This window comes from Canis lupus, chromosome X (genome assembly GCF_011100685.1).
Source record: "Canis lupus familiaris isolate Mischka breed German Shepherd chromosome X, alternate assembly UU_Cfam_GSD_1.0, whole genome shotgun sequence".
In the NCBI taxonomy this organism is placed as follows: domain Eukaryota; kingdom Metazoa; phylum Chordata; class Mammalia; order Carnivora; family Canidae; genus Canis; species Canis lupus.
In genome coordinates this window covers 20,827,547-20,971,725 of record NC_049260.1, presented here as the reverse complement: position 1 = coordinate 20,971,725, position 144,179 = coordinate 20,827,547, and the positions used below count along the sequence as shown (strand labels likewise).

Genomic DNA, 144,179 nt, shown 5'->3' with positions numbered 1-144,179 from the left:
AGGGATGTTTGGGGGGCTCAGCGGTTGAGCTTCTGCCTTCGGCTCAGGGCATGATCTTGGGATCCTGGGACCCAGTCCCACACTGGGCTCCCTGGAGGGAGCTTGCTTCTCCCTCTGCCTATCTCTGCCTCTCTCTGTGTGTCTCTCGTGAATAAATAAATAAAATCTTTAAAAAAAATTGTTAGAAAGAGAAAATATTCAATGCAGCCATTGGGGGTGGAGAGAAGGTGTATTACATAGAGGAACAAGAATATGGATTAATGCAGATTTCCTGCGAGAAACAACTCAAGTCTGAAGATGATGGAGTGACATCTTCAAAGCACCGAAGGGAAAAAAATGCCTAGAATTACATATTCAGTGAAAAGTGAGGGAGACTTCCAGTTTCAGCTCCAACATGGAAAGAATTTGGAAGGAGTCACATTTGTCCTTACAACAAGAATAAGCTGGACAAACTGAAAATCAAGACTATTCTTAGACCCATTGGAAAAATGAGGTCACAGGGCAAACCTCCTCGAAATCTGGACAGACAGATGCACTCAGAAACACACAACCAAGATCTGCTTACCTGGAGCAGAAGCCATGGAAGCCATAAACTGGAAAGAACGCTTAACAGTAGTTCTGACAAACTGCTGGAGACTGAGCATGGACTAGCATGAGAGCAAGCAATTTCTGGGCACCAAGTCTGAGTAGGACCCCATACTCTCCTGAGCTTTACTCCTTACCTCCAGGTAAGAACCTTCAGGTTTTCGTGGTAAAGATTCAAGATTCAAGAAAAATCTACTCATGAATCCGGCAGGGAGGAGGGAAAAGTAATCACTGTGAAACCTGTCCAGAGCCTTCTCTATCATGAAGGCCTACTCTCCTGAGGAAATACTTTTCTAGTGCTTTATCACTATCAGAAGGGAAGTTTTCCCCTCCAGTCCCTTATAGCATTTCTGTCTCACCTAAGGTAGAATTTTTTGTAAAAGCTACATCGCTGAAGAAAAATCTGTAATGTTCACAGCCCAAAGGCACAAGCTCACTGAATTCTGAGACCATCTCCTACTACTACAGGACCCACACGCACATCGACAGCTGAGTGGGTAAATATAGTGTGGATTATCTATACAATGGAAGAGTACTCAGCAGTAAAAAGGGATAAGTACTGATACATGCAATAACATGGATAAATCTCAAAAACTTTATGCTGAGCAAAAGCACCTATACATAAAAGAGTGCATACTGTGTGACTGCATTTATGTGAAACTCTTTTTTAAAAGGCAAATCTAATCTAGAGTGACAGAAAGTAGGTAAGTAGTTGCTTGGGGGCAGAGGTAGATAGGGGACTGACTAGAAAAAAGTACCAGGAGACAATTTGGGGCCATGGAAATGTTCTGCATCTTGATTTCAGTGGCAGATATATGGGTGTATATATATATATATATATATATATATATATATATATATATATATGTCAAAACTCATCAAAAATGAACACTTAAAATAGGTGTGTTCGGGTGCCAAATTTTTTAAAACTACACCTTTAAAACTGTCTAGCCTACATGGTAAGAATATTTCATCTTGTTCCTTCTTCGGCAGAACTAAAAACATACCCCTCATCAATGCTCACCTGACTCATGTCTAACTTGAAGCTAGTGGCCCTGTCATCCCACGGGCTTCTCTTCTGGAAGAGAAACAATGGGAATTACATTACTCTTTTGTCATCTCTTGTATTTACCCACCCCTAAATTATTCTGATTGCATTTACCACCATGAAGTAGTACTTACTGAACACCCATAGGGTGCTGTGCAACTCCTCCTTATTCGTTCACATGCCAGTTGAGTACATTTAACGCTCTCCATAATGTTATTTTAAATTATTTAATTACTTAAATAAAGAAATTACTATAATTTATTTTTTAATTAAAGCATAATGAACATACAGTGTTTTTTTTATAATTTTGTTCAGTTCATCTATCTTTTTTTAAATTTTTTTTTTATTTATTTATGATAGTCAGAGAGAGAGAGAGAGAGAGGCAGAGACATAGGCAGAGGGAGAAGCAGGCTCCATGCACCTAGAGCCTGACGTGGGACTCGATCCCGGGTCTCCAGGATTACGCCCTGGGCCAAAGGCAGGCGCCAAACCGCTGCGCCACCCAGGGATCCCGAACATACAGTGTTATATTAGTTTCAAGGGTACAATATAATGATTTGACAATTCTATACATTACTCAGCTCTTAAAAACTGATCGTGAATTATACGTAAAAAGACCAAAAAGCAGGTGAGATATTGTTCTTTGTCATATCTTTAAAATGTATTGATTTACCTCCAAGTTAAACCTCACAGTTCTTTCAAAATAGCCTGGCACTTACTTCCCCGCCTCCACCACAGAAACTTGCTGAACAGCCCCTTCCTTCCTATCTCTGCTTTTAAAACACTTGCTCACAAAGCCGTCTTCCCTTTTGAAACTCAAACCTTTCCCTAATGATTCCCTGATTAGTTAGAACAGTGATATTAAATGTCCCTTAGGTAAAGAAGCAATTTTCTATACTTGCCGCTACATTTATCACTGCTCTACAACATATTTCTCTTTTGCTGATAAATAATGGCAATGAGTTATTGGTTTTCTCATTGAATGGTTGTTTAGATGACTACATGTCCCTTATGTTGGGCCAGAAACATCTAAAGAGCATCTACTACTTGATTTGTACATGATATTTCTTAAATGAAGATGATAATGAACAAAACCAACATAGCCACTCCACATCCTATGTGCTCTTGAGCCAGTCTTGGGTTAGTATTAGCTAAACAGAAATATTAATTTATTCAATGCTTATAATCAGCCTTGCTTCAGAACTGTGTACAGTATCTTTACAGAACACAATCTACATCTAGAGCCTAAGAAATTAAAGTAACTCTTTATTCAATCTGCCAAGACACTATGGAACCTTGTAATTATCTGGCTTTAGATAGAAGAGATACATTGCAATTGGATGCACACGAGGGCACAGGTTTATGCCTCCGACGACAGACGGCAGATAAAAAGCTCTAGAGTGCAAGCTTTCTACCAGACCTTTTTAATTTATTTTCCCCAAACGCATCAAATTTTAATGCTGGCTCTCTGACCCAGTATGTTAGCTTTTTTATGAACTTATGATTAACTAGTACCATAGTAGCAGGAGCTACATTTTCTTCCATTTAAAACTAAATTTTACTCATAGAAGTTATAACCCCTAAATACTAGGTGAAAGAGACCAAATGAGGAATGAAAGTATTTTTAAAAGACAAATGCGAACGAACAGAAAATTTAGTCTTGCACTATAATTACCAGAGCATCTGGAATTCCATGAGCCAAATCTAGTCAGTTCCAACCCTGGGCAATTCAATCTGAAAAGCAGGGTTCAAGAATTAGCCATATCAACTACTGCCAAGTAGCTTGGTCCCCCAAATTAAGATGATCTCTTCCAGGCCATGTGGTGATGCACAGCCTTGGATAGAATCATAATGGTACTTACAAGAGCTACTTTTGCACCCCTTTTATTCAAAGACTACAAGACATAAGACTATCATTCAGGTGCCTAAATTATGTGGGTAGGATCCAGACTTCCAAATGTATGGCTAGGATGTGAACTTGGCTCTTGGCTGTCCTGGAATAAAGAAACAGGGCAAGGTTAACAGTCATCAAACATATGGTAGTGTCCTCTGGCCAGGTAGCTTCAGTCATTTTGAACACCCTCCCTACTCTCAATGCACCCTATGGTTATCAAGAGAAAAATCTGCAAAAAAGATTTGCTAAAGTCGGTGAATAAAAGCTGATTAAAATTTTCCACCTGGGGATGCTGGTTAAGGGGCAACTCAAAGGTTACTATTTGGCATTGTCAAAAGAGAACACAAGTCCCAAAGAAATTCATCCTTCTCTCTCCTTTTCTTTTTTCTTTCTTTCTTTCTTTCTTTCTTTCTTTCTTTCTTTCTTTCTTTCTTTTCTTTCTTCTTTCTTCTTTCTTTCTTTTTCTTTCTTCTTTCTTCTTTCTTTCTTTTCTTTCTTTCTTTCTTTCTTTCTTCCTTTCTTTCTTTCTTCTACAATTGTGTCAGTACATTTTATTGTGACAATGTCATATTCATTTCAGAACCAAGCTCAGTTCCACACATTATCATCAATATCACTATAACTCATTTCTGAGCACATTATCATAAAAAAGACCTTGCACATGTAAGTAAATGTCTTAAAATATTTAAGTTCTCTCTCAATAATGAAATAACACCACAATAAATCTAAAACAGGACCTCTGTGCTTCTAGAATGTCTAAGAACATTTTACAAACTTTGGCTTGCTTTTTTCAAATTTAGCTCATTTTCTCTCATACTCTGCAGGGACCTAGGTGTGTTCAATGTTCCATATAAGTGAACTATACTGTATTCTCTTAAATTGTCATGTTTTACTGTCATCTCTATCTTCTTAGAACTTGAGGACTTGTCCTTTGTATTGTTTAATCAGAGTTTTGTCATTTTCAGATAAATTAAGATATATTTATTGAAGTATATATGCTGGTAAGTTTCTAGGGGGTAGAGACCTCAGATATATGTCTCTGCATCCCTCACTGAACCTAAGAGAGCACTAGAGAGTGCTGATTCATTGGTAATTATCTCCCACCTAATCCTAGAGTTTGGCAGCAGTGACAAGAGGGTCACATCCAAGTACTGGATGAGGCAAGTCAGAATCCAACTAATCAAGTACAGATTTTAAAATATTTTTTACTTAAATTCAGTTTAGTTAACATATACAGTATTATTAGTTTCGGAGGCAGAGTTCCGAGATTCATCAGTTGCAGAGGACACCCGATGCTCATTACATCAAGTGCCTCCTTAATGCCCATCACCCAGTTACCCCATCCCCCCCACTCACCTCTCCTCCAATAACCCTCAATTTGTTTCCTATAGTTTAAGAGTCTCTTATGGTTTGTTTCCCTCTGTTTTTATCTTATTTTATTTTTCCTTCCCTTCCCCTATGTTCATCCATTTTGTTTCTTAAATTCATGTATGAGTGAGATCATATTTGAATCCTTCTCTGACTGACTTATTTTGCTTAGCATGATACCCTCTTGTTCCATCCCCGTCATTGCAAATGGCAAGATATCATTCTTTCTGATGGCTCAGTTAATGTTCCATTGTATACAGACATACCACATCTTCTTTATCCATTCATCTGTCTGTGGACATCTGGGTTTTTTCCATATTTTGGCTATTGTGGACATTGCTGCTATTAACATTGAGGTGCACGTGCTCCTTCAAATCACTGTTTTTGTATCCTTTGGATAAATACCTAGTAGTACAATTGCTGGGTCATAGGATAGTTCTATTTTTAACTAATCAAGTAGACATTTGATCAACAATTATTGAGTACCTACTATTTATCAAGCATGGGGATACAAAGATAAATAAAACATGGTTTCTGTCCTCAGGGATGTCAACCATCTACATTCTAAAGGAAGTGGGGTAAACAATTGGATGTCGTATGATAGTGTTATGAAAACAATGCTTTAGGGGTGTCATCATCATCATCATCACTCCCACTTATTGAGTACTTACTATGTACCAGGCACTTTTCTAAGAATTTTTAGTGTGTAACTTAAAATACACACTCACAAAAGCCCTATGAGGTAATGGTTAATCCTTGGAAAGATCAAATGATGTGCTGAAAGACATAAACTGGTAAGAAGTAGAGCCTGGCTCCAAACCCCAGTAGTCCAGACCCAGGAGTCCAAACACGTAACCGCTAGGCAATAATGACTCTCACAACCCCCAGGAGAGTACCATTAATTCTGTTAGTGAATTAGTATGTAAGGTCATTAGTATGTTAGGTCATATGGAAGGATTTCCAGGGAAGGTGACATTTACTCTGGTCAAGCCAGGAACAAAATACGAACGGACTCTGTATTCATCTTTTTAGATTCAATCAACTTTTTAAAGTTAACTTTTTATTTTGGTATAGTTTTAGATAATATAGACAATAGAGAGCTCTATTATATCCCCTTACCCAGTGTACCCCTCTTCTAATACCTTACATTTCCATCATGTATTTGTCAAAACTAAGAAACTAATGTCGGTACACTGCTATTAACTAAACCCAAGACTTTATTTAATTTCACCAGATTTTCATTAATGCTCTCTTTCTGTTCCAAGATCCAATCCATGATACCACATTGCATTTAGTTTTCAAGTCTCCTCTGTCTCTTCTGGTTTTTGACAGTTTCTTAGTCTTTCCTTATTTCTCATGCCCTTGACTGTCTTGAGGACTACTGACCTGGTATCCCCTAAAAAAAAACCCTTGTTTTTTCTGATGTTTCTCTCATGTTTAGACTGGGTTAGGGATTTTAGGAAAGAATATCACAGCAATGACGTACCTTTCTCAAGTTACATCATATTAGAGGAGGACACAACGTCACTGGTGATATTAACTTTCCTCATTTGGTTAATGTAGTATTAGTCAGGTTTCTGTACTATAAAGTACTGTTTTTCTCCTTCTCTAGTCTACGTTTTTAGAATCAAGACACTAACTATATCTAGCCCAAACTTGGGTGGAATAGATTAAGCTCTACTTCCTGGAGGAGGTGGGGGGCAGTACCTGCATATATTAAAACCAACTTGTTTTAGAGCCAATGAAAGTAATGACCTTAACCACATAGAGAAAGATTACAGGATTAGCTATCTGGACTTCCAACCCATGATTAAACTTCCAGAAGCCTCAGCAAAGTCAGGTATAAAGTAGTACTGGTAATTTACCTTTGTCTCAGAGTTACTATCAGAATCAAATACCATGCTTCTTTTTTTTAAAGATTTTATTTATTTATTTATTTATTTATTTATTTATTTATTTATTCATGAGAGACACACATAGAGAGAGGCAGAGACACAGGCAGAGGGAGAAGCAGGCTCCATGCAGGGAGCCTGATGTGGGACTCGATCCCGGGTCTCCAGGATCAGGCCCTAGGCTGAAGGCAGCGCTAAACTGCTGAGCCACCTGGGCTGCCCAAATACCATGCTTCTGAATTTATAAATCTCAGGATAAAAGCCATGAACCCTATTACCACAAAACACATGTGATGTGCACAATTTTTGTCCATTATAGGGGGTCCTCACCCTTGAATATCTGATAAAAATCCCTGTGCTAAACTACTAGTCCTAAAATGTTACGTCTCATCATACTAGAGAGGACACCATTCCACTGAAGTAAGTATCCAGGGAAACAAGGCAAAACAGGGATAAATCCAAAAAACAGGAAGCCTATTTCATCTCACTGAAGGCCTGGCACTAGACAGAAGCACAGGAAGATGTGAGTCCACCATGGGTTTATACCACATACTCATCTAGCTCATCCCCTGTCCGCCCTCAAATCCATGCCATAGGACAGGCACCTGGCTGGGGCTGCCCAAGTAGGGAGCATATCCAGACTTAAACCACAGTTTTCTTGGCTTCAGCACTTAAGGAAGTAGAGTTGATGTGGAGGCAACCAATGCAGCATGATTCTTTTTAAGCACACATTATTTATAATTTTAAAATCTAACCATTAAAAAAAGACCTGTAGGCAGAGATTATTTTATGAAAGATAAAGAGATTTATTTTAAATTTTTACTTAGATGACTGCAGTGTTTAATAAAACTGTTCTTTTTCAAATTATTTAAAACAAATTAATGCTTATAATTCTTCAGGCTCTGCCCACAGATGACACGCATATTAAGACTTTATCTGCTGAAGCGAATGAGTAAATTGCACTTAAATACCAACATTATAGGTCTATTTGTTCCGAAATCTTCCTCTCAGAGATTCCTCCGCCCTCTCACCTCCCTCTTCCAGCCAAGAAGGTCACTCATTTTTACTGTAGTGCAGAACTATATTTTTGTTTTAGATGTTACTGTTAGTCACCGCATTAGTCATTTTCAACTTCCTTGAAGCGATACTGAAATCTTCTTTGCCAACTCCATTACCTGCTATGGCTAGAGCTAAAATTGCCCCTTCCACACTCCGGGGTCTGCCAAACTCTCAGTGCAATGACTTACGGGATGTATATGTGAAATGGGGGATGCCCAGAGGAGAGAAAATAGCAGATACAAAGGGTGACACAGTATATTATTGCATCTCAGCTGAGCATAATCCCTCATCAGGAAGAAATTTTCTTTCCCCTGCACAATTTTCTCAGTGGTTAAGCTACTTTTTTGCAAAATTAAATAAGAGTTATAAAAAAAAAAACCTGAGAGGTTCATGGAGCAGCAAGGGATGGGTATTGTGGCTCAGAGCAGCCCCTCTCTTTTTTTAAGGAAAAAACCTCATCCCTGTACCTCTTCTCCTTCCCATGCTTCCAAAACAATATGATTGTTTCAGGGGATATAATTTTGCATTTCAATTTCTTCCCAGCACACGGCGGAAAAAATTGCAAAACTGGAGCCTGAAACCAGAAAGTCATGCAGAGCTTTGTGTGTGCTTTGGAGGGAAGGGGGGAAGCGATGAACAGAAAGGAAGCAGAAACCCATTGTGCTGCTCTGGTCTGCAGCCAAACCACCCCGCTTACTCCTGCTTTTGGGGCCTCAGGGAGTTTGTTTTTCAAGCTTTTTATGACAAAAAAAGAAAAATGTATTGAGAAATGGGGAAAATCTGTTCTTCAAAATGATATTATTTAGTTCTATGCAGGCAATCTACGGCATACAAAGATGAAGGCATGCGACTGACTTTTTCAAAAATCTTACATAAAAGAGATTTTCATATGTAATTGCCATATCCTCTAAAGATCAAACAACATCAGTTCTCTGATGTTAAAATCTGGAGTTAGGTTTTAATTTTTTCCCAACAGTCAAATAAGGGTTTCTGGTCCCCACTTTGCGCATTTGGAAGTAAAAGAAATGACCACTCCTGCTGGCATCTCAGGAATAAGTCTCATAGAGTTGCATGCTTCATTAGACCCTGACAGGACAATGGAGTGCCATGTTGGAACGCAGAGGGCCAGCAGTGAGCAGATGCATTATCACAGGTCATGTCTCAATCTGCTGACTCCCCTGAAAGCTAGGGACCTTCTCTTTAGGAAAACTCAGTCCTAGAAAGCTGAAAGGTTTAAAAAGTCAGTTTGCCCTCTGTGTATCAGACTTTTCTTTTCATGCAAAGGTGTATAAAAAAAAAGTAAGGGATTAGCTATTAACTCTTTCCACATATGCATTACCAGAACATAATACTATTATAAAGTTAATCATTTGGCCTAATTATGGTCTCTCCAATGGTGACCTCTCTTAAAACGTGATAGATAAATAGATGAATTTTAAAAATCTATATCATAGATAATTTACAGCACAATATGCAGCATTATGTATATGTAATGTTATACATACATCTATAACATAAACCTATATAATAGACCATTTATAGCATAATATGCATTATATATGTAATATGTTATATATACATCTATAACTACAACATAAAATAAATATACAATATCATATGTACTTACACTATTATATTGTAAACATCTAGCAATAATTGAAAAACTCCTTTTCTTTTCTTTTTTTTAGAGATTTTATTTATTTACTCACGAGAGACAGAGAGAGAGAGACAGAGACACAAGCAGAGGGAGAAGCAGGCTCCATGCAGGGAGCCCGACGTGGGACTCAATCCCGACGTGGGTCTCCAGGATCACACCCTGGGCTGAAGGCGGCGCTAAACCACTGAGCCACGAGGCTGCCCGAAAAACTCCTTTTCTCAAGCATAAAAAGACAGACTATAGCAAGGGCAAAAAAAAATTTGTTAGAAACCTAGTTTATATTTCTATGACCCTGGTTTAATATTAGGAGTAAGTAATATAAGCTCTGGGTTTAAGTAAACAAAAATAAAGCATCCTTACTGACGAAACAATATAAATCCATTGGTTTATTGTCAAATCAGTCAATGTTTGTTACTCAAGCAGAGGCTCCATTACTAAATAAGTCGATCTCTCCCAGAGCCAAAAATGACTTTTTAATTTTATCATTAAGGATACTAGATGTCAAAACTAACACCCAGGGTATGCTTTTAACCTTTTGTACTAAAGCACTCATGAGTATCTTCAGACAAATAACGATATATGAATGGCATTTCGAGTAGTTCTAATTCATGACAATACTTCCAGGAGTGTGGAAACTCACCAAATCTCATGGCAGGGACAAAGAATGAGTCTCTAACTTTTTGCCACAAAAAAAAAAAAAATTCATCCATTTGCCATTTATTATGTGCCTAAGACATGCCAGACACCATTCCAGGTGTAAAATGAGAGCACTGAATCTCAACTCTGTCCTTGAATGTTTTGTTTGAGCATCATTATTTCTCTCACTGAGTTCCACTGAGCATGTGAGGTTCCAGAAACTCAGGAAAAAAACAAAGTACAAAGTCTTTTCTGTTAAATTTTGGCATTACTTAAAGCAATACATATTCATCCCCATAAAACATTTCTTTGTATTTATGGAGAATATTTAAAGTATTAGAATCCCTTTAAACCTACAACCTTCCTTTCTTTTACCATTTTGAGAGGGCGATTCTCTACCAGCCGTCTCTCTCTCTCTGCTCATCTCAAATAGCTGTGCTATTTTTCTCTGACTCCTCTCTTTAGGATATAACCTGTTGAATTTATCAGGAGCCTGACTATTTATCTTGTGAAATTCTACATCACTGGAGGTTGATAAAAATCCAGCCACCACAGAAAGCACAATTTTCAATCCCAGAACCAGTGAGAAAACCACATGAGAGGTGTGAGGAAGGGAATTTGCTGCCTTATTTCTACAGCCAATTTCAAAACATGGTATCGAGTTGCCTACTCTCCAAAAACTAGAGCCATGGGAGCAAGCCAACTTGTTCAGAGGTACTTTATTTTTTTTTAAACCTATTTATTTGCCAGAGAAAGAGAGAGAGAGAGGACACAAATGGGAAGGGCAGAGGGAGAGGGAGAGAGACTCTCAAGCCGACTCCATGCTGAGCATGGAGCCTCACATGGGGCTTGATCTCACAACACTGAGATCATGACCTGAGTTGAAACCAAGAGTCGGACGTTTAACCAAGTGCACCACCCAGGTGCCCCCAGTGATACTTTACAAGGATCACTTGCTCAGTCTCTGCCTCCCCTAGAAGTATCTTGAAATCAAAGAAAGCCATAAGAAAACATAAAAGCTTTGACAGAGCCACACGTTTCAGTAGAAGGCCCCATTTTGAATGGCTGCATTTTTTTTTTACTCTTAAGCATCTAAAATAATCTTAAAAATCCAAACTCTGAAGCTTTCAGAGGTAAGACCACAAAGAGCTATTGAAATGGTGACATTTTACTATAAATTATTTTCTAGTGGTCAACTTAGTGTCTTCTTAGAGATACGAGAATTTTAGTCACCAGCCTCCAATGTCACTCCTATTAAGAGCAGTGCCTTGCTGTGTTATTATGAATTTGTCTCTCTCAACTCTTTTCTTCCCAATTCGGTTTTTCCCCTTTTTTTTCACATTCCCCTCACCTACCATTATGTCTTCACTGTCATAATTACTATCAGCAAAATATATATCTGTAGCAACTTGGTTTTGAAAAATGTAGCAAGACTAGATTTTAGGCTTACGGAAATGTCAAACCTGTAAAATGTTCTACACAGGGAGGTTAGAGTTTTGGCTTGGAAATGTGATAGGGCAATGTTCTCAAATAAAATATGGATTTGATCCCTGGACCGAACTGGTAAACAATAAAATAAATGAACATGAGATAAATATGCTAATGGTGTCCTCCAGTACCTCGGCTTGCTAACGTGAAGAAGACCTCACGGGCCCTCAAGGCATATGTGTGCGAAGAAACATTTTAGTTTGGCAAATTTCACTCTCCATTTTTTGGGTGTTGGAGGATGGGGGTTGGCCGTAAACCTCTTTGACATGCCTGAAAGAGAAGGATTTAAGTTGAGTTCATTATCTCTTTAGTGCAGAAGTCTGGGAAACGAAGAGGCTAGACCAGGGAGACTCAATCCATCTAGCGTTCCTTTTTGTTTTTCAAGCTGCCCTGACAATAATGCGGCAGGGTGAAAAGATCAGGAACACTTTATACACATTGTGCTAATTACTGCAAGTACTTAAAGTTGTAATTAGCTTATTATACTGCAGAGATCCTAACATGGCATGTCTTTCAAAAGAATTTCTCTCCAGATCATTAGTGGGAAAGCTAACAACATCTGCTTCAAATAAAATCAACCAATTAGCACAGGCAACTCCACATAGTTTGCAATCAGAGAATTATATTGTGCCAAGTGCTAATTTCAATGTGAATGCTATCTCCTTCTCATATCCCACGCTTCTCTGCCAGCACAGCTGGTGTTTAACACCACTGACTTCAGCGAAGTCTCCAAAAACTTATGTTAATTTGAAATAACCTAATCAGAAGTGTGCAATACAGACTGAGGTTGATCTCAGCTTAATTAAAACTGACCTTGTCATTTCACTGCCTGTAAAACACCATTATCTCACCATTTATCGCTCAACTACCACAAATATTCCATTTATGTGAAAACCCAGGAAGACGAGTTCCAAACCACTAGAGCTATTTTGAGCGCTGGAGTTTAATGGAAGGAGAGGTCTGCCTTTAAGTACCGGGCAACAATAAAGGTAATTCAGCAGACTCAAAATAACTTGTCAGCCCTACCCATGAAGGCGGCTTCTGCCCACTTCCGTTGGCTCGAATGGCACATTCACTCCAGAGACTGACAGGCATTAGCAGATGTGAAGGCTTTCATTTTAAAATTAATATCTCACCCAGTACCTTTCAGCAAGCTGAATCGTTCAATCAATAAGCATGACATGGCAGGTGTGATGTGTACAAGGCACTAAATTCTTCTGCCAAAGGTACTAGAAAACATCTGCTCACATGCGTGTGTGTGCATGTCAATGGATGAACCGCTGAGGAAAATGATTGCCAGTGGAATATATAATCTGCTTGTATTCAATGAGATCAAATTAAAAACAAAGATCATATTTTTACGGTGGAGACCTGCCATCAAACACATCTTGTTTAACCTGCCTTGTCTATAACCCCATGTTTTCATAGGTACGTGGTCACCTGTCTGTCAGATTAAGCAACTGCCATTCTGGTTTCCTGCCCTTTAACAGAACTACCTCCAGGTTCTCCTTCTGGGCTTTATTTTCATACCGTCTTAGTCCATGAAGAATCCAGGGCAAGGCTGGAAGTATTGAAAAAAACATATTCATGAAATAATTCAAATTATTCACATGAGGAAGACTTTTTAATCTGTCCCCAAATCACATGCTCAGCCATAACTCAACCTATTTGCCGATAATTTTCTTCCAGTCAAGCCTTTTCTCTTGTTCTACCCACTGGGCCAGACTCAATCTCTGATTACTACAGTCTACATGGGCTTCACTCCATAATACTTACTTGCTAGGCCAATATTTTAAAAAAAATTCTATTAACCAGATAGTATGCCATTAGTTTCAGATGTAGCGTTCGGTTAATTTATCAGTTGCATAGAACACCCAGTGCTCATCACATCATGTGCCCTCCTTAACAGGCCAATCTTTTGATACAATCAGATATTAACTGTCTTGAATTGTCTAATGTGTTCCTGAGAACCTCTGATCTCTTGGAACAAACAGAGGACAGAGCGAGAAAATATTTGAATTCTTATCCAGATTCCCTTGACTCTATGACCTGGACAAATGTGGCTTGGAACCATATATCAAATTGTCCCAGCCCAGGTCTCCCATCTGTAAATGAGATTAATAATACCTACATAAGAAAGTGAATTTTAAGATTAAAAGAGATGTTACAATAGATGTGACTGGGTCTAAGAGTTCAACAAATGTTTGCTGAATAAGATACATGGGAGGTATCCAAAGGCACAGTGAAATATTGCTTCAAAAAATGTAAGACTTCCAGGGAAAAAAATTTACCAAGTAAGGAAACAGAAAGTGGCCATTTTAGAATGTTCATATAACCAGCCTATGTGCAAGCGAAAGAGATTATTTACATTCAAAATTCTATTTTTAGAAGTAAAAAAAAAAAAAAAAAGGTATTCAGGCACAAGAGAACAAAGCCCGGGTTGATTTGAACCGATGTAGGTGATCTCACTAATGAGATTAGGGCCCTGTGAGATGTTGGTATAATTGATAGGAATGAAAGCTTTGGGATGCTAAGTGCTAACAAAATGAAGAGAGACTATGTAGACAGACTAGCTCCATGTCTGTTTTCACTGACGGTACTGTTTTATTTTTGCTATTAGGATTATTTACGTTACTTTGGAAATCCATATGAAACAAGACCCCAAATCAGAAATAAATTTGTAGCTAAACCCTCAGACATGACAGAAAGCTTTCAAATTAAAAGGTTCATCATTTCTCAGAGAACCATACAGATAGAAGAACAACCACAGTTAAACCGACGAACCAAAACCAAAACTTATAGCCACTGAAGCACAGTTTGTACCAAACAGATAACAATTAAAACAGGCTTAGAATAAAAAATTTTTCATTGGTATTCATATGACCCTGAGGTCACTGAATCAACAGATAGGTAATCTGTATTAATTGTATTTTATCAACTAATAATTTTAACATTGTTTAAATGGGTATGATTTAACAGTATCATGACCATTCTGGCTCTTCCAAGGCCATCTCAATTTCACATTTTCCATTGTTGTATAAGTAGACATGTGTTTGTCAGACCATATATCCCAACTAGGGTATAAAAATTCTGGTCTCCATATTTCACTGTGAGCCCTCATGTCACTAGAAGATGTCATGAACCAGAAACTCCATTCCAGGCCATTGGGACTGTGCTTCCAAACTTAAGTATTCGATTTATGCTTTCTAAGAAATATTTCTATACCACCCATGTGTCAATTCATACATGGACTTATCAACAAACTGAGGGAATTCCCAAGAACAGAGTTGGGCCAGCTTTGTTTCAGCACAAATAAGTAATCACAGAAATTCCCTTATGGTCCTTTCCTCAGTTTTTTCAGTCCCCTTTTCCTTCTTCTTCTCTCAATGCATAGTAAACTTTCTTAGTGCCCATGTTATAACAACTTCCATTCCAAAAAGCCCAGACAATAGATGATGTTTACTTGCTGTTTGCAAACAATAGAATCCACAGCGTTGCCAGCAGATGCCCTTGATTCACTGTGAATGAGAAAGGGAATTAGAGGAAATCAGTGTGCATTGTGTGTCCAGCTGAGATGGATTCTGGCAGAGGAAGCTCCAGGCAAAATTTCAGAGCACAAAAGTATATCTTCTGGGCCTTTCTCACTACGGAGCAATCCCTTCAAGGTTGACCATCTCCCTTGTAGATCTATTTGAGATATGTCCACTTTTTAATTCTTTAAACCCATCTTTCATTTTCTCAAGACCTGCGAGTTCATCTGATAAAATGAATGACTGACATTGTACTTCCCAGACAATCTTATATTTCAATAGGGAATGTCTAGAAAATCTATGCCCTAACCTAAAGCAATAGGTTTCTAAGACAAAAAAAAATACCTTGTACCACATAAGGTCAGGGAAGAATCATTTATCAAGAACTGAGAATGGTCTGAGATTTTACCCTACTTTCTCTCTTTTTTAAAAGATTTATTTATTTATTTATTTATTTATTTATTTATTTATTTATTTATTTATTTATGAGAGAGCACATGCAAGTAGGTGGAGTAGCAGAGAGGAGGAAGAGAGGGGGAAAGAATCTCCAGCAGACTCCATGCAGAGTGCAGAATCCAATGTGGTGTTCCACCCTGAGATTATGACCTGAGCTGAAACCAAGAGTCAGATGCTGAACTGAAGGAGCCACCCATGTGACCTGATTTTACCCCACTTTCAAGCTGATAAATTAACCTGCCAGTTTCACAAACACTGGCAGAGGGCACAAGAATCATGGACAGGAATCAAAGTACAAAGGACTTCACAGTACAGCCATTTTCATGTCAATTTCTCTTACTCCAACACATCCCATGAGGTTACACAGAAGGGCTCCAATGGATCCTTGCCTGCAGAGGGTGTGCATCACAGCTGAGGAACTCCAAGTGTAGGGAAACTGAATCTTTTATAATGGGCAGTCAGCATGCCTGCTCTTTGCCCCACGGGGAGAAATTATTTTTATTATACTGGACAGTAAACAAATCTGCCTTCTTCTCCAGAGGGATGTGTTCTGTATCTTCCAAGGCTGTTTGCCACAGAAACATCCTAGAAAAGAGAACAGGGGCACCTGGGTGGCTCAGTTGGTTAAGTGTGTGCCTTTAGCTCAGGCCATGATCCTGGGCTCCCTGCTTATCAGGAGCCTGCTTCTTCTTCTCCCTCTGCCTGCCACTCCTCCTACTTGTACTGTCCCCCTTGTTCTCTCTCTCTCTCTCTCTCTCTCATAAATACATCTTTAAAGAAAAGAAAGAGGAAAGAGAACAAAGGTCAATCAGTGCCTCTACTCACAAGATGTGCAAAACTAAGTGACCCATGGAGAACTGTCTCCCCCAACTATGCATAAAATTATTTTTACCAGCTATCCCAAATAATATTACATAGACTTTTAGTTCTCACCTGGAGAACTAATAGATGTGCATACTCTTAGGCCCCACTCCAGAGATTGTGATTCAGTAAGTCTGAGGTGGGGCCTAATGATAGTCATTTCTAAAAGATCCCAAGTGAAGCTGATGCTAGTAGTTCCTAGATCATCCTTTCTGCACTATTATAGATGACAATTTACTGATATCTAGGAAAGAATTGGAATTACAGTAGAATGAAAAGGTGACAAAGCCCCCAATTAAAAGCAAATAAAGAAGAAGTAGAGGAGCTATTCTTCTCTCACTGAAGGTGAGCAATACAGGGATTTGGATTCCAGGCCTGTATACATGGCAATGAATTCTTATCTATGACTTCCAGCTAGATGGTGACAAAGTTATTTTGCTCTCCTAAGTTTTAGACTCAGAACTGGTGAGGTGTGATGATCCTCCACGAGCCCATATTCTAAATGTTTTTTAAGTAATATGCATTAAAATTTATATGAATTTAAAAGAAAGAGGGGCACCTGGATGGCTCAGTAGGTTAAGCATCTGACTCTTGGTTTTGGCTCAGATCATGATCTCAGTGTCATGAGACTGAGCCCTGCATCAGGCTCTACACTCAACACAGAGTCTACTTGAGATTCTCTCACCCTCTCCCTCTGCTCCTCCCACTCATGTTCTCTCTCTAAAATAAATAAATCTTTTTTAAAAATTTAAGTGAAAGTAAAAGCAAGAGAAGAAACTGAAGGGATTTATAATTTAAACTGGTAGGTTGAACACATGTGCTTACCTCTAATACATCCTAAAACTTCATTAAAATGAGAACAAATGAAAAAAGAAGAAAACAATGTAGGTCCACAAGAATAAAAGACCATGGAGAAGAGACTGTAGCACCAAATCCTGGAGTGGACAAAGGCCGTAGGTGAGGGGAAACCCATATACTTGTGTGCTAAGCCAACACTTGAGTAAAGCTGAAACACACAATGGACTCCTAGATACTTCAGGTGGTGACAGGGTGATAGAGAAGGCAGGGCTTCAACACTGCTAGAAAGTTGTTTTAAACAGTTAATACTCTGATGCATGGTCAATGGGTAAAATGTTGCAGACACTGTGAAAAAACAATCCGACAGTTCCTCAAACAGCTAAGCCCAGTTATGGTGGGACCCAGCAATTCCTCTCCCAAGAGAACTGAAAACCTAGGTCCACACAAAAACTTGTTTATCAGTGTTAACAGAAACATTTTCATAATAGCCAAAAAGTGTAAACAACTCAAATGTCCAACAACTGATGAATGGGTAAACAAGATGTAATATAAGTAGGCAGTGGATTATTATTCAGTCATTAAAAGGACACATGATACAACCAGGGTGAACCTTGAAAACATTATCCCAAGCAAAAAAAAACAACCAACAGTCACCAAAGGTCACATACTATGTGATTCCAACAATATGCAGGGTAGAGAACAGGCAAATCCATAGAGACAGCAAGTAGATGGGCAGGTGCCAGGGACTGAGCAGGTGGAGGGTGGGGAGGGACTACTAATACTTACTGGATTTCATTCTCTAAAATAATGTCCTAAAGTGTATCATGGTGATACCCGTACAACTCTGAACATACTAAAAAGTACTTAATACTATAAATGAGTGAATTGTATCTCAAGGCTATTTTTTATTCAAAAAGTAATTTGTTTTATTTCTTAAACTCCATACATGAATGAAATCACATGATATCTGTCTTTCTCTGACTTATGTCACTGAGCAAAATGACCTCCGAGGCCATCCATGTTGCTGTAAATGGCAAGATCTCATTCTTTTCAATGGCTGAGTAATATTCCATTGTACAGGTACACCACACCTTCTTTATCCATTCATCCACTGATGGACTCTTGGTAATGTTTAGAATTGTTGAATCATTATATGGTACAGCTGAAACTAATACAACACTGTATGTTAATTATACGTTGATTGAAAAAAAAAGATAGTCACTAACACTCCCAGATGTCCTCCCTACTTGACACAGTCAGGCCACAGGCCCTCCCATACCTCTTCAAAAAAATCAGAAACCTGTTCTCTGGTGAAGGTAAACCTTTAGGCCTCTGGACTGAGTGGCAGCAGGCCAGGTGAAGGCAAGAGCTGTCATGAAGCAGGAGAACTGGAGTAAGGGCAACTTCATGCACTTAGCCTTCTTTCCCACTCAGATCCCAGAACCTTGGCTGGCAGGTAGGATCTGCACAGGGGAGTGTTTCATAAAACCATGACATGAGACATCCAATACTAGCCTGACCTGGAGCCCTCCTGCACAGCAGTGGTAAGTAGATTCTATGGTCTGGTTATGTACACCAACTAGGGATCTGAACCCTCCAGGCTAGAGTCCTAACTGTGCTGGTTATTGGCTAAGAGGCTTCTGGTAAGTTACTAACCTCATACCTCATCTATAGAATGGGAATAATGAGAGAATCTATGTTATGGGATTGTTGGGAGAATTAAAAACAAACAAAAACAGGGCCCGGCAGAGAGTATGCCTCTTATAGTTTTTACAGTGATTATTTCTGCCCCAGTCTTAAATGTAATTAGACAAGGGAAACAAAGCAGTTAAGGAAAATCTTTACCATGAAAAATAGGAATCAAAACAAAAACAGGAAAAAAAAGCCACTGGGAACAGAAAGCACAAAGGGAGAAAAAGAAAAATATTCCCCAAATTATCTGCAACATCTTCAGAGAGATCAGAGAGGATACTGTGACCCTGAACAAGAATGGAACGCTGGGGAAGAACAAGAGTAAAAGATCAACAACGAATGAAATGATTCCCAGTTAGAGCTAAGAAAAGAATACAAAAAAGAAACCGTTGTGGTCATGGTTCTAATAAGGCAGAGACAAAGCAAAATTTTAATATTATGAGTGGAAGAGAAAAAAAAAAGGTAACAGTAAGGAATTCTACATAATAAAGACATGCCACCTGGTACTGTCTATGGACTTCCACCCTGTTAGCACTCAACCAACACTTTGTGCATTAATAAATACTAAACAAAATACTAGAGAATTTATTTCAGGAGAAGCCACAAGCCACGTGCCACTGAGAAGTGATATGCTGGCAGAGTCAACCTTCTCTGGAAAGCAATTTGGCAATATGTCCCAGGAATGCTAAAGAAAGTCAACCCAATAATTGTATTTCCAGTAATTTATCCTTGGCAAATAATCTCAGAAATGTAAGCAAATGTTTGTGTGCAAAGATCTTCAGTACAGTGTTATTCCAAAATCAGAAACTTAGGGAAAGCTTAATATTCACAAACAGGGATTTTAGTAACTATTCAATATATCTCTGTATATTACTGAAACTAATTAAAACGTGATTTTGAAGGTCATTTCACAATCATATGGAAATGTTCCCAATGATGGATGAAAACATTAGGTCACAAAAATGAGTAAACCATATCAAGTTTGAAAATGTCAACAACTTTGAAATACACTTTGGTTTAGATCTAACCCTCTGCCCCAATCCAGATGCCACACTGCTTTTGAGTCTGTCTCCCTCTCTTTGCCTGCTCTAATCATTCATGTTCCCTCTATCCCTTGTTCTTCTGGATTCTGACAGCACTCTGACTGCCCTTCTAGTCTGCTTAGCAAATGTTCATCTTATCCTTCCTCCTGTCTTTAAGCTTCTGGAAAGCAAGAATTCCATCTTAAATTCATGCCTCCTTTAGTATCCATTAAAATGCCTTGCACACAGAACACACATCATTTATTTGTAAATTCAATAGAAAATTATTCTATGCCTATGGCACACCTAGTCCTACTCAGAAGTTCAAAGAGCATAGATGTGGAATCAAGACACTTGGGTCTTAATTTGTATGACTCTAGGCAAAAGGATTAACAACATTAGGCCTGTTTCCCCACAGCAAAATGAGAATGCCTTAGGTCAGAATGCCTTGAACTGCAGATGTATGTGCAAGTGATTTATTAAGTGCTCCCAAGAAAGATAAGGGTGGGGAGTGTCAGACAGGAAAGTAAAAAACCATAAAGGGCATGTTCACAGTGAAGTCCCAGCCTAAGTCTGACCAAGATGCTCCAAATCACATATATGAAGACCCAACACTGCCCTACTTGACTCACAGCAGGGTGGACTTTCATCCTCAACACTTGTCATGCACTTGCCAAGATGTCTTGATGCAGGGATGGGATTAGGGGTGGGGATGGAACATTAAATTTCCAGGCACTTCCAGCTCTCTGTGTCTGGACAAAATGGCTCCAGTAGCCCAAGGCCTGGTCATTCTTCAGAAGAAATCCATAGGTAGAGGCAAGGCATTCTTCATAGAGCTCAGTGGCCACTACAGAGGGTTCTGGACTAGGTGACCTCTAAATAAGTTTTCTGAGTCCGATGTCAACAATAGTCTATTGTATTTAATATAGAAGATATAATCCTTAAATCTATTTGAGGAGATGAAAGAAACACACATTAAATCACTAGATGCTAAGTCAGTGTACACTGAAACACCAACACCATTCAGAAAAAGGGAAAATGCAAAGTGTAATCTGAAAGATATTCTAAAAGAAGTAAATTTTTGAGTTAGCCATGAAGGAAATGTGACCTCATAATGGGACTTCTTCAACACAAATCACTGTTTCCCTAAAATCCTGAGCAACAGAATATATCCTGTGAATCCAGCTTTCTCTCCCCTCACCTTCTTTCCCACTGAACTTGTATTTCAACTCTTTATGACACCCAGCCTCACAAATCCTGAGTCAATGACTCCTTCTATCATTATTTCCTCACTTGTTTCCTACACACACACACACACACACACACACACACACACACGTGTCCTTGTGTTTCCTTTTCAGTTTTTCCATCCTAGAGTGTTCTTCTCCCTTTTCTCAAGTTTTTTTTTTGTCTTTTTTTTTTTAAAGAAAGGGAGAGAGAGGTGGGGAGAGGAGCAGAGAGGCAGAGAGAGAGAGAGTGAATCTTAAGCAGGCTCCATACCTAGGGAGAGCCTGAGACGGGGCTCAATCTCAAGACCCTGAGATCATGACCTGAGCCAAAATCAAGAGATGGATGGTTAACTGAACTGAGCCTCCCAGGCACCCCTCCCAAGTTATTTAAAAAGCACAGTTCTATAACAGAACCTCCACAAATACTTCAGTGATTCTCCAGCTCATAAACTGCCTCCAACACCCACAAAATGATTAGAAACAATATGACAGTGTATAATTAATGTCTAAACCCAATGGTACTAAATCTGGCTGCTACAAGCATATCTTCTTTCTCTTCAACTAGGCTGTAATCCCCCAAGGATGATGTACTGTCCCCCATCACACTACCTGGCAGAGACCTAGACAAACCACAGACAAACATATGTGAGAGATGACATCTCTCCCTAATAAAAATAATGATTATCAAATACAATCCTACAACGTAAACTTCACTTTATAAAACAACACATGAATATAATGCGGAATCAGTTTACAGATGCATTCTGACATATTACTTCAGGGTGATAAAGCAGAAAATGGGGGAAAAAAAAGAACCTCTCAGACATATTTTATAAAATACACATCTTTAAATGCATCTTTGGATTGATTCATTTAAGTGTTTGTATTTCTGAGGATCACAGTTTATCACATTATAGTGATAAATAGCATTTTATGTATAGACATCCAGCTCTTAAGAAAAATATTAAACAGGGCAGCCTAAGGCAGGAAGAATGGGAGCAAAGTGGTGTCAACTACAACACAATGACTATGTTCTATTATCTGGATATCAATACTCAATTTTTTTGTATGTTCCCTACAGTCAGTCTTGGGAGGGATTTAAATTTCCATCCTACAGAATACTGCCCAAACTGAGAAAAGGATTAGTGCTGCCTAGGGTTGTTGCTTCAAATGTCACTTATTCCATGAAAATACATTTCTAAACAAAATGAGAACATTTGGGGAGGCTGGGTGGCTCAGTCACTTAAACGTCTGCCTTCAGCTTCAGGTCATGATGCCAGAGTCCTGGGATCAAGTCCCACATCAGGCTCCCCACTCAGCGGGAGGCCTGCTTCTCCCTCTCCTTCCCCTTGCTTGTGCGTGCTCTCTCTCAATCTCTGTTTGTAAAATAAATAAGTAAAATCTTTAAAAAGAGAGAGAGAACATTTGAGGAGGAAGACCAGAATGAGTTAGGCAGGGTACACAGACTAGATTATCTGGGGTTCACCTCCGCATATGGCAGACACACCTATGTTCTTCAGTGGTTCCAACATCTGCTTCAGAATCTGCCCATTTCATTTTCTGCCCATGCCTTTGGTTCCTTCATCTTCCTACTCATTCACCTTCTTACCCTCTGGCCTTAGAGTCCCAAATCTTCTAAGCCTTAAGCATCTTCATCTTCACTCCCCAGCATGGCCACCTCACAGGCACTGGAATTACCTGAAACTCAGCTCCAGCTCACTGATTCTAGCCCTGTGACTATGTTCTCAAGCCACACTTGTCTCTCCTTCAACCTGTGACATCTCTCAGTTCTACCTCCCTTTCCTTTTCCTTAACTGCTTCTGTAGACTCTAATGTTTTGCTATCCTCCAAGAAGAAAAGGAGGACATGTTCGTTCTGGTGACATGTGATGCTATCAAAATGTTCAACTGATACAGATAATAGAATCTAAATTTCCTCACTCTATTATACACCTGTCATATCTACCTAAACATGACCAATTTTTAGTAAGTCCAGTTTACCACATTTGTTCTTTTATGGTTCATATTTAAGAACTCTTGGCATAAGAAGAAATAGGAATGGCAAAAAAAAAGCATATGAAAAGATGCCTGAAATTACTTGTCATCAGGGAAATGGCAACATACAATGGAATACTGCTCAGCCAAAAAAAAAAAAAAATCTTGCCATTTACCACTATCGGAATTTACAAGAGGGAATTCTATGATATGCAAATTTTAAAATTTTTAAAAATATGAAGTGCAGGTGAGGATATACAGCAAATGAACATTTATACAATTTTGTAAGGGTGTAAATTGGTAGAATCACTTTGGAAAACAATTTGGTATTATCTCATAGAGTTGAGTATGGACATACCAGATGGTCTGGTAATTTCACCCCATGGAGAAGCTGGTGCATCTGTACCTGAGAATAGATAGATAGATAGATAGATAGATAGATAGATAGATAGATAGATATAGATAGATAGATAGATAGATAATAGATAGATAGATTTATTTATTTATGCCCCATAACAGCACTTAATAATAAAAAATCTGAAAACAACCCAAATGTCCACTAGCAGGTCAATGGATGAATATATGGGGAAAACCTGAGGGGTAATATTCAGCTCAGGGTGAGCTATCGGTAGCACCTGCTACATGACCTTTGTAGCAGTTCCTGTTGGCCAGCTCTTGATTCTGCAAACCTCCTGACATGGCCTGAATGTTTCTATCCCCCCGAAATTCAGATGTTGAAATCCTAACCCGCGATATTTACTAGGAGGTGGGGCCTTTGGAAGCTGATCAGACTGCGTTTAGTGCCCGTAAGAAAGAAGCAAGAGAGCGAGCTTGCCCCTTTTGCCATGTAAAGTTACAGGGAGAAGATGGTCATCAATGAGGGAGCTGGCTCTTGGCAGACACCAAATCTGCCAATGCCAGGATTTTGGACTTCCCAGCCTCCAGGAGTGTAAGAAATAGATGTCTGCTGTTTATAAGCCACCAGTCTGTGGTATTTTTGATGCAGCACTAAGATCCTTCCTATCAACTCTGTAAGCCCCAATTCTTCCAGCAAATTTCCTTTTCTCTTATGCTGGCCTGACCTGGTTTATGTTTCTTGCAATCAAGAACTCTGAAGGGTTCAAAGCCCAATCTAAACTTAACATCTGCCTTCAATACATGTAGAGCCATCACCTTCCAAATCATTCCCACTCAAACCTGGCATCACTTTAACAACTTCATCTGCCTTACCACCCTGTCATTTCTACCTCCTTAACATGTCACACATCTGTCTAAAATAAATGCAGACCTCTGTGAAATCACAGCAGCAGACAAACCTGCTTAAATCTTAATCATCCCTTGAGAACTAGTTCAAAGTCAGCTTTTCCTTACCCCTGCCTCCTATGCCTAACTGGATATAACCGCTCTTCAACCTGAACTTTTCTAGCACAATTTCCCTATTTTCCTGCCCTTATTACCGTATTCGACTAATCTTTAATGTGAACCTACTCTGCATCAGGTATTGTTCAAAGGGCTGGAAATACAGCAATAAACCAAATAGACACCAATCCTTTTGTAGTGGGAAGACAGAAAATAAACAAAATCGGGGCACCTGGGTGGCTCAGTTGATTGTCTGCCTTTGGCTCAGGTCATGATCCCACAGTCCTGGGATCAAGCCTCACATAGGGCTCTCTACTCAGTGGGGAGCCTGCTTCTCCCTCTGCCTCCGAGCCTCCCTCTGCTCATGCTCTCTCTCAAATAAATAAAATCTTTTTTTAAAAAAAAGAAAAGAAAAAGAAAATAAACAAAGTCATAAAATGTATAGCAGGTGAGTGAGTGTTGGAGAAAAACTAAACAGAGAAGAGGTGTGCAAATGTCATGAAGTGTATCATTTTAGATAAGATGGGCAGAGAAGATCTCAGAAAAGGTGACATTTGAGAAAAGACCAGAAACAAGTGAGCAAGGGGACCAAGTAGGTATCTGAGATCATTCAAGACAGAGGGAACAACAAATGTAAAGTCCCCAAGTCTGAGGCAGGTCAGAGCTTTGGTGGAATAATGAAGAGGCAAAGAGAACAAGAAAGAGAGTCAAAGGAGAGGAAGTGAGCGGGGAAATGACAGGCCAGATCATGAAGGGCCTCAGTGATCCTGATAAGGACGTTGGCTTTTTCTGAGTAAGATGGGAAGCCACTAAAGAGTCTAAAGCAAGCATGGTCTAACTTAAAGCTCATTCTAGGTTGAGAACAGACTTAGGGGAGGAGGCTGAGCAGGAGCAGGGAGACAAGTTAAAAGGCTGCTGTCCTTCGGCAAAACACTGGTGGAGGGAGCATAGACTTATAATTGCCCTATGCTCCTCCTGAAAACAGAAAAATCAAGTAGGGTAGCATAGGGAAAAAAATTAATTCAAATGAATCTCCATGAACCTGAATACAAAGTGGACACAAGAGGAACGTGGGAACAGCAGCTCTGCAGAAAAGAAGGAAAGACAAAGGGATTTCTGATGGTCTTAAGAGCCAGGGAACCTAGAAATTGCCAGCAAATTGCCATGAAGAAGAGGAGTCCCTCCTGGGGCAGAGGGCTCAGTGGGATAATCTGAAAAAAACAACAGGAACAGGAAGTGGTTTCTCAGACACACACTTGCACACTTGAGGTGAGTGCAAGAGCACCACAGGGAGGGCTCAGGCCGGGCCACCTTGATCCCACAGGCTTCTGAGAAAGTAGAGTTCCACACTGAGGGGCAAGAACTTGAGGGAGGACAGATAAAAGAGATAATCCAGATCTGGGGGGAGAGCCAATGGAGGCAATTTTCACAAATAACTGGACAGATGGTTACACTGAGAAACCATGTTTCTTTATTAACATTGAGTAACAGGAGAAAAGGGAGCCCAAGAGCTTTGCAGCTCAGAAAGCTACTGTGGCCCAAACCTCACGAACTTCCTCAGAAAGTACAGGGAAACTCATCTTACTTAAACAGGAGTAAGCAGAAAAGGAGAGCATGCGATTCAATATGTGAAAATATCAGGGCTTTAAATTTTTTTCTTCTCTTCATGGGGACAAGGGTAGCATGTAATTATTACAGCTCTAGCAATGCAGGTATAATACAACTGTCAAAATTGGAGGGAGAAGGGGAGACAGCAAGGAAAGAAGAATAACCTTACTGGTTGCCTTATAAAAATAAAAGGAAATGACTGAAGAATAGACATTCTGGGAAAGTGTGAGGAGGCAGTGTGTGGCAGACACACAGTAGACAGTAGTCAAGAACCTCAGCGCCTCTGAGATATGGAGGTAGGAAATGTTTTTGCACTAGGACCCCAGAGCCTCTTCAAAAATGATAAGAACAACTCTGGAACTGTAAGTCACACTCCCAGACACTGAGCCACATTCCCAAACCTTCAAACAACTTAGGAGAAGTGCCCCCTTGGAAAGGCAAGGATCTTACCCTGCAGCAAGAAGAAGCCAGAAACCATATGCGCACTATTTGGGAGACACAAGCCAGCGTTGCCTAAGGAAGCATATGGAGGTGTCACAAGACCAGCTCCTCCATATGCTTCTGGAACATTTCATCTAAATTTTTGAGGAGACAAAAGATCTGTTACATAGAAGACAGAGTGTCTATGCCTGAACATAAGAGGTGTCAACAGCTGCAGTGAAAAACAGTCTGGCAAGTAGGAAAAAATACGAGCTTGAAAATCAAACGGATCTAATTTCGATTCTAGCTTCACTAAGTAAAGGTTATCTTGGGTAAATTCTTCACTTTCTGTGAGCTTCCGTTTTCTCATGCTGCGGTGCCACTAATAATACCTCCAGCAATACCATGGTGAGGACTGGCATGCGGAGGTACAAAAGATCTTAGTTCTTCCTTCTCTTGTTCTTCTTCCCCTCCCCCACTTGAATCACCCTTGTCAATCGAGCATAACAACATCTTACACATTGGAAGAACTACTTCTTGTTCTGGCTTCAGAACTTAAAACAGCTAGCTCTCACTTTTCAAAAACTTGCTTTTCTTGAAACTTAACTTCATGTACAAAATAATACTGCCTATTTGGGATACATATTAATGATGTTTTAAATAGCTTTTTATAGTTCCTGCCCTACTGTTTTGTTATAGACCATTAAGCAGTTGTTACATTCCATTTGTGGTTGAAGTTCTCTCTGCTTTGCTTTTACTGTGCCATATTGGTTAATAAACCATGTGGGAAAACTGCCAGATGAAAGGCTCTTCATCAATGCAAGACATTAGTATTCTATCTTTTTAGAAGAGTTTACTCTCTAGGCATATGGAATTGAATCTAATTAAGGGCATTTGCATCATTTAGTTCTAGCAAAAGCAACACTGTCATTCTGTCATATTAATTTTATTTCTGTCACTTTAATGTTTAATGGCTGGGTCTAAAAAGCTGAGATGCTTGGCCACGCAGGAGAACAGTGAGGCAGGCGTTGTGAACAGTATCATCATTCAATCCATTCTTGCTGGCAATATGAGGGGCTTCCTGAACTAAGCTCTGGTACTGACATAGCCGCAGGGGTCCAACTTCACAGTCTGCCGCAATGTAGTATATAGCCTCGGGAGACAGGAAAATCACACTCAGTAGACAAATACACAAAACAAGCTGGTTAAGAGCAATCAGAGACAGTGTGACTCCTTTCTGGTCAAAAAGTGAAGGGGAGAATTACAAACCTACCAGATAGCAAACAACCATCATATCTTACTTGGAAGAATCCACCATGTGCAAAGACTTACCCTTCCAGGATCAGAATAATCTCCCTCAAATAAGTCAGTCAAATTTCCATGACCCCACACCATATTGCTCCCCTGCTTAAAACCCTAACCCAATTACCTTAAGGGTAAAATAAAAATCCTTAGTAGAACTTATTCAAGGATTTCAAACTCCAGTATTAGATGATAAATGACAACTGACCCTAGGCCCATGTGTCAGGAAGGTATAGGAAGTCATGGGGACTGTCAGATGGCAGGGCACAAGGGTCATGCTACCTCACTTACTATTGTCAGGAGGATAGTAATGTCAGACCTTCTGACTGATTAAGAGAAGCCAGAAAACTAGATTTTAAAATCTGCTTTTTATTTTTATTTATTTTTAAAGTTTTTATTTTAATTCCAGTTAGTTAATATACAATGTTATATTAATTTCAAATGTACAGTAAAGTAATTCCACATTTCCAAACATCTCCCTGTACTCATCAGGACAAGTGCTCTCCTTAATCTCCATCCCTTTTTCCCCCCCATTCTCCCTCCCCTCCCCTCTAGTGACTATCAGTGTGTTCTCTATAATTAAGAGTCTATTCCTTGATTTCTCTCTTTTTTCCCTTTGCTTGTTTTGTTTCTTAAATTCCACATATAAATGAAATCATAGTTTCTGTCTTTCTCTGACTTATTTTACCTAGCATTATACTCCCTAGTAAGTTTGTCATTGCAAATGGCAAGATTTCATTCTTGCTTATGGCAGCTCAATAATATTCCATTGTGTATATATACCATATCTCCTTCTTCCATTCACCTATCAATGGACACTTGGGCTGCTTTTTTATCTTGGGTATGGTAAATAATGCTGCTATAAACATAGGTGTGCACGTAACCCTTTGAGTTACTGTTCTTGTATTTTTGGGGAAACACCCAGCAGGGTAATTGCTGGATCATAAGGTAGTTCTATTTTTAACCTTTTGAGAATCCTCTATACTGTTTTCCACAGTGGCTGCACCAGTTTGAATTCGCATCAACAGCGCACGAGGTTTTTAAATAATTCAAACTTAAAATACTGTGTAAGCCAACATTGTGAAGAACAAACAAAAGCAAATCTGGACTAAAGACCACCATTTTGTAATTCTGGCACATGCCAAGAACTACATATATATATATATATATATATATATATATATATATATGTACACATACACATATATATAGTTATAATATACCCACAGATGACATATATAACCATATAACTATATGTATATACATATATACATGTGTCTAACCATATAACAATACATATATATATATACATATAGTTATATGGCTATGTAGTTCTATATATGCAATTTACATACATGGTTCTATATAGTTTTGTATACACACACATACACACACATAGTAATACGGTTGTATGGTTCAAGATATGTAACTTATGTATTACAGGTTATATATGGTTTTATACACATATATGTAAAACATGTAGATACATAGTAGGAAATAAATACATGGGAGAATTTTCTTTTTTTTAATAAAATAATTTTTATTGGTGTTCAATTTACCAACATACAGAATAACACCCAGTGTTCATCCCGTCAAGTGTCCCCCTCAGTGCCCGTCACCCACTCACCCCCACCCCCCGCCCTCCTCCCCTTCCACCACCCCCAGTTCATTTCCATTGGAGAATTTTCAAACTAAGATAAGAATTTATAATGAGAATAATTTGTATCATCTAGTCTGTATTCCATATTTTTAATCGTTTGGGCAGGAGCTAAGCTGAAGTATCACTTGGTACTGATTATAAAAAGAGGGCCTTACTAAGCAACTTTATGGTATCAATTTAAGTGAATTCTTAACTTCTTAAAATTAATTAATTCCAGAAACCTCTGAGTATTCACTAGCACACAAGGCAATTATCTAATAGTCAACACAAAAACTGACTCTTCATTAAATTAAGACATATATTAGATTGCTGTTTTGTCCTAGGTCTAGAACACATCAATATTCTCAAATGTCATTTTTTAATGGCAACAATTCAAATCTTTCACCATTTTACATAGACATCTCCAGAAACCAGTTCAAAACAGAGACTTTTAACCTAATATGATTTTACTACTTTCAACTTACACTTATTATGCTTAAAATACAAGATTGTTTCCAGAGACTTTGTTTTTGCTTCCAAAGATTAGAAAACTATGCTTGAGTTTGGTAATAGACATCAGTACCTTCTTTCACTAGTTTCTTGCATGACACATAAACTAGCTTCAACGAAGTTCCAGGATTGATTTTCAAAAATGTTTGAGCAAAGGTAACATCCGTGTAATAAGTACCTTCTCCCAGGGTGCTACTTTTGAACGATGAGTTCATTTGAATATTGAAGGCACAGAATATTTTTAAACATCTTATTTCTTTATAGCTACATTCCATGCAGTAAAATCTAATAAAAATGAAATGGAATAATTCCTTTTTATCACCTCCAGTGTGGGTACACAAATCTATGTAAAGTTGAAAAACAAATCAATGCTCATAATGGTAAGGATTCTTACTATTTCCTCATGAGTGGATTTTTCATAACTGGGTCACTGGACAATTAACTATTGGCCTGAAAAAGGCACTTAACATATTGTGCATCTACATGTACTAAAGCTGAAATAATACATTCCCAAGTTTAAAAACACTTCCTTCTTATGCCTTGTCTCACAATTGCAGAATACTGGAGGGCCTTGTAGTTCTTGAATTTTAATCTTTGTACCACAGCTTTATAAATAATCTGGAGCTTATAAATACAGCAGGAGAAGGAATTGCCTAAACAGAATCACTTGGCTGGGCAGTAGGAGTCTCCAGGATGATCCAAGTACTTATATGCAGCTATCATCATGAAAAATGTCAGAGCTCCTTTGGTTCACCCTCCGTCTGGAATGACGAGTGCTAGTGCCTTCCAAAATTAGACACAGCTGTAAGGACACCAACAGGTGTCCTTTTATTTTGTATCTATTGTTGCCTAATGGGGACAAAAATGATTACTGAGCATCTGCCAATTTGATAAAGTGCTACAATTATCCTAACGGTGCAATACCTATCAGCTTTTTTTAAACAGGGGTGTAAGTGGAACATACCCAGGGAAAAGTAGCTTAAGTCTCTCAGTACTTTTAGGATATATTTCATCATTTGGGATTTCTCCTTAGAAATCATGTAAAGGGGGAATCCCTGGGTGGCTCAGCGGTTTGGCACCTGCCTTCAGCCCGGGGCATGATCCTGGAGTCCTGGGATCAAGTCCCACGTCGGGCTCCCTGCATGGAGCCTGCTTCTCCCTCTGCCTGTGTCTCTGCCTGTGTCTCTGCCTCTCTCTCTCTCTCTCTCTCTGTCTCTCATGAATGAATAAATAAAATATTTTTTTAAAAAAATAGAAATCATGTAAAGGGAAAACTGTATTTTTCCACTTTAAGCCAAACTTGGATATATTAAAATACATATTTGTTAGAAGAAATTATTTTTTGAAAATCAATTAATGTAATCCATCATATAAACATATTTAAAAAAGAAAAATCGTATGATTATATCAATAGATACCAAAAAAGCATTCAACAAAATCTGACACCAATTCATGATTTTTTTAATTTTTATTCACTGTTAACTTTTTTTTGTATGTTATTTATTGGAGTTCGATTTGCCAACATATAGCATAACACCCGTGCTCATCCGGTCAAGTGTCCTCCTCAGTGCCCGTCACCCAGTCACCCCCACCCTCCGCCCACCTCCCTTCCACCACCCCCTGTTCGTTTCCCAGAGTTAGGTGTCTCTCATGTTCTGTCACCCTCTCTGATATTTCCCACTCATTTTCTCTCCTTTCCCCTTTAATCCCTTTCACTGTTTTTTATATTCCCCAAATGAATGAGACCATATAATGTTTGTCCTTTTCCGATTGACTCACTTCACTCAGCATAATACCCTCCAGTTCCATCCACATTGAAGCAAATGGTGGGTATTCATCGTTTCTAATGGCTGAGTAATATTCCATTGTATACATACACCATATCTTCTTTATCCATTCATCTTTAGATGGGCACTGAGGCTCCTTCCACAGTTTGGCTATTGTGGACATTGCTATGAACATTGGGGTGCAGGTGTCCCACCATTTCACTACATCAATATCTTTGGGGTAAATCCCCAGTAGTGCAACAGCTGGGTCGTAGGGTAGCTCTATTTTTAACTCTTTGAGGAACCTCCACAGTTTTCCAGAGTGGTTGTACCAGTTCACCTTCCCACCAACAGTGCAAGAGGGTTCCCCTTTCTCCACATCCTCTCCATCATTTGTTGTTTCCCGTCTTGTTAATTTTCCCCATTCTCACTGGTGTGAGGTGGGATCTTATTGTGGTTTTGATTTGTATTTCCCTGATGGCCAGTGATGTGGAGCATTTTCTCATGTGTTTGTTGGCCATCTGTATGTCTTCTTTGGTGAAATGTCTGTTCATGTCTTTTGCCCATTTCATGATTGGATTGTTTGTTTCTTTGCTGTTGAGTTTAATAAGTTCTGTAGAGATCTTGGATACTAGCCCTTTATCTGATATGTAATTTGCAAATAACTTCTCCCATTCTGTAGGCTGTCTTTTAGTTTTCTTGACTGTTTCTTTTGCTGTGCAGAAGCTTTTTCTTGATGAAGTCCCAATAGTTCATTTTTGCTTTTGTTTCCCTTGCCTTCATAGATGTATCTTGCACGAAGTTGCTGTGACCAAGTTCAAAAAGGGTGTTGCCTGTGCTCTCCTCTAGGATTTTGATGGATTCTTGTCTCACATTTAGATCTTCCATCCATTTTGAGTTTATCTTTGTGTATGGTGTAAGAGAATGGTCTAGTTTCATTCTTCTGCATGTGGCTGTCCAATTTTCCCAGCACCATTTATTGAAGAGACTGTCCTTTTTCCAGTGGATAGTCTTTCCTGCTTTGTTGAATATTAGTTGACCATAGAGTTGAGGGCCCATTTCTGGGTTCTCTATTTTGTTCTATTAATCTATGTGTCTGTTTCTGTGCCAGTACCACACTGTCTTGATGATCACAGCTTTGTAGTATAACTTGAAATCCAGCATTGTGATGCCCCTGGCTCTGGTTTTCTTTTTCAATATTCCCCTGGCTATTCGGGGTCTTTTCTGATTCCACACAAATCTTAAGATTATTTGTTCCAACTCTGAAGAAAGTCTGTGGTATTTTGATAGGGATTGCATTGAATCCTGATTTTTTTTAAAGATTTTATTTATTAATTCATGAGAGACACAGAGAGAGAGGCAGAGACATAGGCAGAGGGAGAAGCAGGCTTCCTGCTGAGCAGGGAGCCGGATGTGGAACTCAATCCCAGAACCCTAGGATTATGACCTGAGCCAAAGGCAGAGGCTCAACCGACCAAGCCACCAGGTGCCCCCAATTCATGATTTAAAAACAACAACAACAACAACAACAACAACAACAACTCTCAGTAAATTAGGAATAGGGATCCTAGTTTTTTGTTTGTTGGGTGCCTTGGTCAGTTAAGCGTCTGCCTTCGGCTAGGGTCATAATCTCAGAGTTCTGGGATAGTGCCCCACATCTGGATCTCTGTTCAGCAGGGAGTCTGCTTCTCCCTCTGCCCCTTCCCCCGCTTGTGTTTGTTTTATCTCTCTCTGTCTCTCTCTCTCTCTCTCATAAATAAATAAAATCTTAAAAAACAAAAAAAAAAGGAACTTTCTCAACCTCATTAAGATCATCTACAAAAACCTATAGCTGACATCATACTTAATGGTGAAAAGCACAAAGCTTTCTAAGATCAGGTACAAAGCAAGGATGTCCCCTCTCACCACTCCTTTTCAATACTGTAATAGAAGTCCTTGCTAATAAAGTAAGGCAAGAATCGAAAAGAAAAAAGATACATAGACTGGGAAGAGGACATAAAACTGGCATTTGTTCCCAGATGACATGATTGTCTATATAGAAAATTTGAAAGAATAAACATAAAAACTTCTGAAACTAATAAGCTATTATAGTAAAGTTGTAGGATACAGGTTAATATACAAAAGTCAATTGCTTTCCTATATACCAACAACGAACCAGTGGAATTTGACATTAAGAATGCAACACTATTTACATTTGAACCCAAACACTTAGGTATAATATAACGAAATACATACAAGATCTACATAAGGAAGTATAAAATTCTGAGGAATAAAATCAAAGAAGAACTAAATAAGTGGAAAAATACTCCATGTTCCATGAATAGGAAGAATCAATACTGTTAAGATGTCAATTCTTCCCAACCTGATTAATAGATTCAATGCAATGCTAATCAAAATCCAAGCAAGTTATCTTATCAATATTGACAAATTGATTCTAAAGTTTGCATGGAGAGCCAAAAGACTCAGAATAGCCAACACAATATTGAAAAAGAACAAACTTGGAGGACAAACACTTCCCAACTTCAAGATTTACGATAAAGCTGCAGGAATCAAAACATTATGGTACCGGAAAAGGAATAAACAGATGACAAAAAATAGAGAGCATTGAAATGGATCACCATAAATAGAGTCAACTGATCTTTGACAAAAGAGTCAAGGCAATATAAAAGAACAAAGAGTCTCTTCAGTAAATGTTACCAGAACAACGGGAGATACACATGTAAGGAAAAAAAAATCTAGACATGGTCCTTTCCCCCTTCACAAAATTAACTCAAAATTGATCATAGACCTAAACATAAAATGCAAATGCAAAACTACAAAACTCATAGAAAATAACATAGGAAAAATTCTAAATGACCTTGAATTTAGTGATGCCTTTTAAATATAACACCAAAGACATGACCCATGAGAAATCACTGATAAGTAAGACGTCACTGAAATTTGAAACTTGGGGGAAACCTGGATGGCTCAGCGGTTTAGAGCCTGCCCTCAGGCCAGGGCGTGATCCTGGAGTACCTGGATAGAGTCCCACATCGGGCTCCCTGCAGGGAGCCTCCTTCTCTCTCTGTCTGTCTCTCTCTCTCTCTCTCATGAATAAATAAATAAAATCTTTAAAACAATTTGAAACTTCTGCTCTGCAAAAGACAATGTAGTGAAACCAAAAAGACAAGCCAAAGACCAGGAAAAATATATTTGTAAAAGACATGTCTGATAAAAGACTATTATCAAAATATACAAAGAACACTTAAGACTCAACAATATGAAAATAACCAATTAAAATATGGGCCAAAGATCTTAGGAGACTCCTCACCAAAGAAGCTATACATATAGCAAATAAGCATATGAAAAAATGCTCCATATCATATGTCATCAGGAAAATTCAAATTAAAATAATGAAGTACCACCACACACCTGTGAGAATGGCCAAAATCCAGAATACTGATACATTAAATATTAATGAGGATGTGGAGCAAAAGGAACCCTCATTGACTGCTGGTGGGAATGCAAAATGGTACAGCCACTTTGGAAAATAGTTTAGCAATTTCTTTAAAAACTACACATATTCTTTCCATACAATCCAGCAATCACATTCCTTAGTATCTACCCAAAGGAAATGAAAACTATGTCCACACAAAAACCTGCACATAGATATTTATAGAAGCTTTATTCATAACTGCCAAAATTTGGAAAAAAACTAAATGTCCTTCAGTAGGCAAAAGGATAAACTGTGGTACATACAAAGTACAGAATATTATTCAGCACTAAAAAGAAATGAGCTAACAAGCTATGAAAAAACACAAAGGAAACCTAAATGCATATTACTAAGTGAAAGAAGCCAATCTGACAAGCTTCTTGTATTATTATTATTGTATGATCCAAACTATATGATATTCTGGAAAAGGGAAAACTATGGAGACAGTAAAAAATTCAGTGGTTTCCATGGATTAGAGGTAGAAGGATGAATATGCAGAGCACAAAGGATTTGGGGGTCATGAAAAATACCATAATGGTGGATATTCATATTTTTCCAACTCCACAGGATGTATGTACAACAAAAGTACACAATAATGTCAACTACATGCTTTGGGTGATTATGATGTGTCAATGTAGCTTCATCAGTTGTAACAAGTGCATCATTCTGATGGAGGATGGTGATAATTGGGGAGGTTATGCATGTATACGAAGAGGGGATATATGGGAAATCTTTTTACCTTCCTCTCAATTTTGCTGTGAACCTAAAACTGCTCTAAAAGCATAGTCTTAATAAAAAATTAAAATAAATTCTCCCATCATTATTGTGGATTTATCTAGTTCTCCTTGTTATTCTGACAATTTTTTGGCTTTATGTATTTTGAACATACATTATTAGGTGAACAAAGGTTTAGACTTTTTTTTAATCTTCCTCAATATTGGACTTTTGTCATTATACAATATCCTTCTACATTGCCTAGTAACACTTTTTCCCCTTAAATTCTACTTTCTCTGCTATTATTATAGTTATACTAGCTTTTGTGTGTGCATATGCAAGAAAGAGCATTAGCATTTTCAAGGTGGATTTTTTCATTCATTAACTGTCAACCTTTCTATATCTTTGTTATTTTAGGTTTATCTCTTGAAAGCATTGGAGAGCTGAGTTCTGTTCTTTCTTCTCCAGTCTGAGAATGTTTTGCTTTAATTGGAGAGTTTAATTCTTTAAATTCAAAGCAGTTGTTGATATATTTGGGTGTAAATATACCATTATACTATTTGATTTGTATTTCTCCCACTACGTCTGAATTCCCTTTTTAAAAATTTTTTCTTGCTTTTGTTTGAATAGAATGAGATTTTTTTTTGTTACTTTACTCCTCTGTTAGTTTGGTAGTTGCTCATTCTTTTACATTGCTTTAGTAGTTAGCCCATACATTATAACATGTTTCCTTAACTTACTAAATTGAATATAAATTTATATATTTGCCACTCCTCAGACAATGAGAAAACCAAGGAATATTTTACTACATTTATTTACTACTAACATAAACTCTATTGTATATTTTAACACTACCTATCTTTTAAGCCTCATTATACATTATTATGATGATGATTTTATACATCTAATATTCATTTTGATTTTTCAAAATATTTACCTTTTCCATTACTCTTAATTTCTTACTGCATTTTCAACCTAACTTCTGGGGTTATTTTCTATCCACTCAAAGAAGATCATTTAATACTTCCTTCTTTGTGGGTCTGCTGGTATCATATTCTCTTGGTATCTGCTTTTCTGAAAATGATCTTATTATATCTATATTTTTGAAGGACATTTTTACTTAATATAGGATCTTGGATAAGCAGTTAATTTCTTTCTGCACTTTAAAGACATCATTCCATTATATTTTGGCTTACTTTTTTTTGTTTGACAAACTAGTTGTGTTATTAACGCTGTTTTTGAAAATCATATATCTCTTTTCTCTGCACGTTTTTGACATTTCCTCGCTGGTTTTGGTCATCGCAAAGTCTGCTATGATGCACCTCAGGGTGGTTTTCTTTATATTTATCCTTATTGAGTTTTGTAGTACTTCTTGAGTATATGGATTAATGTCACTCATTAATTTTTTAAAATTCTTAGCCAATATCTCTTCAAATGTTATTATGCATCTTCTCTCCTTCTGGGACTCCAATTACGTGTATGTAAGAAATTTTTATTGAATCTTGGTGTCTTATGCTCTTTTATGCATTTTTCTATTCCTTTGTGTCTTGATGTTTCAGTTTGGATATTTTCTTCTGACCTATGTTCCAGTTAACTAATTTTTTATTTCACACTATCTAATCTGCTAGAAAACTTATCCACTGAATTATCAATATCAATCACTGTATTTTTCATTTCTAATATTCCTATTTGGGTTCTTCTCTAGAGATTCTAAATCGCTCCTGGGATTATCAATCTTGTCTTTTATTTCTTTGAAAACATTAAGCTGTCATTTTAATGTTTTTTAAAGTGGCTCCCATTTGTTTCTCTTTAATATTATTCCCACATAGAGCTTCATCTTAAAATTCTCAAGCTATCTATTCTGAAGTACTAACTGAATGCATGATCAATATTCATATAATTGGTGACTTAAAACCATTCATTGAAAATATATAAGCACATTTAAGTAACAGAGTGACTAATAATTACAGAGGAAAAGGGAAACCTTTTGTCCAGTCCTGCTACTCTGTACATACCTGAAATCATTGGGAGTTTTTACTTAGCTTACAAGTGACTGACAGTCCTAGATTTCTGAAAAAATAATATCCTCTTTATCTGAGAAATCACATATTTCCCTCTCTAATTAACCAAGAAAAAACAATAGTTCTCCAACTTGTTATTCTCTTCCTCCAAATCTTTCTTTTTATTTTTTAATTTTCTTTTTTTAGAGAAGGGGGAGGGACAGAGAGGGAGAGAGGGAATCTTAAGCAGCTTCCCGTGCCCACCTCTGAGCCCAACAAGAGGCTTGATCTCACAACCCTAGGTCATGACCTGGGCTAAAATCAAAAGTCAGACCCTTGGCCTTAACTGACTGAGCCCCCCAGGTGTCTCCACACCATTCCTTTTAAACGTAAAAGGAAAGAGGAGCTTGCAAAAAGAAAGATACTAAGCAGGTATTTTTAAAAGATCTCAGGTGTTGGGGTGCCTGGGTGGCTCAGTCAGTTAAGTAACCGACTCTTGGTTTCAGATCAGGTCATGATCTCAGGGTCATGAGATTGAGCCCCACATCTAGCTCCACACTCAGCACAGGGTCTGCTTGAGATTCTCTCCTTCTCCCTCCCTCTCTGCTCCTCTCTCTCTCTCTCTCTCTCTCTCTCAAATAAATAAATAAATAAATAAATACAATCTTTTAAAAATTAAGAAAAAATATCTCAGATGTTGAATCTTCTCATGACAAGATTTGTGAAGCCACTAAATCCATTTGTCTTAGATACATATTTCCCATTTTCCAATTCTTCTAGTTATGTAACTATTTCAAAATTTAAGTCTGGCTTCCATTATGAGAATAACTATAATATATAAATCATTCAATACCAAACTGACATTGCTATTACTTAAACACATTTGGAAAGGGGATTAATAAATTCAAATTAATCCCATAGGATCCTAAAGAAGCAACTTTGCTATAACCTAAGTGGGTCCAAAAAAAAATCTATGACTAATAATGCATAAATAAAAAAACAGAAAAATTTGAGTCAAGAATATCTGCAAAATGTCAGAATTCCCAGAAGCAAATAGTCTCTCATCCTGTAGATAAATATAAAAATATATATACTATTTTAAAGTATTTTGATTTAAAAATTATTCATTTCCTTTCATAACACTCCATTACTTCTTCCAGATAAGTTTAGAATGTAGCTCTCCCATCCATTCATTGACCTTTAATATTAATTATGATGAGGTATCTCAACTTTGTGAAATAGACACAAAAGCCAGTAAACTGGAAATAATTTTTGGTCCATCCAAACTGAATCAGAATTAAACTGTTATTGTAAAATTTATGGGCTTACTCTCACATTATTAATTGACTTAGCACAGTCATCTACTATGCCCCATGGTTTATAAGCTTAGATAATATAAAAGAGCCTTTCTTAAAATTTTAAGATCTTATATCATGCTAAGTGAAATAAGCCAGCCACGAAAAAACATATACTGTATGATTCTACTTGTATGTGGTATTTAAAGTAGTCAAATTCATAGAAATATAAAGCAAAATGATGGATACCAAGGGCCAGGAGAAAGGAGGGGAAGGCAGTTTAGTGGGTACAGAGTTTCAGATTTGAAAGATGAAAAACTTCTGGAGATCTTTTTCACAACAATGTGAATACACTTAACATTGCTGAACTATTCAGTTAAAAATGGTTAGGATGATACGTGGCTGCTCTTCTGTCTCAACAAATTTTTCGCCTTCCACTAAGAAAAAGAAATAGTCAAGCTTTTTTAAGTTCAAGTTGATCACATCAAGGATCTAATGTTATCACACTAATCCTTTACAAAGGCAATTAATTAGTCTACTTAATAATATTCTGATAAGCAAAATTATCAGAGTAATGTCACCAAAAATACTGTTTTTAAGGACAGTGAAGTATAACTTCAAAACACTAGGATGCCAATACCTCCTATTATTTTCAAACTCCCAAACACAGCTGGTAATATGAAGTCACTTCCCCTGAGACATTATATAGTTCAAGCAATTACTTTTCTCATTTAAAAGTACATGTTAAAGTCACAGTGTTAGTAATAAGGCAGGGTAAATCATTTCTGGCCAGTATTTACAGGGGCTGCAAACAAGCCTGTAAGAATAGAGCGACACTGCCTGAATTACATGCTTTGCCTTTGCACTAAGTGATAGCCAGAAGGCCTATTTTTAAAGGCTAATTCCTAAATCATAAGTAAATAACTCAACTGATACCAAAGCTCTTTGAAAGTATATTTTAAAATGGTATTAAAAGTCCTGCTAGAAAATGTTAATCCCATTATAGGAAAAACTTACTACTATTACTCATTTTTGACAAATGAATGCATTTCTGAGAAACTGTAATAGCTTTTGTATTGGTCTTAGATCCCTATTTTCTACTCCTCTTTTTTTCTATCAGCTACTGCTCTGACTAGGGTGGCAAAAAGTTAAAGCATTTTTGAATACTAGAAGGAGCTTTTCTATGAGAACAATAGCATTTCTGACATGAGCTGAAATTTCTGATTTAAAAGAATGGCAATTCAGTAAGGTAACAATAACAACGTAAATAAGAGGTTTCTAGTTTTTTGTGGTTTTTTGTGGGTTTTTTTGCATATCCTCCAGAAAACTGTACAGACCAACAAGAAATAGAAAACCACAAAAGCTCCATGATATCATCATAACTAGAAGACAAAAAAAAAAAAACACACATCAAATTACCTTTAAGTGGAAAAATAAACACCAATTTCTGGTAGAGCTATCTCCCAAACCCCTCCTCATTCATCTGCGGAAAGCTAGGGTGACCCAGAAAAACTGTGGTGGAAAAAAAAGGACAACAAAGGCCCTATCACTGAACTAAAATACTCTCAGAAAGACCCTAATACCATACACAACAATCAGCTCAAAATGGATTAAATACTTAAACATAAGACTCCTAGAATAAGCACAGGACAAAAGCTTCACGACATTGATCTGGGCAATGATTTCTTTGACATAACACCCAAAGACAAGCAACAAAAGCAAAAATAGTCAAGCAAGACTACATCAAAGTAAAAAAAAAACAAAAACAAAAACAAAAACCCCCTCCTCTTCACAGCAAAGAAACAATCAATATAGTGAAAACGTAACCTATGAAATGGCAAAAACATTTGTAGACCGTATTACCAAAAGCAGTGAATATCCAAAATAGATAAGAAGTTCCTGTGATTCAATAGCAAAAAATCAAAGAGTCCAATTGAAGATGAGCAAAGGACTTAAATAGGTATCTCTCCAAAGACATACAAATGGCCAGCACATATGTCAAAAGGTACTTAATATCACTAATCATCAGGAAAATGCACATCAAAACCATAAAAGTGTGTCACGTCACATCTGTTAAAATGGGTGTTATTTAAAAGATAAGAAATAACAGGTGTTAGTGAGGATGTGGAGAAAAGGGAACCCCTGTGCACTGTAGATAGGAATGTAATTTGGGACAGCCAGTATGTAAAACATTTTGTAGTTTCCTCAAAAAGTTAAAAACCAAACTAGCATATGATCCAGCAATCTCAGTTCTGGATATATATCCAAAGGGAATAAACTCATTATCTCAAAGAGATATCTGCATTATCATGTTCATTGCAGTACTGTTCACAGTAGCCAAAATATAGAAATAACCGAAGTGTCTGTCCATAGATGAAGGGATAAATAAAATGTAACACACACACACAGAATCTTATACAGCCTTTTAAAAGAAGGAAATTCTGGGGCACCTGGGTGGCTCAGTTCATTAAGCGGCTGACTCTTGATTTCCACTCAGGTCATGATATCAGGGATGTGAGATCAAGCCCCAGGTCACACTCCATGCCCAGCTTAAGATGGTCTCTCTGGCCCTACCCTGCCTCTAAAAAAAAATTTTTTTTAATTGAAGAAAGAAATCCTGCCATTTGTTGCAATACTAAGCCTGAAGGACATCATGCTAAGTGAAACAAGCCAGACACAGAAAGATAAATACTGTATGATCTCACTTCTACGTGGAATCTAAGCAAGCTGAACTCAAAAAACAGAGAATAGAATGGTAGTGGCCAGAGGCTGGGGGCTTGTGAGGAATGGATGTGGCTGCTCCAAGGGTATAAAATTTCAATCAAGCAAGATGAGTAAGTTCTAGAGATCTGCTATACAATATCATGCCCATAGGTAACAAGACTATATTGTCTACCTGAAAATTTGTTAAGAGGGTAAATGTTCTTACCACAATAAAAAAAAAATTATTTAAAAGCAGGCAATATTCCAGAGAGGTTTCTCAATCAGTCTGAATCCTAGAATGAGCAAAGATCATGTGGAATAGAACTCCAACCCTTGATAGACAAGTAATGCGAATGAAAAATAAAGCTTTGGGGACGCCTGAGTGGCTCAGTGGTTGAGTGTCTGCCTTTGGCTCAGGTCGTGATCCTGGGGTCCTGGGATTGAGTCCTGCATTGGGATCCCCAAAGGGAGCCTGCTTCTCCCTCTGCCTATGTCTCTGCCCCATTCTCTGTCTCTCATGAATAAATAAATAAAACCTTTTAAAAAAAGAAAAAGAAAAAGAAAGCTTTGTTATTTAAAAAATTTTTTGAGGGAAAAAAATAAAAAAACCTCTGTGGGCAAAATTCTTTTGCTCAAAAAAATAAGCAAAAAATAAGAGATAGTTCCCTAAAAACAAAAACAAAAGCAAAAACAAACAAACAAACAAAAAAAACACAAAAATAGCCCTTAAATATACAATGAGATATTTAACTTCACTCAAGCTGATGGAAAATCATATTAAATCTACACCAATTGTCACCTAGCAAATTAAACCAAATCAAGCCAAAACCACTTTGTAACACATTTTGTTAAGTTTGTGGAGAAACAGAACCCTCTCCTTTTCCCAAGGCCGGACTCCTTTCCATCTTTTAGGTGTTAACTCTGATGTCAGAGTGTAGACATGACTTTCCTTGATCACTCAATACAAAGAATTGGTCAATGTTTTGTTCATTGCTTATTTATTTTTTCTGGCCCCTACCCCAGAAAATAAGCTTACCTGAGGCAGAGACTTTGCCAGTCTTGTTAAATGCTGCCTCTCCATAATAAATATTCAATAATTATATAATTAAAGAATGAATGATAGATATCTAAACTCTTTAGAGAAAAAATATATCTGTGATATGACAACTTTAGAAAACAGTATTTACAAATTCTAAAAATATGGATTCTCTTAGAATTCTAAGGACAGTTTGAAAGATCAGCATTTCTTAAGACATGAAAATGTAGCAGAAATGAAATTCCAACTTCTATAGGTTACCTTTAACATTCTAGTTCGAGCCCACCACATTCGAGCCCACCACATCTCACCGTGCGTACAATTTCTCACAAAATGGTCATGATGTATTGCAATTATAAGCACCAAGAAGCACACATCACCGTGTCTTCAGAAAATATATAGAAAGGTTATCACTGGGTGGTAAAATTATAGATTTTTCTTTTGATATCTCTTTGGAAGTTTTGGCATTAAACAGGAATTTTTTTTTTTTTGTAATTAGAAAAAGGCAACAAATGTTATGTTTGAAAGAGAAAAAAGAAGTATAGGTCAGGAAGGAGCAGGAAAGATGATCTTTAATGTGAATATGTTTCATCCCAAGGTCTAATCGTCCAGCAGCGTAATTGCAAAGAAAAGACCAGGTGTTTGCCTTTCAGCTGCTCCATTCAATACAGCAAGCCGGTGTGTGGTGGTGGTGGTGGTTGTTTCTAATGTGTTCTTCCAAATGCTGAGAGCAGTGTTCCCAAACCTTAAAAAAATATTTTTTAAAGATTTTATATATTTATTCATAGACACAGAGAAAGAGAGGCAGAGACACAGGCAGAGGAAGAAACAGGCTCCACGCAGGGAGCCCGACGTGGGACTTTATCCCACGTCTCCAGGATCACACCCCAGGCTGCAGGCGGCGCCAAACCGCTGCGCCACTGGGGCTGCCCTTAAAAAAATATTTTTATGTAGGTGAGTCATGCCAACCTAAATCTGGCCGGACCAACAGGAAATCTAAGGACATTTAAAAACAAAATCCATTTTTGAACAGATCCATAAGAATGATATTTTGCCAACGGACAGTATCAAGTTTGCAACTTGGGTACTTGTGACAAATACGGGCTCCTGGGTCCTGCTACAGGATTCCAGTCAAAAATCTCCAAGCTCAGTTTAGTTTGGGCAACATGATTTCCCCCAATGCAATGTTCTAGCATAGTGCCACAGTCTCACACTTGTTGTCAAATGGTACTAGCAGAGCTGAAGCCGAAAGGAAAAGAAAAATGAAAGAAAAAGCTCTGCACTCACCATACTAGATAACTCATGACAAAAGCCAGGCAAGTGAATTTCATGCATTTCATCTTTATCTGAATCCTTTACAATAGTTGTTTGAGTGTTTGGTTATATTTTCCGTGAGCATCTGTCACGTTTCAGATTCTTTCACAAATCAATATGATTTCTCAATAGCTCTGGGAGAGAGTAAAAAATTGATCAGCTATCCACAGAGCATTCTGCTACGGGGATACCACCTTCTCAAACGTCTACTGACAGAGACAGTATGCCCAAGGGCTCATCAGTTCATCTGTGGTCAGAGCTCCTCAGAGAAGGAAAGGTCGGGCTCTGCCTATTTCTCCTTGCTGCCATGTGTTTACACATACTCTGAAAGAAAACTAATGAATTCTATTTCCTCCACTGACAACAATTCGAGCTAAGCACAGGCAGCAGTAATGCAACTGGCGTTTGAGTCATCGTGCCCACAGTTTTGCACCTGTGTCACTGCCAGCAGGAGGGAGGCAGTGTAACCTAACAGTCTGCTCATCCACCTCTCCTGGGACGAGAGTATACACACCAAGGAAAACAAACTTATAATGCAAATTATTTCTATTAATCAATATGTACAGTTCATGCAAACCATTCCCTAAAATGTCATATCTTGTTATAATGCTTAAACAATATCGTGTAAGTATCTGCACCTTGTCTGCTGATCAAAAGGATAAAATCCTTCAGGGCTGCAGAGTTTCTCTTTCCGAGGCAACCACGAAGGCAACCAGTTGCTCGTGTGCCAGAGCAGATGGAATATCATAGCTGCTCTGGGTGCTGCTCAGGATTTAACCAGAGGCCCTGACCCCATCTGGACTCTCTAATCTCTGTTCCATTTTCTTTTGGATAGTAATCAAGAAGTCTCTTCCTCCTTATGATTTAGAGCCCACCACATCTCACCATGCATAACCAACCTCCCTGTCCCCCCAGCCACATCTCTTGAACAGAATCTTGACAAAAGCAGTCTCAAGAATGCTGGGTCCCATTCACTCCACATGCCAGTTTGTCCTGCTCACATCACACTCCCCTAGCCAACCAAGACACCTGAGCCCGTCACGGAGCCAGAGACTGACACGTCTGCCAGCATGGCCAGGTGCCCTTTCCTCTACTCCATACCCCCTCCCCTCAAACCCAATAAGAGCAGTACAGTTGGGAGGAAAAAACCTACTTGAGGGTTGAAATTAACCAAAAATTTCAAAGAGGCTGTTTCATTCCAGTCAGAGGACAGAAACCAAACCAGGAATGTGAGTAGGGAAAATTCAGGAAAAATAATTAACTAGCAAAAGGTGGCTAATTACTAATAGGGTAAAAGAGAACTCTAAGAAAACAGGCATAGCAAATGTAGGGAACACTGACTCCTTCTAGGGCTAAGGGAGATAATCCAAGGAAGGAGCAAACTTGGAAGAGACCCCACTCCCATCCAAGATTGAGATTTTGATACCATTGGAAAGGGTATGACTGTAGCTTTACTGGATGGCAGGGAAGATCACGGGAGCACCATAGACAGAGCTGGTTCACAGTCAGTGGTCCATAATGATGGGCAAGAAATCAGCCAACAGGATACTGGAGAAACTGCCTGGATGATGAGGACCACCTGGTCTCACATACACCACTAGCAACCAGGTCATGAGAACAAAGGGTAAAGCATCCTAAACCAGCAAAAAACAAAAAAACAAAAACAAAAACCCTTCCTCTGCTATGCCTTGTACTATCCCTACAGCACCCTCTACTGACGAGGTTTAACATTGTGCCACCTGGCAAAGCAAATGTTTACTGGATCAAGCTCTGGTATCAGAGCTGGGCATCCCCTCACCACTCCTATTCAACATCATACCAGCAGTCCAAACTAACATAATAAGGAAATGAAAGGAAAGAAAATGCATATGGATCAAGACGGAAGATAGTAAACTGTTGAATCACGTATTGAACATGATTGTCTATGTTGAAAATATCTAAGAATTGACCAAAACAAGCAAACAAACAAACAAAAAAACAAACAACCCCACCCCCCGCAAAAAAAGCCTCCTGGAACTAATTAAGCAATTGTAGCAAAGTACAGGATACAAAGTTAAGATATAAATTCAATTGGCCCCCCATACACCAGCAAGAAATAACTAATTTCAAGTTAAAACCACAGTACTTATATATAAATCTGACATATGTACAAGATCTATATGAGAAAAACTATAAAACTCTGATGGAAGAAGTCAGTGATGATCTAAGTAAAGAGAGAGATAGTCCATGTTTCTAGATAGGAAGACTGAATATTGTTATCAGTTCTTTCCAACATGATTTATAAATGCAATGTGATCTAAGTAGAAATCCAGGCAAATTTTTGTGTGGATATTGACGAACTAACTCAAAAATTTATATGGAAAGGCAAAAGACCTAGAGTGTCCAACACAATATTGAAGAAAAAGAACACAGTTAAAGGACTGACACTACCTGATTTCAAGACTTACTATAGAGCTACAGTAATCAAGACAATGTGGTATTGGCAAAGAAGAAACAAGTACACTCAGTAGGTCAGGACAGGGAGCCCAGAAACAGATCTACAGAAGTATAGTCAACTCATGTCAACAAAGGACCAAAGGCACTTCAATGGACAAAGGACAGTCTGTCTAACAAATGGTGCTGGAAAAACTGGACATCTATAAGCAAGAAAAAAATGACTGGATACAACCTTACATTCACAAAAATTAACTCAAAATGAATCATCGATCTAAATGTAAAATGCAAAACTGCGAAACATATATAAGACGACATGGGATAAAATCCAGAAGATCCTGGGTTTGGCAATGAGTCTTTAGATACAACATGAAAAGCGCAATCCGAGAAAAGAAAAGAAAGGAAAGGAAAGGAAAGGAAAGGAAAGGAAAGGAAAGGAAAGGAAAGGAAAGGAAAGGAAAGGAAAGGAAAGGAAAAGAGAAAGAAAAGAAGAAAAGAAAAGAAAAGAAAAAAAGAAAAAAGAAAAGAAAAGAAAAGAAAGAAAAAAGAAAAGAAAAGAAAAGAAAGAAAAGAAAAGAAAAGAAAAGAAAAGAAAAGAAAAGAAAAGAAAAGAAAGAAAAGAAAAGAAAAGAAAAGAAAAGGTATGTTGGGCTTCACTGCAATTAAAAACCTCTGTTCCAAAAAAAAAAAAAAAAAGACACCCCTGTTCTGCAAAAGACAATGTTAAAAGCAAAACACAAACTATAGACTGGGAGAAAATATTTGCAAAACATATATCTGGTAGGGACATGTATCTAAAATATACAAAGAACTCTTATCTTAAAACTCAAGAGTAAGAGAAACAACCCAATTAAAAAAGAAAACAAAAGGTGTGAACAAAAATGTCACCAAAGAAGACATAGATATACAAATGGCAAAGAAGCATATGAAAGAATGCTTAACATCATATGTCACTAGGAAATTGCAAATTATAACAACAACGAGGCACCACAACACACCTACTAGAATGGCTGAAATCCAAAACACTGACAACACCGCATCCTGACAAGGATGTGGAGCGACAGGAGCCCTATTCACTGCTAGTGGGAATGCAAAATGGTAGAGCCACTTGGAAAAACGGTTTGGCAGTTTCTTACCAAGTTCCATGCACATGACATCCTCTTGACCTTCAGCACCCCGTTAGCTCTCGTCACATGTTTCCTCAGTGTATGTCCACCCATAATAAACAACAAATAAAATAAGGACACCAAAAGTAGGAAATGTTTTTTCTGAAGTGTCACATTTTTAATGTCCATATATTTAGAAAATTAAAAGGAAAAATTTAACATCAGGGGAAACAGCAGCTTACATTTCAGCAAAAGTTGTTACCCTTCAGTTAAAAAAAAAATGGGTTATCAGACAGCAAGAAAATAGCAAAAGCCAGAACACAGAACAGGCAAAAGAGAAAAAGAGGCAATGGACGTAAGAAACATCAACAGCCAATAAGCATATGGGAGAAAATATTCAACTTCATTAGCTAACAAAGGTGGCAAGTTAAAAGGACTTCTCAGGGTGGCAGAGACAAAAACGCAAAGCACCCATGGACGGCAAGGTGGGTGGGGAAACAGGCGTTCATACACAGTTCTGATTTGCAGTAAAAGTTGATATAAACTTTCAAGATATTCATTTGGCTATATGAACCAGTGCTTCAAAAGTGATTTCCTATAGATGTGGAGAAAGGGGAACTCTCCTGCACTGTTGGTGGGAATGTAAACTGTTGCAGCTGCTCTGGAGAATAGTTTGGAGGTTCCTCAAAATGTTAAAAATAGAACGACCCTATGTGCCAGCAATTGCACTACTAGGTATTTAACCAAAGGAGACAAAAACACAGATTCTAATACATGCACCCCCAATGTTTAGAGCAGCATTATCAACAATAGTCAAACTATGGAAAGAGCCGAAATGTCCATCAATTAATGAATGAATAAAGAAGATGTGGGGTGTGTGTGTATATATGTATACACACACACACACACACACACACACACACACACAGTGGATTACTCAGCCATGAAAAAGAATGAGATCTTGCCATCTGCAATGCCGTGGATAGAGCTAGAGTGTATTATGCTAAGTGAAATAAGTTAGAGAAAGATAAATACCATATGATCTCATTGATACATAGAATTAAAGAAACCAAACAGATAAACACAGGGAAAGAGGGAAAGGAAAACCAGGAGAGAGGGGAAATAAGCCATAAGAGACTCTTAAAGATAGAGAATGAACCGAGGGTTGGTTGATGGAGGGAGGTGAGTGGGGGATGGGCTAGATGGGTGATGAGTATTAAGGAGGGCACTTGTGATGAGCACTGTTATATGTAAGTGATGAATTCTACTCCAAAAACCAATAAACCAATGTTCCACTGTAAAAAAAAAAAAAAAGGAGGGGGGGAGCTTCCACTACAAAATGTGCTTACAGAAGTAATCATGTACATATTGTGGGTGAGTCAATTAGGGTATTTTTCAAAGAATAATTTATAATAGCCAAAAATTAAAAACAGCTTACCTGACCAAGAGGAGGGGACAAAATGCTGTGAAGTCCAGGAAAGTACTGTAGAAGCACCTGAAGGCATAGGACAGAGGTCTGCAAACTTTTTTCTTTACAGGGCTAGAGTCTGTCACAACTACTTGACTCTGGCAGGGTAACGCAAAAGCAGCCACAGACAATATGTAAAGGAAAGGGCATGGTTGTAGTCTGACAAAAGTTTATTTAAGGATACTGTAATTTAAATTTCATATCATTTCCTCCTTTGATTTTTTTCCCCAACCATTTAAAATGTAAAACCCGTCCTTACCCGGCAGGCTGTACAGAAACAGGTGGCAGGTTGGAATCGGCCAGCAGTTGTGGTTTGCCAATTCCTGGCAGAGGAAAAGGCTCAGAAAATATTGTTAAGGGATTAGAGTCCATTAATAAGAGTATCAACACATAGAAAAAGACTAGAATCAGAATATCCAGGATGGGAGCTCCAAGTTTTTTCAAAGCTCCATAGACACAGCCAGGCTTGAGACTTACTGCAATAAGATGTTAAATAGTAATTCTTTCTGAGGGATGGGCTTATGGGCAACTAATTTCTTTGTGTGTGTGTGTGTGTGTGTGTGTGTGTGTGTGTGTGTGTGTGCTTTTAGTATGTTCCAGATTTTCTACAATGAATAGGAATTACTTTACTAATCAGGAAAATGTTAAAATATTTTTAGCTTAGATCAGAGCTCTCAACCTCAGCACAGTTGACATTTTGAGCCAGATAATTCTGGCTGTCCCACATACTGTAGGAAGTTTAGCAGCACCCTGTCTCTATTCACTAGATACTAGTAGCAGCCTCCACCCAAGTTGTGACAACCAAAAATACCTCCAGATATTGTGAAGTGTCATCTAGGAGACAAAATCATTTGCAATTGAGAACTGCTAGCTTTTAGAAGAAAGATCTGATCTTCAACAGAGTCTGATGAGGGGAGAAAAGACTGAGTGCTCTACTTGCATTTCCAAACTTAAGGCCTCCGTGAAAGGCTCTATGCTTATCCAAACCAAACAATTATAAAAAGGTAGAGTTTATGACAGTAAATGTTGTACAACTAAGACTGTAATAGTACTCGTAATACATTTTCTTGTTTTCACTTTCTTACAACTGTCTGATTAATCAACATTCTGGACCTAAAAGCCTCCAGAAGGGGGGATTCGCGGATTTACTGACATCAAATACACTGCGTCCCATTAGCTTGGGGCCCATGAAGAGGTTACTGAGGCTCCTACAGCTGACAATGAAGGTGATTTTTAACTTGGTAAGAATCTTATTTCTCTATAACATGAGGCAAAGTTTTGCACCCAGTCCTTTTCATTATGAAATATTTCAGACGCACAATGATGTCACAACCATGTTCTAGCCACCAGAGCAGCAGAATAAAACCTCATACATACAACTCCCATGCTGCCTGTCCATCACAATTCCATCTCCCCAAAAAAGAATCACCGTCCCAAATGACCATCCCTATACCTTTCTTCATACTTTCCGGGATGCCTGGGTGGCTCAGCGGTTAAGTGCCTCCCTTCAGCCCAGGGCATGATTCTGGAGTCCCGGGATTGAGTCCCACATCAGGCTCCCTGCATGGAGCCTACTTCTCTCTGTGCCTCTGTGTGTGTGTGTGTGTGTGTGTGTGTGTGTGTGTGTGTCATGAATAAATAAAATCTTTTTAAAAAAACACATTTTTTCATACTTTCCAAGCAGTTATACTGCCTGGCTTCAGCTATGTGACCAGGAGGGTATCATAGACCCTTGAGTAAATTTGGGCCTCAGCTCCCGAGACCCAAGGACCTCACACATATCATAGTGGTCTATCATCAAAAGACGAAGCTTATCCCACACAACCAGGAAAGCCTCTTGGAAGCTGCACGTGGGCCGCTCAGCCCTCTCAATGACTGTCTGGCCTTCCTTCCATGTCTTGTATCCTTGACATTCCTTGAAGCCTTTCGGTGAGTAGGGCCTTGTCAGTCCTTTCAATTTCCAACCGTATAGATACCTTCAGTGATATCTGGTCTATTTTCATAGAACCGAATTACATTTATTCTTGGTGGAAAAAATGTACTGTTTTCACATGCCTTTTAGAAAAGGGCCTTCAAAGTTTTCTCATCCCTTACAATCAAAACTAATTAAAACTGCATACAGTTCATATGAAACAGAAGTAGACAGTATGGGTGATAATGACAAATTCTCCTCCTTGCCCATTTATAGCATTTTTTTTTTATTTTGGAAGACCTAAATGAATATCCTTTCCCCTAACAAAATGTTTGTATGAGAAACCTTGCTTCTGACATCTCCATGTGTGAAAATTGGTTTTTTGTATAATTCTTTCAGCGACCATAATTTACATTCATGATTGAATCATTATTTGGTCAGATGAAAGCCTGAAAAAAATAATCTTGACAATGTGCAATGAGAGCCCCAGGCCATGCCTCAATGTTCTCGCAGCCTGCATTTGGTTCATGTCGTGTTCCTCCTTTGCCTTCTGCTCCTGTCTGAAATGTCTCCCTGCATATCTCTCTTGATATGTATTCTTCTTCTCCTTCAACAGTTAGCTGATGTCTGGCCTCCTCCGTTAAAGTCTTCCTGGCCTGTTCCAAAGCCTTCCTGTAAATTAATTCCCAGAGAACGTTGGGCTAGTGTTACTCAGTTGGCACTTGGTGTGGCTAACACTAATATTCTATCAGACAGACCTATGGTTCTTCCAGAAAATTGTTAAGTTCTGTAAGAACAGGAATCTTGTTCGATTTGTCTTGCTTTGTGTATCATTACTTTGTGGGCAATGCCTAAGAACGGCCTTGCACATTTATTAAGAGCTGGCTGAGTATTTATGGATCAGCTTGATAAGGAGAACACTGTACACAAGAGTCTGCGCTCTGGATCATGTACTGGTTGTACTGCTTACTATGGACAATTCACTTAACCTCTCTGACTCCATTTTCTCATTAACAAAATAAGGGTAAGTACAGAACTGACCCCGCTGGACTACTATAATGATTTGCAGAGAGGAAACGAGGAAATGTCAGGCAGCTGTGAGAATAACTCCCTGTGTTTCACCTTTATTCTCACATTCCCAATACTTCTGATACCAGATGTGCAGGTTTTTCACACATCAAGCAATTGTGTGATATCAGCTGGGTGGCGTACAGTTCAACTCCGTTCTGACAGCATCTACCTGGGGTTAGCACCAGATTCTGCATGTTAAGGGCTCAGTCCCAAAAGACTACCTGCACTTTCAAAGCCAATGGCAAGTCCCAGGTTGTCACCTGTACTTCTTCCTGACCTGCTATAAGTCAGGGTTCCCATGACCCCCCCTCCTTCCTCAGGTATAATAATTTGCTAGAACAACTCACATAAATCAGAGCAATACTTAACATTTGTTGGTGTGTCATATAAAAAAGGCTATGGTAGGGGATCCCTGGGTGGCTCAGCAGTTTAGCGCCTGCCTTTGGCCTGGGACGTGATCCTGGAGTCCCAGGATCGAGTCCCACATCGGGCTCCCTGCATGGAGCCTGCTTCTCCCTCTGCCTGTGTCTCTGTCTCTCTTTCTCTCTCTCTCTCTCTCTCTCTCTCTCTCTCTCTCTCTCTCTCTCTCTCTCTCTCCCTCTGTCTGTGTGTGTCTCTCGCGAATAAATAAATAAAATCTTTTTAAAAAAAAAAGTAGTGTTTAAAAAAAAGGCTATGGTAAAAAAAAAAAAAAAAGGCTATGGTAAAGAATACAGATGAATAACCAGATGAAGAGATACATGGGGTGAGATATGGAAGTGTCCCAAGCACAGGAGCTTCTGTGCCATGGAGTTGAGGTGCACTACCCTCCCACCACACAAATGCTCCTATCCTGAAGCTATCCAGGAACCTACCAGGCATCGCTTCAGTAAAACAAAAAACACTCCTATCACGCAAGAAATTCTCAGGGATTTAGGAGCTCTGTGTCAGTAACTGGAGTCAAAGACCAAACATGACAACAAAAGATGTTCCTCATGCTCTTGTCACTTAGAAAATGACAAGGGTTTTAGGAGCTCTACGCCTGGAACTGGGGGCAGAGACCAATATACATATTTTCTATTATTTCACAGTGGCTGAGCATATAGTAAACCTCAAAAACTGATAGACTTTTTTTAAGATTATCATCCATAGGATCCAGAAGGATGTTTCTTTCTGCCGAACAATTGTACTAGCTCTTCAAGATGAGAAGACACTTCATTTACACAATAAGAGTGACTCTTACTGGAGTGATACCTCATCCCCCATGTACAAATGGGTTTGCAGAAGTCAAACTTCAACCCACTATTTAAAATGTCCAGGGATGCCTGGGCGGTTCAGTCCATTAGGCAGCTAACTCTTGGTTTCAGCTCAGGTCACAATCTCATAATATGGAGCCATACACTGGCTCTGTGCTCAGTGCAAAGTCAGCTTGAGATCCCTTCCTCCTCTCTCTCCCTCCCCTTCTTCTCCTCCCCCTGCTCATGCTCACTCTCTCACACTCTCTCTCTAAAAAACAAACAAAATTTAAAAAAATAATTAAAAAAATAATACGTCCAATGGGCATCAGCAAATCTGAAATAGCTAGATTCTGTATACATTATAGTGGATGATGCTGTTATATCTTCCTGTGTAATTGAGTATTTTTGCACTTTATTGTCAATTTTTTTTTTTGGTTTCAGATTACATGTCTTTACTTCTAATTAAATCTGCTACTGGCCATAAATACACTAAGTGTATCTTTAAACATTTAGCCTTCTTGCACTTATGCATTCTTTCAGTGACTACTGAGCACAGATGAGACTGGGTTAGGCTGTCTGAGGTATTCAGACATGAACAAAACATATTAGATCTTTAAAAACCTGTACTCTCTCAAAGGACATTAAATACATACCAAGCACCCGTAATATGATGTAGGGTGGGACAAGTGTCAAGAAAGAACTGAGAGATTTCAAATAAGGAAGAAATCACTTCCAGGTGAAAGAGTAAGGTAGAATGGCAGTAGCATGTCAAGAGGCCTTCAATCTCCAGAGATGTATGGAAAGACAAGAGCACATTTCACAACTAGGACACCATTTCTTATAATATATTCAACTGTTCCAATTTGAACATATTGAGTTACTGATATTTGTAACAAATATATAAGAACTAACTGAAAGTAACATTTTATTTTTTTTCAAAATAGAAGGTAAAGAGAATAATAATGATTAATTCTATGATTCCCGGGATCCCTGGGTGGCGCAGCGGTTTGGCGCCTGCCTTTGGCCCAGGGCGCAATCCTGGAGACCCGGGATCGAGTCACACATCGGGCTCCCGGTGCATGGAGCCTGCTTCTCCCTCTGCCTGTGTCTCTGCCTCTCTCTCTCTGTCTATCATGAATAAATAAATAAAAATTTTAAAAAAAATTCTATGATTCCCTGTAATGGATTTGACCATTCAAAGCCTTTGGCAGTAATTAGTAAACACTCTGACTGCAAAGATTTATAGTGTGCCCTTGCTAACAGCAAATGCTTTGTGGATCAAAGCATGCATACATGCTTTGTATGTATACAAACACATACACACACACACAGAATTTATTGCATCTAACACTTAAAAATTGGAAGAAAATATCCTTATTTCCACCATCTTATTCCCCCAGCCTTCCAGTGCTTTAGAACATACTATTTCCATGAAGCAATGAGCCATGCATTGTACAGATGATATTTGGAATATCATGTCCAATTTTGGACATGTAGCAATTTAAGAAAGACATTGATATTTACTTGTTTAAAGGAGAGTGACCAAGACAGTGAGGCTCTAGAAATCATAGTTTATGTGAAATGGATGGGATAAATGGGTATGAATGATAAGAAGACTAAGGATGGATATTGGAGGTGCCTTCAATATTTGATAGACTCATGTTTTGTTCCGGAGGTGGGTGGCCAAAAAAATCTGTTGTTTATAATAGAGTGTGGACTTAGCAGGAAATTTACTTTTGCATAGACTAGAAAGAGGTCACTGTCACCAAGATACTCACTCTCCCTCATTTGCACTTCAGTGTTTTCTTAAATGGTCCAGAAGTGTGGTTATATGTAAGGCCAGTTACCTATACTATGTTCCCATACATGTGTCAGACAGTAACTCCCTAACGGTCAAGCACCATAATACAAAAGAGCTGACATCTGCTACTCTAGAGCTAATGAAAATTAGAAGCAGGCACATTTAAGCTCAACCAAAAAAATAACCTTGTTTCACCAAGGAAATAATCTTTCTAGAAAAGTACTGAGCTGCCCAATACCAAAAGTATCCAAGCAGAGTCTCAGGATTATCTGAATGGTTATAATAGGGGTCACTGGAGTAAACAAGGTCATAATCTCTGAAGCCCCTTTTAACACTGCAACTCCATGCAACAGAATAGAAGAAAATATCTGGAAACCACCTGACCATTCTTTGATTCCAAGCAAGTATTTTCCAAAGTAAAAATATATATATATAGCAATGATCTTCTCTCTTTCTGAAGTTTTCTAGTAACACAATCCCTTTCACAAGGAGTGTAGTAGAGTTAACCTCAACAACTGTGGGTCCTACTCCCTACATGTAAAATTCTTAGACTCCATCTAAGATCATGGGAAATACTATCACTCAAGTTACTGGAAGAACAAGGACACAGTTTCTCTCAGGAAAAATCCTACACAACTACACAAATAAGCATTTGAATAAGGGGCAACCCGTAGATCATTTGTTTAAAATCTTAATTGTTTTGTCGAGCACAGAGAGCTGAATTAAAGACAGGCAATCAAAGGCAGTGATTATAAAGCACTTATCCAGTCGGAGTCATGCTAACAATGGGATCCCCTAGCCATCACGCTAGCACTGATATTATTTTGACATTTTTATAAACAATCTGTGAAAAGGAGACATCTCCAGATTTGAAGAATAAATTTAGTTTTTCTAAGTACTGAGCTGTCAAACTGTTAGGGATAAACTGCTTTAAAAGGTCACATGATGGGGATCCCTGGGTGGCTCAGTGGTTTGGCGCCTGCCTTCGGCCGGGGGTGTGATCCTGGAGTTCCGGGATCAAGTCCCACGTCAGGCTCCCTGCATGGAGCCTGCTTCTCCCTCTGCCTGTGTCCCTGCCTCTCTCTCTCTCTCTCTCTCTCTCTCTCTCTCTCATGAATAAATAATTTAAAAAAAAAAAGGTCACATGACTAAAGGAGTAGACAGCAGAAAAAAGGTAGCAGGCTTCAAGCTGAATGCCAGGTAGTGTTCTAAAGCAAGAATTAGCCCAAGAACCAGTCACTTAATCATGGATGACTCTCAAATCTAGATCTTTAATCCCAACCTCCCTTCCTGCAGACCAGGCTTGTAGAGCCATCTGCCAATGACATTATTCCCCGCCCCAATATGGCCCACGTGCACCTCAAACTCAAGACATCCCACCATGAACTGTCCATCTGCCCTTTTCCCCCACTTCAAATCTGTCTCCTATAGTTTCCCACACATCTGCTAGTGCCATCAAGCATCCAATGCTCAAGCCAGAAACGTGGAAGTCACCACATTCCACCTGTAGCAGAGATGGCCAACTGTCTACCAAAGTCTGTGCTCCCCTCCAACACATATCCCTTGCACTCTAAGAGCATTCTTATGACACGGTTCTCTGCAGTGAAATGAGAACAGAAGTGAGAGGGGCTTACTTTCTGGGCTGGCCAATAAGCTGTCCTGTGCTCACACAGGGAAATGCATGCATTCTCCCTTCCTAAGGATGAGAATGGCAAAAATCAAAGCCATCTTGGAAGATATATGTTGAAGATGGTCCAGGTGTGAGGAACTGGGACCCCTGAAAATGAACAGATCAACCCACCATCAACACTAGCAACAGACAACACATCATGAACCTGAAAAAGAAATTAACTTTGATTGTTGAAGCTATTACATTTGGGCTCTCTTTGTTATGGTAGTTTAGCCTAGCCTACTTCATACACCATTCTTGTCTCCTCATAATCATAAATCACCAAGTCCTGCTTCTTACATAGTTCTCAAGTTGACCTCCTCCTGTCTCTCCCTACTTTCAGAGCCAAAACCCCTAATCTCTTCACTGGTCCAGCACCTCTTTAGATGTCTGTCACTCCAGGCTTACTCATTTCGATGCTGTAAAGGATATCTGTTAAGTTCCTTACAAGTCTACATTTCTCCATTCCACCTTCCTAATAGCCTCTGGGGAAGTTGTCTTTTGGATAACCACCTCTTCCCCAGTGACTGAGAAGCCCTACTACCTAGGTTGAAGTAACACCATCTCCTAGCCTCTGAGAAATCTAGATGGAATTGGTCAATCAGAATAGTTCTATCTTCTTCCATCCAGTGGCTGGTTCAGTGGGCATGGACAATCAAAATTTTGGTTTCAGTGAGAGGTGCTCTTTATATCTCTATTTTCTCACTCTGATCATAGGAAATGAAGTAGATAGTCCTGTGAGCTGTTGGCAGCCATCCTGCAGCCAGGAAGTAGTGCAAACACCCTGGAAGGCAGAGTTGGAAAAAATTTTTTCCTTGGTGATGTCATTCAGCTGTGGAGTCAAACCTACCTTGCTACCTCTAAACATTCCACTTACATGTGTCAATAAATTCCCTTGTTATTGAATCCGATTTGAATTTGACTTTCTATTACTTATAATACAAAGAATGCTAATTGAAACACTCCTCATTCCAATCCCAGTTCCAGTTCCACCTCCACATAACCCACTAGAACAATGCCTTTAAAATGAAAACCTGATCAAATAATCCCCTACTTAAAAATCACTGAAAGTGTCCCTGTGGCCTTTGCCCAATATACCAGGCTCTCTACTTCATTTACTTCTCCAAACTCATTTTATTGTCTTTGAATCTGTATCATTCACATCCAGAAATACCAAGGACCTTCTTTTTTGAGGGGAGGGGACACTGAGCCATTCCCCTATACCATGCTCCCTTGCCAGAACTGCTCTCCCCATGATGCTCTAATTTCCTCCTCCTAGATGGATGTAGTAGCTCTTGGAACTATACACGTCCTTATCCATGTTGAAAGAGAAGTGAAGACAACCATTAGAAGATATCCATTGCAAAAAAAAAAAAAAAAAAGAAGATATCCATTGCAGCACCCCGTGTAGTGGTAGAAGGTCGTCAACCACTCAAATGCCCATCCACAGAAGAATGGATAAGTGAATTATGATATATTCAGATAAGACTATAGGCAATAAAATAAATGACATGTATCAACATGGATAAATCTCAAACATAGGCTGTTAAGGAGAAAATAAGTCACAAAAGAATTCACATGGTATCAAAATATGAAAAACTGTAATATTTACTGTAGAGGTAAAAATGTGCTGAGAATGACATTTCTGGGGCAGGAGGCAGATAAATGACATCAGGGAGAGGTTACAAGCAACTTCAAATCTGTATGTACTGTTTCACTTCTAAAAAAAGGATTTAAAGCAAATGATGCAAAAAAGGATAAATCATAGCACAGTAGGTGGTGAGCAAGAACGTTCATTCTAATTTTCTTTGCACTGTTTTGCATGCTTAAAATATTTTTAACAAAATATATTTGTAAATGTTAACATAAAATATAATGTTTAGAAGCTTTCTTATCTTCCTTCTCCAACCTCATTAAGTACATTAAAGCTGGTTCCATAGCAAGTGGTCTATGATGGGAATGATGATGAAGGTCTGGTCACCACATCTTAGAAAAGATACAGTCAAGCTAAGGAAGGTTTACAAACAGCAAATGAAATAGTGTGCTGTGTTGGTGGGACTGTGGAAAAACAACTTCTCGCACACTGCAGAGAGAACTATGAATCTATACAGATGTCTACTGAAGGAAAGAAAGGCAGGGGAAAAAGGAAGGAAGAAGCCCAAGTTAGATTACTAGGGTTTTTAGTAATGCTACTGGAGGAATTATTTGTGCTATTAATAAAGACTTCTAGGCACATCAAATGCTTAATTTACTAACCAATATGCCAGGAGGCAAGGCAATCCTATTTCTTTATTCACTCTCTTTCCAATTTTTATTTCAGTGTTTTTCATAACAGTAAATGTCCTTAACCATAAGGTTTGCCTATAAAAGCTCTCACACTTGTATTCCTACTTACATAGCAGCCAAGGAGTTGCTAGGTTGCTGGAAGACAATTTTTTTCCCCTAAGATTGAATCTGGCCCACCATGTGTAAATCAAATAATCTCAAAAAGCTTATGTGAAGTTAATAAAAACCACACAAGTAGAAATTTCATACTTTGATGCCAAAATCATGGAGGTGATAGAGAGAGAGTGTGTGTGTGTGTGTGTGTACATACATGGGTAGCTAGAGAGAGATTTAGGTGCATGCAGACAAGAAGCTTATACTAACCGCTAATTCTGATTACTGAATGTAAAGAATCACATGCCAACACGAAATAAGGCTCTCTACAACTTTTAAGCTGGCAGTTGAAAATTGTCCTAAACACAAATGTCATAGTTATTACGGTGATTTGATTATAGTAATCACTAATGCTGAGAAATCATATCATAAATCAGGAATATACTGAAATTCTGAGTGCTTACTGTGTGGGGGTCAAAACTAGCTTAGTTATAATCTTACCATGCTTTTAAATCATAGTTTAATTAGGGAGGAAAGCAGATTTTAAGAGAATTCAGAGAAGAAACAAATTTAGGCTCCTAAAGGGAGACAAGATATAGAAGTACTCCTTGGTAGGAAGAGATGGAGAACGCCACAGATGTACTCCTGAACGCTGATTAAAAGCACTACCTACTATAAATTTCAATTTTGTTAAATATCATTAACCTTGATATTAACTGGAGACCAAAATATCATGTTTGTTCCGATTCATAAAACACTCACTTGACTTAAGAACAAGAACACCGGTACCCCACAATTAGATTTGCAATTATTTATTAACCGCTGCACTGCCCATACAACACGCAGAAAAATACCCTGAAGTCACAGAATGGGGTGCTCGATACAAGTCGCTGCCTGGTTGTCAGTAAAGTGTCAAGTCTCCAGGAGAGCAGAGAGGGAGAGGTCATGAAAATCAAAACCAGCGTGGGTGGTGAGAATGGCTCATTTACTAGAACCCCTAATTTATACTAGAAGATTTTCAGTTACTCTTGTGGCTGCATTCAGAAAATATTGGTTAAGCACCTGCCCTCTGCTAGGGACTGGAAAGACACAGCGATACAAATGTCTCCCTCTGCCTCATCTCTCCTACGCCCTCAGCCACCACATTTTATCGGTTCTGCCTCCCTACGTGCTTGCTCTCCCACGTTCCCTTAGCATCTCTCCCTCCAGGTGGCTTCCGCCCTCGCCTTCCCTCAAGAGCTTACCACAGGCTCACATCTGGGCCAAACAACACATAGACAAAAGGAAGAGGCACCATAGCATTGTCTACAGCAGCGAAAGGCTGAAAAGAGCCTATCTAAACACCCATAACGGGGAACTAGTTAAATAAATTATGATTCAAAAATCAAATTCTAGGAAGCCGTTAAAAAGAACAAGGCAACGTTCTATGTACTGATGGGAAGTGATCTCTAAGATATATTAAGTGAAGAAAGCGAGACGCAAAACTTGTTCATGGTATGCTACAATTGATTTCAAGGTGAAAGTGTTCAAATAAGACGGAGGCCGGACTTGAAAAATCCCCTGAGCAGACACACCCATTTAAGAAACGTCAGCAACTAAATCGAGTTTATTTCATGAACACGACCAAAACTTAGGTTATTTCTTACAAATGCCTCGGATAGTCATAAAGGAAAATTAAGTCATCTTCCAAAATTGTATGAGATCATCACTTTTAACCAATCCCCTGCTGTCTAGAAACCCCCATTATAATGATCAATCCTGGCAGAGGTTAATAATTTCATCATTTTTTACTTTTTTTTTTGAGTTTTTTTTTGACATTTTTTACTTTATAAGCCAGTTTGTAATGACAAGCTTCTGAGCTTCATACCAGTTTTGGTACTGAAGACTCAAGAACTGTTCTTCTACACATAATCAACACTTACTAAAGGCAATTTTACTCATCTTATTTTAATTTTTACTCTTTCTAGACTTCTGACAATATATATATATTAAAACACATGCATATATATATGTGCACACACTATTATACATATATTGTATATGCACACTATTTTATACATGTACACACACAATACGCACACTTACGCACAGGCTCAAAATGTATCTAAAATGTGATAACACTTTCCTCACAGGGAAAGGAACTGGGTGACTGGGAGACGGGGAAGGAAGGAGACTTACATTTTTGTGACACTCTGTCCTTTTTGAAACCTGTATCACGCACATGACTATTCACAAACTACATAGATGTAATGCTTTTAGAATAAAGAAAATACCTTTATAATGTAGCTCATATCAGGACTATCGCCAGACAAGTCTCCTAACTGCTCTCTCCACTCTATTTTTTATAATGAAGTGGAATCCATATAACATAAAATCAACTATTTTAAAGCGTACAATTCAATGCATTTGAGTACTCTCCTAATGTTCTGCAACTATCACAACTATCTAGCTCTGGGACATTTCCTCACCCCAAAAGGAAGCCCCATAACCCATGCATGGGTCACTCCACATGGCAACCACCAACCTGATATGGTCCCTATGGATTTGTTCATTCTGGACATTTCATATCCACAGAATCATGTAAAATACGTGACCTTTGATGTTCGCTCCTCCAGTCCACACTTTGGTCCAGAATTAAGCGCTCCTCTAATGCACAGCCGTAGCACCCTGTACTTGTGTGCATGCTGTAGTCCACATGCTCACTTGTCTGTACTCTGGTAGAGCAGATGTAAGAGGGCATGTCCTGTGCCTGTCATGTCTCTACTGCAGAACATACGCCCATGAACATAAGATGTCAGATGAATGCTTCTAAAACACAATCCACACGTATATCCCCTCAGAGAACTAGTTTATTGAAGAAACTGGATTTGCTAAGGTGAAAGCAAGAAGCAATTTCTTCTCCCACCATTACTTTCAGGCCTCCTTTTTGTTGGGTCAATCTCCTGTTTCTACCCCTAGATGATCTCTCAGCCTTTTTGAGAAGCAGAGAAGGTCCAGTCTAAATCAGGAAAGAGGCATGCACAAGGAATTTTAACACAGGACAGAAGCCAAAGGAAGTCCCAGAGTGACCATGAGGGGCTGCACAGAGATACGGATTGTGCAGGGGGCCTGCAGAACAACCCATCCAGCCTGGAACAGGAAGATGAAATCTCAGAAACAATAGTGTAAAAGAAAAAAAAAATGCACCTGACAGATTTTTTTCATTGACCTTATCAACCATCATTTTCAAAAGTTTGGGGCAGAATTAGTGAAGGTACAGAGAAAACGAAGCAATTATTAACGCCAAGATGAGTAAGAAGAAATGCAAGGAAATAACAACTTGCTTAGCTACAAATCTGTTTACATAGACATAATAATGTAAACATGGAATACTGACTTAACAAACTGCAATACAATTCTATTGAGAAGAGGGAGGGAAGATGAATACATGTGTATAATGTGAGGGAAGAGGGTAGTAATGAAAGATAGCTAACTCCCCCATGGCCATCGCTTTCTCTCTGTAGCTGCAGCTCTATAGGAAGGCCAACTGTAATCAAAAGCTTGCTTAGTAAATATAACATCAGAGTTAGGGGAAATGGGTTAATACTTGCCCAAAACAGTCCTACTCTCACTGATGTCTGGAATTAATTATGAATAGCCATCCCACCCCACCCCCCGCCACGTACACACTTCACTCTCTATAACAATGTCCCAGTTTAGAAGATAAATACAATGGGATGAGATACACCTGTTTCTCAGAACAGGCACTGAGCCAGGGTCCCCTCTGCTCAGGGCGCCCTCTCCTCAATGACCTGCAAAAGACAGTCATTATCTCTCTTCAGGACTGTTTTCTATATTGTATAACTGAGTTAGCCCTCCCCTACTCTCAATCCCAGCCCCAGGGACCCAGTATTTCATTAGATGGCCTAATGTCTGGCCTCAATAAAAAGGTAACACACCGCATCTGTAAGGTATTTCTGCATCACGATGCTAGGATCTATTATGTTTCTTTTATAATTGAAGCCTTTGGGCCATCTTCATTTCCTAGAGAAGAGGAAGCACCCAGCAGTGGCTACTGTTAGCCTCAAGTTCTACCTATGGAAACCTTGTCAGCCACGCATCCCTAACAGCTCAGTCACAGTGAGGTAGTACCTGTGTTGGCTCGTATGCATTTTCTTGGTAGATAGGAAGGTGACAGGAACTTTCAAATTTCTTGGACAGGGAAAGGACATTCGGTCTTAGTGTGCAGAGCCCCACGTGCTGAATAACAACATTTGACCATCTGTCAGGCAAATTCAAAACCTGAAAAGAGAGGAAGGGAATCTCAACCTATTGCTCCTTTGGAACTGTGCACCCAGAGCAAGTTCCAGCAGTTCTGGGCCCTAGAGGCCTAGGAGTCATTTTATTCCGCTGTCAAGAATTTTTTTTTAAGTATCTCAAAATAATTGGTCTTAAGAAACCAAAAAGACTTCAATCCTGCCCCAAAACACAACTGGTTTCTGAATCACAGGACTCAGGTCCCAGCTTAGTTGGATTTCTTTCTGGAGTCTTTTAAACTTACATTTATTGTCTTAATCCTCCTTTAGGGAAAAAAAGGCATATTGTGATGTAGAAATGTGAATTTTACAGTTGGCAAAACTTGGCATGTCACAGCAATATGTAGAAGGCTTTGAGCGCCTGGAAAGCTTGGCAGGGCTCCGGGAATGGTCCTGCATTCCTCCACTCCCTTTCTCAAATGCTTCCAATTCTCGCTCCCCTGGCTACTGGTTTTGTAAGCACCTTCTATCAACTACCTTGGCTCTAACTCAGCAGCAGCAGCAGCAGCAACCTGCTCCTTCATGAGCAGTGGGAAGACAGTAGTTGGGACCCTGCCGGGTCTGAGATGAAAGCTGTGAATTCAGCAGCGAAGCCAAACAGGGCTAGGCAATGATGTGCCATCATGTAATCTCTTCGGAAAGGCCTCCCTTTATCCTTTGACCAAGAGTATTATCATATCTTCCAGTTTCTTCTGGATTTGGGCCATTTGGAGCAATGGACCACAGACGTCACAGCCACACAAACACCAACAACTCGACTCCCAACTGAAAGAAACCCAAAATGTCATCCCAATCTGCCAAAACCCCTAAAATTCAGTAAAAATAAGCAGACTAACTTCAAAGTAGAACAGCTCACTCATATTTCCCAGTCTCACAAAGGAATTATGTATTTGCATATATTATAAATTCCCATAAAATGTTGAGATTTGGCTATAGGCAGAGAATAGAGGAAGCCATATAAGGCAAATACCTTGGTGAAAAACAAATATTTCTGAGAAATCATTTAGAAGGGGAAAAACAGAAAAAACTACTAGTCTAAACCAAATGAGGAAACTATTACATTGTAATGCCATAAACTTCATAAATTGATAACAAAGGAAGGAAACAGTATGTTATGGCTTTCTGGTATCTTTGATGAGTTCTCTGATTTAAGGACTCCAGTTATCTTTCTTTTGGATTTTTTTTTAAATCTTTCCTTCATTATTGTTAGCTTTTCTCCTTTAGCTTTGACTTTCTTATTTACGATCAATGTGATACCTCGGGGTTTTTCCCCCCCTTGCCAGTTGGATATGTTGTTATCCAGCATATGGGGCTCTGCACACCAGACAGAGCTCTCTGAGTAAAGTATGAGAAAAATAAAAGCAGCAAGGAAAATATGCAAGCACATCACACCAAAAATGCAAAGAGAAGGAAAGGGGAAAAAAATCAGTCTAAGGAAATATATTATCCAGGGAAGGGAAAGAAATAACTCCACAAATAATTAAACCATATAATAGGAGCTTCATACAAAAAGACCTTTTTAAAAAAAGACTAGATTTTTATTTTTGCTTAAATATTCATAATCTCCAAAAGGGCACTGAAGTCACTAATAACACTTGTTATGTCTGGGGCGGATTAACTGGATGGATGGAAGAGGAGAGTGGATATTTTCCCATAGATTTGTTCTTTCATTTATGAACTATGCAAATATTACTTATTTTTTTAAACTAAGCAAAAGATAAATTCTGGTTAACAGAAAAGAACAGAAGCTCAAAAGCAAGATGATAAATGGAGATGAAAAGAGATTGCAGATCTAAGAAACAAACCTAAGGTCAAAACCATGCAACACGGGCTTAATAGATAAAATGGAGAGAAGAAGGCACAGAATTATAAAGCTGAGATTCACCCAACTGACAAGGGAGGAAAAAAACCCCGAGGTACCACATTGATCATAAATAAGAAAGTCAAAGCTAAAGGAGAAAAGCTAACAATATAATGAAGGAAAGAATTTTTTAAAAATCCAAAAGAAAGATAACTAGAGTCCTTAACACAAAGAACTCATCAAAGATATCAGAAAGCCATAACAAAATAAAAAAGCACACAGGTTCAGGGAAGACTTATACAGAATACTCCTCAGATTCTGGTTAGGGGTTATTCCATGTCAAAGATTAGGAAAGAATTCTTCAGGCATTCTAGGGAAAGAAAGCAAGGAGGTATGGCAAGGGGGTTGGATCAAGCTATAATGAGCCTTCTCATAATAACATTCCAAGACAGAAAAGTGGGAATGTGTCTACAACACTCTTTTTTAAGATTTTATTTATTCATGAGAGACACAGAGACAGGCAGAGGCAGAAGCAGGCTCTATGCAGGGAGCTGGATGTGGGACTCGATCCTGGGACTCTGGAATCACACCCTGAGCCAAAGGTAGACGCTCAACCACTAAGCCACCCAGGCGTCCCTGTCTACCACATTCTAAAGGAAAGTTTACCCAAGAATATTATACCCAATCATGATGACATTCAAATAAAAAGGCAATAGGCAGACATTCTTAACCATGAAAAACTCAGGGAATGAAACACACATAAGCCTTTCCTAGAAAACAAGACTACAGGGACACCTGGGTGGCTCAGTGATTGAGCATCTGCCTTCGGCTCAGGGCGTGATCCTGGGGTCCTAGGATCAAGTCCCACATCAGGCTCCCCTCATGGAGCCTGCTTCTCCCTCTGCCTATGTCTCTGCCTCTCTTTCTCATGAATAAATAAATAAAATCTTTAAAAAAAAGAAAACAAGGCTATTTGAATACCTAATCTATCCAATTTAGATATGTATTAAAATGAAAACTTGGGGATGAAGAACACATGGTTAGAAAACTGGTAGTAAAAATACCATTTAAAAATAGATTAATTTGGGGCACCTGGGTGGCTCAGTCAGTTAAGAGTCTGCCTTCAGCTCAGGTCACAGATTGCAGGGTCCTAGGATCGAGCCCACATAGGCTCTCTGCTCAGTAGGGAGTCTGCTTTTCCCTCTGCCCCACCCCCTACTTGTGTGTGTTCTCTCTTTCTCTCTCAAATAAGTAAAAACAGATTAATTCTAGAGAACTGTGTGAACTATCAAAATAGAATAAAACAAACATAAACCTTAACAGTTCAAAAATAATAAGATGAAAAGGAGGTGGGGAAATGGAAGAATAAAATGTTAACGTCTTTATATTTCATATCAGGAATTTAGGTTAATACTGTAAGAAATCAAAGCATATGAACACACCCTTAATGTTTCATATTGTCTTTCATCTTACCTAAGAGGGACCATGGGATCATTTAGGAAAGAATAGCTCTGGGGTAGAGAAATGGTGACTTAAATTATAATGATTCCTTTAGGTTTATTTCATTGTATTCTAATTTTCTTAAATGCAGGTGAAACTAGAATTAATTATACTTAACAAATGGCTTGGGTAATATAACCTTATTTTCAAGTACACCAACCAGGGGTGCCCAAGTGGCTCAACTGGTTAACCATCTGCCTTTGGCTCGTATCATATTGGGGTCCCAGGATCAAGCCCTATGTCAGGCCCTCCGCTCAGTGGGGAGTCTACTTCTCTCTCTTTCTCTCAAATTAATGAAATCTTTTAAAAAAATAAAGTATGGGGATCCCTGGGTGGCGCAGCAGTTTGGCGCCTGCCTTTGGCCCAGGGCGCGATCCTGGAGACCCGGGATCGAATCCCACGTCGGGCTCCCGGTGCATGGAGCCTGCTTCTCCCTCTACCTGTGTCTCTGCCTCTCTCTCTGTGAGACTATCATAAATAAATAAAAATTTAAAAAAAAATTAAAAAAAAATAAAGTATGTTATCTACTTGTCCTTCTTTCTACATATGTGCACATTATAATACCTGGATGATGGTCCCTAATGTTAATATTGACTTTTTTTGGGTAGTAGCTTCTTTTCCTCTATTATTTAAATGCTTTATAATCAGCAAGAATTAATTTTACCAAAACAAGTGATATGAAAAATATAAATATAAACCAAGTTGCACATAGGCCAAATTGCCTTTCAATTCAGCTCTACGCATATTTTCATGAGCTTTTACTATGTACTAAGTCTTAACACGTTAGGCTTTGGGAACAGATGAGCAAACAGAATAAATACCACCCCCATCCTCACACGGATCATGGTCCGTTGAAGGTTTTTATTTCATTCAGATCCACTCACCTGAAACCATCTGGGCCACAGTCTCCACAGATAGCAATGTTTAACAGCAACTTTACAGAAGACATTCTTGGGGCCAGATTTAGGAGGCCTCGCGGACAGTTATCATTAAGAAGAGCAACAAATTCGTTTAAAAATCAAAGTCATTTTAATCTGCTACATTTTGCAGAGAGTGATCAGGGAACCTGAAGGAGGGTGGGGTTGGGAAGCACTTGGGTCCTTGAAAGCCAGTGCGATGGGAAGCTGAACATGAATTCATATCCCAGCTCCAGGACTTAATGCCAGTGAGACCTTGACAAGTCATTTAATGTGCGCTTCCATTTCTTTTTCTGAAAAACTGGCAACATAAATGTATTGTTATGAGGACACAGTTAAGTGCTCAAAGTCTATAAAGCACTTAGAGCTGCAGCTGAAACGCAGCTGAAACTAAGTGTTAGCTATTGTTATTTTTCAACTGCATTACTTGCGTCAAAAATCACAATTTATTGAGATAGATTGTGCCATCATTGTTGGTTCTGTTGTCATCAAGGTGATCTAAAATTCATAAAACCATTTCTATACTGTGTGAGCAGATAATAAAAACATTTAAAAGCAGGGAAATTTCTTTTCTGGGTTAAGAAATTAACTAAACTAAATTAGCTCTTTAACCTTTTTGAAAAATGAAACACTGTAGTCATCTTACAAATGACTAAAGGCATATAATAAAAGGTTTGCATTCACCAAATTATAAGGTATTATTACCAAGCTACAGAGTATGTGTTTGATTAGCCTTGAGGCAAAGAGCTGGAAGTATCTTAATTGCTTGTTACTTCTCCTCTACCTTCTATTGATAAACTTGAAGATAAAAGAGGGTAAATTTGATTTATTCAGGCAAAGACAACAGATGTTATAGGTTGTAAATTTTGCTAAAAGCCAGGAAGATAAGAGAAGGCATTTACATGGTGGTCTAACTATTTTCAGTTTAATTTATGTGCTACAAGTAGAAGAATTAGAAAAGTTTCACTTCTTCCTGTCTAGTGCTGATTAAATCAACCTGAAGAATCCCCGCTAAATTAATCACTGCAAGACTGTTCTTTATGGCTTCTAATGTTATTGTGACAAGAAGAAGACTAGGAGTCATAGATTTCTGATAACAGAACCAGGAAACAAACCAAGCAAATAGAAGGATACATAAAATAAGTGAGAAGAAAAATAATTTACAGATTAGATAAGGCTGCTTTAGGGTTAAAAGTCTCCACTATTAGCTCGCTGGAGGAGAGAATCTCCTTGCCAGTTGAGTAAAGAAGTCATTGGCTAAATACAGCTAGAAGGGGGAGGGGTACAAAACCAGCAAAACATATCACACACAGAGAGAGAGCATTTAAGAGGATGGAGTGGGTTTTTGTTTTTTATCATAATAGGAGCATCAGAAGGGACTCCTCTGTTTTCAAAATAGCGATAGTCTGAAAGACTCCTCAAAGGCAGACCTATAATCTACAGGTTTCACAGCTACAGGGGAAAAAAAGAAATGCAGCTGTTCTTCCTTGCTTCAATTCAGGCCCCAGAGGGAAAGACAGTCCTGCGGTGTTAAACGCCCGAACTGGAGCAGGTCAAGTCGCTCAATTCATACCAGAATATAATATTGCGATTTTGTTCTGTAAATCTCTGGGAATTTTAGGAACCCAGGGCTGTAATTAACTTTGTTCTGTGTCTTAGTTTGAGCAGTTGAGAAAAATGAAATGAAGTTTAATGAGGGGTCAGGCCAGGCCTTGATTATCAATGCAGTTGTGATACTAGTAATCCTAATTACCATTTATAGAACACTCCACCTGCTCCAGGTATGGGGAGCTGTGTGGGGCTCAGCCATCTACATACGGCATTTATTTATTCTCTCATAACACTTCAGAGAGATAGATATTACTCCTGTTTTCCAAACTTTTGAAAAAGCACATGGGGCACCTGGGTGGCTCAGTCAGCTAAGCGGCCAACTCTGGATTTCTGCTCAACTCAGGATCTCCGGGTCATGAGATCCAGCCCGGCGTCAGGCTCCACCCTTGGCGAGGAGCCGCTTAAGGTTCTCTCTCTCCCTCTGCCCCTCCCTGCTCATGCATGTGCGCGCTCTCTCTCAAATAAACCAAGAAACAATCAAATCTTTAAAAAACCCACAACCATTAAGTAAGCAGAAGTTGCACATCTACCTATGACCTCCCAGTTCTATCCTGTTGTCCTTCTGGCTAACACGTATGAAGGCCTACCTGGCACTGAAATACCCAAAAAGACAGAAATGAACAAAAGCAACACTCTGTAAAGGGGGTTTTCTCTGCCACCCATTTTTATCCATTCTGTGCCCAAGAACTTCCGTCTGTGCGGGCTGTTAGTTCCTCCTACTCTAAATGACTGCAACAACTTCCAGAGGACTTGATAAAGCTGAACTTCGTTGAAAACAACCATAAAGACTGGATCCCTACAGTGGAACGAAACAGCTCATCAACAGCCAGTTGAGCAGGCAAAATTATTTAACAAAGCACAAATAGAATCTGTTATGGTTCTTAATTTCCAGGTTTTTCAAACCATTAGCAAGCGTGGGTAAGAAAACTCTCTGCTTAGATCCTGTCCGTCAGTCTCTTCCCATGTGACATGGGTTCTGTGGATCTCCTTTGGTGTGGCTTACACATTTCTGGGTCAGACCTGTTTTCACTGTGGTGAGATTTTATTTCCTGGGAACTCGCAGTAACAATACAGATGTGCTCGATCTCTGGCCGGAGTTACTCAGAGATCACTGGAAGTACTGAATCCTGATCAGTGGTACCTTCACTCTGCTCTTCAAAGACAGCCTGCCACTAATTAATGTATTCCTACCACTTCACCCAAGTTGGCTTTACTTTAGGTCCTCTGATCTCCAGTGTCCTCGGCACTCTGCCTGGCAGCCAGCAGTGTGGGGGGGGGGGGTGGGTTCTGGTTTTCTCCAGGGAACAGGAGCTTCCTGACATGGGTCCAACATGAAAGCTGCTCTGTCACGGGGTCAGACCACACACACAAGGCTGTAACCTCCTATGTAGCAGAGCTACCCACATTTGTAATTTTGAAAACATTTCCATTATCTTTTGGATTTCCATTCTTGGCCCCCCGTGGGCTCCTACTTTAAATAATCTTCAAGACGGCATAAGATTTAAATCTACGGGGAATGTCAGAAAACCTCCTTAAACTCTGTTCATTACAAAACAGGGAAGAAGTAAGGAGAAGAAGGAAGAGGGCAAGCTGTAGTGCAGAAAGAAGAAGGAAGGGACACCGGGGTGGCTCAGTGATTGAGTGTCTGCCTTTGGCTCAGGTCGTGATCCCGGAGTCCTGGGATCAAGTCTCACATCAGGCTCCCCACAGGGGTTTCTCCCTCTGCCTATGTCTCTGCCTCTCTTTCTCTCTGTGTCTCTCATGAATAAATTAATAAAATCTTTAAAAAGAAAGAAGAAGGAAAAGGGGATGAAGTGATACTTAGAGAAATGCAAACATGGTGTAAGTCAAAGAGTGAAATGTGATTCTAATAGTACCGTTAACTCTACTTGTGCCTTGCCAGCCCACGGATAGCTACAGAGTCATCTCTGCATCAGGTCAGTGCCTCTGACATCTATCCTGCCTTGGGGGCCCTCTGCTGGCCCACCAGCCAGAAACCCCAAGTATCCAAGGCAGACCTTCAAGTCTAGCATGTATGTATAAGGGCACAGCAGCACGGCACTTGAGATTGCTGCCATTTGGAACCTCGCTATGATATGAATAAGAAAAGATATGAAATTGGCAGCTTTTAAATCATAATTTAAGTCTCAGCATGATCATATCAACAGATTAAAATTAGCTAATCGATTTTAGTTTGGGCTTTTGACAATGAAATTAAACACTAGAAAGAAATGTGAGCTGTAACTCTTGGAAAGGAAAGGCAAAACTATCCCTGTTTGCAGCTCATACAATTATATCCCTGGATAGCCAAAGAGAATCAACAGGAAAACAAATAGAAGGAAAGTGAGATACAAAATTAATACACATAAACCAAGAGTCATCCCACACTCAAACAACAAACATAAACCAACAGAATGGAAGAAAATATCCTCTATACAAAAGCAGTAAGGAAGATAAAATGGGAATTAACTTACCAAGAAATGAGCAAAACCTATATGAGAAAAACTATGAAATAATCACAAAGGACACCAAAGTAGACTTGAAAAATGGAAAGACTGACCACTGGAAGGGAAAAGTCAGCATCACAGATGCGTCAATTACTCTAATTATAAGTTGAATGTAATCCTCATGAAAATGCTAATAGATTTTTTAATAGGAGACAAGCTGATTCAAAAGTCTATGTGGAAAAATAACTCGAAAAACTCAAGAAAATAAGAATGAAGAGGAACTGGTGCCACAAGATGCCTTGGTAGGGGCACCTAGGTGGCTCAGTCAGTTACGCATCTGCCTTCAGCTCAGGTCATGATCCCAGGGTCCTGGGATTGAGCGCCGAGTCGGACTCCCCGCTATGCATGCAGCATACTACCTTCTGTGTGAGAAAGGAGAAAAAATGTCTATTTGTATCAGCATAAAAACTGGAAAGCAAATAAACTTTAAAAATGGACATTCATAAGAGCAAGGTGGGGACCAGGGAGGACAAGGCCAGTGGTGAGAACACAGCTTCTGAACATGTACTTTTTTAATGCTGTTCTGAATATGAACCATGGGAATGTATAGAATCTTAAATAATAAAATTAAACAATATTTACTAACTTTTCAAATGATGTGAAAGATTTCTTTGGTTTTATATTTTATGAACTTTAATTAGCTTACAAAAGATAATTCAGTACCTTAAGTAAAAATTTTTATTTAATTTCCCCCCAAAATCTTTTAGAAACACATTTCAGGAGCTCCCTTAGCATAGTGAGATTCCAAACCCCTCTGCCTTTCCTACAAGTTGGCCCCAAACTGTTTACCCAGTTCTATTTCCCCAAATGTATCCTTCCTTCCAGCCAGGGTACCAACTATTAACATGTGAAAGAATCTCAGAGCACCGAGAAAAGAAAAGGGGTTAGAAGTTCGGAAGAGGAGACAGAGCCAATCCAGCTAGGGAAAGGAGTGTTTAGAAGAAGGGTTCTCCTTGGATAAGCCTGTATCAGGACACAGCAGATCCAGGTTCCTGGATATTTGTGACAATGGCCCAAACATTCTCCAACAACATTAACTAGTGGGTCATATTAAGCCTACATCTTCTCTATTGGACTTGGACTCACTTCTACTTAGGAAAGATCTTAAAGTGAAGAGCCTTAGATAGTCTCTGTAAACCCCATTACTTCAGCATGTGACATACCACATTATTGGTCCTAAATTTCACTCCTCCCTATATCTTATACACCTTGGCTGAATTGTTCAACAGTCCCTCCCACTAGAGGCACAGCAAGTTTCCCCAGGTCATTACTGTTGGCCTGGCCATAAGCCTTGGTTTTTCCAAAGGAATGAGGATAGAAGTGACTATTTTGGCTCACTTCTCTTGCATTTCTGCCATATCCATAAGAACATGCCCCAGCTAACCCACTGGCCCAAGAAAGATGAGAGACATGTGGAAACCTGGATCTAACTGGCACTCTGAGTCAAGGCCAGCCAAGCCAAGCCTAGATCAGAAGGCCCTCTGCTAGTACACAGATGTGTGAGCAATGATAAATTGTTGTTTTAAGCCACTGAGTTTGGAGGTAATTTGTTGGGCAGCATCACTGTGGCAACAGCTAACTCATACATCTCATTAATCCTAGAAACAGATATAAAATATGGTTTCATCGCATTTTTATATTCATTCTCACATAAAAAACAACTTTACCTATACCTATTTACCTATAAAAAACCTACCTATTACCAACTATACCTATTTACAACTTTACCTATTTACCTGATACCTTGAGTTCTTTTTTAAAAGGGCAAAGTGTTTTATTTCACAATTAAAAATTAATGCCTCAAAATACACATCAGATGTTATTTAGAGGTAACTGTTGTGGGCTGAATTGTGTCTCCTCAAAATTCATATGTTGAAGTCCTAACCTTCAGTACCTCTATACCTCAGAATGTGACTGTATTTGGAAACAGGGTGGAATTAGGGTGAGCTCTAACCCAAAATGACTGATGTCCCTATAAGAAGATATTAGGATACAGACATAAACATAGAAGAGACAATGTGAAGACACAGGGATAAGACAGCTATCTACAAGCCAAGGAGAAAGGGCTCAGGAGAAACCAACTCTACTGACACTTTAATATCAGGCTTCTAGCTTCCAGGACTGTGAGAAAACAAATTTCTGTTGTTTAATCCGCCCATTCGGTGGTATTTGTTATGGCAGCCCTAGTAAACAAAGATTTTGGTATGGAGATAAGATACTTCTGTAACAAATATCTAAAAATGTAGAAGTGGCTTTGGAATTGGATAATGGGTAGACAGTGGATGGCCAGGAACAGACCCCCTGTGGCACAGAGGAATTAAGATCTCTGTTCCTACCATACCTATTTCTCCTCAGGCTCAAACTCCCAAGTATAACTCAGTCATGAGCCCAGAGGTGGAGAATGGGGAACTCTCCAGACACTGGTCAATCAATAGGGCAGAGCATAGGGAAGGTTGCCAGAGCTAGCTATCCAAGGGGAATGTTTGAAGAACTTGGCAGTTTATTAGATAAAACATAGGACACCCAGGTAAATTAAAATTTCAGATAAACAACTATTTAAGTAAAAGTATATCTCAAATACTGCATGCAACATTCTCATACTAAGAAAGTATTTGTTGGGGTACCTGGGTGGCTCAATCAGTTAAGTGGCTGACTCTTAACTTCAGCTCAGGTCATGATCTCAGTGTCAGAAGATGGAGCCACGTGTTAGGCTCCATATTCAGCAGGGAATCTGCTTGAGATTCTCTCTCCTCTCCCCTTCCCCTCCTCCTGTTCAGGCTCTCTCTCTCCCTCTCAAATAAATAAAATCTTTTTTAAAAATTTAAAAAGTATTTGTTGTTTATCTGAAATTAAAATTTGAGTCATCATCCTGTACTTTTATTTGTGAGAGCTGGATGACTCTCCTTCTCCTTCACTCTTGTCCAGAATTGAGCCTATAAGAAGGAACAGTGATGGGGTGGCCTCAGGCAGCCACTGGTCAAGAAAGGGGCAGCAGAGAAGGGATATCCCAAAACGTATTTTTCATTAACAGATGAACAGCTAAACAAAATGTAGTATATAATCACAGTAGAATTTTACACAGCCTTAAAAAGGAATGAAATTCTGACAGAATGGACAAACCTTGAAAATGTTATGCTAAGTGAAATCAGCTAGACCCCAAAAGGACAACTACTGTATGGTTTCACTTACACAGAATACCTAGAACAAATTCATAGAGACAGAAAGTAGAACAGAGTTTACCAGGAGCTGGATGGAGGGGGAAATAGGAAGCTGTTGTTTAACAGGTAAAGAGTTTCAATTTGGAAAAAAAAAGAATTTCTGTTTGGGAGGATAAAAAGTTCTAGAAATGAATAGTGGAGATGGTTGCATGACAGTGTAACTGTATTTATGCCACTGAACTGCACACCTAAAAGGACTGAAAGGGTAAATCTTATGTATACTTTACCACACTAAAAAAGTTAATGTACATTTTAAGAAAAGAGAATCCTTGAGGCCCTTTGCCATTGCCTGGAGAAATTTTTTTCAAGCTAGTAAGGGATAAATACCAACTAAGGGCTACTACATTATTTTTCAATGATTTGCGTGGAGATATATAACTAGATCATAAGCACTTGTTACTAAATCATGCTTCTATATATCCTCCTCAGTGTAATACAAATAGCAGATGTTGAAAGTTCCTTCTTTTAAAAAGATATATTTATCTTTATTTGAGAGAGAGCACGCACAGGCATGTGTGAGCAGGGGGAGGGGCAGAGGGAGAGAGAATCTCAAGCAGACTCCCGCTGAGTGTGGAGCCTGATACTGGGCTCAATCTTACAAGAGATCATGACCTGAGCCAAAATCAAGAGTCCAATGCTTAAGTGACTGAGCCACCCAGGTGCTCCCAAGGTTACTTCTTAAAATATCTAATGCCTTTGGCCATGTATTTCTTTTTGGTGAGCATAAATTCGCTTATGTTGGGAGCTTTCCACACATTGAATATTTTTGCCAATGATTTTCATTATGACTTCTGAGTGGCTACTCCGGACCGAGTTTTACTATTCAAACAGATTTTAAGACACTGTATTAAACTAGTTTCATGAAGTCCATGTCACACACAAAGCCCCAGGCAAGCCTTGTTAACTTGCTTGCTGCTATCACAGTGGTAGTCTACAGGGCAATAAACAATTTCTACATCAAATACGTAAGAAATCAAGGTCTACCAAAAGAATTTAACAAGAACTTTGAACCCAGGAAATACGACGTGCAACATTCTTGACAACATTGATCTTTTAAGTATTTAAAAAATAAATCCTCACTCCTTTGTGAACCTGACGTCAGATGAAGGCTATAATAAGAAACCAATGATATATATTTATTATATTTCATCTGAAATCTACTAACAGTATCCCTAGCACAACTACTACGAACATAACTTACAAGAAGGATTTGTCTAACTGTCCTGACAAGGGCACAAACAGTGGATGAATTGTCAGAAAATTATGTTTAAGCACTAAGCAAGTCTCTACCCACTAATTTCTCAGTTTCCATGCACCTGAAAAGGATTTAAAAGTATCTGCTCCACAAGGTTGTTCTGACAACCAAATGAGACAGCAACCTTGAACACACATTTGGAACCTATAAAGTACTACACAATATCATGTTGACATTACAAATTTCAGGAGTGAAACTGAACTTATCCCAACCACAGACATGGAGCTGAACTGTCAGAAAAACTTTCGCACTAAAAAGTCCAACATGATGTCAAATCCTTAGGAAACTGAATTCATGTTTCAGAAAATATGTTAGATTCCAGGGCATTAATTAATAGGATGGTAAATGGGACCACGTGTCTGGACCAATTCCCAGGGCTTATTCAAAAAATTCACTGAAGTAACCGACATTTGGTTTGGGAGTGTTTGAAGAGAGTGTTTAACGTATTCAGCAGATAAGAGGTTCATAATTTTCCAGAGATAAAGCAAAAACCCTCATTAAAAAAAAAAAAAAACAAAGCGTGAAATAAAGAAGTCATCAAATAAGTTGTATATAAGCTTGTAAACTGCATGGTGTCCCTAGTATAGACAGCTAATATCTAATGAGATCTTTCTCTTTGGTGGAATGTAGATACTTCAGTAAAGGTCATGCTTATTAGAAATCTGAATGTTCCAATTGGAAATGATTTCCGCTAACTAAGCCAAAAATCTTAACTGGTTCCTAACATAATCATATCGCCTTAGCCTCATCAATATTATGTTCTAGCCAACTACACTGGGGGTCTTCTTTACTTCTCCACTGACCTTCAAGAATATAAGTAAGGGCTCCTCTTTTATGAGAGCATGACATAGAGATGCAAGAACAGAGCCAAAAGGAAACAGCCCATAGAATAAAAATTTCAACTTTGAAAAAGAAAATTACAAAGCTCTTAGACTTGATCAATTTCTAGGAGAAAAAAAAGATATCCCCAGACTCTACTAAGGAAGCACATGGTCTAAGGGATCTGGGAAATTATATTTATTTACCCTAAAAGATAAACAAAGAGGATCAAAACATCCCAACTTCAGGTGTTCTTAGTTTAGTGATTCTACAATTTGGTTACAAATTTAAGTTAATTTATTTCAAGATTCTCAGGGTTAAAAGATGTACTCTTAAGAAGCTCTCTGCTTAAAATTGTTATTGTTGAGGACAGATTTAAAATGCATTAGGTATATTCAGAAAACTAAATGGAAAAATAACAACACTAATTGGGCTGACCCTCCTGCCTCCAGAAAGTTAAGATATATGTTTGACAGGTAATTAAATGCAATATTCTAAAATGGGAGTGAAATCAACGGAGAAACTCTGCAGAATACCAATGGCAGAGTAGCTTATGTTTCTCTTACCTTCTTTTGACTCCCACAGAATATTTTCCACTAAAATGGATATTTGAGCCACTGCCAAAATGAAGAGCTTCTCTCTGGGAATAATGCATATTTTGTATGGTTAGAGAGGCAATTTGATGCTGAAAAAATAGCTTTTAATATTTGGTACACATGGGTACAAATTCTGGTTTTGTCACTTACCAACTTGTGATGCTAACTTATTTAATTCCTCCAGGTCTCAGGGGTTTCTTTTTTCCTCTATAAAATGGGGACAATAATATGCAAGATTGTTAGGGAGAATAGAAAATTTTGTAAATATTTATAAAGCCCATTACAGTGCTAGAGCATAGTATATTCACAATAAAAGTTTGTTGAGCAGCATATATAGTAAAAATGTCAATCTCGGATCATATCTCTAAAGGAGAATATCATCATTGCAAAGATAATAGCTATTATTTTCCTGAAAAGGATGTAGTTACCTTCTACTGGGACTATTCTTGGCACTAACAGCTTTCAAACAAGGATCTCCCTTTTTTAGCACTCACACTCAACCACAAGTAGATTGAAACCACATCAGTCTCTCCTTTAAAGAGTTATAATTTTATCAAAATTTAAAGGTTCTGATTGGATAACTCAAAAAGATTTCCTGCCTGCTGTGATGCTCGTTGGCTGAGTGGAAACAAGAAAACAGCTATCTGTGGGTTGACCTATAAAAACTCATTTTTAAAAAAAAAAGGCATTTTAAGAAAAGACTATTGTCTCTAAATGAGAGGAGAAAGTCGTTTTTGCGATCACATTATTCATCTTCATCCTATTGTATTTCTTTAGGGCCACAAGGAATAATACTTCGTGCAAATGAAATGAAAACAGGATGCTAGGGATGCTAGGGATGCCTGGGTGGCTCAGCAGTTGAGCATCTGCCTTCAGCTCAGGGCGTGATCCAGGGATAGAGTCGCATCGGGCTCCCCACAGGGAGCCTGCTTCTCCCTCTGCCTGTGTCTTTGCCCCTCTCCGTGTCTCTCATGAATAAATAAATAAAATCTTAAAAAAAAAAAGAAAATGGGATGCTCGTGTACATTTAAGGGCTTGGAGAATGCTAATGAGATCTTTTAATTCTAAAAAAAATCTCACAGCAATAAAAATATATCAAAAGGAAATCCACAGAAAATAATCAAGAGAAATGCAGAAAAAAATAATCAAAGATTGAGCGCATATTATAGTCCAATGAATTGGTCTACTTGGGTTTAACAACAATAAAATATATATATACACATACATACAGATGGCCTATTTGTGGTGATTTCCTTCAGTTCGAGCATGAACAAATTTTCTCTCTACGAAGAATGGGTTCTTTTATTGTCAGTTTCATTCAAGTAATAGTGGACTCAACTTTTCCTCGGTATTGTGGGATACCATGCTGCGGAAATGGCTCCATATAATGAGCACTGGTGGGGGTGAATGAAATGCTGGCACACCGGCACAAACAAAAGCTCCGGCACACCGGCAGCATTCTCTTGATCTGCTGATTTTCTCCAATATGGTTCCTGCCGAGACACAATAACAAGGGAAAATAACAAAAAGTCAGCTAAAAGATCTGCTGTGGGGATGAGGAGAAGCGTCTTTTAAAAATAAGACTATAATATGGTCATATAGTGCTGAAATTCACCCACTCTGGCCAAAATGATTCATAAAGATGAAGTTTCAAGTCTATTCAAAATATTGCCATAAGGAGCTCTACTGGTGCACGTCAAATAACAGAGTCCAAGGGTGCTAGCCTGTCTAAAGGAAAATGTTCACTACCTATGCCACTCCTTCTCCCTGCCCTTTTCACCATCCTACTCGAGGGTATTGTTGGAGGCAGCCGATAGTAGGTCATGCGGCCAGAAATGGACACCGTTCACAACAGATGTGTCATACCTAACACGAATAGAGTGATTTTATGAACTGTGAGCTTCACCACCATGCCCTCCATTTTTAGGAAATAATAATTTTTTATTCATTTATGAGATTTCCTATCAGAAGACTGGAATCAATACCATGCATCTAACTGGACTTCCCATCCCAAGGAATATTCATTTTGTGTGAGCATTTACCAGAGATTAAGTTCCATAAACTTTAGGAAGAAGAAACTTAATCTGGGATTCCCTTAATTAGGTATAATATTCTATATTTCCATAAATAATCTTACATTAGAGCCTCAAAATCAGTTACCACAATGGAAGGCACAGCAGATATTGCAGCAATCTGTTCTAACATTTCAGTAGTGCATCAACAGCATGTCTGTATGCCATGGTACTGGTAGTAAGTACACTACAAAAAGAAATAGGCATAGGGAAACGTCTGGCCTTAACCCCCAAACTGTTAACAGATGAAATACTAGTGAAAGCAACACAAAAAGCCATATAATGAATTTAATGATACTCAAATGGCTTGGTCTCTGCTGGATGCCACTGGCCTCCCTTTAAACATCCTGTTCAATGCCACTCACAATACTGGCAACATCACTTTTACTGACAATTTTCAATTTGCAGTGACTCTTTGGACCAATTCCACCATCCAATCACTGCAATTGAAATGTTGGAACAAAGGTAAGTTAATGGCTCAAAATAATTTCTCCTCTGCCACCATGACTTCCCCTCTGCCCTCCCCAGGTCTGATCCTCCTTTCTATATTTGTGTTTTAAGCAAACAAAAGGTAAAGAGAAACAGAAGAATTGAGAGGAGGAGAGAAATTCAGTAACCATTCAGGGCTCTAAGGCCCAATACCAGAACCTGTAATATCATTCCATCAAAAACACGAAGATAGGAAAAGACTCAGAAATAAATTTGGCAGTGAGACCATGTTGGGGAACAGTCTTGACCTTAGATGACAGAATTTGAATTCAAGCAATTTCAGATGGAAAAGCAATGAGACCTAAAGGAAATAAAGTTTAGTAAGGATTATGGTGGTGGATTAATTGAAATTCTTTCAGTTGTGATTGACAGAAATCTAACACAAGATAACAAAAATAAATAGGATTTTTGAATTATGCAATTAGAAGTCCAGGGAGGGATACCTGGGTGGCTCAGTCATGAGTCTTCAGCTCAAGTCATGATCCCAGGGTCCTGAGATCGAGTCCCACATATGGCTCTCTGCTCAGCGGGGAGTCTGCTTCTCCCTCTGTCCCTCCCCCTTGTTCGCCCCCCCCCCCTCTCAAATAAATAAGTCTTTAAATAAATAAAAGTCCAAGGAGATTCTAGCTTCAGGAATGGTTTGAACCAGGGACTCAAATGATGTCTTCCAAATACCATTTCCCTCTATCTCTCGATTGTGTAGCTCTATTTCTCTCAGTTAGTCCTTTCCTGTCTTTCATCCCAATGACTCAATTGTCCCAGTAGAAAACAAAACAAAAGAGCTTCGCCTTCTCACTATGTCCTAAAACAACACCCAGGTTTGAATTCCACTGATCAATACAAGCTCATATACCCATCCATGCAGTGAGGGGAAGTATAGCGAGAAGGGGCATATTGGCCCAACCTGAAGTTCATGGTCTGAGAGTTTTCCAAAGGAAAATTGACATGCTATTACCCCAACAGAGAGAAATGGACACAGGGCAAAAGATACCCACCACGTTAGGGCTTCATGCTGAAGGAGGGAGTGTAGTCTAGGTATGTACAGTTGGGTTAGCATAACAGAAATTGCTAAATGTCCCTCATTTTCTCTTTCTTTCTATTGGTAATAAATTCCCCCAAGTCTTTTCTGGTACACCACCACCCTTTCAGTTAGGTATAGCTGTCTAAGTTTAGGCTGGTGGGATGGGTGTGAGAGAAAGTCATGTGCAATTTTCAGAGCATCTCAGAGATGAAGATGTTTCCAGGAACTTCTTTCTCCCTTCTTGCTATCTGAGAAACAGCCACAACTATAGCTGCTACCCTGGACTAAGATCTAGAAGCCACATAATGAAGATGACAAAGTTGATGCACTAGCCTGGATCACTGAATGACCGGGTAGAACAGAAATATCTACCCAACCTAAACTACCCATCTACCTAGAAGTAAGCATCTTACCCATCTATCTTATATGTCTTATTTAACCCACAGTATTTTTGAGATCTTCTTATTTACCCTATACCCTAACTAATATAAGACTCACTATAGCCAAGTTCTAGGGGGAAATGGCCAAAGTATTTTCAAATAATGGACCTATAGAGTTTATGAGCACTTTTTATTACATATATGTATCACTTTATATAACCACAATACTAAGATATATATTAATAGCATATTTCTTAATCTTTCTAACATTAGATCCTTACAAGAATAACAATAGTTATCTCTGAGTGGTAGAATTAGACATTATTTTTACTCTCTTCTTCATGCTTGTCCTCATTTTGTAAATTTTCTAAAATTAGCTTATAATATGTTTGAAGTAAAATACAGGTTATTATCAATCTTATAAAAGGGAATGAAATGGCTTTTCCAAGGGAATTCTGTTCAGGAAATTAAGATATATTTACTGCTCAGTGAGAGATGATACAGCAATGGCCAAGAACTGAGTATATAATCTCAGATACTGTGGCAGGTTGCAAAAATGGCCACAAATTCTTTCCATTTCTGCATCTATACCTTTTTGCAACAGGGCTGTGCCGTTCTCTCCAACAAGAGATGGCATCTATTCCTCCACCCCTTGAAATCTGAGCCTGGCCATGTGATGATCTGCTTTGGTCAATAAGTCACAGGTAAATGTGATGGAAGCTAAGACTTGAAAAGTACTTGTGCACTGAAACTTGCTGCTTGGGAATCCTAAAAACACCACCTGTAAAACAAAGTCAGGCTAGTCTGCTGGATGATGACATGTACCCAAGTTAACCCTGTTACCCTAAATGACATCAAGCCAATCACCAGACAGGAGAATGAGGTCACACTAAACCATGCAGCCCCGGCCATAATGACCCAGACTAGAAGGGCCTGCCAGATGATCCACAGCATCATGAGAAATGATCCCATTTGTTTAGAGCCACAAGTTTGGTGGTTGATTGTTATATATTCCCTTAAATACAGGCTGTCCTCTAACTAAATCATTTTATAAAGAGTAAAGGATCTGTTGTACAGATTCTATTGATAAAAATGAGGAATTTATCACTGAATACATATCATAATTTGAGTTGCATTTGGCCTAAAGCAGAGGGGAAAAAATGACTAAAGCCAGAAATTAAAAATTGAAAGCAATATATAAAAGCTGTAATGAATAAGGCATTTTTAAAGTTACGAGGTTCAAGTAGCACTATATGATATTTTTCACTCTTGTAAAATTCTCAGGAGAAATGTAATGGGTAGGAGAATCATAGATGTTTTGATTTGGAAAGGAATTTATGGTTCATGAGATTCATGCACTTTGCTTTACAGTTATGAACACTGAGACTCAGAAAGGTAAACTGGTTTACCCATGCTTTACACAACTGATGCCAACTCCAAAAAATGCTGCACTGCATTGGAAAGGTTTCTTGATTCAAACTTCAAATCATTGGGCAATTTCAGAACCTCAAGAGACAACAGGTTTAGGAATTTTGAATCAGAACACTACCTGACACTTGGTAAGAGCCCAACGTAAGGAATCACAAGTGGGCAGCCTGGGTGGCTCAGTGGTTTAGCGCCACCTTCAGTCCAGGGCGTGATCCGGAGACCCAGGATGGAGTCCCATGTCAGGCTCCCTGCATGGAGCCTGCTTCTCCCTCTCCCTGTGTCTCTGCCTATCTCTCTCTCTCTCTCTCTCTCTCTCTGTCTATGAATAAATAAATAAAACCTTAAAAAAAAGAAATCACAACAAGCAACTTATGGATGTAAGAAGGTCACAGCTAGTCCAAGGAGCTCTCCATAAGCATTGGCTTGGTTCTAATAGCACCCTTGTACTCTTCCTCCAAAATACAGCCCCCCACAATTGAGGCTAGACAATTTTAAGATAGATTTTGACTGGCAATTAGAGATGAGAATTTTGTTAAAGCCTTAGATTTATCTTCTGTCACAAACTTTTTTTAAATTCAATTAGCCAACATATCATTAGTTTCAGATGTAGAGTTCAATAATTCATCAGTTGCATAGAACACCCAGTGCTCATCACATCACGTGCCCTCCTTAATGCCCATCACCCAGTTACCCCATCCCCCCACCTGACTCCCCTCCAGTGACCCTCAGTTTGTTTCCTATAGTTAAGAGACTCTCATGGTTTATCTCCCTAATTTCTTCCCAGTTTTCCTCTCTCCCCCTATGATCCTCTGCACTGTTTCTTATATTCCACATGAATGAAACCACATGATAATTATCTTTCTCTGATTGACTTATTTCACTCAGCACAATACCCTCCAATTCCACGTTGCTATAAATGGTAAGTATTCATCCTTTCTGATAGCTGAGTAACGCTCCAGTGTATGTATATACCACATCTTCTTCATCTATTCATCTGTCGATGGACATCTTGGCTCTTTCCAGTTTGTCTGCCATAAACTCTTGATGAAAATTTTGCTATGGATTCAATGTTTGTGTCTCCTCAAAACTGAAGTTGAATTGAGTTGAAACTTAATCCCAGTGTGATAACAGTAGGAGGCAGGCCTTTGGGAAGTTCCAGAGGTGACTACTGCGCTTATAGAGACCCCAGAGAATTCCCTCATCTCTTCTACCACATGAGGACATGGTGTAAATCTGACCATCTATGAATCTGGAAGCAGGTTCTTACCAAACCACTGAATCTGCCACTGCCTTGATCTTAGACTTCCCAGCCTCCAGAACTATGAGAAATAAATGTTTTCTGTTTAAGCCACCCAGGCTATGGTGTTCCTGTTATAGCAGTCTGAACTGAGACAAACATGCACAGCTGAAATTGAAAACTTCTAGAATCACACATTCAATGTATTAACAGAAACCAACTACCTCATAACCTCAGAGGCTTAAAACAACAATGAGTTATGTTTCACAATTCTGCAGCTTGACTAGGTAGTGCTTCTGGTATCTCTCCTGGACTCTGTTGTGCAACCGTGTTTGGCTAGCAGATGAGTTGTGCTCAGATGGGACTGATACCATAGCTGGGCCTCTCTCTCCATGTCGTCCTTCATCCAAGACTTCTTCATGGAATGGTGATCCCACGGCAGTACTCAAGAAGACAAAGAAAGGCTCTGGGCCATGGCCAACTCAGACTCAAGGGGTGGGACAATAGATTCCACTCTGTAATAGGTTAAAGTGCAAAGCCCTGTGGCCATACTTTTCATCCTACACTCAGATCAAATATCTACTTCTGTATCATTTAAACCTAATGAAAAATGACACTGCTGAAATGAAATTCTCTAGAATTGCACACCTCAATCTTTCAACTGCACCAAACTCAAATTTTTCCATGGAGAGACACTGTGGTACTTGCCTTACTGTGATTGTCAAATACATTAATAATCTCCCTGAACGAAATGCTGCATTAGGAATTATACTGAACAGCTATCACCATAAGTCATATCCAAGATGATTATAAATTCAGCTTTGCCAATACACAAGGCCACAAAAGGAAGGGCTAGAGTTTTTTTCTGTCAAATGGATTTAAGATTTGAATGTTAAAAGGTGTACGAATAGGAAATACAGGTGAAGTTTTTCTTTTTTAATGATATTTAGGTGAGGATCTTTTTTTAAAAAAAGATTTTATTTATTTATTCATGAGACACAGAGAGAGAGAGAGAGAGAGAGAGAAGCAGAGACACAGGCAAAGGGAAAAGCAGGCTCCACGCAAGGAGCCCAACACGGGACTCGATCACAGGACTCTAGGATTACACCCTAGGCCAAAGGCAGGGGCCAACCGCTGAACCACCCAGGGATCCCCAGGTGAAGATCTTTTTAAGCATGATCCACAGGCAGAAATCATAGATGGAAAGACTGATCACTTTGAATATATACAAATTTAAGAGACTTGTATAACAAAGAAATACATCACATTAAAAAGTAATAAAAAGTATGGACAGTGCTTATTAAGCACCAAGTATACCATTTTAAGCACTTTGCAGATTTTAACTCATTTGATCTTAATAGCGCTATGAAATAGATACCATTATTTTCCCTACTTGAGGGTGAGCAAACTAAGGCACAGAATGGTTGTATAAGATACCAAGGTAGAGTGGTAAGTACCATAGCCTGTATTTGAATCCACAACAGTAATGGTTCTGGGGTCTAAATTCTAAATTACTAAGCTCTATAGAAAACCTGGAAGACAAAAAAAAAAAAAAAAAAAAAAAAAACCTGGAAGACATACGCAAAATAAATGTGACAAAGGCTTAATATCATTGGTATGTTAAAAACTCTTGCAAATAAAAAAGAAGCAGAAAAATATACCATTTGCTATGGACAAGGGCTATGAACCAACAGTTCACAAAAGGGAAATGTAAATGGCCTATAAAATATGAAAAGTGTTCATCTTCACTATGAATCATAAGAACTCTAATGAGATATCATTTGTCTCCTGGCCAGTTTAGCAAAGATGAAAAGAATGATAATACCCATAGATATTATCTCCTTGCTGGTAAGAAGATGAAGTGATAAAATATTCCTGGAGGACCATTTTGATATAGATATACCATTCAACCACTCAAATATGCATAGAGTTTGATCCAGCAATTTTACTTCTAGTCACTTTCCCGAAGATATAATCAGACAAGCACATGAAAATGCAGGTTAAAGAAAATTATTATTGCATTGTTTATAATATTTATTAAAATATGGGGAAAATGGAAGATTGAGTAAATATGCTATGATTCCTCAATATAAGGAATATTATTTTGTTTTTAAAAGTAATGATGTATATTTCCATTATCTGACATAAAAAGAAGGTTATGAAATACTGTTAAGAAAAACAGTAAGTTTCCAAAACTGTTTAAAGATAATAATCCTGTTTTTTAAATCTGTGTATACATAGAGTCATGGAGGATTTTTTAAATCATTATAATGTTATACTTTAACTTTCTTTTTTTTAAAGATTTTATTTATTTATTCATGAGAGACACAGAGAGAGAGGCAGAGACATAGGCAGAGGGAGAAGCAGACTTCCTGTGGGGAGCCTGATGCAGAACTTGATCCCAGGACCCTGGGATCAGGACCTGAGCCGAAGGCAGACATTCAACCACTGAGCCACCCGGGTGCCCCTACTTTAGCTTTTGTAGAACTCTTAACGCATTACTTCTATAATTAGAGAAAAAAAAAGCCAATCCCCTTACTTCTAGAAGTTTAGAGCACTAAACTCTTTCCAAGCCCTAAAATGATTCCCTTTAAAAAAAAAAAAAAACTACAAGCAAGAAGACTCTTCTGTTCCTCATCTCAGTGAACACCTATGTGATTGATTTTGCCAGAAACACAAGGAGAACATTTACTGTTACACAGTAAGGGCTATTTGATACTCGGAATGACCCAGTGGTCAGCGCTTCATGGCCTCCAACACCATATCCCCAGCCTGGTTGGCTGCCTAATCCCCATCGTCTGAGAGCTGAAAATAATGACAGAGATGACAAATCACTGCTCCCCAGAGCTCATCAGCCAATCCAATTCAAGGGGGAAAAAGGCAGCCCAATAATACATACTTTCAAATGGGTTTGAGGAGAGAGGATGAGAGCCCAGGAAAACTCACTTCGTAAGTGCAAGCAATTAACAGTCACGGCATCGCAGGCCTTCTTAAGCAAAGCTGTCACATGCTCAGAGCCAGGGACGGTCAGAAGCTGCAGAGTGTCCTCACCTGCTGACTGATGAAAATGGCTGGCGCTGGGGTGCCAGCTGAAAAATCAATTATTCACATCTACTAGGCAGCTACCCCCTACGCAGCCAGCAGCGGCAGGTCGCAGGAAGGGGAGGCTGTTGTGCTTTGTTGTTAACATGCACCATCCATCTCTCTGGCCGTGGAGCTCAACAATAGCAAAATCAATAGGCTGCTTCAAACTAAGAAACAGACTAGCTGGGCACCAACTGCATTCCAAGCACCTGGAAATCTCCTAACAGCTCTGCCACGGACGAATGACAAGGGAAGAGTCCTCGTCCCGGCATCATTGTTCTCCATATTCTGTGGCCATCCTATTTCCACAGGAAGAAGGAGAGCCCCGAAGTTCTATGTATCCCTAACGATTAGGACACCTTCACCAAAGCGGGAAGCTGGGATTCGCTTTCAAAGGCTCCTCAGCTGTTTGTCATCCTCATCACTCGCCTTATGTCCGGATGGCCCAAAAAGTTCTCTTTACGTACATGGGCTCGCCTTTTGAAAGAGCAGAGCCTAGGCAGATTAAGCTTGGAAAACACATTTTGGTATTTGCCAAGCACTGTGAAATAAAATATAAAACTTGTTCCAAAAAAAAAAGAAAAAAAAAAAGAAAACTTGTTCCATCAAATCATTTCTGTTTAAAATAGATTTTAAGAAAATATCAATCCATATGGTTCTGATGTCCGCCACTCTTTAAAAATAAAAGTTAACAGGACTGAGGGCGGAGGTGCAAAATGGTAGACACTGTGGGCAATAGTCTGGAGGTTTCGGATAAAGTTAGGTATGGACTTAGCATAAGACCCAGCAATCCCACTCTTGGCTGAAATGGAAATCCATGTTCACACAAAATCCTGTGTGTGACTACTTGACCGCAGCTTTATTCATAATATCCCCAAACTGGAAACAACTAAAATTTCCCTCCCTGAGAGATGGGGAATGGCTAGTAAACATACGGGGGCACCTAAACGGAGAGGAATACCGGTCAGGAAGGTGATGAAACAAACTACTGAGATTTGCAAAACCAAACATGACCCTCGTCAGTCAGTTTTATTCTAAGTGAAAAAAGCCTGACTCAAAGACCACATACTGTATGACTTCATTTATAATTACATCCTGGATAAGGCAAAACTATAAGGATGTTAAAACGATGAGGGGCTGACAGGGGCCGAGGGGCAGGGAGGGACTAGTGACAAATGGACAGCTGGACAGAAATATTCGGAGTGACAGAACTGTTTGTGTCTCGGTTGTGTAGGAGGTTACACGGCTGCCTGCGTTTGTCCAAACTCACAGACTAGAGTCACAACTCGAACCACAGCAGTGAAGTTTACCAGATGTAAATCGTGCCTTAAACTTGAAAAATTTCAGTAGGACAAAGAACTCAAGGAATTCCTCTACAATGGTAAACCACTTTGTCTCTCATTTCAAAACATTTGCCTTCGGTTTCACCATCCTTGCTTGTGCCGTACTGTCTTCTTTTACATCCGGGCTAGATCTGCGATGCAGCTTGGAGATAGAGCAAACAGGACTCAGCAGAACATAATCCTTCTTGCATAGGCTCTAGTACTTGGACAGAAGTCCTCCCCAAGGCCAGCCCCGATTTTTTAAAAAATGCACTTATGGCTGCTCAATCTCAGAGCCTTTCCTTCAAAAGCTTCCTAAAAGGAAACAAACAGGCAAAGATGTCAAATACATAGAACATCTGACCAAAAAAATCTGGAGTCCTTGGGAGGAGTTTTACCAAACCTGCCATTAATTTGCATTGTGGTCTTCAACAAGTTACTTCACATTTATATCTGTCAAGGTCCCAACAGGAAAAAAGTTAAGTCACGTAGCTCAAGAGACTTCAAAAAGCATTAAATGGTGAAGGGAATCACTAAGAGTATTTGAACACCCAGACTTTAACAATAATGTGAAGCTGTTTCTACCCTTATCCCAAAGGTGCTGGAAGAAGAAGTGATGGTGTCAGAGGGACCTAGTGAGATACGAAGCTGTGAAGGATGGACTTTACCTGAGGAACTGTGGTCATGAAAGAATGACCCAAAGCCAGTGTCACAGCTCAAAACATGGAAACATCATTTCTCTCCTCCCCTCTCTATTTTCCTACTGGTGTCTCCCATTGGCTAAACCCAAGAGGCCAGCTAGAAAGGGAGCTTAAGTGATATAAGCCTTAGTGGTCAGCTTTCAGGACTCAGGTCAGGGCAGAGAGGGGCAGAAAATAGATCCCAGAGCAAGTAGAATGGAGAAAACAAACTAAGAACAACGAGGACCACATTATTTAGTAAAGTTATGTAGTTTGACCACTTATAAAATCCTGGATGAGTAAACAGTCTATGAATCTATTTAACAGTCAACTTTGGAAGCCTCTCTCTCCATTCCCTAGGAACTACATTTTCACATAGAATAATTCATATTTCCTGAAGAATGCAATTACCTTCAGCCATTGGGCTAAACCTGTTTTTCATCCAACCAAGTTAAACTTTGCCCAATGGTGTCAATATCCTTAGTTACACAGAACCTCTTTAGAAAAATTCTTAGTTGGCTATCAAAAATTCTTAGTTGCCTATCAAAACTTAGCTTAAAGGAATAAGGAATAAGTATATGACTAAATTCTGACATTTTCCCATTAGAGACTTAAGGATCCTAGAGATTTGTTCTAGATGAGGGTGCAGCCTCTGGTAGGGCTTCCTTCCTCACTCTATCATCCCAGACATTACATACCTCACTCTACCAACTCATATGAATATAATATAGACATGAAGTAGAAATAGTCTGAAATCCTCTGATTTTATATTTAGTTTTTATTCTATGTGTAATGTATATTGATCCTGATTCCATAACTCTATTAGGCATAGGAGTCTATATATACACAGATATAGATATATAGATATATACCACTTTCTTTCCTTCCTTCTTCCTTTCATTTGTTCATTCATTCTTTCTCTTGTTCTTCTTAAATGTATATTAAGGACCAGAACTAAAACACAAACTACATGGAAAATTGGGTCACTTGAAGATAAACATGGTCTGCTTTCAGTCCTTAAAGCACTGCTTAGGACTTACAAGTTATGAGACCTGCTTTACTTTGGTATTTTTTTCACAATTGCCCCCAAATGACACTCTTCATTCTTCCTTTAAACTCAAGGGAAAAAAAAATTTAAATCTCTGTGTTTCTGGCTGTAGTGGGAATAAAAACAACTCTGCAACATGAGAAAGAGAGCTACACAGGGAGGTGAGCCAAGAATAGCCTTAAGCAGTACCACCTCCGTGGTGCTGGGAAGTCCACAGACAGCATGCAGTAAGGCACTGGTGCCGCCAGGCAACAAATCCTAAGCCTTCGGCTGCCCCACTGAGCAATCGGGGCTGGTTGAGTCCAGGCCACTTCTCCAAAGGATGTAAGTGCTACTGGGGCTGCTTCTACTCTGCCCAAACCCTAAGGCTCTTCATCCATTGGGTGTTGCATTGTTGGACTGATGCCCCAGGGTAATAATATATTGGGCAGGTCATCTGGGACTCCCAAATTGAAGGGAAAGGGCTAAGCAGCATGCATGCAATTGCTGACGTCTCTCCAATTAAGGGGCTTGGTCCAATTTAAAGCCTGCCAGAATCTAGGCCCAGGAAATCCAGTCAGACAACCCGTGGCTGGGTCTGAGCCACCTCATTTTCTGAGTAGTTCTGGGTAGAGTGACCAACCACCTGGCTAATTGGCCTCCTGCTGTAAAGGTGGAGGCCCCCTGGCAGTATTCAAAGGGCCTCACTGAGCACATTCTCGGTATCACACAAGGGTAACTGCAGCTCAGACCTATCTCCCTCCAAGGCCTGAGGCAAAAGCGCAAAGTGGACTCTTCAGGAAGCCTTTCCTTCTTTCTGATCACCTTTCCTTTCCTCTGTTCCGCACTCTGCCCTTATAGAAAGCCAACCCTTTTCCCCCATTTCCTGTCATAATGATCTGTGACTCTCCAAAGCCCCAATCTCCAGGACACCCAACAGTGGTTATCCTTGCCCCCAGAAGTCCCTCCACTCAAAATCACTTCTCCTTCACTAGTGCCCCATAGGACCTACGTGACAGAGAACTGAACAATCTCTAGACATATGTGAGTTCTGAGGTAGAATTGTTAAACCGAAACAATATCACTCTCAAATAAAAGAACTAGCAAATGGGCTTCTCCATTTTCACTTAGCTTTGCCTCCCTCGGCTGTCCAAAGGGAAGACAGTGGAGAGGGTGGGGAACCCACCATTTCAGCCCTCCTTCCCCAAAAGGAGAAATAACTTCCGGTCTGGCCTCTTCCAGGAGGGAAGTAGAAAGGAACACCTCTCCCTCCATCACCCACTTTATGATACCCCATTTCTACCCTATAAATAATATTTTAATGAGGTCATTAAATCTATTTTAACAATTGATAGTAAAATATCCTTTTTGAAAAGAAGCTTATCCAATGTTCATCACAGATCCCTAACTTCCAAATTTATGCCACTAATAACAACTTTAAATTACTGTTCTTTTAATTAACCTCTCTAACTTGGGGAATTTTATCTTTTCCTTATAATTATCCTACTTTCAGTTTTATTCCATGTGACCTATCTTAATACTTTTTGGAAGTAAATGGGCTATAAGTATATATCAATACAGATGTATTTTTAAAACCTCTGTAGATGACAAATATAATTATCCTGATTCTAGCAACCAGCACATGCTCATGTGGGGGTAAGATATTAACTCCCGAACTGTAAGAGGACCCAGGGCTAGGGGCACCCGGGGGGGGGGGGGGGAAGGGGAGAGGTTGGAGCTCAGTCAGTTAAGCGACTGACTCTTGATTTCAGCTCTTCCTCTCCCTCTGCCCCATAACAAAATTTTAAAAGGACCCAGGGCTAAAAAAGCTAGTAAGATGTTAGCAACTTACTCCATAGAATTAGACTCACCAGCTAGTAAAACATCTCACATATGTGAAGCAGAATGACCTCTGGAAAGCTTTTTCCCAGACTAAACTGTCAACTCTCTTGGTTGCAAGATGTCTCCATCTAAAGTGGTATCTCAACTTCCTAACTGACTCCACCTGGCTCCTACTAACAGTATCAGAATGCAGGAAGACCATCACAGATAATTTCTTGTTGTGTTGGGTGCTTTTTGAAAGAGGGAGCAAGATTGGCAAACAGCAACTGAAAAATCCATTAAATAAATCTATCAACAAAATGCAGAATAAGCTGGAAAAATAATGAGACCATTGCTGAATGAGGCAGATGGCTTGGCAACCCTAAAAGACTAACATCAAACAAACATTCATTTGAGTCTTCATCTAGCTTCACTAAATTAGTATGTGAATTCAAACATTTGTCTTTCGATATTTCTTTCCCAATGATGGGAACTATGTGAGTAAAGACCACTAGCAAGAGGAGGAGGAAATGCTAGCCAAAGAAAATGGCACTTGTAAGTCATGCTGACACTAAGCCTTACGGGGGTATAATAGAAACTATTGGAGACCCTCCATCTATACCTCAAAGGCCTAAGGACACATTTGAGTTCTTCCCTCATGTGTAATTATCCATAATTATTGCCCCAAGTTTTTCAAACTTTGCCACCACATTCTTTGTGCATTGCAGTAGAATCCTTGCCATGCTACTGGTGAATTGATCTTCAATGATATACATACTCACAAACAGGAAAGATAGAATCTTACCCTCTGTGTAAGTTTATAGAGGGGTGGGGGTTGAGGGGAGAAAATCTCTTGCTAACTTCATACATAAAATGAGGGACATGGTCTTATTAAAAAACACAAGGCTTAAAGAGTTTTACACTTACGAATATCAAATCATGGTCACCAAACCATGCAAAGACTATACTGAAGATGCGTGTGCCTGCATGTGAGTGTATGTATGCGTCCCACAAGATTGACTTAGATTTTTTAGTCAAAAACTAAAAATTTCAACACATTGAATATTTATGAGACTATAGAAGAAAATTAGTAGTTAAAAAAAGAAGCCACTACAAAGGAAAGAATTTGTCATTCACTCTGGAAAAGTCCATGATGATCTCTCCTTTAAATGATTCATTATGAAAATAAAAGATGTTCAAAATGCATCAACAGAATATGTGCACAGGATTAAAGGCAAATTTTAAAAAACAGCTTTAATAAAAAGAATGAAATGTTGCCACTTGCAACAACAATGGATGGAGCTAGAGAGAATAGGCTAGGCAAAATAAGTCAGTCAAAGAAAGACAAATACCATATGATTTTGCTCATATGTGGAATTTAAGAAACAAAACAAATGAGCGAAGGGAAAAAATAAGAGGGGGGGTGCCTGGGTGGCTCCATCGGTTGAGCATCTGATACTTGAGTTCGGCTGGGGTCATGATCTCAGAGCTCAGGTCATGATCTCAGGGTCGTGAGATGGAGCCCCAAGTCAGGCTCCGTGTTCAGCAGGGAATCTGCTTGAGATTCCCACTCTCCCTCTCCCTCTGCTCCTCCCCCTGCTCGTGCATGTGCACTCTCTCTCATGCTCTCAAATAAGTAAACAAATCTTAAAAAAAAAAAAAAAAAAAAAAAGGAGGGAGAGACAAACCAAGAAACAGATTCTTAACTCCAGGGAACAAACTGCTGATTACCAGAGAGGAGGTGGGTGGGGGATGGGTGAAACAGGTCATGGGGATGAAGGAGGGCACTTGTGATGAGCACCAGGTGATGTATGGAATTACTGAATCAGTGTTTTGTACACCCGACACTAATATAACACTGTATGTTAACTGCACCAGAATTAAAATTAATACTTAAAAAAATTTCAAAACCGCTTTATTCTCTTTTTAGGGCTGTCAGTCAAAATTATTCCCGTGGGCCTGGGAAAAGAATGACCTCTCTAAGTCATCTTACAGAACTCATAATCCTAATGAGAAGAAATATGAGGATTTGTCAGCATAAAATATTGACACATGATGAGAAGCTGTCTTCGGGGGAAAAAGCACTTCCAGTTAGACAAGAAGTGAAATTCTTGTAGAAGAGAGAAAGGCATTATAGCCCGGTATCCAGGTTGACTCTGTGCTAAAATCTAGGAAAAACAACCGAAACGACTCACCTGAGTGTGTGCAAGATAGTCTGAAAAGAAAAATTACCTAGAAGGAAATACATGAAAATATTAATTTATAGTAAATGCCCTTGGGTAGGTTAACTCTCTGCAGTTTCCATATTTTTTATAATGAGCACATACTAAGTTTATAATCAGAAAAAGAGACTTCACACATCCTCAAAATGGTAAGACAAATTATAGAGATAAATTCTTTAAATTGTTTTCCCTATTTTCCAGGTTAGTAAATGAGGCCAGCTTCTACCCTGAGACTCTTCCGTGAAACACTTTTTCCAGTGTCACTAAAAGTGCTGCTTCTCATCCTTTTAAAACCCAAATGACCTGCCAAACCAAGAAGACGCTTCCCCGTTTAACTTTGAAAATGTCTAAAATATCCTTTGCATATAGAGTTATTAGTCAAAGCCCAAAATTACAATGGGTTTCCTGCTTTAGCTCAATTTCATAGGGAACCTGGAACCAATAAAGGAGGAGTTCATAGATAAAAGGTTTTTCCCTCTAGATACCAATTGTGTTACATCGATTATAATGTAAAATTCAAGTGTATAGAAATTCACTTGACAGCTACTAAACAAGACAGCATGAACAAGAGTAATCTAATATATACTAATTTCAGTGGAGAAAATAAATGTTTGTGGGAGGGGAAAGTTTAAAGTGGCATTTAAATGTAAGTACTATTTCACTGTAAGTTCCCACTGTGCTTCAAAAAATACTCAGTACATGGCTAACAGTCAAGTGGTTGAGTAGAAAGAACACTGGATTACAAATCAAGAGGCCTAGATCCTCGCTCTAGCTTCACCACCACGTGATTAGCTGAGTTATAATCCAGCATTTTATCCATTCCCTCATCAGTAAACCAGGAATTGAATCTACCTCGTCTGCCTCAGAGGCCTGGGTGAAGATAATGAGAGCATGAACACGCAGAAACATTTTATTGAGATTACAAAGCATTTTTCAGTTGACTAATTTACCCCTTTTATATCGTCCTGATAGGCAAAGAAACACTTTGTTATAGAATGGCATCTTATTATCACTAAATTCCCCCAAGATCCAACAAAAATCAAATTCTACCTGCTTCTGGAAATAAACTTCAGGACATGAAACAGCAGGGTGTTAATAAAGCATCAAAGCTATTTGAAGGGCTGCTCTCCAAGTCATTTGAAATTCCTATTTAATATAATTTTAAAAATTCCCTCCTCTCAGAATCAAGCCACAGTCATTTATGGTTCTGACAACTGGCGCGCACACACAGAACCAAGCAAGAGCTTCGTTTTGTCTACCAGACTCCCACGGCAGAAAGATATAGCCCCCCCCTTGCCTTACAGAAGAGTGGGGCTGGAAAATCCTAAATAATTCATTTTCATTTCTACCTGGAGTGACAAAAAGGACAGTACAAAAAATTAAGAGTGGCATCAGGACACTGGGAAGAATGATGTTCACACCAGGGTTCAGCGAACTTTGTCTGTAAATAGCCAGATAATAAATATTTAAGGCCCAGTGGGCCATGTGGCAACTGGCTCAACTATTTAACTCTGTTATTGAAGTGTGAGCGCAGCCATAGGCAAAACATAAAGAAATATGTTCCAATAAAACTTTATTTATGGATGATAAAATTTGAATCTCATATACTTTTCATGTATTATAAAAATTTTCCTACATTATGAAGAATTATTCTTCTTCTGATTTTTTTTCAGAATTTCAAAAATTATTCTTCTGTTGATTTCATTTAAAAATATTAAAGCCAGTCTTAGCTTGCAAGCTATAGAGGAACAGGCCACACACTGGATTCAATAAACTGACTGTAGCTTGCTGACCTGTTTTAGACAAAGAATTAGCATAAATTTAGGCCAGGCTCCTCAGAAACAGATTCTAAGGCAAGATTTAGTCTATAGGTAATTGCTTAAGGAAGTTCTGCCATAGGAAACTAGTCAGGGAGAGGAGGGAGCAAGAAACAGGGAAGAAAGAGCAAGTGTGACAGTCAGCCCTCAAGATGGTCCCCAGGGGTTCCCACCACCTGTTATGCATGCCCTTGTGCGGTCCTCTCCCGTAGAGTACCAGGGTTGGATTCTATGTGCAACAGAACACGACAGCAGTGACGGTACATCATTTCTAAGACTAGGTTATAAAAGACTGCCACTTTTATCTTGGGCGTGCTCACGCTCACTGGCTTGCTCGCTCTCTCTCACTAGCTCTGAGAGGGTCCAGCTGCCATGTCTTAAAGGCACTCAAGCAGTCCCACATAAAGACACACATGGCAAGGACTTGAGGTCTCCAGCCAATAGCTATGTCAATGACCTTGGAAGTAGATTCTCCAGCTTCAGATGAGGACATTCCCAGCTGACAGCTCAACTACAACTCCATGAGAGGCCCTAAACCAGAACCATCAGGCTGACCACTCCCATATTCCTGATCCTCAGAAACTGCATTAAGACACCACTGTTGTTTTATGCTGCTAAGTTTTGCAGTAATCTATCATATAGTAATCAGAATTCCAAGGCCAAACAAGGAAGTGGTCTCCAGCCGGCCCAGTTCCATAGTGTCATGTCAGCTTGACATGACAGAGTCCCAAGGTGGGGCTCTGGGGTTTAAGTTCCTCCTGAGTTACCCTGACCAGAGAGATAAGGGAGCTGGACTATTCACACTGTAGCCCTCATTAGCTGAGAGGCACACCAGGGGAACACAAATTCCTAGGCAGTTCTCTCTTTACATGTGAGGGACAAGAATGGGGGCAGGCTGCAGAGAGTGAGCCACAGGTGCTGGCGGTTGGAAGCCAAATGTTTAAAAAAACTTCTTTGGATCTGGATACAGCACTGACATTGTCCACTATAGGCCATTTTTTGAAACTGAGATACAATTGACACATAACACTGTGTAAGTTGAGGTGTGTGACATGTTGATCTGACAGATTTGGATACTATAATATGATTACCACCGTGGAGTTAACTAACACCTCTATCACATCGCATAATTGTCATCTCTTTTTTTTTTTTTTTTTGTGGTGGGAACAATTAAGATCTAGCCTCTTGGCAACTTTGAAAGTTATATTACAGTATTATTGTCTATAATCACCATGCTGTGCATTAGCTCTCCATGACTTATTTATCTACTGGTTGCAAGTTCGTATGCTTAAGCACCATCTCCCCAACTGGCCGACCCTGCCCCCAAGCCTCTGGTAGCTACCATTCTACTCTCTGTTTCTATGAGTTTGGCTTTTTTTAGTATATGTGCTGCCGAAGCAAGCACAGAGTTCGGCTTTTTTAGGTTCCACATGTGAGTGAGATTACACAGTACTTGTCTTTCTCCATCTGATTTATCTCATGTACCATAATGCACTATAGGATATTTTTATGAGTCTGTCAAATGTACAGATCCATGTTTAAAGCTGAACTTGAGGGCAGCCCTGGTGGTGCAACGGTTTAGTGCTACCTGAAGCCCAGGGTGTGGTCCTGGAGACCCAGGATCGAGTCCCATGTCAGGCTCCCTGCATGGAGCCTGCTTCTCCCTCTGCCTGTGTCTCTGCCTCTCTCTCTCTCTCTCTCTCTCTCTCTGTGTGTGTGTGTGTGTGTGTGTCTATGAATAAATAAATAAAATCTTTTAAAAATAAAATAAAATAAAGCTGAACTTGAGTGTGCAGTTTGCAACATGCTATAAATGAATTAACTTCCCAAAAAGGCTCAGCATTCCAATTTCACATTCCATACATGTCCCAAAGACAAGTTGAACATTAAGAATGCTCACCAGGAAAATCAGATATTGCTGCCTTAGATAACCTAGCATGAAGACAGTCAATAAAATCACCTTGCCAGTTATAGATGTTAAAATAAATGATGAAAACCAGTATGAAGCTCTTATCTTAGCATGGTCACAGATATCAACTTCCCCAGGCACATACAGGACTCTAGCCTCTAAATTCCTGAGTAAACTTAGGACAGTATTCTAAAGCTTATAATAAATTCTTCAGAGGATCAAAGAACTCTTAAACTAAGGACCTGTTCCCCAACCAACACCACAACTTTTACATCAACCTTGGTATTTTATTTTTATTTATTTATTTTTTATTTTTTAAATTTTTTTTTTATTTATTTATGATAGTCACAGAGAGAGAGAGAGAGGCGCAGAGACACAGGCAGAGGGAGAAGCAGGCTCCATGCACCGGGAGCCCGACGTGGGATCCAATCCCGGGTCTCCAGGATCACGCCCTGGGCCAAAGGCAGGCGCCAAACCGCTGCGCCACCCAGGGATCCCAACCTTGGTATTTTCTAAAGGAAAAGTGAACTAACCCTCATCTCTAGATCTTAAATATCGTTCCTCATCTCTGCAAATTATCCCACTTTTCTCCTAATTTATAAAGGAACTCAAAATGGACCAAAACAGTGTGCAGTTAACTGGCTTTTCTGGCTTGGTTCAGCCAATGGCAGGTACGGGCCCAAGACTGAAGGGTAGGGGAAAGAGAAAATCCAAGGTACTTCTGCCCCATTGGCTTTTTGCTGCAGGACCAAACTATGTTCTCATGGCTCCTGTTGCACTGGAAAAGCCTTCCCTCATTGCTCTTGCCAGGAGGTGGGAGCTTCTCAGAGACTTTGAAGATCACACTAATTACTAAAAGCTTTCGAGCTCTGGTGCTTCTGGCTGAAGTCTCCAACGTGTGCTTCCTTGGCCTCCTAGGGGCTGCAGCTTTCCTTACGTTTGTACTCCCAGCTTGTCAATAGTCATCTAAGCTCTTATTCCTATAGTAAACCACTGTATTCGCAAATTATTTAGAATAGCTGTTTCATTGGCCAACACCAGACTAATACACCATATAAGTGTATTTTAAGGTAGTGGTGTCAAAATCTAGCCAGTCTGCCGTCTGATGTGCCATTTGACATGTCCTTATATGACATTCCTTCTTCTCTCAAAGTAACTAACATCATTGAAGCATATACTATAAATTATCCAGCTCAATATCATTCCAACCCCTTCTTACCTGTCTTCTGTTATTATAAAGGCAGGACAGCTGAAAGCTCACCTTCTCAGGCTATGTCGCCTCTAGGAGTGACCATGGGACTCAGGCCTGTGCAATGAAACACAAGTAAAAGTCAACTGGTGCTCCTTTATCTCTTCCTTCCTCCATTTATCTGTATCTTTGGTAGGGTTCAAAGTGAAACAGCCATTGGCTATGAGGGCACAGCAGGAGGAGAGGAAGAATTTTTTTCCTTGATGGCATCCTCAAGCTGTTTTCTCTCAGACTTCTGAAGCGTTAGACAAATAATCCCATTAATTTTTAAACCACTGTTTGTCAGCTTTTCTGGGATTTTCTGCCAAATGAAATCTCTAACTGATACAATTTGTATAGAGAAGAAATTGTGCTTTTTTTTTTTTTTTAAAAAAAACAGATTAGCTTAAATTTATTGAGTCTCAAAATACACTTCCTGCTGGGTAAAAGCTGTGTGTGTCTTCTAATTTCTCCATTGTAATCATTATTTAGAACAATGTGTCTTTACCAAGCATGAAAATAACTTTCTTTGCAGTTGGAGTTTACTTTACAAAAGAGACATGTTGCTAGTAAAGTCAACTGAAAATTTAATTATATTCTAATGTACACGAGAAACAGTTACTATTTAAAGTAACCTGTTGGTGAACATTTTTACAATGGAACACTATTTTATCTTAAATCCAAATATGCAAATATCAGACTCGCTTAACATGGGACCTGAATATAAGACACTATTTTATAGCTTTTCACACTGAGCTAAGAATTACATAGAAATATGTTTTCTTTATAAATCCCACCTGAGAAGCTTCCCAAGTGAAGAAGCAGATGTCATGTGCTGCTGGATGCCCCTAACTGCCACTGGAGAGTATGGATTCCTCCCTCCCCTTCGGGAATGCAACACACAGAACGGGTATGGACAGTGCACATGGGGATACTGCTATCACCATGGTATCTCACAAAGAATTCATCTTTATTCCTCCATCTCCCACTTGCTGGGCATTCATCTCTCTTCTTGGTAAGCCAGCAATCTGCTCCTTGATAACATCTCTTATACTGAAGACTTTGCCCAAAGATAGACATCCTGTCTCACTAAAAGGAAGTTCTTTCTCGCCAGGCCTTACAGGAGAAAAGAAGGAGAAACAAAAGCAAAAGTACCCAGTGATTTCTTCTAATAAAAAGACTCTGGTCCAGTGCCTATTGTTTCATACCTGGACCACTGCCAAATTCTTTAGCTAGTTTTATGTCCATACTCTTCCACTCATTTTCTCAGCCATCCTATCATTCTCAAGTGACTCTTGCTTAAAAGGCTACATCCATCAACTTCAGTTTATTAAGATTTTCTGCAGCTCTCTGTGTTCCACCACACCAAACCTCAACTCTGCTATCTGCTTTGTAAAGCTTTTAATGGTATTCCTCCCTCTGACTAACCACATCTATTTCCCAGGCCAGCCAAACTCACACTGGTCTCTCTTGTATCATTTCATATGCTCTGGGTTGCAAATAAAAAAAGAAAATCCACACAGTTCCATTGTTTATTAACTGAAGAAGTCTAGAGAGACAGAAATTTTAAGATTGATTAGTTCAGGGTCTTTGCAACATCATCTAGTACTTTGGTTTTCTCCTCTCCTCTCTAATATCCCAAGACCAAAAGCTCATCCTTGGGAGGGAGCTTGTCCTCAGAATCACACTCCTGTGCTCATGACGCCACATGCAAAATCATCCAGTGCAAGAAGAGGAGACATTTCTACCTCTTGTTCTCTTTTCAACAATAAGAAGAGCTTTTGCAGAAGTCCCCACAATGTCTCCTTCATGACTCTCTGGCCACTGTGTCACATACTCATGTCCAAACTTTGCAAGAGAAGAAGGACCACCATATCTGTATAAAGGGGCATAAATATCTGAAAAAATTTGGGCTCTTCTCACCAAGAAAAAGAGGAAGTGGCTGTAAAAAAGGCAACCATGACATTTGCGGTATCTCACCTTGTTCTCATCCCTATTCAGATCACCTTCATTCTAATGTGCCTCTGTTCTTGAGTTCAGCATCTTATGCCCTCTCTCATTTTTTCCATCTAGACAGATGCTTTCCATTCCTGAAGAGCAGAGATGTAAGAAAGAAAGATCAAACAGCCAAGGACATATAGCCAGAAGAAGGCCAAACTGGGATTAAAACCCATAACTTTCTAATGCCAGACCATGTGTATCCTTTATACCCTCTCAGACCTACCTCCTCTAGAAAAGTCCCAGCTGCCATATCATTTTCTCAATTTTATTTCAAGATGGCAATTTGATGCCATGCAATTCATTTCTTTCTCTCCCAAGTTCCTACCATGATATCCAAAGAAATAGAAAATATGGGAAAATCTGTATCAACCCTGGGAAACATGAGAAGGTGGCATGTTATGTAGATGACTGGGTTAAGGAGACGATTCATCAGCGGGCCAACACATGAAGAATACTGGATACAATTTCACAGAAGCTCCCAAAGTCAGGACACCTAGGTGGCTCAGTGGTCGAGTGTCTGCCTTTGGCTCAGGTCATGATCCTGGGGTTCTGGGATCAAGTCCTGCACCAGGCTTCCTGCAGGGAGCCTGCTTCTCCCTCTGCCTATTTCCTTGCCTCTCTCTGTGTGTCTCTCATGAATATAAATAAATAAAATATTTTTTAAAAAAAGCTCCTGAAGTCAGAGCAGCTCTAAATAGGAACAAGTAAGCTATGGGCCACATGAGAAAGAGAAAACCCAAATATTTCCAGAAGTATACAAGTACTTGTATATGGGGCAGAAAGAAACCAGTGGATATCACCATCAGGCTCAGCAAGGTTAGACAAAGGGACTGAGAAAAGCAAAGGCATTATGCTAGAAGACTGTTAACAAGGACAATCATGATTGGAAGAATTGGGTCAGGACCTACCATTTGCTACAACAAACGTGGAAGATAAAATACTTGGCCTAGCAGGTTGCTTTTCTTTTAGGGTGCCCGGAGCCAATTCCAACTTGAGGGGGGGCGGGCTTTGCTCCCACACAATACCAAGCAATTCTCAAACACCAACAGGGAGTCTGAGAACTCATTGCAACTCTGATACTACCTACCAAGAGACACCATCAGATCCCACTGGTCAAACATTCGATCCTATAAGATTGCCCCCTATCTTCCACTTCAGATGCCAGGCACAAACCCTAGGTTGTTTGACCAATCAGCTACAGATTGGAGGTTCCAGTGACCTCCTCCTTAGGTTCTGTTAATTTACTGGAACAGCTCACAGAACTAAAGGCAACACTTATGTTTACCAGTTTTTTAAAGCATAAGACAAAGGATACCATTCAACAGCCAGATGAAGAGATACATAGGGCAAAGGTCGCAAAGGACTTCTGTCCTTGAAGACCTTGGAACCCAGCTCAATAACATGTGCAAATGTTCATGCAAAACTGTCTGAAGAAAGGCCCAAAAAGCTGCCCTCTTGAGTTCTTATGGAGGCTTCATTACACAGTTATGACTGACTAAGTTATTATGCAGTGGCTGATTCAACCTCAGGCCCCTCTCCCTTCCCCAAAGGTGGAAGTGGAGGTTGGAACTGAAAACTTTCAACCCCCTGATCACATGGTTGGTTCTCCTAGTAACCAGCCCCCACCTTGGGTGGGGTCCACAAGCACTTTCATTAATAAAAAGACACCTGTTTTACCTTCATGGCTCTGAAGCATTTTCAGGAACTGGGGATAAAAACCAAACAAACCATTCAGATGACCAAATATATACTTCTTATACATCATTATGTTGCAGGTTCCCTGCCCCATGTCTGTCTCCTTTGTAAAACATTCTTCCTATTCCTCACACTAAAATGAAACCCCAATTTATCAAAGGAAAACAATAGACAATACAAGCTTTTCTTTGTGCCTTAGATTAAAACATTTTAACTGGGACACAAACATGTCAATCTCAGTAATTGTTAAGCATAGATATCAGGAAGAACAAGTAGAAAAATCTTACTGAATGGAGAGAGAGAGAGTCAAGAGATCAAAATACGAAGACCTTGTACAGATTGGGAACAAAAAAGTTTTAAGGAACTTCTTTCAAAAGTAAAGGAGAACGGGATCCCTGGGTGGCGCAGCGGTTTAGCGCCTGCCTTTGGTCCAGGGCGCGATCCTGGAGACCCGGGATCGAATCCCATGTCGGGCTCCCGGTGCATGGAGCCTACTTCTCCCTCTGCCTATGTCTCTGCCTCTCTCTCTCTTGCTCTCTCTGTGACTATCATAAATAAAAAGTAAAAAAAAAAAAAAAAAAGTAAAGGAGAACAATATAAAAAAAATCTATCTTTTGGAACTATACTAACATTTGAAATGACATTTCATTTCTAAAAACAGAACCACCTAAGGTCAAGAAAGATTGCTTGCAGATGAAAAAAAATATATATATATAGTGGAGAGCTAGGTAGACTACTGCAGAGAACTAAACTAGAGGATTAGAATGAGTTTGAGAAATCTTACACAAACTCAGAGAAAATTGACAAAAAGATAAATGTCATGGGAAAATGTAGGGGACATGGAGGATAGATCTAGGAGACGACATGTCTTATCTGTTTTCTTTTTTTTTTAATTTTTATTTATTTATGATAGTCACATCAGAGAGAGAGAGAGACAGGCAGAGACACAGACAGAGGGAGAAGCAGGCTCCATGCACCAGGAGCCCGACGTGGGATTCGATCCCGGGTCTCCAGGATCGCGCCCTGGGCCAAAGGCAGGCGCTAAACTGCTGTGCCACCCAGGGATCCCTGTCTTATCTGTTAACCAGAAGTCAGGTGGCCCTCTTGTTCCTTGGGGATTGAGGTGTAATTGGTTTGGGCCTTGCTATTTCCATGACCCATGAAAGTCCAATGCAATCCCCTCAATTTCTGTTCAGTAGGGGTTTAAGTTCCCAGTATTCCTCTGGCCCCAATTTCCATATTTTGTCTCTATTTCTTGCCACATCAAACTGGACTCAATTCCTTTCCCAGCTCCACCAGAATTCCACTCAATAGTAGACTAGTACACAGTTGACCCCTGAACACGCAAGGTTTAGGGGCACCAACGTCCCTCACAGTGGAAAATCCAAATATAATTTTTGACTCCCCAAAAACTAAAGTACTAATAGCCTACTGTTGACCAGAAGGCTTACTGATAACACAGTGAATTAACACATATTTTGTATATGTGTTATATGCTATATTCTTAAAATAATGCCTTTTTCCTAAATTTTTCTATTTTTCTAGGCTGTGTGGTTCATCTGTGAGTTTTTTTAAATTGCAGCAAATCTTCAAAAAAACGCCCAATATATTTATTGAAAAAAAATCCACATTTAAGTGGACTTGTGCAATTCAAATCCATGTTGTTCAAGGGTCAACTATGTTTGAGACTCATGATCATTTGCCTTTTCAGGGCTTTCCACTCCTTTTTCTTTCTCCATCCCTGTTCCTCACTCTCTTCTTGTAAATTCCCCTCATTCATTCATTCATTCATTCATTCAATATCCATTAGGCTAGCAATACAAGACAGGCAAATCCCTGACCTCATGGAACTTATATTCCAGTAGAAGATAGAGAAGACAAGTAACAAATATATAATGTCAGATAATGTATTAGCTGGCCACGGCTTCCATATTAAATTGCCACAAAATGCATAGCTTAAAACAACAGAAATTTATCCTTTCACAGTTCTGGCAGCCAGAAGTCTGAAATCAAGAAGTCAGCAAGGCCATGTTCCCTCTGGAGGCTCTAAGGAAGAATTCTTCCTGATTTCTTCTAGCTTTTGGCAGTGGTCAGCAGTCCTTCACATTCCTTGCCTCGTGGCAACATATCTACAATCTCTGCCTCCATCTTTACACGGCCTTCTTCTCTGGATGTCTCTTCCATGTTTCTGGATCACTTTTTCTGAGGACACCAGTCATTGGATTTAGGGTCTACTCTATCCAGCATGACCTCATCTTAATTTGATTACATCTGCAAAGGTCCTATTTCCAAATAAGGTCATATTCATGGATACCAGAGGTTAGGACTTTGTTATGGGCTGAATTGCACCCTCCCCCCAAATTCACATTAAAGTCCTAACCCCAAAAAAATAAAAAAATAAAAAAATAAAGTCCTAACCCCTAGTATCTCAGAATGTAACTGTATTTGGAGAAAGGGCCTTTAAAGAAGCAATTAAGTTTAAATGAAGTCACTGGAGTGGGGCCCTAATCCAATGGGACTGGTGGCCTTAAAAGAAGAGGGAATTAGGACACAGACACATGCAGAGGAATGATGGTGGGAAGAAAGGGGAAGAAGAGAGCCATCTAAAGGCCAAGGAGAAACTCTTCAGAAGAAACTAACTCTGCCTACACCTTGAGGTTGGATTTCCAGCCTTAAGAACTGTGAGGAAATAAATGTCTGTCATCCAAGCCCTGCAGTCTATGGTATTTGTTATGGCAGCCCTAGCAACTAGCATAGATCTCAGCATACCTTTTGGGAGAGCACAACTCAACCCACAACAGGTATTGTGATATGTGCTATGAAAACCAATAAAATAAAGGAGTAAGAGAGTGAGGAGTGGGTAGAGGAATTCAGTTCACCCTCATGTCTAATCCCAAACTTGCTTACTTAAAACTACCAAGGTGTGCAGCAGAACAATGAGCTCTTTATATAACTGATCTATTTTCCTTGGAAGAGGATTAGAAAAAAATAGTGAAAAGCTCTGTTAAATCACACGAACGATTAATTATTCAGCACCATCAGGCAGTGTGCCAAACTCTACTTGCATGATCTCATTTGATCCTTATAACAGTCCTGTGAGTACTGTTATTTTCTCCATTTTACAGATGGGAAAACAAAGGCTGAAAAGGGTTAAATGGTTTGCCCAAGTCCAAATAGCTAGAACCTAGATCCTCTAACCCCTAAGCCCCCTTCTCAACCACTATGGCACACCATTTCCTCTTTAGGTACAGGTTATAAATAAGGGCTTGTTATATAGAACTGCTGTGGAGTGGGCGGGTGGGGGGAGGCGATCAACAATTTCTTTCATTTGTAAGAGTTCTGTGTAACTGCATATCAGATACATGTATGGCTTACCAAAGCCCTCCCAGTTTTCTGTTTTCAAATATGAAAGGAATTAATGAAAGCGCTTAGTGTACCTCTTATACTAAAAACGAATTTCTTATAGCCATGGAGAAAGACCCAATGAGCCATGTAGTCTCAAAGGCGAAGTCAGGGCTCCTCCAAAGCCAAGCTCTTTTTCAGACACTTTGCCCTCCTATGACAAAGTGATGGCAGACACAAGTCCTCACCATATACTACACTCCCTGCAGCGCTACCAATGGAGGCAGCTAGCTTCATAGAAAGGATTTCAATTATCAACCCCCTGTCCCCCCAAAACACATTGATTAGGCAGTCTAGAATGAAAGAGAAACCCTCAAAATGCCATTCACCTCAAGGATTTGCAGCCAATCACATTACTGGGCTGCTGAGGACTGGCGCAGAGCAGGCAACACTAAACTCCCCAGTTTGGCAGGGGCTCCCCAGGGAAACGCCAAGCTGCTCTCCTAAACGAAGACAGTCACTCCAGAGACAACCCAAAAGAGAAATCCTAGACCAAAGACCTGGAAAATGCACCCACCGCCATGAAGAGCAAGAGTGATAACTAAAATAAAGGGAAAGGAAAACTGAGGCAGAGGAGCTCCTGCCGTGAGTGATGGAGCACCAGTCACACTTTCTAACTGGAGACCAGGAGGAGCGATCTCCATTCCCAACCCTGCCCACTGGGTAACATTTATAGCTATTACTTTCTTGCTGTTTGGAGCAAGCCTTTATAGATGTCTTGAGAATCCATCCAATCTAGAAAAGGGCCTGTTGTTTTGGCTTTCTTACCGCTAAGCTATTGATATTTTAGGAGAATAATTGAACTTCCCGGTACGAACTTGTTTTCTCCATGAACTAGTATCCCCTGAAGATAAGTGAGTTTGCCGGGCATACACGAGAGGAACTGTAAATCCAGTGCCGAAATGGCATTTGTGCTTATCAGCCTTTGAAGGAGGAGGAGGCAGCCTAGCTCTAAAGCATTTCCTTTGGTTTAAATTTGTCCTGGCCTCATCTTACACACACACACACACACACACACACACACACACGCACGCACATGCACGCACACATGCACATCTTGCAATTTGGCATTTTTTAAGAACGAGGACAAAAAAGCAGATTTATTTTTGAAAACTAACAAGTGCTATTTCTCCAAGAGAACTGCCATGATCTGTTTGCCTGCACTGAAAAGTTGCTTTCATCCCACACAGTCCAGCTGTTATTCGCAGGTTGCTGAAATAATGAGCAATATTAAATAAGAGAGTTGATATCAACCACCAACACTCACAACCACATTTGGTCCCGTGCAAATAGAAGCCTTGTCCAGAAAGGCGGTGCCCTCAGCCGTGAGCGCCTCCAACAGCTCCCGTCCAGCACTATCACACCATCAGGGGGCAGCATGGGTCTGTGTCCCCCACCCCACTACCCCCGGCCCTTAACCCCAGTAGAGAAGAGTCTTAATCTCACATCTCCCTGATGGTTTCCCTCCTGCTTCTGCTGCCAAGGGGCCAGTACCTGAGTTCACAAAATAGCACTTCGTACAGACTCTTTCACCTGGACAGGTGCCACCCTCCTTCTAGCCCTGTGATCAGTTCTCTCATCATAGTCAATTTTCCACGTTCATTCTGAAACTGAATCTTGTGTGCCTATTCTGAGACAGGCCATGTACTATAGGTTAGAGCTAACCATGTTATCATTGCCCCTAATCGTGTGGGCCCTCAACCTCGGAGAGCTGACTTCAGAGTAGGAGAGGTGACCAGTCAGACAAGCAACTGCACCCACATGGACTGTGGGAAACAAGGTAAGGGTGGCCCTGGAAGCACACATCCAGAACAGCTAACCTCTTCTACCTAACCACAGCAGAGGTTTGTCAGAGGAAAGGCATCCAAACTGAGACCCGGAGGATGAGGACAAGTCATTAGACAAAGGCGCCAGAAGCATGCCTCGCAGGGGTGATGACACAGGTGAACGTGCAGGGAAAAAGGAGTTCCAGTATGGAGCAGTGGCTGAAAATTCAGTATTCCGAACATGGAGTGAAAAGGATTTGGGCCTTAACACACTTCCTTCAACAGCTTATTCTCCTAGTCACCATAGCATCTGTCCCCTCAAACTTCAGAGTGGCCCCCAATGCAACACTCATTACCTCTCCCTCAACTTGCAGAACATGATATCAATACCCGCTGTTTTACAGATGACATAGAGGACACCAGGCAGGAACTCCCTCAACTTTCTGGCCAAACATGGAAACCTATGGACATCCGTGCCCATTCTGAGCATTTTCCTCAACCTGACCCTTTACTGTAGGACTGAGGCCTGCCTTCCATATAAGGCCAATCCCTTGATGCTTTGGATCCCATTTTCCTCTGCCACCCACCCCTGAAACTTACTTCTCAATTCTTCCCTCTTCCTCTGATATATCCAATCCCCTTCCTCAAAAAGACAATTCCCATAAGTCTCCAACATGCTCAAATTTCTCCCATTTAAAAAAAAAAAAACCTCCTTCTAACCCATATCCTCCGAGTAAATAGAGCCCTATCTTCATCTTCTGCTTCAGAGCAAAACTTCCCCCAGGAGTCGTCTGTACATGTGACATCCATCTGTTCACTTCCTGCTCCTTCTCCAATTCATTCTAATCTGGCTCCTGCTCCTACTCCTACTAAAGGCACTAGTGACATCCACGTTGCTAAACTCAAAGGGAACATTTTTCAGTCTTCAGCTTCTTTGATATCTCAAGAACATGAGACACTGTGATCCAATCAACTTTTAATACTCTGTCAATGGCTTCTACGATGCATACCCTTCTCCTGTTTTCTTCTTAGATCTCTGTTGGTTCCTTCTAAATCTCCTTTTCGTAGTTTATCCTCTACTAAGCCATTAAACATCTGGATTCTTCCAGATGTGGTATTGGGCCCTCTTTTATTCTCAGTTCTCTCGGTGTAAAATCATAGCTGTGATTTTGATTACCACCTTTATACAAATAGTTCATAGATTTCAATCTCTGGTCCAAAGCCACTGCAGGTTCCAAGCTGTGTATCCATACGTCTGCCTACCTGACATTTGGCCTAGCTGTCTCAAGGGCACCTCAAGCTCTACATGTCCAAAACTGAACTCAGCACCTCCCGTGCCCTTCCTTCCACACACAAATGTGGTCCTCTTCAAGTATTTCCTACCTCAGCAAATGGTACCACCACCATCCATTTTCTCAAGCCAGAATTATGGCATCATCTTTTACACTTCCCTTTCAATTCCCTGCTTTAAACTTTTTACTGAATCCAATTAATTTTGCCTCTTACATGTCTCTTGAAACCATACTTTTCTCATCAATTCAGCTGCTACCTTCCTAATCCAAGCTATCACCATCTGTTAACTAGACTATTAGAGTGATCTACGCATTAACCCCACTACATCCCCTCTTAGCTTGCTCCAGAGAATCATCTTTTCAAAACACAAATCAGGACTTGTAGTGTGAGCCAAGTTGAAATAAGCCTATCATAGTCTCTCTCCCCCAACAATGACAACTAAATACTTTCAATATAAAAGGCAACCTCCTGAGAGCTCTGCAAAGTAAACAACAGCAAGAAAATTAGGGAAAGAAGTCCAAATTTTAAAAATCAACCCATATGGTAATGACTTTCCACTTATTTCCCCCTCTTATCTCCCTCAGCTTTGACACCAGTTACAAAACCATGCAGCGGATCCTTCAGCCAAACCTCTAAGAGAAATTCCATATTCCTGATCAGAGAACCAGGGAAAGGGTGTTTGCAAGTGGAAGAGTAGAGAAGAACTCTTGGGGTTTTTTCCTTCTTTCTCTCCTTGCCTTTCTCTGTGGAGGACCTCAGTCATGGACCTATGCATCAGCACGATAGCCAAAACTCCAAGAGAATGTTTCTCGACAAAAGAATCTTAAAAAAAGAAATCTATGGTGTGCATCCTGTGGAAAAATTCTTGGTTTCTCTGCCCCCTCCTCCTCTCTCTCTAAGGCAGCAGCACAGGAAATTAAAACTTGAAGAAAAATGCTGTCTTTCTGGCCAAATGGCCATAATGAGGGGCGTCTGAGATCCATAGGGTATGGGAAGAATCCTGGTAAGGAGAGATGCTTTCCCTTAACTTTGGAAAGGGGATCCTTTGTGTACAAATTCCTCCTCTGTACCTGTGTGGGACTGACCCAAAGCAGCTAAGATGTAGAGGACCTGAACAACATTATCAACCAACTTGACCTAATTAACATTTATAAAGCACTCCACCCCAAAACAGCAGACACTATAGTACACCTCTCAGAAACACTCCTTGACATTTGGTCTAGACAATGATTTTTCAGATGTGACATCAAAAGCAAAAATAAACAAATAAGATGACATCAAACAAGAAAGCTTCTGCAAAGCAGTAACAGTCAACAAAAGAAGGAGGCAACCTACAAAGGGGGAGAAAATATTTATAAAACCATGTATCGGATGGGGGTTAAAATCCAAAATACATAAGGAACTCCTACAGCTCCATAGCAAAAAGATAGAACCTGATTTTAAAAATAGGCAGAGGACCTGAATAGACATCTTTCTAAGGAAGACAGACAAATAGCCAACAACACATAAAAAGATGCTCAATATCACTAGTCATTACAGAAATGCAAGGCAAAACCACGAGTTATCACCTCACACCAATTAGGAAAGTTATGACCAAAAAGATAAGCCTTAACACATGCTCATGAGGATGTGAGTAAAAGGGAACACTTGTGAACTGTTGATGGGAATGGAAATTGGTGTAACCACTGTGTAAAACAGTATGGAGAGTCCTCAAAAAATTAAAGATAGAACTGCCATATGATCCAACATCCCACTTCTGGGTATATTATCTGAAGGAAATTAAATCACTGACTCAAAGAGATATTTGTACCCCTATGTTCACTGCAGTATTAATATTCAAAAAAGAGCCAAGACATGGAAACAACCTAAGTTTCCATGGATGGATGAGTGGATAAAGAAAATGTGGTCTGGGGCAGCCCAGGTGGCACAGTGGTTTAGCGCTGCCTTCAGCCCAGGGCGTGATCCTGGAGACCCGGGATCGAGTCCCGCGTCTGGCTCCCTGCATGGAGCCTGCTTCTCCCTCTGCCTGTGTCTCTGCCTCTCTCTCGATCTCCTCTCTGTGTATTCTCATGAATAAATAAATAAAATCTTAAAAAAAAGAAAATGTGGTCTGTATATGCAATAAAAAATATTCATCCATAAAAAGAAGGAAATCCTACCATTTACGACAACATGAACGGACCCTGGGGGCATTATGCTAAGTGAAATAAGTCAGACACAGGAAGACCTATACTGTATACCTCCACTTCCATGTGGAATCTAAAAACAAAGCTGAACTCAGGGACACCTGGGTGGCTCAGCAGTTGAGTGTCTGCCTTCGACTGAGGGCAGACTGATCTGGGGTCTGGGGATCGAGTCCCACATCAGGCTCCCTGCGAGGAGCCTGCTTCTCCCTCTGCCTGTGTCTCAGCCTCTATCTCTCTGTGTCTCTCATGAGTAAATAAATAAAATCTTTAAAAAAAATAAAAAGAATTTAAAAAGCTGAACTCAAGAGCAGAGAGTACACCGGTGGTTGCCAGGGGCTGGGAAATAGGGAGATGTTGGTCAAAGGAAACAAACTTCCAGTTTCAACATAAATAACTTCTGGGGACCTAATATACAACATGGTGACTACTATTAACAATAAAATATTATATGATTGGAAGTTGCTGAGACAGTAGATCTTAAATTTTTCCATTATAAAAAAAAATAGCAGTTATGTGAAGTGATGGATGCATTAACTAACCTTATTGAGGTCATGATTTTGCAATATATACATATACCAAGTCATCAGCATGTACCATGTACACCTTACATTTGTAGGTGTTATGTGTCAATTATAACTCAATAAAGCTGGGGGGGTGGCGGGGGGGGGGGGGTAAGCAATGACTAAAACAAAACACCTGAAAATATTCAAGTGCTGATAAGGATGCAAGGCAACTGAAACTCACACACTGCTGGTGAGAATGCAAAATGGCACAAGCACTCTGAAAGGCAGTTTGGCAGCTTCGAATAAACAGATGCTTACCATAACTTTTCTAGGTAGAAAGCAGGAGTCGGGGTGAGTGAGGCTTGGAAAAACACACAACCTTGCACTGGTCAAAGAGGCCAGAAAGTTTAGGATGTTTATGGAGGCTTCGAAGCTGCTGAGTGTAGACGAACAAGTGTAAACAGGTGTAAACAGAAGGGAATAAGAGACCACGTGAAGACCACATTCCACACATATAGGAAAGTGAAGGAATTTACAGTTAAAGAGGCAATGTCTCAGGGATCAAAAATCAAGACCTTGAGTTGACTGGATCTTACGATGGAAAGATCCAAGGTGTATCTGGCTTTAATTCCAATGCCCAAAGAGATAATGTGTTTTGCTATAAATTGTGAAGGCTTCAAGTTGCTGAGCAGGACATTTTATTAGAATTGGTGTGATTAGTTCTGCATATAATTACAAATTATAATCTCTTTGGCAGTCTTTATCCCATTTCTTGCCTACTCTATTTCTATTTTGTGTAGGGAAGTGATCCCAAATATTTATTGCAGACTCATCATTAAATAATATAGTATCTTCAGTAGGTTGAAGTTAATTTAATTTACTTATAATAAACATATGTGTAGAACTGAAAATGTCATATACATCATGGCTTTCTCCAAAAGAGAAATTATTTTAAAAGGGATAAACATTGTAAAAGCAATATTTTGAAGTAATTTTTATGTCATTTCTTAATGGTACCAAAAACTTGTTTCTCTCTCCAAAATATTATCATACTATAACTGTTCTGGGAAAAGCGATATGATTGAATATGCTTCATCTTTTTAAGTCTTAGTTTAACACCCTCTAATGTAGCAATATGAAGTTCTGATTCTAAGTTCAGTTTATTATAATTCTTAGTTTTAATAGCCAAACTTTAAAGACATATCATACATATATGTACTTAGAAATGAAAGAAATGCATCATTGCCCATGCTTACCAAATCATTATACTTGCTTTCTATTCCCAATAACCAATTATATACAATGGCTTCAGGGGCAAATAGACCAGTAAATTTCTACCTTCCTTAATGATATTCACTTATTCTTGCAAACTATTCAGGATGTGCCAAATCTTTATATCTTTCGCAAACTATTATTATAAGTCCCACCAAAATTCTCTTCTGAAAAAATTTTGAAGGTGTTGAAAAATTCTGTCCCCAATGTGTGTGTGCGTGTATGTGTGTGAAATTACTTTTCAGTGACAAAAATCTCAATGAGGAAGGAAACATTCCCAAATGCACTCTCCATTACACAAATGTGTTTTTTAAAAAGCAGTTACTTTCTCACATAGTGTTCAGACGATGATGTTATTGGCTTTATTTAAATTTTAGTAGTTAACATACAGTGCAATATTGGTTTCTGAAGTAAATTCGGTGATTCATCACCTACATACAATACCCATTGCTCATCACAACAAGTACTCTCTTTAATTCCCATCACCCAGGGCGCCGGGGTGGTTCAGTTGGTTAAGCATCGGACTTTTGATTTCAGCTCAGGTCATGATCTCAGGATCCTGGAATCAAGTTCCACATCAAGCTCCATGCTCAGCAGGGAGTCTGCTTGAGGATTTTTCTCTCTCTCTCCCTCTGCTGCTCTCTCTCTCTCTCTAAAAATGAATATTAAATCTTTAAAAAACTAAAGATTCGTTTTAAAAATACCCAACTCCTATCAAGCCCATTCCCCACCCACATCCTTCCCATCAACCCTCAATTTGTTCTCTATTGTTAAGAGTCTCTTAGGGCTTGTTACCCGCTCTCCTTTATATCTTTTCCCCCTTCCCATATGTTCATCTGTTTTCTTTCTTAAATTTCTCATATGAGTAAGGTCATATGGTATTTGTCTTTCTCTGACTGACTTACTTCACTTAGCATAATACCCTCTAGCTCCATCCATGTTGTTGCAAATGGCAAGATTTCATTGTTTTTGATGGCTTAGTAATATTCCATTATGTATATTTATATGCTGCATATAAATGTGTGTGTGTGTATATATATATATATACACCCCACATCTTCTTTATCCATTCATCAGTTGATGGACATTTGGGCTTTCTCCATAGTTTGGCTATTATTGATAATGCTGTTATAAACATCGGGGTTCATGTACCCGTTCAAATCTATATTTTTGCATCCTTTGGGTAACAAACCATTGACTTTATATTGAAGATATAGGGTGTGTGTGTGTGTGTGTGTGTGAATGGGTGCATGCACTTAAATAGTAGGAAGTAGTCTACTGTCAGATCTAATTAGGAATCATTGTTCACACTCTACAATGAGGCTAAGGAAGAAGTCACACAAAAAATAAGAGTCAACTCTGCCATTTTCTTATGGTTTGCTTAGTCTTGCCTTCAGAGTAGTCTCTTAATCCTCAGTTTCTTAGTAAAATTTCTTCTAATCTACTGGTCCATTTGGAGGCCAACAGACAAGCTAATATATAATATGGTTAACATATAATCTATAATTCCCTGAACAAGACACAAATCAAGTGAAATCCATGAAAGACTCAAACAACAAATGAGTGAGTCACCATCAAGCCCCTTTGGGATTCTCCCTTCCTCCTGGATCCCCTTAGCCAAACAGAACTCAGAATCGTCCCATATGTGAACTGATTGGAGGCAGCTATGTCAACTTGTATACTGAATAATAACAAAGTCTAATTTCTTTCTTATATAAAAAGCAAGCAGGATTAGAAACTAAATGTTCATTCCACACCACACTTTGTGGTACCCACATTCCATTATGGAGAAATTCATGAAATATATCATAGCAAAGCCATTTAAAGGAACACTTTACAGTCAATAAAATAATGTGATAGAAAAAGAATTCAAAATGGGAAAACAATATACCATTAGAATGAAAAGCAGTTTACAACAGTATTTTGCATAGTGGTGGGACCGAAGAAATATGCTTATATATGGGTGAATACAGATAAAGAAAAGTTACTAGAAGCATATACACCAAAACATTAATTTCTCCATCCCTGCATGTTTTCTTTTTTCATATTTTCCAAAATGTCTGTAATCATATTGTAATCAAAGGAAGACATATTACATTTTTTTACTAAAAAGGATGTCTTAACTTGTTATTTCATAAACAAGACTGTTATGAAATATGATGACTGTACCATGTTCATTCCATTCATTTGTCAAAAGAGTGATAGCCCACTCAGTACCACGCACTGCTTAAGACCACAGGGAACACAATGATGAACAGGAACAGACTCTGTTCCTGTCCTCATGAAGCATAGACAGACAATAATCAATAGATGAAAAACACAGCAACAGTAAGAACTAGGAACAGAGAGGATATAGCACTATAAAACTCCAAAAGGGGACACCTCACCTAGAACAGAGGAAAAAGAAGATGTTGCAAGTATGGGTAGATGTCCAGACCTCTTATTTAAAACATTTTAAATGAGGGGCACCTGGCTGGCTCAGTTAAGCCTCTGACTCTTGATCTTTCAGCTGAGGTGATGACCTTGGGGTCGTAAGATCAAGCTCCACATCAGGCTCCACACTGGGCATATTTTCCACTTAAGATTCTCTCCCTCTCCCTTTGCCCCTCCCTTTTGTTCATGCCTGCAGGCTTGCATGTTCCCTGTCTCTGTCTCTCTCCCTCTCAAATAAAGAATTAATTAATAGACATTTTAAATGGAAATGCTGTAATTTTTCATGAAAAAACAAACTGTAATAATCTGTGGGCTATATGTGGATTTCTATTAGTCATGTCTCTAGTCCCTTCTATTAGGATGAATAATAAACAACTGCTTGAACTTCTCAAAGTGTCAGATAATGATCAATCTGATCATGGAGCCCTTTGGCAAAATCAAATTATTTTAAAACAATAATTTTTTACACCCTCTCGTGGCCTTTCCAAAGGTAAAAATCAAAAGTAAACTTTTAATCTAACCATAAGAAATTATGAGAAGACAGAAATTCTAACAGAAGTAGAAATTCTAGTGAGCCAATCCTTAGAGAGATGGGTCCCCTTTACTGTGTTTCCTTGGTTACCACTAGAAATTGGTGAAAGATATTTGGGAACAGTCAGATTTAATGTGAAAGATGTGACAAGACAAGATGGAACTGACTTCAGATAGAGTTAGACAGACACTGTCAATTTCATGGTCCTGCCTTTCCCAATTTCTACATTTCACAAATGCGCAAATAACTTAAAAGAGACATGCATAAAAATTTGGCTTCTATATGGCACTCTCAAAAAATGCTAGACAACTATAAATTAATACAGATTATCACCTCATCTAGTTTTCTAATATTGCTCTCCTAAAGCATTTTAGAGGGTCAGTGATTTCTCAATTCCTTAAATCATTCCTGCCAACATTGTCACATGCAATAAATTGCTGGAAGCCTAAATCTGCCATGTTCCTTTCCTTGATGAAAATGTAAATCTTTCCAAACATATTGATTTTATCGCTGTAAAAGCAGAGCATACTGTCTAGTATTTTGCAAGGCTCTAAGTCACACTGTATGATGGGAATTTTAAAGAGAGATGCCACCACTTTGCCCATCGTTATCATTCCTCCCTTAGGAAGAAGTGAAATGGTCCTGGGCAGTGCACCAGATCACACCTGTTATACACACCAAAGCTCCTGGTCATTCTTTTAAGAAGACTTCGTGATTAGAAGCCCATGTGACAGACAGCACTATGACACTGTGGACGACTGAGTTGCTGAATTTGGGGGCAGAAATGAATGTTGATTAGTGTCTGTTTCCTCTTTGGGTGAAAAAAGATGAGGCTAAGGCAATTTTTTTTCCTGCCTTTCCCAGAAAGATGAGATAAAAGGCAGAGTGTCATAGTTAACAACTCTCTCAGCTCCATTACTGCTAGCCTAGCATCTGAGAGAGGTAAATGATTTCACTGATTAGAAAATGAATCTTGAAAATGCAAGAGCTGCACAGAATACTGGTCCAGAATTGTACAGGTATTTGAATGAATGCTAGAGAATAAACTCATTTAAATTTACCAACTACGAAAATGTACTATTAAAGATGCGCATTTTGGTCCAATGATCGTCATGGATAATATCATTAAGTACTCTCTCATGGTACTAAATTCAAGAAGAGTTAGGACATTTAAAAATGCATTATTACAAATTAGAAATCTAGCTCAATCCATAGAGGCAGATATGCCTTCTTTCTACAAATGAGCCCCTTTTGCAGATAGAGGAAGTCCTATCTCAATAGTGTAACAAAGAAGCTGTAAGAGCAAAGTGTTGATAGTGATGCTCATACTGACATTTCTATAATATATTGGAGGTGATAATATGAGGAATTAGTTGCTTCCTGGGTAGAAGGTAGACATTTGGAGAAGTTTATTAACTTGTTCTGGCTACTAGTGTATCATTTAGTAAATTGTATCTCCGGGGCATTAAATAGCATCATCATGGTCAGGAACAAAGTTAGGAAAATGGGAAATGCATTATCTGCTGTGCTGAGTAGTTCATTCACCCCATGAAATCTGGCCCAATGATTATTGAATCCAAGATACTGAGAATGTCTAATCTGGTACACAAAATGTGTGCAGTATATACCTTTGTCTTCGGTGCACCAAGACAAATACTGCACAAGGTTAAGACATTTCTACATATAACACCTAGGAAGGGCATTAGGTCACAGAGGCTGAACAAGAGATGGTTAGAACTAATGAATTTTGTTTTCACCCTCCTCTCTATCAATTGTTCCTTTTGTCTTCCTACTCCTTTGTGAAGGCAGCTGTAAGATGACTTCCTCAGGATTCCTTCCTCATTCAGGGAGGATGTAGCTCCACAGGCTGAACCAGGTATAAACATCACCCAACAGACAATGGCCACAAAACAAAGTCAGTGGACACTTGTGCTGCTTGCTTCATTAAAGTTATGTATCCACTGAGACGTGCCAAACCAGAGTCATTTCATGGTTTATCAGTCAAATAATATCAAAGAAAGATAAAATATAGCTCAGGTGAATAAAAAAGAAGATAAAAAGGAGTAAGATCACAAATACATCACAAATACAAAACATATATATATATATATATATATATATATATATATATATATATATATATATATATTTGTGACGGTCTTGATGCTGGAGTTATATGGGTGGCCAAGGCTCGGAATTCAGATAAGAAAACCAAGGCTAGCCATGGAGTTGTAAGGTCAGAGTTCTACTACAAGAAGGGGTCTCAAGGAGTTTTTTTTTTTTAAGATTTTATTTATTTACTTAAGAGAGAAAGAGAAAGAGAGAGTGCACACATGCACACACGAGGTGCGGGGTGGAGGGAGAGGGAGAAGCAGGCTCCCTGCCAACGCGGGGCTAGATCCCAGGATCCTGGGATCATGACTTAAGCCAAAGGCAGACACTTAACTGTCTGAGCCATCCAGGTGCCCCAGAAGTTTCTCTTTCAATCCCTTTATTTATCAAACAAAGAAGCTGAGGCCCAGAGGCTCAGACTTTGAATCTATTCAGTCACATGGATCACTACTTACAGTGATAGGACTAGAAGCGTATATTAGCTCTGTCTTTTCCTATTTAGCATTAAACAATGGCAGTGAAATGCATACATGGAGGAAATTGGTTTCCGGTCCTAGAGAAGCTGAGTTGTCCTCCTCACAGAGTTTGAAGACCTTGTACTCTTTCAAGGACACTATACCATACTTAAAAAAGCCAAAAAAAAAAAAGTGCATAACACATCTCGACTTAGACATAATCTTTAAAACACAATTCCAGTGTATTAGTAAATTCTCTGAAATGCAAACTCATATGCTGTGTGAGACAATGCAATTTTATAACTCTGTTGCTATACTGTGTATTTAGCTCAGAAAAACAAACAAAATAATACTATTCTGTGAACAGAGCCACCAGATTGTATTATTTAATACTCTTGATAGATGACAGTCATTTTTGCAAGTGGCATCTGGCCAAGATTGCAGGTATCCAAGAGTGTCTCAACTGTGCTCAATCATTGCATCTCCCTCCATTAAAAAACTGTATTGAGATTTCTAGAACCCACAGCAATCAATCTGCTTGATTAATGAAATTTTTTTAAAGCTTTTGTTTTCCTGGCACTGGCTCTCAAAAAAATTAGATGCTCATTTCCTCCTCCATTTGTGGTTGCTAGGAAAGAGAGATTTGGTGATAAATATTTATTATCTTCCCATTCCTGTCTCCCTTATGGTGGGGTTATTGCTTTTTTCAGTTCCAGAGCTAAGGAAAATGTCTGCCATGTCATTAATAATAAACAAAGCTGTAGTGTGTGTGTAATAATGAATTAAGCTCATCCCAGCCCATCTGTGCATCACCATTCACCAGTACCTTGTCAAACGAAGGTTCTGCAGAATCCACAGGTCCTTGGTCTTCTCATTATGGAAGTAATCTGTGGGAAGAGGCAAGTTAAGTTGTAAAATATTATTATATAAAGTGAGCAACCTCTGCTCCCAAAGAATATCTGGCAGTGAAGCAAAATTCTAGCTAGGATTGCTCCAAGGTTGAGAGGGGAAAAAGGGAAAAACCAAGGCTCATTTGATAATGGAGAATCAACAGAGCAGCCTCCCTATGGAAATCAAGCAGCTGGAGAGGGGCAAGGATCAGTCTGAACTTGTTCACTTTTTCCATTTCTTGGCCAATTTAGAACAGTTTCCTCAATGCACTGGTGAGCCTTTTCCAAATTGTTTCGTAAAAATTTCACTAACAACATTCCCATACTTTCCCCTCATTAATCATTCTCTAGTAAACAGCACTGTATTTACTCTTCTCTACCTCTATTCTCTTCTAGAAAAAGGCTTCCACACTTCCTTGACCTATTGCTAACATAAAGGATCCCCACAAACCGTGCTTCTCAGACTTTAATGAGCATATGAACTGCAGAGGGATCTTGTTAAAATGCAGATTCAGATTCAGTAGGTCTGAGTAGGACCTGATACTGTGCCTTTCTAACAAGCTCTCGACTGATGCCAGCGCTGCTGTCTGCAGACCTCCCTTCAAAAAGTAAGACTCTCAACAATCCATCTCTCCCTTTAGCACTTCCAAGAGTCAAGCAAGGACAATAAATTAAGAAGCCCGCATAAACAAAGACAGCATTTTAAAATACATTATATATTTTTAAATAGATGAATTTGATGTTTTCATCCAGAATTGCCTCTCCACATGTTGTTTCTCTAAATTATAACACTCCCTGACTGGACACACAGATAAGTCCTACAAACAAATCGAGTAAATAACATGCTCTTGCTATAAAAGGATTTGTCTCCTGTTTTTTGTCAGTACGCCTTCTCACCTGGATGGTAAACTCCCAATACCGCAAGCAACATCCACTAGTCTATCTTCACAGCCCCTCCCTTAGCATGCTGTCAAATGCAATGCAACTAATGTTACTGAAGACCTTTTACACAATCAGCACCGGACTGAGAACTGGATATGTTGAAAGGAAGCAGAAAACAACGTGCTCCCAAGGAGTTCAGCAGTAATTGTGATACTCTCCCTGAATCACTTCAATATGGCATGGTTAGAAAGCGAGCTGAAGTCAATACCACACAGTTAAGATCGTCATCTGGTATAAAGGCAAATATATTCGTTTCCAATTCTAATATTTTAAATCCAAGTCTTCTCCTGTGTGTGAACTCCATAGAACTCTTCTCATTCTTTGAAAACTATACATAAACTTCAAGACCCAAAACTTCTCTGTGAACCAATGCTCTTTTGTGTCTTTTGTACACCACTAAGTGACAGCATTTCAACTGACCAGAGGTAAACAAATGAGAAAAATGGAAATAACAACAGAAGGTATTCTTAATTCCTAAGAAGATCTGACAGCTGTAATATGAATGAATTCTACACTACCGGAGTGGAAAGCTTTCACAAACAAACAATCAAAAGAAAGATGTTTTCTCCTACTTGGTATTTAGCAGTCCAGTCACAGCGAGGTTAAAAATATAATTTCCATATTCCTTATCTAAGGGGACTCAATCAAGCAAGACTCCTTTCAACCCTCACTGGGACAGTAAGGAACAGATGTAAAAACATCTGCCCTGCTTCAAAATGATGAAAACACTACCGTGATATCAAAGACCGCGCCGGGTCACTCCACGAAAGTCTCCAGTAGCAACATGAAAGTGTTTTATCGACTGTCATTGTGGCGAAAGTCAAGAATAATACAAACTAACGTTTTAATTATCAACCTGAAACCTAGTTATTGGTCTTCTCTATTCCATCTCACAGCATTATCACTGATATCTCTAATTGACACTTCCTTCTGTGCCTTTTGGGGGACTGAAAAAATGCTGGAATACTTGACATTTTTGCTGCAGCAACAGTGACATCCAGTGGGTAGCAAGATTAACCCCGAAATTCTGTGTAAACTCAATAAAGCTGAGGGTTAGGATATCCCAAGAAATGTTTTCAGTTACTTGTGGTCATTTGGTATGAAAATCATACACTTTTAACTCCCTTGGGACAACACTCTGTTTAGTTGTTACAGTAGTTAACAGGCAAAGCAAAGTCCTATCTCCTCTAATGGACCAAGACATTGCTACAGTTTCTTCCCAGGTCAATGCCACTCATTGCAGCAAAAGAAACTGGCCAGAAAAGTCTTATTAAATTAATTTTACAAATAATATTCTTTCCACATTTGCTTAAATTCTCTGTTACTTAATTTAATGTAGTTTATCACCTGAAATGCTTCCAATTACCAAAAATTTCATAAAATTTAAGTGAAGAAATGTAATTACCAGGTTTTCTTTGTGTATATTTTCTGTATATTTTATATACACAATATATATACTTATAAATATATTTATAAAAATATGATATATATTTTAAATACATATATTTAAAATAAATCCACATCTCTTGTTTAGTAGATGGCTAATAGAACTATACAATACAAATACAATGTTCATGGAATGCCAGATTTTATTTTAGTAATTTGTTACTATCACGATTGCATACCATTGTTCATGGTTCAGCTTTAAGTCATTAAATGTTCTTCAATCTAACTTCTGGCAAATAGATACCACAGAAGTGTTAACAGTTTTGAAGAAAATAATTGCTCCTCGGGTTTGGTCCCTTGGGCCTAGTGGAAAGAATTTAAGTACCTAGACCCCAAGGACCTTTCAGAAGAGACACTGATATTGCTGAAATCCCTCTGAAAGTAGAACTAGATTTTAAGGTGTTTTGGAAAGGAAAAAAAGAAACCAGTGAATGTGATCCATTACCCCAAATGGGCTCCCTTGCAAGAAAGAAAACCAGGCCACAAAACAAAAGAGAGTACTTAGGGATTCATCTGTGTATACCCCCAAAAAGTGATCCATCAAAAAACAAGATTAGATTCATTGTACAGAAAAAATCAAAATCTATACAGTTTCAAAAGCAGCAGGAAGCACAGAATTCCTGGGCTCTGCTATTAACACAAGAGGTTTCATAGGGTATTGGAATAGGCCCACCAAATCTTTTACACAAACTAAATGACAGTATATGATGCACATGCCAAAGACCAAAACAACAACAACAAACAAACAAAAATCAAAGAAAGTCAGAACAGTGTGTGGAAATAAAAACATAATACTCCTGAGGGTATTATGCTGAGTGAAATAAGTCAATCAGAGAAAGACAGTTTATCATGTGGTTTCACTCACATGAGGAATATAAGAAACAGCACAGAGGATCATAAGGGAAGGAGGGGAAACTAGGAAGAAATCAGAGAGGGAGAAAAACCATGAGAAAAACATGAGAGGGAGAAAAACCATCAAACCCAGTTTGATTCCTGGGAAACAAACTGAGGGTTGCTGGAGGGGAGGCGGGTGGGGGGATAGGGTAACTTGGTGATGGGCATTAAGGAGGGCATGTGATGTGATGAGCACTGGGTGTTATATGCAACTGATGAATTATTGAACACTACATCTGAAACTGGTGATGTACTATATGTTGGCTAATTGAATTTAAAAAAAAAAGAAAAAAAAAGAGCACCACTCCTAAGACATTTAGCCTGTTAAGTTTACATTGTCCAACACAGCAGCCATCAGCTACCTGTGGCTACTGGGCATGTGAAACATGGCCAGTCCAAATTGAGATGTGCTATAAGGATAAAGTACATACTGGATTTTGAAGACTTAGTATGAAAAAAATAATATAAAATAACTGATAATTTGTGTATGCTTACATATGAAAATTATAAAACATTGGATGTATCTAGTTAAATAAAATATCAAAATTATTTTACCTGTTCCTTTTTTAATCTGGCTATTAAAAAGATTAAAAGTATATATATAGTTTGTATTATGTTTCTATTAGTGCTTCTCTAAGCAAATATGTAAGAATGAACATGTTACTTCACGTAAAAATCTCTATCATTTTATATACAGTATCATCTTAATGTATTTATCCACTCCTTGACTGTCCTGGCCTTCTCAAATTCACATACATGATTTAAATAATAGTTTAAATTAATGATTACATTTTCAGCTGCTACCCATTGGTCTTATAGGTACAGTATAAATAGAGAGGCATAATTCACTAGTTAAATCTGCAGATTCTGAAGCCAAACTGGCCAAATTGAAATCCCAGGTCTATCTCTTACTACCTGTATAACTATGAGCAAGTTATCCAAACCTTGTGTCTCACTTTCTTCAAATGTAAAATGAGAATAACAATAGGATTATTGAGGGGATAAAACAAGTTAAAATATTAAATCTTTCCCAACATTTCCCAGCTATTAGAACACATTATTAATTATATAGTTGATTTACTCTTTTTATTTTTTTTATTTTTTTAAAGATTTTATTCATTTATTCATGAGAGAGAGAGAGAGAGAGACAGGGACACAGGCAGAGGGAGAAGCAGGCTCCACGCAAGGAGCCCGATGCAGGACCCCAGGATCATGACCTGGGCCAAAGACAGGCGCCAAACCGCTGAGCCACCCAGGGATCCCCATGATTTACTCTTTTTAATTAACGGTTTACAATAGAATCCTGAACATCTGATACCTTCAAGTATTCTTGGAACTTTAAAGAAGCATTAACTATATATGCATCTAAAATTTCACCATACTCTTCAAATATGATTCATACAGTAATCTCTCCTAAAGAAATTAGTCACTTACAATATTGGTTATTTCTTCCCTTTTCTCCTTTTTAAGAAAACCCATAATGTATTTTTTGTAATCATGTTTTCTCTCCCCATTACCCAGAATTCAAAGCCCCATCATTTGGACTCTTCATTCTTCTATTTGGAACTAGAGAGCAGTTTCCTTCTATTCTTCCCCTTCCATTCCTAAAACCCCTCTTTCCTAATCACATCTGCCATTTTTCTTTTTCTTTTATTTTTTCCAAGCCAAACTGTATCCAGCTTTATTAAAGATACTTTTCATAAACAATCATGGTATTTCAGGCAGGACATGGGTGGACGATCATTAACAGTATACAACAACTTTCAAACTCCCTTCTTCAATGGACTACCAAAATCAGAAGCCACTATAAAACCCAATGAAGTCTTCATGTGATGCTCTGAACAGGGAAAGTTTAGAGTGAGGGTTGACAGTTCACATTTAGCATGTTGTTTTAACAACTTTTCACAAGCCAACCCTGACTTTCAGGAAATGAAATGAAAATGGCAGAATTATCAAACTGAAGATCCACAAGCTAAAAAAAGGAACTCTTTTGAGGGACGCCATCTCAGTGGTGACACTGTAAAGTCCAGATTGCCTGACATACTGGGAACCATTTCATGGGGTCAGGTTCCAACAGGTCTCTGGGTTTAAGGGAGTCAAGTCTATGTTGAAACATCTGCCATTTTTCTGACCTCAGAAGACCTTCTGCGTTCTCCATCATGTCAGCCTGCATTAGTTTCCTCCCTAAACTCTCACATTCATTCATACAACTAATGTTTACTGCCTGCCTACATCAGAGTCAAGCTCCAGGAACACCAAAATAAATGAAACACATATGTATTCCTCATGGAAATTACAGTGCAAATGGGAAGACAGATAACAAGTAAATCGTCATAAGAGAGATGACTGTCCTGAGATATTAGACAGGGAGCTAGGAGACTAATTTATTCACATGCCCATGTTAGCTTCCCTAACCAGACTGCAAACCACTGTATCTTTAATTTCCTTAAAAATACCTCCAGCATCCAGTACAGCAACATAACGGAAGTGTAAATATTGGATGAACAAAGAAATATAAATAATATTATTCAGACCCTATTTCTTTCTTTCACATGACCTACCATGTGACTCCCTAAGGCTCAACTTTTGCCCTTTATTATTGCATGGCATAGAGGATATCACTCTACTCAGATGACCTAAGTTACATGCCAGCACCCAAACTCATCAACTGTATATTTACATCTGTTAGCCAATGTATTTTGCAAATATAAGATACTGATATTTTTGGTCCATTCTTTTTTTTTAAATAAATTAATTTTGTATTGCTGTTCAATTTACCAACATACAGAATAACACCCAGTGCTCATCCCGTCAAGTGCCCCCTTCAGTGCCCGTCACCCATTCACCCCACCCCCCGCCCTCCTCCCCTTCCACCACCCCTAGTTCGTTTCCCAGAGTTAGGAGTCTTTACGTTCTGTCTCCCTTTCTGATATTTCCCACACATTTCTTCTCCCTTCCCTTATATTCCCTTTCACTATTATTTATATTCCCCAAATGAATGAGAACATACACTGTTTGTCCTTCTCCGATTGACTTACTTCACTCAGCATAATACCCTCCAGTTCCATCCACGTTGAAGCAAATGGTGGGTATTTGTCGTTTCTAATGGCTGAGGAATATTCCATTGTATACATAAACCACATCTGCTTTATCCATTCATCTTTCGATGGACACCGAGGCTCCTTCCACAGTTTGGCTACTGTGGACATTGCTGCTAGAAACATTGGGGTGCAGGTGTCCCGGCGTTTCATTGCATCTGAATCTTTGGGGTAAATCCCCAGCAGTGCAATTGCTGGGTCGTAGGGCAGGTCTATTTTTAACTCTTTGAGGAACCTCCACACGGTTTTCCAGAGTGGCTGCACCAGTTCACATTCCCACCAACAGTGTAAGAGGGTTCCCCTTTCTCCACATCCTCTCCAACAGTTGTTGTTTCCTGCCTTGTTAATTTTCCCCATTCTCACTGGTGTGAGGTGGTATCTCATTGTGGTTTTGATTTGTATTTCCCTGATGGCAAGTGATGTGGAGCATTTTCTCATGTGCATGTTGGCCATGTCTATGTCTTCCTCTGTGAGATTTCTCTTCATGTCTTTTGCCCATTTCATGATTGGATTGTTTATTTCTTTGGTGTTGAGTTTAATGAGTTCTTTATAGATCTTGGAAACTAGCCCTTTATCTGATACGTCATTTGCAAATATCTTCTCCCATTCTGTAGGTTGTCTTTTAGTTTTGTTGACTGTATCCTTTGCTGTGCAAAAGCTTCTTATCTTGATGAAGTCCCAATAGTTCATTTTTGCTTTTGTTTCTTTTGCCTTCTGGATGTATCTTGCAAGAAGTTACTGTGGCCAAGTTCAAATAGGGTGTTGCCTGTGTTCTCCTCTAGGATTTTGATGGAATCTTGTCTCACATTTAGATCTTTCATCCATTTTGAGTTTATCTTTGTGTATGGTGAAAGAGTGGTCTAGTTTCATTCTTCTGCATGTGGATGTCCAATTTTCCCAGCACCATTTATTGAAGAGACTGTCTTTCTTCCAATGGATAGTCTTTCCTCCTTTATCGAATATTAGTTGACCATAAAGTTCAGGGTCCACTTCTGGGTTCTTTATTCTGTTCCATTGATCTATGTGTCTGTTTTTGTGCCAGTACCACACTGTCTTGATGACCACAGCTTTGTAGTACAACCTGAAATCTGGCATTGTGATGCCCCCAGATATGGTTTTCTTTTTTAAAATTCCCCTGGCTATTAGGGGTCTTTTCTGATTCCACACAAATCTTAAAATAATTTGTTCTAACTCTCTGAAGAAAGTCCATAGTATTTTGATAGGGATTGCATTAAACGTGTAAATTGCCCTGGGTAACATTGCCATTTTTACAATATTAATTCTGCCAATCCATGAGCATGGAATATTTTTCCATCTCTTTGTGTCTTCCTCAATTTCTTTCAGAAGTGTTCTACAGTTTTTAGGGTATAGATCCTTTACCTCTTTGGTGAGGTTTATTCCTAGGTATCTTATGCTTTTGGGTGCAATTGTAAATGGGATTGACTCCTTCATTTCTCTTTCTTCAGTCTCATTGTTAGTGTATAGAAATGCCACTGATTTCTGGGCATTGATTTCATATCCTGCCACGCTACCAAATTGCTGTATGAGTTCTAGCAATCTTGGGGTGGAGGCTTTTGGGTTTTCTATGTAGAGTATCATGTCATCGGCGAAGAGGGAGAGTTTGACTTCTTCTTTGCCAATTTGAATGCCTTTAATGTCTTTTTGTTGTCTGATTGCTGAGGCTAGGACTTCCAGTACTATGTTGAACAGCAGTGGTGAGAGCGGACATCCCTGTCTTGTTCCTGATCTTAGGGGAAAGGCTCCCAGTGCTTCCCCATTGAGAATGATATTTGCTGTGGGCTTTTCGTAGATGGCTTTTAAGATGTCGAGGAATGTTCCCTCTATCCCTACACTCTGAAGAGTTCTGATCAGGAATGGATGCTGTATTTTGTCAAATGCTTTCTCTGCATCTAATGAGAGGATCATATGGTTCTTGGTTTTTCTCTTGCTGATATGATGAATCACATTGATTGTTTTACAAGTGTTGAACCAGCCTTGTGTCCCGGGGATAAATCCTACTTGGTCATGGTGAATAATTTTCTTAATGTGCTGTTGGATCCTATTGGCTAGTATCTTGTTGAGAATTTTTGCATCCATGTTCATCAGGGATATTGGTCTGTAATTCTCCTTTTTGGTGGGGTCTTTGTCTGGTTTTGGAATTAAGGTGATGCTGGCCTCATAGAACGAATTTGGAAGTACTCCATCTCTTTCTATCTTTCCAAACAGCTTTAGTAGAATAGGTATGATTTCTTCTTTAAACGTTTGATAGAATTCCCCTGGGAAGCCATCTGGCCCTGGGCTCTTGTGTCTTGGGAGGTTTTTGATGACTGCTTCAATTTCCTCCCTGGTTATTGGCCTGATCAGGTTTTCTATTTCTTCCTGTTCCAGTTTTGGTAGTTTGTGGCTTTCCAGGAATGTGTCCATTTCTTCTAGATTGCCTAATTTATTGGCGTATAGCTGTTCATAATATGTTTTTAAAATCGTTTGTATTTCCTTGGTGTTGGTAGTGATCTCTCCTTTCTCATTCATGATTTTATTAATTTGAGTCTTCTCTCTCTTCTTTTTAATAAGGTTGGCTAATGGTTTATCTATCTTATTAATTCTTTCAAAGAACCAACTCCTGGTTCTGTAGATCTGTTCCACAGTTCTTCTGGTCTCGATTTCGTTGAGTTCTGCTCAAATTTTAATTAACTCTCTTCTTCTGCTGGGTGTAGGATCTATCTGCTGTTTTTTCTCTAGCTCCTTTATGTGTAAGGTTAGCTTTTGTATTTGAGTTCTTTCCAGTTTTTGAATGGATGCTTATATTGCGATGTATTTCCCCCTTAGGACTGCTTTTGCTGCATCCCAAAGATTTTGAACGGTTGTATCTTCATTCTCATTAGTTTCCATGAATCTTTTTAATTCTTCCTTAATTTCCTGGTTGACCCTTTCATCTTTTAGCAGGATGGTCCTTAACCTCCACGTGTTTGAGGTCCTTCCAAACTTCTTGTTGTGATTTAGTTCTAATTTCAAGGCATTATGGTCTGAGAATATGCAGGGGACGATCCCAATCTTTTGGTATCGGTTCTGACCCGATTTGTGACCCAGTATATGGTCTATTCTGGAGAAAGTTCCATGTGCACTTGAGAAGAATGTGTATTCAGTTGAGTTTGGATGTAAAGTTCTGTAGGTATCTGTGAAATCCATCTGGTCCAGTGTATCATTTAAAGCTCTCATTTCTTGGATCCCTGGGTGGCGCAGCGGTTTGGCTCCTGCCTTTGGCCCAGGGCGCGATCCTGGAGACCCGGGATCGAATCCCACATCGGGCTCCCGGTGCATGGAGCCTGCTTCTCCCTCTGCCTGTGTCTCTGCCTCTCTCTCTCTCTGTATCTGTCATAAATAAATAAAAAAATATAAAAAAAAATAAATAAAGCTCTCATTTCTTTGGAGATGTTGTGCTTAGAAGACCTATCGAGGGTAGAAAGAGCTAAATTGAAGTCACCAAGTCTAAGTGTATTATTATCTAAGTATTTCTTCACTTTGGCTATTAATTGGTTTAAATATTTGGCAGCTCCCACATTCGGGGCATATATATTGAGGATTGTTAAGTCCTCTTGTTGGATAGATCCTCTAAGTATGAGATAGTGTCCCTCTTCATCTCTCACTAAAGTCTTCGGGGTAAATTTTAGTTTTTCTGATATAAGGATGGCTACCCCTGCTTTCTTTTGAAGACCACTGGAATGGTAAATGGTTCTCCAACCTTTTATTTTCAGGTTGTAGGTGTCCTTCTGTCTAAAATGAGTCTCTTGTAGACAGCAAATAGATGGGTCCTGCTTTTTTATCCAGTCTGAAACCCTGCGCCTTTTGATGGGGTCATTAAGCCCGTTCACGTTCAGAGTTACTATTGACAGATAGGAGTTTAGTGTCATCATGATATCTATTCAGTCCTTGTTTTTGTGGATTGTTCCACTGAACTTCTTCTTAAAGGGGAATTTTAAGAGTCCCCCTTAAAATTTCTTGCAGAGCTGGTTTGGAGGTCACATATTCTTTCAGTTCCTTCCTGTCTTGGAAGCTCTTTATCTCTCCTTCCATTTTGAATGAGAGCCTTGCTGGATAAAGTATTCTTGGTTGCATGTTCTTCTCATTTAGGACCCTGAATATATCCTGCCAGCCCTTTCTGGCCTGCCAGGTCTCTGTGGAGAGGTCTGCTGTTACCCTAATACTCCTCCCCATAAAAGTCAGGATTTCTTGTCTCTTGCTGCTTTAAGGATCTTCTCTTTATCTTTGGAATTTGCAAGCTTCACTATTAAATGTCGAGGTGTTGAACAGTTTTTATTGATTTTAGGGGGGGATCTCTCTATTTCCTGGATCTGAATGCCTGTTTCCCTTCCCAGATTAGGAAAGTTTTCAGCTAGGATTTGTTCAAATACATATTCTGGCCCTCTGGCCCTTTCGGCGCCCTCGGGAACCCCAATTAAACGTAGGCTTTTCTTCCTCAGGCTGTCGTTTATTTCCCTTAATCTGTCTTCATGATCTTTTAATTGTTTGTCTCTTTTTTCCTCAGTTTCCCTCTTTGCCATCAACTTGTCTTCTATGTCACTCACTCGTTCTTCCACCTCGTTAACCCTCGTCGTTAGGACTTCTAGTTTGGATTGCATCTCATTCAATTGATTTTTAATTTCTGCCTGATTGGATCTAAATTCTGCAGTCATGAAGTCTCTTGAGTCCTTTATGCTTTTTTCTAGAGCCACCAGTAGCTGTATAATAGTGCTTCTGAATTGGCTTTCTGACACTGAATTGTAATCCAGATTTTGTAACTCTGTGGGAGAGAGGACTGTTTCTGATTCTTTCTTTTGAGGTGAGGTTTTCCTTCTAGTCATTTTGCTCAGTGCAGAGTGGCCAAAAACAAGTTGTATTGGGAAAAGGAGAAAAAGAGAGGAGAGAAAGAAGGAAAGAAAAGAGAAAAAGAAAAAAGAAAAAAGGAAAAAAAGGAAAAAAGAGAAGAAAAAGAGAAAGAAAAAGAAAGAAAGGGAAAAAAAGGGTGGGGGAAGCAATCAGAAATCAAAAAGAAAAAAAAAAAACCACGGGGGAGTATCTTCTGATTCTGTATACTTTAAGTCCCTTGACTTCCCCTGGAACTTGTCCGTCTAGCTGGTGTTCTGGGGGAGGGGCCTGTTGTGCTGATTTTCAGGTGTTAGCACTTGGGGGAGCTGCTGTGCCCCTGCCTGGTGCAGGGCTCAGTGGGGGTTGTGTACCCCATGAAGCCCCAGGAGGAACAACCCCAGTGGCGGGGCCAGCTCTGGAAACCTGGATTCAGCCCCCGCAGGAACTCCGGAGCTCTCCGTCTGCAGGGCCTGGAGGCTCCGGGCGGGGCCGCTGATCTGCTCAGCTGGGGCAGGAGCGTCCTTGCTGTCCTGGGCCCTCCCGGCCTCTGCCTGTCCCGGGGGAGGCCGGATCCTGGGCTGTGTCCCAGCGCCCTGTGCTCCGGGGCCTGCGCTGTGGGATTCGCGCTCCCGGGCCGCGCAGCCCCCTCCGCGGAGCCTCTTCCTCTGCCCGAGCCCCTCCGAGCTGCTCCGGGTCCCGCCGTGCGCGCTACAGTCTTTTAGGGAGCTCGGCCTTGGGGTATGGCGCACTCTCCTGGGCGCAGGTGTCTGTTAGTGTCCCAGGGAACCCGAGGGCATCCCCGCCCTCCTGGGTCCTGCTCTAACTCCCCGCGAGCCCCTTTCCGCCCGGGAAGGTCGGTGCAGCTCCTGCTCCTCGGGGACGGGGCTCTCCTGTCCTGGGGACACTCGCCCCGGCCTCAGCCCGGCTCCTCGCGGGGCCCCTCCCCCTCGGATGCCTTTTGTTTCTTTATTTCTTTTCCCCCCGTCTTCCTACCTTGATAGAAGCGCGAACTCTTCTCACTGTAGCGTTCCAGCTGGTCTCTCTTTAAACCTCAGGCCGAATTCGTAGATTTTCAGGATGATTTGAAGGTTATCTAGGTAATTTGGTGGGGACAGGTGATTTGGGGACCCTACTCTTCAGCCATCTTGCCCCTCCTCCTCCTTTGGTCCATTCTTGAAACATCTTCTCTTTAGAATTCAGCAACTTTCCGCCAAGGTCCTTTTCTTATATAACTTATTAAGAACTAACTATAACAAAACACAAACCTAGCAAAAGGAAGAAAATAATAAAGATTAGACCAGAAATAAATAATATAGAAACTAAACACATGCACATACACACACAACAATAGAACAGATTGATGAAACCAAGAGTTTGTTCTTTGAAAAGATCAACAAAATTGATAAACCTCTAGCAAGACTCCTTAAGAAAAAAAGGAGAGAACCCAAATAAACAAAATTACAAATGAAAGAGGAGAAATAACTATCAATACCACAGAGATACAATTTTAACAGAATATTATGAGAACCTATATATCTCCAACAAATTGGACAACTTAGAATAAATGGATAAATTCCTAGAAACATATAACCTCTCAAAACTGAAGCAGAAAGAAATAGAAAATTCGAACAGACCAATCACCACCAATGAAACTGAATCAGTAATCAAAAAACTCCCAAAACACAAGGGTTACCCTTCTTTAAATGTTTGGTGGAATTTGCCTGTGAAGCCAGCTTGTCCTGGACTTTTGTGTTTTGGGAGTTTTTTGATTACTGATTCAGTTTCATTGGTGGTGATTGGTCTGTTCGAATTTTCTATTTCTTTCTGCTTCAGTTTTGAGAGGTTATATGTTTCTAGGAATTTATCCATTTATTCTAAGTTGTCCAATTTGTTGGAGATATATAGGTTCTCATAATATTCTGTTAAAATTGTATCTCTGTGGTATTGATAGTTATTTCTCCTCTTTCATTTGTAATTTTGTTTATTTGGGTTCTCTCCTTTTTTTCTTAAGGAGTCTTGCTAGAGGTTTATCAATTTTGTTGATCTTTTCAAAGAACAAACTCTTGGTTTCATCAATCTGTTCTATTGTTGTGTGTGTATGTGCATGTGTTTAGTTTCTATATTATTTATTTCTGGTCTAATCTTTATTATTTTCTTCCTTTTGCTAGATTTGTGTTTTGTTATAGTTAAATAATAGTGAAAGGGAATATAAGGGAAGGGAGAAGAAATGTGTGGGAAATATCAGAAAGGGAGACAGAACGTAAAGACTGCTAACTCCGGGAAACGAACTAGGGGTGGTAGAAGGGGAGAAGGGCGGGGGGTGGGAGTGAATGGGTGACGGGCACTGGGGGTTATTCTATATGTTAGTAAATTGAACACCAATAAAAAATAAATTAAAAAAAAAGAAAAAAAATAAAGAAGGGTTAATAGCCTTTCTTCTCAAACTATTCCAAAAAATACAAGAGGAAGGAAAACTTCCAAATTCATTCTATGAGGCCAGTATCACTTGATACCAAACCCAGATAATGACACCGCAAAAAAAGAGAACTAAAGGCCAATATCTCTCATGAAGATGGATGCAGAAATTTTCAACAAAATATTAGCAAACTGAAAAAAAAATTAGCAAACTGAATCTGACAATATATTTAAAAACTTATACACCATAATCAAGTGGGATTTATTCCTGGATTTCAAGAGTGGTTTAATATACATAAAACAATCAACGTGATATGTCACATCAATAAGAGAAAGGATAAAAACCACAGTCATTTCAATAAGTACAGAAAAAGCATTTGACAAAGCACAACATCCATTCATGATAAAAACCCTCAACAAAGTAGATCTAGAGGGACCATATCTCAATGTAATAAAAACCTTATATGAAAACCCCACAGCCAACAACATATTCAAAGATGAAAAACTGAGAGCTTTCTCCCTAAGGTCAGGAACAAGACAAGAATGTCCACTCTCATCACTTCTCTTCAGCATAGTACTGGAAGTCCTAGCCACTGCAATCAAACAACATAAGGAAATAAAAAGCATTGAAATTGGTAAGGAAGAAGTAAAACTCTCACTATTTGCAGATGACATAATACTGTATATAGAATACCTCAAAGACTCCACCAAAAAACTACTAGAACTGATAAATGAATTCAGTACAGTCACAGGATACAAAATCAATGTATGGAAATCTGTTGCATTCCTATATACTAATAGTGAAGCAGCAGAAAGTGAAATTAAGAAAACAATCCCATTTACAATTGCACCAAAACAATAAAATACCTAGGTATAAACTTAACCAAAGAGGTGAAATACCTATACTCTGAAAACCATAGAACGCTGATGAAAGAAATTCAAGATGATGAAAAGAAATGGAAAGACATTCCATGCTCATGGGTTAGAAGAACAAATATTGTTAAAACATCTATACAGCCCAAAGCAATATACACTTTTAACGCAATCCCTATAAAATACCAACAGCATTTTTCACAGAACTGGAACAATTCTAAAATTTGTACAGAACCACAAAAGACCTTGACTACTCAAAGCAATCTTGAAAAAGAAAAACAAAACTGGAGATATCACAATTCCAGATTTTAAGTTTATTACAAAGTGGTAGTAATTAAAACAGTATGGTACTGGCATAAAAATAGGCACATAGAGGAGCACCTGGGTGGTTCAGTCAGTTAAGTGTTCAACTCTTGGTTTCAGCTCAGGTCATGATATCAGTGTTGTGAGATTAAGCCCCATGTCATGCTCCATGGTCAGTGGGGAATCTGCTTGATATTCCCTCCTTCTCCCTCTCCTTCTGCCCTGCCCCTTCTCTCTCTCTCTCTCTCTCTCTCTCTCTCTCTCTCTCTCTCTCTTCCCCTCTCTCTCAGATAAATAATGTCTTTTTAAAAAATAGACACATAAATCAGTGGAATAGAACAAAAAAAAAACAGAAATAAACCCACAATTATATGGCCAATTAATCACTGAAAAAGGAATGAATATCCAATGGGTAAAAAGTCTCTTCAACAAATGGTGTTGCAAAAACTAGATAGTCATATACAAAAGAATGAAGCTGGACTATTTTCTTTCACCATACACAAAAATAAACTAAAAATGGATTAAAGACCTAAATGCGAGATCTGAAACCCATAAAATTCTTGAAGACAGCATGGGCAGTAATCTCTCTGACATTGGCCATAGTAACATTTTTCCAGAGATGTCTTCTAAGGCAAGGGAAATAAAAGGAAAAATAAACTATTGGGACTACATCAAAATAAAAAGTAGCTGCACAGCAAAGGAAACAACCAACAAAACCTAAAAAGCAACCTATTGAATGGGAGAAGGTATTTGCAAATGACATATCTGATCAAGAGTTAATATCCAAGACATATAAAGAACTGATATAACTCAATACTCAAAAAACAAACAATCCAATTAAAAATGGACAGAAGAGATGGACAGACATTTCTCCCAAGAAGACATACAGATGGCCATCAGACATTAAAAGATGCTCAATATCACTCATCATCAGGGAAATGCAAATCAAACTACAATGAGATATCACCTCACACCTGTCAGAGTGGCTAAAATCCATAACACAAGAAACAAGTGTCAGCGAGGATATAGAGAAGAAGGAACCCTCTCGAACTGTTGGTGGAAATGCAAATTGGTGCAGCCATTGTGGAAAACAGTATGGAGTTTCATCAAAAAAACAAAAATAGGGATCCCTGGGTGGCGCAGTGGTTTAGCACCTGCTTTTGGCCCAGGGCGCGATCCTGGAGACCCAGGATCGAATCCCACATCGGGCTCCCGGTGCATGGAGCCTGCTTCTCCCTCTGCCTATGTCTCTGCCTCTCTCTCTCCGTGACTATCATAAATAAATAAAAAAAATTTAAAAAAAAACAAAAAAAAATATAACAACTCTACAATCCAGCAATTGCACTACTGCATATTTACCCAAAAACACTAATTGAAAGAAATACATGCACCCTATGTTATTACTGAATTATTTACAATAGCCAAATTATGGAAGTTGCCTATGTGTCCAATGATAGATGAATGGATAAAGAAGTTTTATGTGTGTGTGTGTGTGTGTGTAATTGGAATATAACAATGAAATATAATTGGAATATAGTAATGGAATATTATTCAGCCATAAAAAGAAAGGAATCTTGCTATTTGCAGTGACGTGGATAGAGCCAGAGAGTATAATGATAAATTAAGTCAGAAGACAAATGCCGTATGATCTCACTCATATGTGGAATTTAAGAAACAAAACAAACAAGCAAAGGGGTAAAAAGAGGGAGACAAACCAAGAAATAGACTCGTAACTATAGAGAACACATTGCTGGTTACCGGAGGGGGTGTGGGTGGGGGAATGGGTGAAACTGGTATTGGGGATGAAGGCGGGCACTTGTCATGATGAGCACCGGGTGTTGTATGAAGTTGAATCACTATATTGTACAACTGAAACTAATACCATGCTCTATGTTAACTATACCCAGAATTAAAATTTAAAACCAAAAAATTTAAAAACACATACATAGCTATGGGAGAAATTACAGGGAAGCAAAGCCAAAAAAAGAAACTTGAGATCACCACATGTTCTAAACACGGAGATAATCACTGTTACATTTTATGGCACAGGCCTGCCAAATCTATCTAAAATAGATAATTTACCCCCAAATAAGATTATACTATACGCTTTGGCTCTGTAAGCAGTTCTTATGTTTAGCACTGTATCTTAAATATGCCATTAAAATGAATGGAAAATCAATTACTTATGCTTCCAGTCCTGTATCACTAGGTAGTCTGCACCATGCTTTCATAGTCATCACTTCTTTGCATAAGGAAGGAACGTGAATGAAGACAGCTAGAGAAGAGTAGTGTCTGGCTTGTTTGCCATAAGCAGGGAAGTCAAATTCTAGGGGGAAAAAAAAGCTACTTACCTGTTGGGTTAAACTGAGGAGTAGGAAGAAGAATTGAACCTTTATTTAGTGTTACCTACTTCCTCCTCTGTTCTAAAGCTTGAGAATCAGCTATTTCATAGCTATGTGTTATTTGTATACAGAAATTCTTCAGAAGTATTATCTAAATATGGTTTTGTGATGCTTTCATTTGTTTTTATAAGTATATGTATTATATCCTGTCTTTATTTTATCCTTGTACTCTGACACCTATCAAAAAGGGAGATTATTTTTTTTTTCAAAGATTTTTAATTACTTATTTGAGAGAGAGAGAGAACACAAGCCCGGGGGAAGGAGTAGATGGAGGGAGAGAAGCAGACTCCCCACTAAGCAGGGAGCCCGATGAGGGGCTCGATTCCTGGACCCCGGGATCACGACCTGAGCTGAAGGCAGAGACTTAACCTACTGAGCCACCCAGATGCCCCTGGAGATTATTTTTTAATTCTAAACACTGATTGAATTAGTTTCCTCAGGCTATCTTAACAAATCCCAAACTGGGTGCCTTAACACAATGGGAAGTTATTGTCTCACAGCTCCAGAGGCTGGAAGTCTGAAATCAAGGTGTCATTAGGACAGTGTTCTTTTGAAAGCTCTATCATGCCTTTCTCTTTGCTTCTAGTGTCACCAGCAATCTTTGGCACTCATTGATTTGAGTTGTATAACTCCAATCCCTGCCTCTAACATCCTATGCCATTCTTCCTCTGTGTCTTCATATTGTCTTCTTTAAAAATACCTGTGATATTGGATGAAGGGCCCTAATTATAACTGCAACAACCTTACTTCCAAATAAGGTCACATTCTGAGGAACTGAGTATTCGGACTTCAACATATGTTTTTGAGGGGCACAATTCAACACATAATACTTTCAATGAAGGAATTTTGTTTTTAATTTTTATTCTACAACCCACCCATGTTAAATAAATTACATCCTTCATTTTTTTATGTCTTGCTTTTCAAACATTAATATAATAGATCTGGGGCACCTGGGTGGCTCAGTCAGTTGGGTGTCTGCCTTCAGCTTGGGTCATGATCCCAGAGTCCAGGGACAGAGCTCCACATTAGGCTCCCTGCTCAGCGAGGAGTCTGCTTCTTCCTCTGCCCATGACTTCACACTCTTTCTCTCAAATATGTAAATAAAATCTTTAAAAAAATTAATATACTAAAATACTTGAATAAGTCTAAACAGCTCAGAACACCATTCCAAAAGTGTTGCTACAACAGTATGATTCATCATCTTAACATAATACATTGGAAAATTATCATCTATACAGAATGAGTTTGCAAACTAAACAGTTTGCATGTATTTGAACCATTTATCAATGCCCTGTCAGGAAAAGATACAGCTCCTGTGTCACTTGGGAGACTGAACATTTCATAATGCAACTCCTTGTGAATTTGAAATAGATTTTAAAAACATTTTTCCTTCTTTTAGCAGGACTAGATTTTGTTGTTCAAACCCATACTAAAGCATCACAAGAAATAAAACACATTTTTTTCTTTTATGCTCTACTCAGAAACAGTTTCTTGCAAAAAAAAAAAAAAGGAAACCACAACCCTTAAGTAATCAAGATGAGCTCTTGAAGAGCAAAAAGCTACTAAAGTCTAAAAAGCAGCAGATCCACCACACTCTGAACAACTTCTAAGTATATTTGAGCAATCTTTTGAAAATGTACCTTTTCATGTACAGCTGATGATCATTCTCTGAAAGAGTGACACCCCTATTAAAGAGATACCATTTGAAAAAGTATAAAAAGCCAGAATAAAAAAATTGTCATACTGTTTCAAAAGTAAGGTTACCATTCCCTTTTTCCAAAAGATAAAGTTTTCTCATGATGGCCGTGGTGACCTGTAAGTGATAATACCAAGTGGTTGAGAAGTTCAATCCTAGGGCAGGTCTAACTGGTAAGACTTCATCTTGCTGGATTATTTCAATGAGAGATACAATCACTGAGACTTAAATATTCTACAATAATAACATATCTATTAGCCACTGCCACGACAAGGCTGCATAACAGACATCTACACAAATCTCAATGGCATTCAACAATAAGCATTTATTTCTTGCTCATGTATCTATAGGGTGGTTGGTTTTACTGATATGGACTTGGTTCAGCTGTGAATCAAAGCTATGAGTGAGGTCCAGGTCTGCTCCACACGCCCCTCTTCCTTCTTGGACAAGAAGCTCCATACCATATCCTTCTCAAGGTTAAAAGCAAGAGGTCAAGGGAGATAAAGTTATATTATAGGAGCATATTTCAAATCTTTGCTTGTATCATATCATCCCATTCACTTACACAAGTCACATAGTGAAACCTAGTCAAAGGGCAGGAAAGAAATCTTCCATGAGGCCATGGCAAAGATACTGAAGAACTAAGACCAATTATTCAATCTACCACAAACAGCATATAAATTTTATAGTACTGGGGACGCCTGGGTGGCTCAGTGGTTAAGTGTCTGACTTTGGCTCAGGTCCTGATCCTGGAGTCCCCGGATCGAGTTCCGCATCAGGGTCCCTGCATGGAGCCTGCTTCTCCCTCTGCCTGTGTCTCTGCCTCTCTCTGTGTGTCTCTCATGAATAAATAAATAAAATCTTTTTAAAAAATTTTATAGTACTGAACAAGATATACTCTTTTTGGAATACACAGCAAATAAAGACCTATTCCTTGAAAGTACTTTGTCCACCAGGAAACCACAAGACCATGATATCCTATGTCACTCTTAAAGATTACTTTGTTCAGTGCCATGAGTGTTAGTAGATCAAACATTTCAATAAAATTACCATGATGGTATAATTTTATCTCTATTATTTTGCTTTGTATTTTTATTTACATGTTTATAAATACTACTGTTCCAAAAAGTATTTAATAATCTCTCTAAAATTACTGATTCACACTCTTACTATTCCTATTATCTATCAATATCCCTGTTTAACTATTTGAAAGATCTTAATAGTTCATTTGTTCAAAAATTCATCATTTTTTAAAAAAACTTAATCATCGGGGATCCTGGGTGGCTCAGCAGTTTAGCACTGCCTTTGGCTCAGGGCGTGATCCTGGAGTCCCGGAATCAAGTCCCACATCGGGCTCCCTGCATGGAGCCTGCTTCTCTCTCTGCTTGTGTCTCTGCCTCTCTCTCTCGCTGTCTGTCATGAATGAATAAATCAAATCTTTAAAAAAAACTTAATCATTTACATCCATCACTAATTATTGTAACATCTTACTCTTGCTATACCAAATACACATTTAAGTTTCAACTGATCATATAATTTAAATATGTCAATATATCTGTTATGAATTGAATTGTGCCCCCCAAAAAGTGTTACAGTCCTAAAATTCATGACCTGTGAATGTGAGCTTATTTAGAAATAGGGGCATGGGCACCTGGGTGGTTCAGTGGGTTAGGCATCGGCCTTTGGCTCAGGTCATGATCCTGGAGTCTGGGGATTGAGCCCCACATTGGGCTCCCTGCTCAGCGGGGTGCCTGCTTCTTTCTCTGCCCTTCACCTTGCTCATGCTCGCTCTCTCACTCTCTCTCTCTCTCTCTCTCACAAATAAATGTATAAAACACTGGGGGAAAAAAGAAATAGGGTCTTTACAGATAATCAAACTAAGATGAGTTCATTAGAGTGGGCCCTAATCCAATGTAACTGCTATTTTTCTAAAAAAGGAAAATTTTGGACACAGAGACAGGCACAGGGAGAAGACAATGTAAAGACTTAGGAAAAATGCCATCTACATGCTGAAGGCTTCCAGAAGTCAGGAGAGAGCCATAAAACAGATTCTCCCTCACAGCCCTTAGAAAGAACCATGCCTGTCAAGCTCTTAATTTCACACTTCTAGCCTCCAAAACTGTAACACAATAAATATCTGTTGTTGAAGCCACCCAATGCAGTATACTTTTTATGGACAGCCCCAAGAAACTAAAACAATCCAATATAACGAGATTCTATACTCTAAATTAAACAGAACACTAGATATTAATAATTAACCCAAATGATATCCTTTTTTTCTTTTACTGATGCTATATGTTCATTGTTTTTAATGGGAATCTATACAAACAGATAATCAGTGATCTCACACAAGTCCATGAATGCAAGAAATGAACATGAAGTAAGTATTTGGCTATTCGGACTTCTAAAGGCCAAAGACAAAACCAATTTGGGGCAAGTGGTGGAGCAGAAGCTAAAAGCTAGTATATCCTTATTTATATCATCATCTTATATACACATATTTTTACATCTTTATTTTATGTACAGTCTGCCTCCCCGCTACTCCTATTAGAATGTAAGCACCATGAGGGTAGAGATTTTTTTGTTTGCTTTGTTCACCACTTTATCTCCAATACTAGAACTATGCCTGGCAATGACAGATTTTTAAGAATCTTTGCTTAAATAATGAAATAAATCTCCAAGCAAGAGTCTAATAATTAAAGCTCCTGTTAATCATGCTATTTCTTCTTATCTCTTTACTTCTTCCCTTGGATGACCAGAGATATACACTGGCTGGATTGTTTCTCCCTTAGGGAAACCCTAGAACAAGAATACACGCTCATTTGCCAATTCCCCAGTCATCAACTGCAAAAGTAGGTCCACCGTAAGGAAAGCCCCAAGAGAGTCAATTATTCCAATACTGTTCTCAGTCTATAGTATTCCTGGGAGAGAAATTCACTCAGATGGACAGCAAGAAGTGCAAGGCAGAGTTAGCAATGCACAGGCCTTGAAGTCAGACTAAACTTATTTAGACACTCATGTTTAAATCTCTAATTTGCAGATTCCTCCAGTAAAATGGGAAGAACAATGCTTCCTCCATAGGGTGCTGTACCGTTAACTGAGGTGTATATAATGAGCCTAGCATTACACCAGGTAAGGTGAAAGATTCAGGCACAAACCTAAGGAGCGATCGTATCACAGCCAGTCGAAGAGAGGTCAGTTCTGTCAAGACCAAATATACGCCATCAATGAGTTCCTGAAAGTTTACTGTATGATGTCTGACTTTACCTAAAGCTGTTGTAAGCAAAATCATCACAGTCTTCAGTGAGAGCTATTTGCCTCAAAGGTCAAAGGGGAGTTGTTGTTGTTTTTTTCTCTGGTTTCTAGAGACTGCGTACAGATTGCTCTGTTGAATGGTGGCATTAGCTGAAGCAGCATTTAGCAGTTCAACCCACGGTTGAGTAAAGCCTGGGGGAGAATTAGATGATAACATTTCAAGGGGAAATTGCCAATGGACAAAAATAGCAAGGAGGCAGGGCAGCCTAGGGCTTAGCAGCAGAATTCTTAAAGAGGCAAAGGCACACAGTCCTGTTCTTTTCAGCAAGTATTCTCCAGAGAGCCAGTTCTTTACTTCCAATCAGGGCTGTAACAGCTGAAGGCTTTGGCCTTTGAAAGCCACAGCAATTGCTCAGAGACAAGCTGAAATAACTAACATTTAATTCTGCATTTGCCATTTCTTCCACTCGGACATGATGGGGCAAATCCTGTTCGATGCTAGAACCAAGGAATATGCAAAGCTACATTTTCAGATGTGTTTACCACCATAAGAGGTTCCAGGATAAAAAACGTCTGTAGACTACAGCTTCCACGTTTGCCACCATGGAAATGAATCCTATAAACAGACAATAATTTAGAAGATGAATATCCAATCTGAGAATGATCCAAATCTTCCCACTGCTCACTTTTACTCACTTTTAGCACTTTAATAATTCTGCCACTCAGCACTTTAAAAAATGAATTATCCAATTAAAAAACGGGCAGAAGAGAGGATCCCTGGGTGGCTCAGCGGTTTAGTGCCTGCCTTCAGCCCGGGGTGTGGTCCTGGAGTCCCGGGATCAAGTCCCACGTCGGGCTCCCTGCATAGAGCCTGCTCCTCCCTCTCCCTGTGTCTCTGTCTCTCATGAATAAATAAATAAAATCTTTTTTAAAAATGGGCAGAAGAGGGGATCCCTGGGTGGCGCAGCGGTTTGGCACCTGCCTTTGGCCCAGGGCGCGATCCTGGAGACCCGGGATCGAATCCCACGTCGGGCTCCCGGTGTATGGAGCCTGCTTCTCCCTCTGCCTGTGTCTCTGCCTCTCTCTCTCTCTCTCTCTCTCTCTCTCTCTGTGACTATCATAAATAAATAAAAATTTTAAAAAATGGGCAGAAGACATGAATACATATTTTTCCAAAGAAGACATACAGATGGCCAACAGACACATGAAAAGATACTCAGCATCACTGATCATTAGGAAAATGCAAATCATAAGCCACAATGAAATATCACCTCATACCTGTCACAATGGCTAAAATCTGCAACACAAGAAACAGCAGGTGTTAGCAAGTATGTAGAGAAAAAGGGAACCCTTGTACACTGTTGTGGGAATGCAAACTGGTGCAGCCTCTCTGGAAAACAGTATGGAGTTTCCTCAGAAATTTAAAAACAGAACTACCCTAGGATCCAGCAATCGCACTACTAGGTATTTACCCAAAGAATACAAAAAATACTAATTCTAAGGGATACATGCACCCTGATGTTTATAGCAGCATGATCTACAATAGTCTAATTATGGGGACAGCCCAGTGTCCATTGACTGATGAGTAGATATAGAAGATGGAGAAGATGTGGGATACACACATGGAGAGAATGGAATGTTGCTCAGCCATAAAAAAGAATGAAATCTTGATATTTGGAATGACATGGATGAAAGTAGAGAGTATTATGCTAAGTGAAACAAGTCAGAGAAAGACAAATACCATATGATCTCACTCATATGTGTAATTTAAGAAACAAATGAGCAAAGGGGGA

At 39.2% G+C, this 144,179-nt stretch overlaps 1 long non-coding RNA gene across 2 annotated transcripts; it reads right to left on the bottom strand.

Annotated features, from left to right (window-relative positions):
- Nucleotides 1-63,327: 63,327 nt before the first annotated feature.
- LOC119868179 lies at nucleotides 63,328-120,301 on the bottom strand. Of its 2 annotated transcripts, XR_005385925.1 has the most exons (6): nucleotides 120,136-120,301; nucleotides 99,651-99,737; nucleotides 79,152-79,415; nucleotides 78,073-78,129; nucleotides 77,893-77,966; nucleotides 63,328-63,684 (listed from the first exon to the last, which is right to left on the bottom strand). It is a non-coding gene; the product is annotated as an uncharacterized LOC119868179 (long non-coding RNA). The 2 variants fall into 2 exon arrangements; XR_005385924.1 differs by lacking the exon at nucleotides 120,136-120,301 and having other exon boundaries at nucleotides 99,651-99,927.
- Nucleotides 120,302-144,179: the final 23,878 nt, after the last annotated feature.